The sequence below is a fragment of the Camelina sativa genome, chromosome 16 (assembly GCF_030686135.1).
Source record: "Camelina sativa cultivar CO46 ecotype springtype chromosome 16, ASM3068613v1".
Lineage (NCBI taxonomy): Eukaryota > Viridiplantae > Streptophyta > Magnoliopsida > Brassicales > Brassicaceae > Camelina > Camelina sativa.
In genome coordinates this window covers 14224302-14368062 of record NC_141895.1, presented here as the reverse complement: position 1 = coordinate 14368062, position 143761 = coordinate 14224302, and the positions used below count along the sequence as shown (strand labels likewise).

The window sequence follows — 143761 nt, the reverse complement described above, 5'->3', positions numbered from 1 at the left end:
TCTATTGAAAGTTCATAGTTATGTAATATATAAATATTCTAAAAAAATATTAAATAATGATGTTGAAAGACCAAATCATATTAATTTTTAAAAAAGTTTAATATCAATGAATATGAATACCTGAGATTGTTACAAATAGTTTTTTTTTTTTTTTTAATTCCATTGATAACACCTATTAAAATTTTTGTCGAAGTTTCCTGATATACATAGACGGTCAGCCATGATAGACCAATTACATTCATAACAATGACCTTGATCTCTCTCAGCTGTATATACATTAAACCATTTAACTTGATTATTCCAAGCAAACCTGCAGAAGAACAATGTATTTCTAAACCAGTTTGGTCTAAACTTCCATTGAAATCTTTGTCCTCGCTGCAACACATGCTTACCTAGATCATCATTTTTAGATCTACAGCTTATTTTCAGGATTGTTTGCGGCATGATATTGTTGGTTATAGAGACAGCGGTTTTAGCAAACGGGTTGAATCCATCACATGGACTGATGACATAGCAAAATATTATAGAGAGAACGACGAGTGTTTTCGATGAATTTTTCATAGTCGTTTTTTTTGTTATTAGTCGTGCTGTGTTTGTTTTATATTCACATGGTTAGTCTAGTTTCTTATTTATAGCGTTGATTATGATTGATGATTTATAAATTGAGAGCCGTTGCTAAGACATACATTTATATAATTAAGGGGTTACATTGAGCTACAAAAAACGTTCAACAATATTCATTATGAGTTTATGTAATTGCGTTTTTAGAAAATCTCTTAGATCTATTGGCTTATATTCCTCTATAGGTTTTTTATTTTTCCCAAAATATAACTACATTTATTTTGGGTAGAAAATTATTTGAATTAACTATATTGAGTAACTCGATAACAAACCGGGATAAACTAATTATTAAATAATTTTATTCTAATTTTGTTTACAAAATCTAATATAATTACTGGTAAAATTATGATTTGAGATCTTAACTTCATTTTTGTAATATATTTTTAAATCTAATATATATTTTGTTTCCTATTTATAGGATTGAATTTGTTTCGATGGACTACGAATTGAGAACTGTTGTAATGAGATACATTGACCATCATCCGATAAAATACAATGATTCAATACAATAAAACTAGGAAAAGTTTCTTTACAATGTGACCCCTCAGCTTTAACATTCATGTTGGTGTTGACATATAAAATCTGTTAAAATCAATATCCAATCAAATTAAAACCATTAATACAATCTGTTTTTTTCCTAGCTGGACACATAATTATCTTCTTCTTTCTATCATCGACTTCTTCTTCTTTCTACTCGGTTTCTACTTTTTCTTTAAAATTAATTTTGGTTCACATATATATTTATTATAAATCGATTAAGCTTCACGCGGGTTCACAGATATCGTATGGGAGAAGTTCATTCTGACGGAGTATGAATCTCTGATTTCTCTGTCGCGAGTTTTCTCATCGAAGAAGAAACTCTAGTTTGCTCTCTGTAACGATCATCTTCTCATCAACGATGACGAAAAGATAATTGTGTGTAAATTCATCAATTTTGCGCTGTTTATAGGATTTGAGGATAATGAACTGTATCTTGCCTTTGAATTGCAATTTTTGTAGAGAATCATGTCAATAAGAATGTGATCACAAGCTTATCTGAGAATGTTTCTGCTACTTTTGGGAGCAATTTGTGTGTTTCTATGTGCTGATATTGATTCTCTCTGCTTGTTTGGGATTTTTTTTTTGGTATATGAAAGAGCATCTGGTTAGAGGAAGGGAGTGGGAAGAGGTGTATCATGTTAGATTGTTATCTACGATCAATGGTTTCTCAATCGCATGGGGAGATACTCATCACTATTGGGAATGGATTTCAATTCCTGAATTAGGTACTTTTTATTATTATTATCTGTGCAATAGCTCATTGGGAGAGTGATTATGGATAATTGTTGCCCCGTGTTATGAAGGTTTGAAAAGCTAGCAGAGCTTCTCTATGTATGTTGGTCCGAGATTCGTACTTAGATTACATATATAACTTCCAGAACTGGATCATAAGTTTTTCAAGTGACTGATAAGCCTCTAGGTAATATAAATCATTCCCTTTGTTTGCATCTTTGACTGAATTAGTGAATTATGTGTGAATTAGTGAATTATGTTGTTTTTTTTAAACTGAATTTCAGAAGCTTTTCGGGCAAGAAGACAATAGAAAAGGAAGGTGATGAGACCATGGACAGCTTAATGAAACCACATGAACCTGAGGAACAGCTTGAACCTGAGGAAACATCAGAGGAGTAACTTGTACCAGAGGAAGCATCGGAAGAAGCGTTGATCGTTCTGGCGGGTCCTCTAACAAGGTCAAAATCCAATAAGTTCAACCAAACCATCAATGGACTACTTAGGGAGCTGGACAAGGTGCAAGAATACATGACTCAAACCACTTTAATGATGATCACAGCTCAGGGTGTTCGATGAAGGGTTAAGTGTTGCTTATGCACTTGTTTTTCTTTGTCAAGTTTTGTCTCATTGGATTTTCTTGACAAGGTTTTTAATGAGGCTTAAGTGATACTTTCAAAGCCCGTTTGTCACCCCATTTCGTGGTCCAAGGCCCATCTTTTTGCTTTTGCCCATTTTTCTTTCTCTCTTGTATAAAAATTTGCTTTTAATGCTGTTGTAATTTCCAAGATTTTGTGCATGAGCTTGCATGAGTGTGGACTTGTGCTTGTTCTTGCATGAGCTTAACCTTGTGCATGCTCTTGCATGTTTTTACCCTCTCTCCTCTTCTCCTTCGTCCTACCTTTTCTATTTAAACACCATGTATTTCTCATTTGCTACTCATCAAACAATTCAATCAAAAACTTCTTTCCTACTTGTTTGATTAGAGAAGTGTGTAGTATCTTCTCAACTTGTTTACTTCTTAGTGTGTCATATCTAAGTTGTAATCAAGCCTATAGTCTAAGAGATCTCCATCTCTCTTAGAATTACAGTTTATTACCCTTTAAATCCGCTGCATTCAACCCCCTTCACCTTCACCGCCATTCATCTCTCCATTCCGCTGTTTCATCCATTCATCCTTCATCATCATTCCGTCCTTCCCTATTCAAGACCTTGCAAAGTATGTCCTTGGACGTAGATCCTCATCCAGGAGTCTATCATGTGGTAAATGCATATAAGGAATGAAACAAAATATTAGAATATATAAGAAGTTACTATAAAAGGTGAATACCTTAAAAAAAATCTTAATATATAAATTTTTTATGAATGTAATGAAAAGGTGACTTTTTATCTTTTTAACTTATTATATAAATCTTATTAGAAAAAATAACCTTTGGGTTAAATCTTCATTTTGGTATTTTTCCAACACCACAAATCCCCTATATATTAATAGAGAAACATTTTGAGAAAAAGTTGATGTGTCGTCGACAGAGAGCTCGAAACATATTTTTTCAATTTCCACTCATTAGTTAATATTATTTACAATTCATGACATTATATATTTCATCAAAAAAAAATTAAAACAATTTTTTATTTTCCAACTCTTTTCCTAACATACTTTTATAAATATTTCAAAATTGACATATCAAACCTAATATCTAATTTAATTGGTAAAAATACTCATACAGTAAAACCTCTATAAATTAATAATGTTGAGACCATGAAATCCTATTAATTTATAGAGGTTTTAATTTCTCGATAAATTAATAATTATTAATTTATAGAAAAACTTTCCTAATTTGGTATAAAAATCGTTATAACTAATCTTTTTATAAAATCAATTACAAGAAAAATAACAATTATCATGTTTTGAAATAACACTCAAAGATTTTTTTATAGTAAAAATAATAAATATGTACTCTAATAAAAGATTTTTCTATATTTAGAGAATTTTATATAATTATTAATTTATATTATTGATGGGACCATATATTTACAAAGGATTTTCAAAAAAAATATTATCTTATTTTATTATTGAATTGTGTCCAAAATGACACTAGTCCCATCTTGGGACCGGAAAAAATTATTAATTTATAGAAATTATTAATATATCGAGTATTAATTTATAGAGGTTCTACTGTATCTTTATATTAAAATACCAAAAATACATTTTTCATCTGCTTCTTTGTTCATCTATTACGTTTGGCGGGAACGAAACCATCGCCGCCATGGTGAGGCTCCCAGCACTTCACTTCTTCTCGGAAAATTAATAGACAAGACTATCCACAACAAATTCATCTCCCTCAGCAACCAAGGCTACTATTCCCACGATGAGGGTCTGGCCTTATGCAATTTCCATCCTCTGCTTTCTACGTATCTCTCAACTTATTTAGTGTATTTTTAAAAAAGTGTTTCTACTAAACAGTCACACAAGATGTAAACCAGTTTTTTGGTTGGAATTAATTTTACATTCAATTCAAAATAATAATTCTACTATAAAAAGGACAATTTGAGCCTCCTCAGTTCATCCACATCATATCTTTTAATCTGAACCCTTAAGATGCGATGTCAACAGGGTAGGCGCTCAACAGATTTTTTTTGCCACGTTTTATAGAATTTGAGACAGATGACCGGAAAATAATTTTTAGGGTTTGCTATGAAGACTCTTCGTATCTCTTTTCCTTTTATCATAGTTTCCCTTCATCTTCCAAATCAACGTTCCAATGAATTCAATTCGAGCCACTACGCATTATTTCTATCATTATTGTTATCTATTATCTTATAAAACGATCCAACCCATATTTTTAAAAATATACATTAATTAAGTAGTAATCTCATACTCACTAACAACGTAACAACATTCAATTCAAACAAGATAAATAAGAAACACTAAACCAGCAATTATCCCAATAATCCAATAATCCAGAACCAATAAACCAATTATCAATAATCAACAATCTTTACAAACCATAAACCAACAATTCCAACACAACACCATGATCAAAGAACCAACAACCTGGGCAACATTCTAAGGAATCAACTCTAGGAACATAACAGAAACCCGACATCAACAAATAGAACAACTAGAACATCCTCCTCTTCATCGCTTTGATTATACGATCACACTTTACATTTACCTGCACCGCAACACAAAAGAGATGCATAAGTATTTCTATAAATACTTAGTGAGGCAATCCTTAGTGAGGCAATTCTCTCATCTACTAGACTATACACACAAGCATATGTAATTATAAGATCAACAAATAATAACAATCACAATCAAACCAGGAACAAACAAGTATCAGCCGCCTGCTAAAGCACTCGTGCAGTCACCACCTCGGTGTCGATCAACAACGACCTTGTAGACATGTTCTCCTCAAACCTAGAGGGTCAGATCTCCACTTTCCACCGTCTCCAATGCGGCCAAGACTCACCCAGAAGCCATTATAGACCAAAGGAACGACAATTCAAACAGAAACAAGCAAAGAATTGATCAAACCACTCATAGAACTGAAACGACCAGACCCGTTTTTTTTTAGTACCATAATATCTAGCGATCCCATACTCACTAACAACCTAACCCCAATCAATAAAATCAGCGGATAACACTCAATAATATAAACCAATATCATGAAATGAATTAATAAAATAAACGAATAACCAATATATACCATCCAACAATACCAATAACATAAACCAAGTCATAGAACTAGCAACCTAAACAACCATTCTAGACAACATCGTTCCATTCTAGCAACCTAACAGTAGCAGTGAACAAACAATCGAGCATCATGAACATCCTTCTCTTAATCGCCTTGATCCCACGATCACACTTTGCATTTACCTGCACCGCAACTAAAAAGAGATGCATATGAACTTCTAGTGACGCAAGTCTCCTATTTGTTGGCAATGCACACAAGCAATAAGAACTTCACATGCCAAAATGAACAAACAACAAACAAATCAGACAATTACACAAAAGGAAACATAACATCAGCCGCCTGTTGAGGAAGGTGTCGACCGACACTAGTCACCTGATGTCGACTGACACTGGTTGACATCCCCAAATTTCCTAGCAGTTTCGATTGAAACCTCCACATGGTGTCGACAGACACCAATGGTGAGCATTGATCTCCAACTCCGATTTCCTCCTGTAACACCTCATATGCGTGAAAGACATCCCGAGGAGTTAAATCAAGCCACAAGGATGACAAAAAGCACACAAGCATCCAGATAAATCAATTCAGTTAACCAACAAAACCACAAAAATAGAGATCTTAGCTTATTTAAGTCATGGTCATGCACTCACCTTAGAACAGGAAGATTTTGACCAACAATGACGAAAAACCCACCAGCACAAGCTTCTCCCACTTCCTCAGCCTTAGATATCCAACCACAAGGACAGAATTTACAAGAACTGGAACGAAAACTTCAGGAAAAACCTTTAGGAACTCTCCGGAGATTTTGGGAGTTGTTTTCCCTAAATATGATCGCAAAATGAACCAACTCAAACTGAGAATCCTGAAAGTGAACCGAACACCCGCTGAGATAATGGTGTCGAGCGACACCCTTACTCATATTGATCTACACCCAGACCAAATTTCCATTATTTAGTTCGCGGATGTTACAATTCTCCTCCACCAACATAGATTCGACCTTAAATCTAGCAAAACACCAATAGCCAAGGATCTCCCGTGTAGCCATCACTAAGGCCCGCACATCCTCCTACTAATCCATGAGGACTCTATCTGGCCAATAACCCGCATGTCTGACATTATTTGCTCTCAACTTATGCATATCCCCTGCTCTCAGGTCTTGACCTTTTAGTCTTACTGGCTCGCTATCAGTCCTCGGCCTTCAAGGTACGGTATCTAGGAAGTGTAATCTAACTCTCGGGCTATCATCCTATAGTGCACCTTTATATCTTCACCCAATGTCGATATATCAATTATACCCTCATGTCAAAAAGTCCTTCGAGATAAGGTACACAGGAAACTAACCTTCCCCTCATGAGTTATTTTGGATCTCATATCTTTAGAGCAGTAAATCTGAGCTAGACCGAGTACCACGCTAACAATAATTACCTCTATGGCTCACGCAGGAACATCTTAATGTCCTACAGCCAACAATCTCCACAAGGGCCGCCACCAAGACCACATAACATCACAAAGACCATAGAAAATTCCCACAGGACCGCCACCAAAGCCAATCAAATGTCACCGGGACTGCGACCATGGTATCCGGCATCACTAAGACCACCACCAAGGAATCCAGCATCACCAAGACCACTACTATTGACAAGCATCACCAAGACCACCACCAGGGTACAAATGTCAATAAGACCACTATCAAGGCACAAGCATCACCAAGACCACCGCCATGATACAAAACGTCACTAAGACCGCCACCCATGTAAACATCTTGAAGGATCATCACAAAGATCACAACACGTTCTATAAATAGTAAAGTTCCAACTCCCATAAAACTTTTCATTTTTAAAACTTTCTAAATATGGAAACTTTCGATTTAGAAACCTCGAGGTATTTCCTTTTCCATGATAACACAAGTCAAATAAGGAAATACTCATCTTATTAATCTTTAAATGTCATAATCGTTACTACTTCAAACGATAATACATAATGAAAATAAGATACAAGCGCAAAAGGCTACAACAACAAACTAGAGCCCAGAATAAAAAAGTTCAACCCTCGACCTGCTTCTCGAACCACTTCTTGAACATTGCCTTCATCCTCTTTTATGGCTCCCAAGCCTGCTCCTCAAAACCATCACAGTCTTACATGACTCTCATCAAAAGAATCCTCTTCCGCCACAGTTCTTTGATCCGCCTCTCGAGAACCCTAACTGTTCTCGCCTCCAAAGTCATAGTGGACTGAAAATTTGCAGGAATTTTAGCCAACAACTCCTCATCCTTGTGAAGACACATGGAAAACCTTTGTGGAACACATGCATAACCGGAGGTAACTTCAGCCTATATGCAACCGGTTCCACCCGCTCAACAACTCTAAACGGGCCATGTACCTTGGACGCAACTTAGTCTCTGTCAACGACCTGTTCGGACCTCGCAACACTGCCATCTTGAGGTACACTATATCACTAACCTGAAACTCAACTCCTCCTATTGGCATAACTCCTCTTCAGATCCTGAGCTTCCTTCATGTTCAGCTTCAGAACATTGATCTTCTCTGTGGTTTCCTAAACAAAATCTTCATCAAATATGCTCCTCTCCCCCCCCCCCCACTTGACTCCAACATAAAGGTGTACGACATGGCCTCTCATACAACGCCTCATAGGGAGCCATCCCAATACTCGCCTCGTAGCTGTTGTTGTACATAAACTCTACAAAGCTCAGGTGATCTGCCCAGTGACCACCCCCATCCAGTGCACATATCCTTAGCAAATCCTCCAAAGTCTGGATCGTCCTCTTTGCCTATTCATCTATCTAAGGATGATATGTTGTACTTATATGCACCTTAGTGCCCATCTTTGCCTAGAAAGCTTTCTTGAACAACGAAGTGAACTTCGAATCCCTGTCAAACACATTAGTAGGAGGCACACCATGTAATCTGACTATCTCCTTCACATTCCTCTTAGCCAAAACCGCTCCTCCATCAGTCTACTTGATGGCTAGAAAATATCTAGACTTAGGCTACCAGTCCACATTGCCTCTTGTAATGTATAAAGTCCGAGACACTGACAAATCAACCACAAATTCCATCGTGATCATATCCCACTTCTACTCTGAATTGGGTAAACTCTGCAGTAAGCCACCTGAAACCTGATGCTCAGCCTTCACTAACTGGTTGATGTTGCATCTTGCAATCAAGTCACCTACATCCTTCTTCAACCCGAGCCAGTGATAATACCGTTTGAGGTCACAATACATTTTAGTCGCTCCTAAATGAATAAAAAACTCTCATGCGCCTCCCTTAAAATTTTCCGCCTCAACTCCTCATCCTTGAGCACAAAAATCCGAACGTGCACAACTCCTAATACTTTGAACTAACATCTCTTGAGGCATTCACCAGACCCTCATCCTTCTCCAGAGCCAACCGCACTCTACATAGGAGATCTGCTCGATCAGCTGCATCCAAGCCCAAAGGCTCCTTTGAGATAGCACACAACCTCAATGCACCAATCTCACTCACCAGAGACTCCATATCCTGATCCTTAGCCGAAGTCACCCGCTTCCGGCTAAGAGAATCTGCAACCAAGTTAGATTTACCCGGGTGGTAAGCTATCTCCAGATCATAATCTTCAACCAACTCCATTCATCGCTTGTAATGCCCCTGAACCTCCCTATGGCTGGACGAGCCAACACACAGCCACAGGACGCTACGATGGGAACTGCACCGAGGCGGTCCAGTCGAGGGACGGAAGCTGCAGCTCCCGACTGGTCATCCTTGGATGAAATTCCGCTCGCAACCAAGACTGCTAAGGCGTTGCAACCCTCACGGTATGGTGCATTGTGTTGGCCCGGACGTGGCCAAGTATCAAATTTACTTGTCATGTTTTCACCAAAAATCATTTATATTACTTATAGTAAATTATACATTTAGATAAGTTACCAAAGCAATATCTAGCTGGATCCTTTTCATAGAATACGTAGTAGGAAAAATATAGTTTGACAAAAATACATAAATTATGTATCTGACACCCTAGTGTTTGCTCCTGCTCTAGACTTATCCTAGGCTTCCTACAAAAAAAAATATTATCATGAGTAGTCTAAGATTACTCAGTGAGTTGGGTACCTCTTTTGCCTAACATGCATTATATTCTTTCCCACCCCGACTACCCCAACAAGCATCAAGTAAACAAAGTTACGCGAGCAGATACATGGCGGAAGCAGCTTAACAAACAACAAGCAATGAACACTCGATAGACCTAGACATTTCACTCCTATGGGAACACTCGACAAGCAAATAAGACTATAAATAAATCAAGATGACTCGATTACTCTATACTCTTCAATCCTATGTGCCCTATGATACCACAAAAGTAACAAACATGAGCCACAAAGGCCGCACCGTTATGCAGCGGTCGGGCTAGTAGCTACGTAGGCACCAAATTGTCGCTGGCGGGAGTACCACTTAGGATTAGGCTCACGAGAATTATAAATAACTAGGACTCCGAAGTTGGAACAAAAGCAATTCTATTCTACTACACTTGGAACAGAAGATCAACCACTCTATTTTAGCTAGGACTCTGAAAATAAAATTCAAGAGTTTAGCTAAAACAAATACAACAATTCAAAGAGTTATAAATAACGCAAAGAATTAAGTGCTCGAACCAAAAGCAATTCAAGTAAGTAAAATCAAGCAATAACATGCAAGAAAAATCAAGCAAGAAAATCCAAGCAACAATCAACAAGCAATAAGAATAAATTCAAGCAACTTAGATTGTTTTACATGCATGCAAGTCCATTTTTATGCAAAATAAATTGCAATTAAATCTATCAAATAAACTTAGAATTTCAATCTCACAGTTTTTTAAACATGCATGGTGATCTTAGCGTCAATTCAATGTGATTAAACAAGAATCCAGCAAGAATCTACCATTTTTAGCATGCAACTTCTTCTTAACTCAACTGATTCTAGGATGCATCATGGTCTTAATGAACCAAGCAATACGTGCGTACAAGAGCCCTAAAGCTCAAGGAGCAACCCACACAAACTACCACAGACTTAGAGTGTTCTAGCAGAGGATTGAATGATCGGACTTCACTACACTGCGGATCAGACAGCGTCCCCTCAGAGTCCCCTTAGCGTCCAAACATCGTCCTTTTAGTGTCTAGACAGTGTCCCCTTAGCAACCAGAAGCTCCGCCCTCTTCTTCTTAGAACGATCTAATACGTAGAGAGTTATTCTTTTGGGCAGAGAATGTCGCAAATGAAGCTGGGAGGTGGTATATATAGGCGTTCAAGTCCGTCTCCTCCCTTGGATTCGTTTGGACAAGTGTAGTGCATGCGCTGACACTTGGCGCTATATGTGCTGCATGGTGTGTGTGAAGTCCACTCGCGGCTACAAGTGGTGCTGCATGCACTGCATGGGCCGCATGAAGTCCACTCGCCGTATAAGTGGTGTTACTCTCAACAAATGGCAGCTCTCGCGACATATGGCGTTTCTTATTCAACAAATGGCAAACTTTTCCCAAGTGTCTCACTTCTTCCTTCCTTAATAACATTGGCTTTACTACCATAAATATAACTTTTGGCTCGTCTTTGAATCCTCATCCCTCTTGCGTCCCTACTGTGTCTGTCCTGTGTCCGTGTGTATCTATCCTACGTCCATAATTCTGTACCGGATGCTGGTCTTTGATCGGGACACAAAGTCTCGACCGTTCCTTATCTTCTCTCATTTTTGGCTCCGCCATTCTTTTTCTTTTTAATCGTTAAGACTTCCTTCCAGAGAGAATCCCTTAACCATCAGTCATCCACTCTGTTGGTTCGATGGCTCTCGTCTTCGGCATTGGCCACCGGGCCGTTTCTTGCCTTCTTGATATTTCTTCATACTTTTTTTGGTTGTTCTTCTTTATTTTCTTTTCTCCTTCTTTCTGAGTTTTCCAGGTATTCTTCTTTGAAAATTTTATTTGGGTTTTTATCCCTTAGTACGGGTCACTACACTGCCTCTACCTTAAATTCAGTTCAGGCTGAGTGAAAATGTACTTCAAACTCTTATGATTTGTAAACACTTGTACATTCCATCCATCAAGATAAGACTTCCAAATCTTTAAGGCGAAAACGATAGCTGCCATCTCCAAGTCATCGGTGGGATAGTTTTTTTCATGCTTCCGCAACTACCGCGAAGCATAGGCTACCTTCCCATGCTGCATCAACACACACCCCAACCCAACTCTGAAAGCATTTGTATAAACCACATAAGGATCATTATCCTCTAGAAATGCCAACACTGGCGTAATAGTCAACATCTCATGTAGTACGTACCCTTCCAAACCAAGGAATCTTCTGATTTCTGTGGCATTATGTTGTCTTGGTCAATCCTTGATAGCTAGAATATTTTCTGGATTATAAAAACTTCCTCTGCAGCAACAATGTGACCCTCAAAAACCCCATCTCCCACTACCATAAATGGCACTTACTCAACTTAGCAAACAGCTTATGCCCCCGCAATTTCTCTAGAACTGCTCTCAAATGCATTATATGCTCCTCAAGATTGATGTTCTTAATGCTATTTTCAGACCGAGAGGTTGAGACTAGATCTAAGGTATATTGCCATCGAGAGATGTTGTTGAAATGCTTGAATCAATCAATGCTAGAGATTTACGCACTTAGGCTAACATATTAGATGTGTAAGGAGTTTATTGACAATAATGAATCGGTTTGTAATGCCTGCTTGGTCATGTTTCTCCAACGAGAGTTGGTAGGGGAGTGACCAAGATTGATTGTTTCTATCACGAGAGTGTTTTAGCAAGATTTAAGAGATTCATTGTCTAGGAAATATTTGCTTGAGGCATGTAGGACATCCCATATTGATCAGGAAAACTTAGGAGTCGAATACCCCATCCTTAGGAGCTTTCGCATCTTGATTGTTAACGTTTTTATTAATAACTTGACCCTTACCCGAACTGGTACTCGATCACCAGCTTTGTGTATACCTTCGAGCTGTTCATACTCTTCTTCTTAATTCGATCACTCCCACACGATCCTGTACTCGAATGCTTGCATCGAGTGCTTAGGTCGTGTGGTTCTTGTTCTTTTATTTACCTTTGCTTATTTTAGGATTATTAGATAAAACCCCAATTATTGCTTGTCTTGACTTGCTTGTTTCTGATCATATCTCATATGTTAGTAATACAACCATTTGGATTGATAACCCTTTGTACTACAACTTCATAGGGAATTGATACTCTGGGTGAAAATCCTATTATCACAGATCAATCTTAGAGAACTAAGTAGCACCTCTCAACAGATCCAACAATTCACGATCCTGGGAAGAGGGTACTTATTCTTTACAGTGATCCGGTTCAAATCCCGAGAATCAATACACAAGCGAAAACTCAGGTCCTTCTTTTTAATGAACAACACTGACGCTCCCCACAGTGAAACGCATGAATCCCTTACTCAACAGATCCTCCATTTGCTTTTTTAGCTCTGCCATCTCTGTTGGAGTCATTCTGTAAGGTAGCTTTGATAACAGTGTTTTCTCTGGTTCCAGCTCAATCGTGAAGGGATCAGACCGATATAGTGGTAACCCTTGCAACGACTAGAACACATCCCTAAACTCCTCAACAACTCGAATACCTCCAACTATAGACTGCTCCACTAATTCTGGCTTTGAAATTTTAACCAAATAGGCCTCACGCCGCTTCTCGATCATGTTCCCTGTCTACAAGGCCGAGATCACGAGACTCCCTGAAGTCGGTTTCACTCTTTAAAATACCAAATTACCTCCTAGCCACTCAAAGGCTACTCTACCCCAATGATAATCCCATTGTACCGATCCAACCAGTCCATACCAAGAATGATATCATACAACTCCACGAGATTGATAATTAAATCTGCTGGCATCGACTCTCCTACAATCTGAATATCAAAACCTCTTGGCCGTCTAAGAACCTTAAAAAACTCGCCTCCCGCGACCCTAAAGACTTCGGACCGCCCCTCGGGATCCCTCTGATATTGCTGCTCTAAGCCTACTGTCGGCTAATATGAAGCAATCAGTTTCCCCATAATCAAACAAGACGTGAGACTTAAATCCTCCCACCAATAAGGTCCCCACACAAACCTAATATGCTAAAAACGAAACATTTTTATCATAGGCAAATACAAAATCTAAACTGCTGAAATTCACTAAGTTTAGTCTCGTAAGTTTTACTTGTGCTAGATCTGGCACTGGTTCCATTTTTCTCCAAGGTCGAGTACACCTGTGGTGTCTGGTCGATCCACCCCAACGGCTGCACTCCCAGCTACACTATTGGCTGCACGCCATCCTGCACCACTGCCACCGCCATCTGCTGCAACTTGGGACACTTGAGCCTTATGTGCCTCGGATCCTTGCAATAGTAAGAAACTCAAACCACTGTCTAAGCTGCCGTCGGAGCCCTCTTCCAAGGACAGTTCGCCACCTAGTGGTCCATGCTACCGCACCCATATTGAGTCTTCCTAGCATGAACCACAGAACATATTGTCTGCTCTCATGTTAACCTCAATCTCAGCTATGGATTCAACCAACTCTGCCCTCGTGACATATTTCTTCCCTCTACAATGAACTCTCAAGTCCTCACGAAGTGTCCGCAGACTCCATCGCCCAACCCCCATAGACCAGGATCCAAATGAACTATGCATCCTACTCGCGAACCGACTGAGCTCCATGTGTCAACAGCCTTAACCGAACCTCCATTCAGTCTACTGCCTCCTGAGAAAAATACTTGCGGTTGAACTCCTGCTGCACCTTTGCCACCCCAGGTAGCACAACTGGAGTTTGCACTGGAAGAGCACACGGTAATCTCCCCAATAGTTGTGTCAACAAGTCCACAATGCGGTCATCTCAACCTAGAGCTCCACTTTCTGCGACCCCCGCACATGGAAGCCCAACAACACTAACAAACCTGGCATCGACACACCAGCTCCACCGGCTCCAACGCTTTCAGCTGTCACACTCTGATCCACAGTCTCGCTACCCACATGGCCTCGACCCCATGAACAGCAAGAAATCCACCTCTAACCATCAGAACTACCAAAGATAAAAGGCTAAGCAACAAAACAAACTAAACAACACAAACAACACAACTTTTACCGTGAAATCTCATTGAAGGTTTAAAGAGGATGTCTTAATACCCCATGTCAGAGATAATTGAGTAACTCACAGAATTAATCAAAGCATGCATTCCAAACATCAGCAACGTAAAACACAATGAACCTAAACCATTCGATTTTTATGTGACAACCCGTCCCGCGGACCCCACTAGCCCACTACTCGCCGCCCCAAACGGACCGTCTGTGGACCTTGCTAGCCCCCCCCCCCTCCGCCGCTAGCCGCTCCAACGGACCCCAGGCTGGCCCTGCAGGGCATCGATCCTAACCCATCACTGTGGATATCCCAATCCACCAGTAGGTTATTGGTGCGCCTGGCGTTCCTCACCCTTTAAGAACCTTCCCACCAATTGACAACTTATACTAACTGAAATGACCTTACTTATATATATATATATATATATAAAATAGTAATTAACTAGTGATCCTATACTAACTAACAACCTAACATCATTCAATGCAAACTGCGGAAATAACAAACATTAAACCAACAATTATCCAACAATAATCCAATAACCAACAAACCAATTATCAATAATCAAAATTGTCTACAAACCATAAACCAACAATTCCAACACAACACATGAACCAAGGAACCATTAACATAGGTAACATTCTAAGGAAACAACTCTAGAAACCTAACAGAAGCTAGACATTAACCAATCGAGCCACTAGAACACCCTCCTCTTCATCTCTTTGATTCCACGATCACACTTTCCTTTTACCTGCATCACAACACAAAAGAGAAGCATAATTTTCCACAAATATTTAGTGAGTCAATCCTCCCATCTATTGGGTTATACACACAAGCATAGATAATTCACAAATCAACAAACAACAACAATCAAAATGAAACCAAGAACAAAAAATTATCAACCACCTACTAATGGTTGGTTTCGACCGACAGCTTTCTGGTGTCAATCACCCATCTTGATAAGGCTAAAAACCTAGCTGTGTCATTCGAAACTTCCACATGATGTCGATCGACACTCGCTAAAGCACTCGTGCTGTCACCACACTGATCCCGCAGCCACGGTCTCCTCGAAGTTGAGTGTTAGATCTCTGCCTTCCACCACCTCCATTGCGGCCAAGGCTAACCTAGAAGCCATTAATGACAAAAGGAACCACGAATCAAACAGAAACAGGCAAGGAATCAATCAAACCACTCATAGGACAAAGAAACAAAGAATTCTCAAGCTTAGATAAGACTTGGTCATGCACTCACCGTTCAAACAGGAAGATTCTGACTCTAACCCCATAAATAATAGTCCCTCAACAAGCTTCTCTGATGTTCATATATTTTACCCTGTTTTCCCTTAATATATTCACATCTTTTGCATCTTTTGCTATCCATTTTGACCATTATTGCATAGCTTTAGGACTGTTCTTGCATTAGAGTTTAGTTGCATTGCATTTGCATCTTTTCATGGATAAACAGGTGATTTTGGAGCTTAAGGAGCATGGAAGCAATGCTGAGGAGAAGTGAAGCAATCATGAGGAGAAAGCAAGAGAGTTAAGGCTGAAGAACCAAGGCCTGGAGTCCCACTCGACCGCCCACTCGACCAGACACTCGACCCTGTGCAGAGAGTGACTCGACCGAGTGGAAGGAGCACAAGAAAACCTAACTCGACCGGTCACTCGACCGAGCACCGGGTCGAGTTGGCCGAGCCGCCTAGCTGTTTTGTCTTTTAGCACTTTTAGGGCTTCCACTACTTTTTCTATTTAAAGGCCTTGTACCCTGCAGCCACAAAGAGTCCAGCTTTTTAGATAGTCAAAAAACCTAGTTTTTACCCTTTTGGGAATTATTCCTTTTGCACTTTTATTTTTAGATCTTGTACCTCCTTGAAGGAGAAAAACATAAGATTCTTGGATTTTGTTGGGTCCATAACTTTCAAGATATTAAGAATTCGTGTTTGATTCCTTCTTCAATATTGTAGATCTTTGCTTTATCTTTCTATTGATGCAAGTTTAGGTATTTTCTGGGTTTATTACTTTGTTGTTCATCATGTGTTCTTGTGAGTAGGTGCTTAGGATCTTGAGGATGGGTTAGGATGGGTTGTGTTTGAGGTTTGTTTGATTTGGTCAAGCTTGATTGTTGTAGATCTCTTCTAGGCTAGATGTTCTTAATGCTGGTCCTATAAATGAGAGGGTAGGATCTGATTTCAAGCATCTTAGCATCACACCAATGTTTAAGAAGCATAGATAAGGCTAGATCTAGATTTTGCCATTACGCTTGCTAAGAGATTAGAGGTCTTGTTTGGTATTTGACATATTGCTTAATGCCTGCTTGTGTAGATTCTTTACTTTGTGAGAACAAGTCTAGAGATGCATGAGTTTGATTGTTTCTTGCCATGAGAGTGGATTAAACATGTCTTAGAAATATGTCTAGAGATTAGCTCAAGTTGTTTGAGATTTGTTGACCAAGTTAGATGACCTCAATCATAGTCCAGCCCATGAATCCCTCCTCAAGGCCTTCCTTGTTTATTGATTTTCTAGTTTAAATCCTGTTGTTTGATCGTTGTTTGATTTGCGTTTGTATTGCTCTGTTTTTCTTGCATTGCTCTGTTTTCTGGATTTGTCCAGCTCGACCCTGCACTCGATCTACACTCGATCGAGTGCTTGCTCGAGTTCATCCCCAGAACTTTCGTTTATGCTTTGTAGTTGTCCTGTCTTATCTCTTGTCTCATTCTAGTTGCATTTCTGTTGCATTTACTTAGTGTCCTGTTCATTACTTGCCTTGCATTAGTTCATTACCATAGTTTCTATTTCTGTTCTAGCTTCATAACTGTTATAATCATTCTGTTTCATTTACATTTAGCACCTAGTTCTAGTAGCTTTTACATTCTGCATTTTACATTTCATCATAGGATTGTTAGTGACAAACATCCTTAATATTTGGCTTGACCTAGACATATATGCACATCCTGATTGCTTGCAAACACTCAGATTGGATTGACACCTCTTATACTACAACTGCATAAGGGGAATTGAAACACCTTGCTTTCACCATTGTTCTTCATTATATCATTCATTCACATTCCATTTCACACACCAAGAAAGATATTAGTTTCATTCTCCCACGTACTCAGCCTCAGATCTCTGATGCGTGATTTATTTCGCTCCAAAATCTTTTACCTTAAAAAGACCACACAACTGCTGCAACTGCACAGCTAATCGGTAGTGGTATTTAAGGATCGATCCCACGGAGAGAGAGTTGTTGTTCAGAGAATCCGTCGGAAGTAAGTAAGGCTATGACTCAATAAAAATGGGGGTTTAGACTGTCACTGTCGTAGTAAGCAATAAATGTAAATAAAAAGCAAGTAAAATAAATAAAAACAAGCGTTGGGCATCAAGGGAAAATCGGAGGGGTTCAATGATCTATCTATCTAGGAAAGTTTAGGGTTAGTTTGTTTATCTAAAACTTGGACTACGAAACACTAATGAACCGTTAACTTAAAGTTCTCAAGCTAACTGTCAAACATCTCTACACTCTGTTACTCAACTGTCACAGGCAACGATGCATAGATCAAAGCATTTAAAACAAGTTCGATTCTAAGCCATGGAATTCCATAGGTAAGGGGTATGTGCTTCCTATTTCTCCCCATACATCTAAGCTAGGTCAAGCACACATGCAAGATTTTAACAAAGCACACACACTTTAGATCATAGTTAGTTCATGAGGCTAACTTAAAGCATTAAGCAAAGACTTAGAATTAAAGTATAGAATAAACTAGAATATAAATATAACAAACCCTAAAAATTGCCACCTAAACTAAGATCATCTCCCCCTTTGATTATCCTTTTAAACCCAACTAGAAAACTACTCTAGCATGTTTAAGGGAATCATCAAAGCAAGGTTTAAAAAACTCATAAACATAAAATAATAAATAGAGAAAGGGGATTTAGATATTACTTCAATGATTGTCAAACAAAGTGTAGGATCTTCTTCCTTTAGAAACAAAGAACAAAATAAATAGAATAGAAAAGAGTAGGTGGACTTCAAAGCTTCAAAGAGAGGAACGAGAGAAAGGTCTGGTCGTCGGTTGCTCCTCTGGTCGTGTCTCTTGGCTGCTCCAAAATGTGCACACCCTAAACCTAGGGCTTAGAAGATTATTTATAGGGTTTTTTCTAGGTTTAGGGTTTTGTAAGGGTAGAAATGTCTTTTCTTCTTTAAGTGCATGGCAAGGGGCGGCATAGAAATGTTCTAGAACGTGGTGAAGACTTGGACTGGGCCGCCGTGGTGGTCGCTGGTCAGGCCTTCGATGAAAGCCCATTGGCTTGATGGTTCTCCTTACGTCGGTTTAAGATACGTCTCGGTAAATCGGGCATAAATTCCGGTAGAATGATCGGATTGACTTAATTCTACTTTGAAGAGAAAGATGACTCTTCCAGCTTTCCACAGATACCAAGTATGTCGAAATGTGAGTTTTGAAAGTTCTTCAAACGTAGCCCGTACTGTAAAGCTCTGAATCTTTCCTAAAACGTACTTTCTTGTCTTTTAATCCTTTTTGCTATAAAACCTGTGAAACCTTCTTGAAACCTAAAATAATTGATAATAGACATTAAAACATTGAAATCATATCAAACTCTTCCTAAATACATACTAAAACTATAACTAAAATGGGTAAAATAATGATGTTATCAACTTCCCCAGACTTAGACTTTGCTTGTCATCAAGCAAATAATCAGAATAAATCATGGAAAAGAGATTTTGTAAAATGGTAATTCACTTATCTTTGGGGATATTGTCTTTGCACTCTTCTTCGCCTTGACATTAGGAACTTACATTTGTAATCCGTCATGAGAGTCATCAACGCTCCTTGATCCCACAATTCTTTAGAGTCTCCAGAATCTCAATTGTCATCTCTATACATAAATTAAGCAATAATAAAAAGTGAAATCTCACCAAGGGGAAATCGATCAATGGCTTGTAGACTCTCTTCAAGCCAAGACTTTCTTCGTATGATTCCTTTCCTCTCCTTTTTCTCACTTCTTCTTTTTTTTAAATCAAAGGTGTAGGCGAATACTGGGGTCATCAGTAATTTACCTACCCCTCGCTTACAAGCTTTGTGTGATCATTTGACTCAAGAGTAGAATAATGAGGTCACAGGTAATTTACCTACCTCTCTAAACTGATCAAAATCATCTCATCTTTTATTCTCTTTTTTTTTTTTTTTTCTTTCTCTTTTTTTTTTAGTATTGAAGGGAAAAGAGAGGGGAACATACTATTGAAGAAGTGCAATGTCTTGTGTGGCTTGAATTTATAGATCTAGTCCAATGTATACCAATTCCCAGGGCTTGATAATTAAGTTCGATTTAGGTCCTATAAAATATAGAGCCAACGTTAGATCATCTGAATATCCATCGAATAGGGACTTGGGGGATTGTTGAGTCGGCTCACAGTCTTTCCAAACTTTGGTTCTGTTGTCAAGCACAATCAAGAGTCATAAGAGTGTTATCCAAATCAAATAAATTAGAATAAGATCATAATTCCCTACTAGTTTTGACTCAATAAAAAAAAATGACTCGATAAAAATGTCAAAATTATTGATGTAAAAAATGGAAAAATGTCTCAAGTCAACAAAATAGAAAGTAGCATTAGTATAGAATGGAACATCCTTCCCCCCAGACTTAAATCACATCGTCCTCGGTGGGAAAAAAGAAAGAGTTGAGGATTAAAAATCATAAGGAAAAGTATAGGGTTTAAGAACAATAGCACCTTGATGGAATGTGTTGTGTCGACTTCTTAGACATTTTATGGTTGCCCAAAATTTTGTCTAGAGTTCGGCTGTGGTAATGAAAATATGGTGACTAACCGTTTGTACTTCCTTTGGTTGCTTGACATCGAGTATGAACTAGGCTAAGTTCAATCGAATTCTATTTGATATATCTCTAAATGCATCCTCCTTGAAACAAAAACCTAAAACCATCAATAATAATGATAAAATAAAAATAATAAAAACATATCTAAATAAAAGAATGGTGATGGTAGGTGGTAAGGATGGTGGTGGTTCAGATTTGTCTCGCGGTACACGGGTGAACGATCGCGGACAGCAACAGCAGGTACAGTGGTGGAACGCGGTACACTAGAGACGGTACGCGGTACACGGTACAGGACATGGCATCGGCTATGGTTGGTATGGCTGGTGGGGACTCTCACCATCATTCACATGAGGATTGTGATGATATGTCGCCGTCGGCTTTCATCGGTCAAGTTGGACATGGCCGGTCAGTAGGTGGTGCTTGCCACTAGACATAGTGTGCATTGCCAATCTATGGATCTTCTTCCTCCTTTTTTTTTTTTTTGCTTTTCTGTTTTCTATTTTTTTTGTGTTGTTTTTTTTTTATATAAAAACCTGAAACTAAAATGCAAAAATATTAAAAATAAAAGAAAATAAATCCTAAAAATAAAAACTCACTAGACATGGGTTGCCTCCCAAGAAGCGTACTTGTTTAACGTCGTTGGCTTGACGTTGGCTTGCTTTCTCAAGCAGGGTGAGGAGAGTGGGTTGTCCTTAGACAAGCTCTCTTGGATCTTTCTCCAATGTAGGCATCAGGTGGCTCTCTTGCATTGTCTTCTTCTCTACACCGTCGAGTTGGCGGGTTGAATGGTTTAGCTTCATAGAAAATGTCTCCATTGATGTGGGTGAGAGTCATTCTTCGGTTAGGCCAGTCCATGACGGCTCCAGCGGTGGCTAGGAATGCTCCTCCAAGGATAAGTGGTGTAAACATTCCTTTCTCAGCATTGATAACTTGAAAATCAGTTGGAACATTGCAGATTCCAACTCTCACAAGGATGTCTTGGACCATTCCTTCGGGTATTGTGAATGAGGAGTTGGCGAGTCCTATGCGTATGTCCGAGGGTTTTAAATGTCTTAAGCCAATCTTCCTAGCAGCATCGGTTGACATAATGTTGATACATGAACCGGAATCACATAATGCATCTTCGAATTTAACTCCATTGATGGAACAAGTGATGAGAAATCGGTCAGGGCTCTCCACTTTGTGTACTGTTTGCAAATCTTCAGGTTCCAAGGCTTTTAGGAACAAATCTCTAATATCTTCTACTGATTCTCTGATTTCCAAAAATAAACGAGATATATCATGTTGGCACCAAGCGTTCATGAAAGACGTACCAAGGGGTAAAGCTTTAACAGCTTTGTTGAACTTCTCCAAGTTTTCCTCGCTAATGCGTCTTCTACGCCATTGTTTTTAAGTCTCGGCTGGTGCGTTTGGATAGAGAGATATTCTTGCTTCTCTAAAGTGATCCTCCACATGTTCTTCGGTAATATAGCTCTCCATGAAGAAACGCTTCAACGGGAACCTTGTCCATGCTTCTTTGAATGAGATGTGGGGTGGAATAGCTTTCATCAAAGTCTTAAACTTGTCTCTTGGGGGCTCGTCCCATCTAAAGACTGTTTGTATCTCTCCAGAACTTGGAGGTTTGGTGCTCCTCTTCTTCTTCTATGATCGGCTCAGCTTCTGGTTCTCCTTGTTGAGGGTTAGAAAAATCGGATCCATCATCTCCAATGGGCTCATCTTCATAATCGGTTTCATACTCCTCTTCTTCAGCGACTTCTTCCTCTCCTAAACCTTCTAGGTCTTGTGGTGGTGAGGCTTCAAGAGTTGTTACAGCAAAGAAACTCTTGGTAGGGATCGAAACTTCTTCTTCTGGAGAGATCTCTTGCAAATCGGGTACAAAACTCTTGGTCTCCATCGAAAATGGTAACTTATCTCTCAAAAAATCTTTTTGAGGTTCTTCGGTGGCTTGAGCAGCTTCCAAGTCGTGGTCTTGTAGAGGAGGAGTAGGGTTCTCTCTTGTTTTTATAAAGCCAAGGTTTCTCTTTTCTAAAAGGAAACATGAATTTTTTCCTTTTTCGTCAAAGATTTCCTTCTTTCTTCCTTCTTCTTCTCCATCAATCGGATTTTCTTCTTTGGTGTGTCCAGCAACACACGAGATTGAGCTCTCTAGATTCTCTTCAAGAGACTTGATTCTCCTTTCAATGGTAACTTGCCTAGATCCAATGTTAGACTCAAGTAGCGGGACAAGAAAACTAGTTAACTCTTCGGTTAGAGTGTCTCCCAAGGTATCAAATCGTTTACCAATTTCTTCCACTTTGGTTTCGGTTTTGTTAGCTCTTTCTTCATATTTCTCCATATGGCTGCACAGGTTGAGGGTCTTGTTAAGAATGGCTTCGGAATTGCTATAGCAACGGCTCTCCAAGGTATTAATCCTCATGTTGCAATAGCTAACATCCTTAGCGTTTTCTCTTATATCTTTTGAATGTTGATTTTTTTCTTCTTCAAGACAATGGAGCTTCCTCTCCATGGCTTCAGCAGTTTTAGAATTTTTCTCCTCTATTCTTTTAACTTCAAGTCTTCAACAGCAAGGGCATCCATTCTTCCCGATAAATCAGATTGGATTTTATCAAGATTTCCATGTAGTATCTTCACAGTCTCATCTAGAGAGTTTGTCATCTGACTTATAAAGTTCAACATCATCTCTTCTTCAGCTTTTTGTTGTGTAGACTCATGAAAATTGTCTTGATAGACTTGGTGTGGCAGTCAGAAAGGGTCTTGGTATTGGTATGAGCGGTTTAAATTGGTATCGGCTCTCCTTGGGTAAGGTCTTTGGAAACGGCTTGGACGGTGACTTGGGACAGGTTCCCAATTTTCATAAACATCATAAGGTGCTGGAGGTGGTCGAGTTCTAGGGTTACCTCGGTAGAAAGCTTCCTCTTGGTGTTGATATTGTCGAAAATTGGGGTTTTCGGTAACATCTTCATTAGGGATATGATATGTCATGCAACAGTAGAAGTCTTTGAGTTCTTCTTCTCCATCTTCTTTAGTATATGATAGATCATAAGACTCATCATTCTCTCTTGGCAAATCTTCATATTCTATAGCTCTCTCCTTGAAATAAGCTTCTTCCTCATCGTTGGGTAATCTGTTTCTCTAGTCCACTCCATGGACTTGTTAGGATCGGTTGGGTACTCAAGTGAGGCTCCATATTCTTCTTCAGCATCAGCAGGTTGAAATACTTGATCATAGCTCCAATTGTTGTGTTCGTCCGGGTTGTTGAATAAGGTTTGTAAGGCCTCAACCTTCCATTTTAAGCGGCTCTCGATGGTGTCAATGGTGTAGCCCATATTGATCATCTTCGTTCTGTCATCATCAATGTACTACATATGGTTTAAAACCTGATTGTTGACAACATTGATTTGCTCCTCCAAGCGTGTAACGTCCTTGGTGATAATCTCGAGTTTAGCTCCAAACTCAATGATCATCTTATCCAACTTAGCATTTAGAACTTTATCAGCCTCCTCTTGACTTGATATAAGTTCATCCATCATCTTCATGAGCTTGTCTTCAGTGTAAGAACTCCTTGAAGTGATTGGTTTGCGAGTGTCATAGAAAAAGTTTTCATTGACATCGACTTGCATGACTTCTTGCGGATCAAGGTACTGGTCCGTTTCAAAGCATGGTACGTCCGTGTGGTACGACGTGTAAGAGTGGTCAGCTTGGCAGTAAGCTGGTCCATGTGGTGCTCGGCCTCCAGATGGTCGAGTGAAAGAACTGTGACAAGGTTGCCTAAGTGATGGTACAACGGATGGTCGAGAGTGACCAATGCATGAACCGTGCAGCGAGTGAGCTTGCAGACCGGATGGGTCTCCGTCCGTGGCTCGATAGTGTGACATGAGCTCAGCAATAGTAAGGTTCTCAAAATTTCCTGGGAGAGCGTCAAGATTCATCCTCAAGGGCTCCTGAAACAATGAAAAACAAAAAGAAAAAAATAAAAAGCAAGGTGTCCTAGACGTTACTCTAGTTCCTAGACTCTTGTAAACAACAATCTCTCCCCGGCAACGGCGCCAAAAAGCTTGTGATGCGTGGTTTATTTCGCTCCAAAATCTTTTACCTTAAAAAGACCACACAACTGCTGCAAGTGCACAGCTAATCGGTAGTAGTATTTAAGGATCGATCCCACAGAGAGAGAGATGATGTTTAGAGAATCCGTCGGAAGTAAGTAAGGCTAGGACTCAATAAAAATGGAGTTTTAGGTTGTCACTGTCATAGTAAGCAATAAACGTAAATAAAAAGCAAGTAAAATAAATAAAAACAAGCATTGGTTATCAAGGGAAAATCGCAGGGGTTCAATGATCTATCTATCTAGGAAAGTTTAGGGTTAGTTTGTTTATCTAATACTTGGACTACGAAACACTAATGAACCGTTAACTTAAAGTTCTCAAGCTAGCCGTCAAAGATCTCTACAAGCTAACAAGTTCAATTCTAATCCATGGAATTCCATAGGTAAGGGGTATGTGCTTCCTATGTCTCCCCATACATTTAAGCTAGGTCAAGCACATATGCAAGCTTTGGGCAAAGCACACACACTTTAGATCATAGTTAGTTCATGAGGCTAACTTAAAGCATTAAGTAAAGACTTAGAATTAAAGCATAGAATAAACAAGAATATAAATCTAACAAACCCTAAAAATTGCCACCTAAACTCTGTTGAAGTCTGCAAGCAGAGCGGTTTTCATACATAATCAGCTCTGTTGAAGTCTGCAATAGTCCTGATCAGATCCCGGTTTTGATCCTGTCTTCGAACCGGGTTGTAAGCGTGGTTGGCAGCTCCACGTACATCTGCTGGAGGTGGGTGTCGATCGTTGCCCTCTGGTTGGCGTCGATAGATACCAAGGTTAACCTCCTCATTGACAACAGCTTGCTGGTTGACAACTGGTTCAGTAATCACATTGCCCTCTGCATCAAGCTTTTGGCCCTGCTCATTGCGAAAGTGGCCCTCTTGATCTCTCAAAGCACCATCCTCATCACGAACCAGAATGATTGTCTTAACCATCTTCAAGGATTTGGCTGCTTTTCTGTTCTCACGCTCAAGTTTTCCCAACTCTTGGTTTGAAAGATTCACAGTAGGATCAGTCTTGTTGCTCCTTGTGTGAGGTCTAGGAGGCATGCACCTGAAACACCAAAGAGAAGAAAAACAAAAACCTTTAAGTAGAAAATAAAAAGAAAAATTTAGACGAAATTAAAAACTCAAATCTAATGGTAGATCAAAGAGTCCCCGACAACGGCGCCAAAATTTGATATGCTCAAATTAATCCCTGGAGCTACTCTCTAAAACAAGAGATCAATGTAGTACTTAGGGGTCGAATCCACAAAGACTCAAGATGAAACACAATAGATTATAGGGTTTCGTTATTACGTTGAACATAATAGTTTAAATCAATAAAAGCAATGCAAAATATTAAACTAAACTTGTTGTGAATTCAGGAAATCAAAAGGTTAAGCCTAGGGAATTTCTCAGGTTTTTATGAAGTATTAAATCAATAAATTAATTAGGGTTCACGCAATAAAAATTAGATCTAGAACTCCAAACTTTTTGGTAAAATAATTCAGTTCTGACTGCAATTATTATCAAAATTTAAAACCATAAAATTCAAATCTCTTTGCAAAATTCCAAGTTAAAAAATCAGCTTTAAGAACAGGTTTAGAAAAGTTAACAAAATCACTAATTCAAATCTCTTTGTAAAAAGTAATTTTGCTCATCAATGGTTTTAATTAGGAAAACAATTATATTCTCATATCAATTAATTTTCCTAAGATAATAATTCTAGGTGATCAATCAAGAACTATTGTGAAGAACAACCAAGGATGAAGATCATAAAGGATTAAGAACCCTAAAAATCACAGATCTAATAAATCATAAAAACCCTGAGAAAAACCCTGAAAAAAACCCTAAACCTAACAAGCAAATTACTCAGACATGTTTAATGAAGAACAAAACATCTTTTCTGAATAATAAGCAATAGATATTAAAAATTAAGAAGAGAGTTCAAGAATTCTTCTCTACAAAAAAGCAGTTCAGATCTCTTTCTCTCCCAAAAGCTCTCAATATCTCTCTCTCAAAAAGCTGCTAGAAAATAACTTAAGGGTTTTCTACAACCCAAAAACTATATATATATGTCCTAAAACACGTCAGGGACTTGTGTTGCAATTTTGGAAATCTTTGGGCAGAATTGTAAAACTTCCAAATTGGCTTCTCTCGTCAGATAAACAGGGGTGTCGATCGATGCTAAGGCAGTGTCGATCGACACCATCACTCTGAATCGAATCCAACTTCTCTTCCTTGATGAATTGCTCCAAAATCTCTCTAATTGCTCCATTTTGCTCCTTTCATGCCAAAATCCTATAAAACCTGTAAAGACTCTCAAAGAACCTAAAAACACATCAAAAGACTCTAAAAGACTCCTTATATCATGGTTAAAAACCACAAAAACCATGATATATCAGTGACAACTGAGACCCACATGGTGTCGATCGACACTGACTCTGCAAACGCGGTTTGCTCGAAGCCAAAGCTTTGTACATCGCTTTTCCCCGCCTCTAAATCGTCCCAAACTCTCCCAAAAGCCATAATAAGCCATGGGAACTACGATCCAACCAAAAACATGCAAGGAAACAACCAAATACAGCCATAAAACATGAAAAAAAAAAAAGGAATCTCAGGCTTAGATCAGCCATGGTCATGCACTTACCTTTTTAGAAGGAAGTTCCTGACCAAAACCGACGAATCCAACCTCTTAGAAAGCTTCTCTCTTGTTCCTAAAACCAGATCTCCACTTCACAGGAACAGATCTCACACACAAATCCAAGAAATCTCCCAAAAAGTTTAAAACTCTCAAGAACTCTTTTCTCCTTTTCTAAAACTCTTTGGAATGACAAGTGAGCTGCCACATAAACCCTCAAAGTCAAATTCTCCTTTAAGTACTTTGGTTTAGGGATTCCCAACCCAACCAATTTAATTTCGATTGATTTTAAAACAAACCGGCCGAACCGGAAAATGTTGGTGTCATTTAACACCCATTCCCAAAACTGTCAATTCGGTACGTGAATGTTACAATTCTTCCCCACCAACATATATTCGTCCTCGAATCTCGAACAACCATCATCCAAGGACTCCCGTGCAACCGTCTCCACAGTCCGCACCTCCTCCGACCGATCTACGAAGGTTACCTCTAAGCGATAGACTCACATTCTAGGCATTATTTGCTCTCGAATTTTGGACTTTCCCTTACTCATATGTTTCAACCTTGAGTTTTTATTGGCTCTTTATCAGGCCTTAGCATGCATGCCATAACATATAAAGGAAGTCAAATATTCATCTCTCGGTTGTCATCCTATAGTGCGCCTCCGGATCGTCATCTGAAGTCGATATACCGGTCACACTCTCAAGCCACGAAGTCTCAAAATATGACGGTACTAGGAGAATTAAAGTTCTCAAAGAGTCGTCCAGGACCAACTGTCCTTAGAGCAAATAATTATAAACACGTCTCAGTCCTATCTCCTAACCAGGTCTCCCTCCTGTATCTCACATAAATCAACAAAATGTCCTACCAAGCACATATCCCCTCACTAGAATACCTCATGACCACACAATGATCATCAACATGCCACAAGGGCCGCCATTAGGGCCAACAAATATCCTAAATAGGACCGTCAAAAATGCCAACAAATTTCTAAACAGACTGCCACCAAGGCCAAGCAATTGTCCTAACAAGGACCACCACTAAGGCCAAACATCCCAAAGGACCATCACAAAGACCACTTATCTCGAACAACCATCACAAAAAACACTCATTCCGAAGAACCGTCACAAAGACCATACATCCCGAAGGACCGTCACGTAGACCACACATCCCAAAGGATTACCTAAATAGGCCATACGTCCTGTAGGACCGTCACGAAGACCATACATCCCGAAGGACCGCCTAAATAGGAAACATTGACTAAACAGCCCCCACACACAATTGACTAAATAGCCCGCTACAAAGGCAACACAATGTCTCTAAAGACCGTCACACATGGGCAACACAATAACTCAAAAGTCCGCCACACAAGCCCCACCAATGCTCACAACCACTAAAAATGGGCAAATTCTAACTCACATCAAACTTACCATTTTTAGGACTTTCCACTTTACAAAACTTTCCACATTTAGAAACTTGCACTTAAGTAAACTTTTCTCTTTTAGCACATAAAATTGAACAGATGGAATATAAGATTAGTGTATTACTACTATTCCAATTTATTTCTATAAAAATAAAATTTAAAATAGATATTACAGTAAAACCTTTATAAATTAATAATGTTGGAAATAACACTCAAAGATTTTTCTATAACAAAAATATTAAAAATGAACTATAATAAAAATTGATGTGTCTATATATATATATATATATATAGATAATCTTATATAATTATTAATTTATATTATTGATGGGACCATATATTTACACAGGATTTTCAAAAAAAATATTATCTTATTATATTATTGAATTGTGTCCAAAATGACACTAGTCTCATCTTGGGACCGGAAAAAATTATTAATTTTTAGAGATTATTAATTTACCGAGTATTAATTTATAGAGGTTCTACTGTACTTATAAGCTGAAGAAAAATAATATAGCTTACCGTTAAAACCAATATGAATTTAGTAAGTATAGAAGAATAATCATCCAAATAGTTTATATAAATAGACTAAAACCTCATAATTATTATTGTTAATAAGAATTAATTTACTTTCTTTTCGCCAATAAAAAGGAGATTTGTTTATGATAAATTAATGTGAATAATGAAAAAAACGATAATAATTGGGAGAGAGAAAAAGACATGTCAAGTATTAGAAGTGTCAAATGTCAAAAAGTTTGGTCGTGAAATTCCTGAAAACGTTTTTCTTTTTTGTACTCCAATTCAATAATTTGGGGTCGATGTTTTGAGATTTAAAAAAAAATGAATGATGCAATAGTTTAGATATTTCCATTAAATCAGCTGAAAATAAAATTAAAATAAATTTATCATTTTATCATTTTTAAAATGAATTAAGTCATCAATTAATTTATTATAAAATGTTTATGATTAAAAGAGGAGATTTGACACGATCGTCACCGACCAGATCCACGATCAGGCTCAGCTCCGTTGCCGGACTTCAGATCCACCATCGCTAACTTCTTCATCCGCAAGATTGGAATCCTTAAAAAAAATTCAGATCTGTTCCGACTTCAACTAAATCTGTGATTGAAGCTCCGCCTTTAGACCTATTCGGAGATCTACTCCGTTATTCATCAACGAAGAATTTTTTAGTGAAAATATTACTCCATCTTCAGATAAGTTAAGTCGATTGCGGGATCTGACTGAAGTTCTTGCAGAAAAAAGAAGAAAGACAAAAACATAATCTAAAATCCAAACTTAGCTTAAGTAATAACTATAATAACTAAGATGGAAATATACAAATCCGACATAACATAAAAGAGTAACAAGATTGTCGGAAACAAAAAAACAAAAAATCCGGCTATCACCGAAAATCTTTCTTCTCTCTCTAAAAGATAAGAGTGTGTTAAGAGAGAAGTCCTTAAATATCTGAAATTTTAAATAGCATTTTACACACTTTAGACATGTACTAAAATCAAGAAAATTACAAAATCCTCACCAATATAATCAAAATAGCAGATCATAAAAAGCCAAAATGAGTGACGTGAGCCAGGACGAAATATGCACAACAAATTTTATCCGGAACTTATCTAATGGTATTAAAATTTATAAGGAACCCATGGACGTTTATCCATTGTACGTAATTGACATGAAAGAACCTTAAAAGGCGAATAAAATAAAATTAAAACTGTGATCTAAGAGTATCAGTTTTTGTTAGTTCTATATTGTCTGACTTCTTGATTTTATTTTTTTGTTTTTGTTCGCGTGACGTGATGAGCCTCTAATTTTTGTTAGTAACTTTACTGCGTTCTTTTAAGATCTCACAGGGTTTAAATAATATACTCTACAAAGTTGTATATAAATATATACATGGAATATATATAACCCCTATCCTTTCTTATAATCTTTTATTCCTACTATATTTCTGAAATCAAACAAACACTAATTTTGGACACACAAGTGAGTCAGTGAACTCATTCTATTATTTTCTTTTCCACCAAATCTAGAATTTGATATCTATCTAGTACACTTTAAATAACATTGGTCCAATACAATTGACTTGTATAGTCTTTCTACGTGTTTCATCTTTTCATCTAACGATTTAGATTTCTAGTGGCTTTTTATTATTAAGTAATTTAAATTAATTAAATTGTTCTAGTTTATTAAAAAAGTGGAGCACTGTTTTGTTTGTCCATTTGGTTGAAAAGGAAGATACAAGTTATTAATCTATAGTTCTAAGCAAACTTTCGTTCAACATACGTGGGACGAACAATATTGTTAATCTGTAATCATTCAATTATAAACGTTCTTTTGAAACATGAAGATCGTTAGAAAAGAAGAAGAACTTGTTTCTTCTTTATATGTGATTCATTTAATCTTAGGATAATATATAGATTCTTTGGGTTTTTAATTTATTTATCATGTAAAAAATTAATCAGTAAATTAAAATTTATATATCTATATATTCAAAAGTTTTTTAAGATAACATAAGCTATAGTCGGGTTAAAAATGGATATGAGGTTGTCACCCTAAAGCCTAATAGTTAAAAAGGAAGAACTTGTTTCTTCTGTCTATGTGTTTCATTTAGACTTAGGATTATATATAGATTCTTTGGGTTTTTAATTTATTTATCAAGTAAACAATTAATTAGTAAACTAAAATTAATATAACTATATATTCAAAAGTGTTCTAAGCTAACGTAAGCTATTGTCGGGTTGAAATGGATATATATCTACTAACATAAGCTATTGTCGCCCTAACCTTTTAAGATCTCACAGGTTTAAATAATATTGTACAAAGTTGTATATAATGAAATGGCCAATGGAATAAATAATAAGATGACATGATTATACATCGAATGTATATATAACCCATATCCCTTCGCATCATCTTTTATTCATAATATAATTTAAAAAAATAAAAATAAACAAACGCTGATTTTGGACACCCAAGTGAGTCAGTACGTGATCTCATTTCTATTATTTTCTTTTCCGCCAAATCTAGAATTTGATCTCTAGCTAGTAAACATTAAACAACATTGATCCGATACAATTGACTTTTGTATCTTCTTTCTACGTGTTTCATCATTTCATCTAACACAAGTAACATAAATTAATTAAATTGTACTAGTTTATTAAAACAAGTGGAGGACATAAGCTATTGTCGGGTTAAAATGGATTTGAGGTTTTCGCCTAATCTTTCGAAACCCTAAGCTGACATAAGCTATTGTCGGGTCATGATACATGATATATGATATATAAAAAGTGGAACACATTTTTTTGGCTGAAAAGATGATATATGCAAGTTACTAATAGTACTTATCTAAACTAATTTATCAAATGTAGATTCTTAACCTACACAAATCTAATTAGCAAGTATCTCTTAATTTGTGAATAATCTTTCTCATCGTATATACTAGTATATAATTCAATCATCATTGTAACATTTTATCTCATACTTTGTTCTTTTTCTTCTTCTTCTAATACTCCTCCTAATCCTTTTTCTCTTCTTCTTCTTCCAATACTCCTTCTTCTAATACTCCTCTGTTAGAACACATGGATGTGTACATCACACATACGACATTGGGAATCATCGGTAAGTCTTAATTCTGCTTTCCAATTTATTTATAAATATATATATATATATTGGTAATTAGTTTACAATTTTATTTTTTCTTGAAATTTTCAGGGAGTTGCGTTGGTTTAGGTCTCCTCTTAGCTCCAACGTAAGTACTAATATATACTTTTTCTTTTGTATCATCAAAGAAATATTGTTATCAACGAAATAAATGTTAAATAACTAAACATTACAATTGCTAAAAATTTAAAATTCTCATATCATATTCACACATAATGAGTAATGACTTTAGCTTTCTTCGGTTAATTCAAAATTTGGAGAAATAGTAATTCTGTTTTAATATAATACAGACCAACATTCATTAGAATGTTAAAGGCCAAAAGTGCCATAGAGGAGAATTCACCAATACCATATCTCGTTGCTCTCATGAGTAGCTTGGTATGGTTCCTCTATGGTCTTCCATCCATTCATCCGTATAGCAAGACTCTCCTATGTCTGAATGGTGCCGGAATCAGCATCCAAACCATTTTCCTTACCATATCCACCATACTCGTTACCTCAAATAAACATCGAGCTTTAGTTATGGCTGTTTATGGAATCGAGGTTGTGGTCGTGAGCGCAATTGCATTCTTGACCATAACCTTCATTCAATCAATTGCCACAAGGACCCAAATCGTGGGAAATATTTGCTGCCTCGTTTCAATAACCACATATGGGTATACAATCTTCGCCTTTGTGGTAAGTTAATTAGTCTTTGTTTTAATTTAGTTAATAATCTCTCAATTGTTAAATTGTCAAATGCTAATCAATTTTTTATTATTACTATAAATGCAGAAAGAAGTAAGAAAAACAAGACGTGTGGACAAGCTCTCTACATGTTTGATTCTAGTGACGTTGGGAAATGCGATAATTTGGACTACATATGGTTTTTTTCCGTTTGATCCATATATGGTGGTAAGCTTTTCTAATAGACTAATTGATTGATACTGTTAAAATATGTATAATCAAACTCTAGTGATATTTTCTATATGCAGATATCAAATGGAGTGTCTACATTGATGGGAGTACTCCAAGTTGTCGCCTATGTCAGCTATAAGAAGAACTCAAGCGCAATAGTGGACACCTAAGTACAACTAATACTATTTCTTAAATTACAAAATAAAACTAGTTGTGAACTTTGTGATGCTTTTATATTTTATTGTTCTTTCCTATATTTTTGTGTATTTTTTGTTTAATATTGGCATTTCCTATGATGTGAAATAACATACCTTAGTAAGAATGTTTTTTCGTAGATGGTTCGGACGAGTATATATATATATATTTTTTTTTGTTTTATGTCATTCGATTGAGCTTTATGTGGTTAAACTAATCTAGGCCATAAGACTTTGTTAAAATGATAATTGTCTAGCTTTAAAAAAAAACGACTAAAAGGAAATATGGATGTGAACAACTCCTAAATGATATGGAACCAAGCATTGTAGCATGAAAATCTAGCTAGAGGTTGCTCAAAGAATACCACAACATGGTTTTAACTCAAGCCAATTTAACAATTTAAAAATACATTCAACTCTTAAATAGTTCATCGAAGCTATATAGCAACAAGAAGAATATGATAAATATATTTCCGTTTTTGGTTTTCATTATTTTTGAACATATGAGAGAGAGAGAGAGAAAAAGAGAGAGAGCGAGATGATATTTTGATTCTTGATAATAACAAGCGTGAAATAGCTTGATGGAACTACATTCAAATAATATTTTTAGAGACATGGAAGAAGGTATGAGCACAACTTTTATAATTGGATATAACCAAGAATCCGTGTTTGATCGTTTTGAGCATTGACTGTTGACTTGTGGTCCCGACCAAACTCATTTTGGTATTTATCCAATTGTTAATACGAATTTTGTCACTAAAAGTATATATTAATTGCAAATTAAGAATTATATCAAAGTATATGATTGAATAAATTCTCGCGAGAAAGACAAAGAAATCGATGTTACGAAGTTTTCATAACTAGTTTCAAACTATCATCTTCAATTCTACTCTTATTCCTTCGTTTTACAGCATTCACTGCCAGTGATATTGTTCATCAAGACGATTTAGCTTCCAAGAAACCAGGTTGGCGAGAATGACTTCGTTTTGGTACTTATCTCTAATCAATTACTCCGAATTCAGCTTCTTCGTAACTAATTTGGATTAAATTCCAATGAATTTTGTTGTTTTCCTTGCTTTCTGAGTTCTTACGAAGCGTAACAAGTAGTTACATATAACAAAATCGGAGGACTTTAATTACATGTTGTTGGAATTTTGTGATTAGTTTAGTAATTTTGGGAGTTAAGGCTTCTACTCTTTAGTTTTTTTAGATCTAAGCTATAGATTCCTCAATTCTAAGTTTACAGCTTTAAACTCTAAGTGTTTAATTATTGGGTTGATGAAGTCTAATTCTCAATTAATGAGAAGAGTTTCATATAATGGATTAAGATCTGGTGAAGTTAATACGAGTGGATTTCGTTTGTGTTTATGTGTTATGTATGTGGAAATGAAGAAGAATTTGACGGCGTGATATTTTTGATTGATCTCTAAGGCTCTAGATTTCTTTTCTTTTTTTTGCATATTTTGGTGTTTATCAATTGTCTAGACTTTTTATGAAGATCTTCCTTAAGTTTATTATGAATTCCAAATTGTTTATGAAAGTCATCCTGAAATGCAAGTAAATTTTCCTGATTGTAGTGGTTTCCTACCTAAAATAGTATTGGGTGCTGGTTTTTCAAGTCGCATGAACAAGTGAAGGGATTCTAAAAAAGAGAGAACTTGAACAAGAAGGAAAAAAAAGAGTAAATATTCTAGTTGAGAGCACTTCAGACAAAACATTACGAAAGTCATCATGAATTTTCCTAAACATCGTTCAATCTTTCCTAAATAAATTTATTTGTAACAGTTTGGCTTACAGTTTTTACACTCTCTTAGATAGTTTGTAAAGTATTTTTGTTCGAATATGGCAATTGTCATATTCGAATTTTTATTTTTATTTTTTTATTTTTGTTCGAATTTCTAGTTGAGCTCATCTTTTTATTTTTTTTAAGAAAGTCATCCTGAATTTTAAAGGATCATTCCTAAATCATCACTCAATCTTTCATGAATAAATATTCATTTATGAAAGCTAAATATGACAAAGATTAATTCCATTAGTGAAGAGTAAAGATTTCATTTTTGTGCATATCCTCGTGTTTACCAGTATTTTTTTATGAAAATTTTCCTGAAATTCATCTTGAATTTCAAACGTTTTATGAATGTCATCATAAAATTCAAAAAATCTTTCCTGAATGTCATCATAAAATTCAAATAATCCAAGCTTGGATTACTCATTCAAAGGAAGTCCACTATTGTAGAAATCGTTAACAAGCTCAGAGAATTGAGCAAACATAAGCTTCTCAATCGCAACAATGGCCAATCTCATGTTATTCATAGTAACTCCGGTGTGTGTTCCCTGGAAGTTACCACCATGGATTGCCATGTTCCTCGAAACATTGATCAACGGGTTGTCGTTAACGGAGTTTATTTCACTCTCAATCGATTTCGTGCAACAGATCCATTTCTTCAAGCTTATAAGCTAATTTCATGTAAGAGTTTCCGTCGGGGATGTGCTCCACTATCGCCGCCGCTACGATTTTTCCAGGGTGATGCTTCAAACGATGAGTCAGATGATCGGTGAACTCAGACTTCCCACTCATCACCTCCGGGAAGATCGCGGATAAAACCTCAGGTAACACCGCTTGAACATTGGCTTTGGAGTTAGGACGTGCGGTGAGGAGTTCGGCGATGTAAGAGAGAGGACGAGATCGCTGGAAGCGGTTATGGTTCCGGAGTGAAAGCGAAAGAGAGATGTTGTGATTGAGGAGACTCGTAATCGCTTCGAAGATGTGTTGACTCATACGAGCATGGCGGCTATTTTGGAGCTGAGAATTAGGTAATAATCGGTGGAGGCAGAGCAGACACTTATAATTTTAGATTTCTCTCAAAATTAAAAATATATAAATTTGTGCTAGTTTTGGAACATTTAAAAGTTTATGCTAATTTTGAAAGAAAAACTTAAAATAGTGTTATTTTTGAGAATTACCCAATATTTTATTTAGAAGATAAGAAATAGTATACTTTGAATATGATATATTCCACATCCTACTATCAAAATAATGTTAAACTAGAATGCGCGCAAAACATCCTATATTACTTATAAAATTGATCAAAAGAAACAATCTGAAAACCTTTGAATTAATTTTTTTTTTTGAATTCTCTAATAACTTCAAATCAATTTACTAAAAACATTGATATACAATATTCACCTTGTACTGCGAGTTATATCTATAATATTACATAATTTATGTAGTTGTTGATTGGGATGTGTATACAATCTGCTGATGGCGAGTTAGTCAAACCGAAAGACATCACCACGAACTCATAATGTTCATACCTCGTCCTGAATGCAATCTTCCTCACATCTGCCTCATCTATCATGATCTGATGATAAACCGATGTCAGATCAATCTTGGAGAACCAAGTAGCACCCCTCAGCTTATCCAACAATTCATCGATCCTAGGAAGAGGGTACTTATTCTTTACAGTGACCCGGTTCAGACCCCGATCGTCAACATACAAGCGAAAACTCATGTCCTTCTTCTTAACGAATAGCACTTGCGCTCTCCACGGTGAAACGCTAGGACGGATGAATCCATTTCCTAAACGATCCTTCAGCTGCTTCTTTAGCTCTGCCATCTCTGCTAGAGCAATCCTGTAAGGGGCCTTGCATAAAGGCGTCGTCCCCGGTTCCAACTCAATCTTGAAGGGATGAGACCAAGATGGCGGTAACCCCTACAACGACTGGAACACATCCTCAAACTCCTTTACAACCCTGATACCGCCAACCCTAGACTGCCCCACTTACTCCGGCAAAAATATTGTAACTAGGTAAGCCTCACATCCCTTCTTGATCATCTTCCCGGCCTGCATGGCCGAGATCATGAGAGTCCCCAAAGTCGGTCGTACTCCCTCAAAAATCAACTTCCCTTCTAGATGCTCAAACTCCATCCTACCCCGATGACAATCTAGATGAACCTTGTGATGATGCAACCAATCTATCCCAAAGATAACATCATACAATTCCACTTGGCGGATAAGCAAATCCGCAGGCCTCGACTCTCCTGCAATCTGAATATCAACTCCCCTCGCCCGTCCGAGGACTCACAGACACTTACCTCCCGCAACTCTGATAACTCCCTCTCGTTCTCCGGGATCTCCTCTGATATTGGCGCTCTCTGCGCATTCCGGGGTAATGAAGCAATGGGTTGCACCATATACAAATTGTTTTGTTTTGAATTATCATATAATACTTAGGATTAATAAATACATATATGTAGAAATTTTTCTGCAGGTATTGTGATTTGAATTTTTAAAATCGAAGATATATTACTCAATCTCTGAAGAAAAATATATGTGTTTTCTCAACAAAAAAAAAATATGTGTTTTCTCAACAAAAAAAAATATGTGTTTTAATTTTCCACATTGGTGGGTTGGTAAAACTAAATTTATGTAGTTGATAAATTAATAAATTTTATTTGTACACAATTACAAAATTATAATTACTACTTCAAAATATTTCACAAAATAATGATTCAAATACAACAGACAAACAATATAAAATTATAATATACATCAACCAAATTAAATACTATGATATTTTCAAATAATTAGTATTCAACAAGATGTATATAGACTAGAATTTGTATCCGCGCACGCGCGAGATTTTAATGTAAAATATTTTTTATCAATAAAAATTGTTGAGCTCAAATATAATCATTCCAACTTTTGAGTATAAATCTATATAAATACTAAACTTACTTTACTCAGTGTTATACAACATATATATTTTTGAAGATAATATTTATTTGTTATATTGGTTATATCAATTTGCGATTTTACGTGGGATTTTAGTTAAATTTTTTATCAATAAAAATCATTGAATATAAATATAATTTGAAGATTAAAAGATAAATCTATATAAATGTCGTACTTATTTTACTAATCTATATATAACATATATTGTCTAGTGTCGCAATAATTTTTTCGACAATCTTCTTACCTTTTATCTTTAAAGAGTTCTTCCATATTCATATCTCATGAAAACATAATTTTAAAAGTTCTAACGTCAATGTCCATCATTGACCTTATTATATAGACCATTTAAACATATCAATATTTTATATTAAATGCAAATATACAAATTTTTGAACAGTTTTAGTGTTATGTCGCTACAATGAGGTTGTCCAAATGCATCATCTTGCCATAATATAATTTCCGACTAAATCAAAAATGCTTAAATGATGAAACGTTTAAACCCTACAATGAATAGATATTAAAAATAATATTTTTTATGCAAAAAAAATTGATTAGGTGGATGCTGATGTGGAGGAAGGAGAAGTGAGCAAAGTTAATTTTATATATATAGATTTACAAAACAATTACAATATTAAAAATAAATATTATCTTAAACAAAATAATTTTTTAAAAAAATATTTAACAATAATTTTTATTATTATATTATAATTTTAGAATAAATGTTGACTCCATGGGATAGTTATTATTCTTATGCAACTCATCACAATCCAACCAAAGTAGACAGAAGAGTTTCGAGAGCAATGGCTGATTGTGATTGGTCTACCTTACCGGAGGAGTTCCTTCGCTTGATCGCCGTCCGATTATTCTCTGTCATGGAACTCTATTGTTTCTTAAGCATATGCACTTCTTGGCGCTCCTCCGCTTCCGGCGCCGACAAGAAACATCATTTCCGGAGCCGCCCACCTCTCCGCCATCTCTCTTCCAGCGCCGACAAGAACAATGGTTAAGTCCTTGGGAGAAAATGAGTTTGTGATGGCTACAGCTACTAATTTCCATGTAAAGATAAATTATTAAAACAAATCAACTTCTATATATTTGGTCGAACGAAACATTAACTAAAACTCAAAATAGAGCTGGTTGTAAAAAGAAGAAACTCACATAGCATTTTTTTTTTTATATTGAACTAAAACAAATGTGAAGAAATTTAGGACTATATGGATTAAGAAAAAGAAGAGAAAACAACCATCATAATTCAAAAAAAAATATATATGAAGTAAATCTAAAAGACAAGAGAGAAAAATCGGGCGAGTGAATCCCACGCGCGGCGATTTTTCTCTCCCAAACACTTTCTTCTTCTGATTACAACCTTGTGCACCGACGTCGGGTCCTTTGTCAATTCCGGTGACGGTGAGGACCCCTCGGCCCATGGTTCTTCATTCGTGACTCGTTGCATCTTCCCGGCGAAGATGTTGGACGAAATCAAGGGAGCAGTGGAGAGGAGAAGAATCTGCGAGACGCTGATGGTAAGAGCTCTACCGGAGGTGTTGCTATACGGAGTGGAAGAGGGAGATTCACGGCGAGGAACAAGAGAAGAAGGTAGATAGATCTGGAGACCGGAGATTCTGGAGGTTTCACGGGATCGATTATGAAAGGGGAGGTAGTCTCTGATCCGGCGAAGCTAAGCCACCGTCGAAGGTCTTCTTATCTACTCCCTGCTGCCTCTCTCTCTCTCACGACTGAGCACAGATCCTCCATGACAAAGGACAGATCGGATCTCTTCCTCCTTCTCAAAATGGTTTTACGGTGGCAGGATGGCAACGGATCTTGGATCACCATCTCTGTTCGGTTACCGTCGTCTAGGCTCACCGGAGGTCCTGTTCCGGTTGAGTATCCGCAAATGTGGACGGCGGCTGCAAATGAGTTTTTCGTTTGTAGATTAGGTTTTCACGTAGTGCCGGTTTATTCTGGTTCGTGAACCCGGCCGATTTTGTTTTTCCAACCGGTTTATTCCGGTTTGATGTAAATGAGTTGGACTCCTTGGGGTTTTTTGTATGGGCCTACTCCGGAAATAGCCGATTGGGCATTATATTTTTATAAATTGAATACTTTTTAACAAAAAAAAAATATGAAGTAATCGGAGGTGTATAGTATTATATTTATCGGGAATATTGTGTTATCTAGTTTTGGTTTTGAGAATTAAATAGATTGTTATTGTTTTCTAAAATTTCCGAAATAATAAAATTTAGAAAATATTAAATTGATTACGGTTTCTGAAAAGGAAAACAGATATATGCTGATATTCTCTCCATTTAAACATTAAATGCTCACGATTTTACTCCTTTTTGATAAAAATCATATATTTTTCACATAATGTTGATGGTTAAGATCAAAGTGAAGCAATATTTCAGATTAAAGAAGAAGATCCGAAATATTATAACTCGGTCATTTTGATCTGCTTGTTTATTTGTTTCTGAGTGGAGGAAAATTTCGTGTTTATTTAAAAAAAAAAAAAATTTATCATAACTCTAATAGTATTTGGATGTAATACTTTACAAAACTAAGGTTAGTTTTATAAATGATTTTTTTTTAATAGTAGGGATATCTGTTTATACGCTAGATCAGACCATGTTATATGGTTTCGTACGAATGGAAATCTTCGAACATTGATATATTAGGAAAATAGTATATGTTTTTTTATTTTTCGAAGGTTTTAAACAAAATCATTTGGATTTTGTAGCCTTGAACTATGGGATTCAAAATCTTTATTAGAAAGTAGATACCTTTCGAAATTCCAAACGTTCCAATTTCTTAATATTATTAATATTATTCTTATGCAACTCATCACAATCCAACCAAAGTAGACAGCAGAGTTTCGAGAGCAATGGCTGATTGCGATTGGTCTACCTTACCGGAGGAGCTCCTCCGTTTGATCGCCGTCCGATTATTCTCCCTCGTCGAACTCAATCGTTTCCGAAGCATCTGCTCATCTTGGCGCTCCTCCGCTTCCGGCGCCGACAATAAACATCATTTCCGGAGCCGCCCTACTCTCCGCCACCTCTCTTTCGTGACAACGAAACAGAAAAATCGAGTCTCCAACACCTACCACCTCATGTTCCTCTCACGCGCCGCCTTCGTCCGCGTCACTCTCTCCTCCTCGAAGCAAGGCTGGCTTATAAAATCCGACGAGGACATCAACTCCAAGAAGCTCCATCTCCTTGACCCTTTCTCCCGGGTCGCGCTGCCGCATTCTCGCGAAAGCCTCGATCTTTTAGAGTTCACCGTCTCGGAGACTGGAGAAGCCTACGCGGCGCTTACCAAACGCAGGGGAGAAACAGATCGTGATTTCAAAAAAGTGGTTCTTGTCAAAGCCAATGGATGGAATCAACAGCTTCTTGGGATCAGCCGAGAGAGGTATATCAAATCTTGGGATGGGGAGTTTTGGAGCAGACTCGAAGAAATGTCTAATCGTAGATTCTCTGATATTATAGTTCACAAAGGGTTAACTTATGCGTTGGATTTACAAGGAACTGTTTGGTGGATTGATTCCAGACTTAGAATCTATGCGTACGGTCCTTTGTTTGAAGAAACGATTACGAATGGTTGTTGCATAGAGAAGAGCTTTGTGGAATGTTGTGGAGAGCTTTACATTGTGGAGAGGCTCTTTGAAGAGAGTTCACGGAAGAGAAAAGCTGATTCCTTGGATTCGAGTGGTAAGGGACTCAAGACGGTTGGTTTCAAGGTTTACAAGATGGATGAGGAATTAGCAAAATGGGTTGAGGTTAAGTCCTTGGGAGACAACGCGTTTGTGATGGCTACGGATACTAATTTCTCTGTTTTGGCTAATGAGTTTTGCGGATGCCTGCATAATTCTGTCTACTTCGTAGACAATGAGGAAAGTGAGATGAAGGCGTTTAAGCTAGACAATGGTAATGGTTGTATCGAGACAATGTCTGAATTTTCTGAGAGTTGTTTCCAAATGTTTGTTCCTAGCTTTCTCTGAATTTTGTTAGTCTTTTTTTATATTTGTATTTGACATATCATGTTTTAAGACTTTTCAATTGCATTTGATTATTCTATCAAAAGTCTCATTGATTCTTTGGTATAACAACATCATAAATGGGGTGCTTAGCTATTCTTGGAAACCTCGGAAAGGGAAACAGAAGAGCAGCATATTCTTGCCTCTGAACTTGATCTATAGCATGGTTTCCTCCAATGACGAGCAAATCTCCCTTGATGTTTTGGTCAGATACGTTTTATAGATTTCATCTGTGCGAAACGGGATCATGTTTTCACTATGTACTGTTTTGAGGTCCCAAGAGAGATTTACTTATACAGTGAGATAGAGAATGCAATTGCTGTATCAGTTTGAATCAAATAGGTATGTGTTTCTCCGATTATATATGTTCAAATTTGTTCGTCTCTTTCACTTGTGGTGATATTGAAGAAGCACACTTAAGAATAAGAAGAGAAGAAAAGAGAAACCAGAAAACCAAATAATTCAATCATTCTTCTTTTTTTACATTTTTGAGTAGAAGAAATAAAAATAACCACCAACTTAAGAAAGAGGAGGACCTATAAAGCCAATTAAAACTAGACATAGAAACGGAGGAGAAAAAAAAAAAAAAAAAAAAACCAAACTGAAAAAAGAAAATGTTAAGAAGGGTTTAAGAAGGAATCAACCTTCATGTTGGTAGAGCTGGACAAGAACTTCATGCAAATGGGAGGTTTAACACCAGCCAATGCAAGTACAGAGCTTGGTAATGTCCAAATGCCTTCACCGCAGATCAAACCCGAAGCAACTGCGGATGAGTACGCATCAGCCTTTGGTTTATTCAGTTTCCTCCAGATGAACAATATGAGACTTCCCACACACATGTCGATTGTGAAGTAACCTCCGATGTAGAATGGTATAGCCATAGCCATCGGGAGGGGGATAAATCGAGCCCACTTTGGCCCTACAGCATCCCTTACGCCGTTCACAATCACTGCTGCTGCGAAGAATATGTAGCAGAGCATGAGGCAGTGTTTGGGCAAAGCAGAGAACCCTGCGACTCCAAGTATAGACATGTTTCTGTAGACTAGGGCGTAGGGAGCTGGATAGGCGGTCCCGTTTTGGCCAAAGTCTGGGAAGGCCTTGTAGAATAGCCAGAAGACGCAAGGAGATATCACACAGCCCATGGCGGTTCCAATAGCTTGGCTCAAGAACATTGATCTTGGTGAGGCTAATGTCATGTAACCGGTTTTGAAATCTTGCATAAGATCAGAAGCGGTTGAGACAATGTTCATCATGACACCACAAGCGGCGAGTCCGGCTAAGACGCCTCCATTGGCTGCACCAGCCCAGGCTCCGATGGTGAAAATGGCAAGTTTGCCGTATGTGGAAGCTAAGGACCAGTCAGTGAGTCCACAACCGTAGGCGTTGCAAAAGGCTAAGACAGGGGCGATTATGTACATGGTCAAAATATGGTACCATTTGAGCTGGTGGAAGATGTGTGGAACTGTGACGATTGAGACTATAGCCAAGACTACATAACCGGTTATAGCGAACCATGATGGGATTCTGTCTTTGAGGAAAAGCTCTGTTCTTCTTTTGTCGTCATAGGAAATTTTTACAATGTTTGGTGATGAACGGTCGTTGACGGGAAGAACATCTTTGTTCTTGAATTGCTTGTATAGACCAAAGATAGTGCGGCCTAAGACTTTGATGAAGTTGTAGAGACCATCACCTAGGATCATAGCTATGGCTATAAACACCTGAGAGGATAAAACACAATTCAAGTTTGCCATCTCTTATTGAATGAACTGAATGGAAAGAGAGGGAGAGACATAATACATTACCTTGTAGCCTTGAAGACCATGGAGACTACTTGGTCCAAGTTTAGCAGAATACCAATTGCCTTTTTGGTTACCAATGAGAGGCCACATAATACCCCACGAGAGGATTGATCCAATGAGAAGAGAAACATTGATTAGGTACGGGCAGATCATTCCGACACCAACATATGTAGCCGAGAAATCAAAGTAGAACTTGCTTTCATAGGCTTTGAGACCAAATGTAGGGAAGTTAGCAAAACCGCAATCGTCACCAGAAGTGAAGAACCATTGAAAGAAACCCCACAAGAAACTGAATGAGAAGAACTTCCCCAATGCTCTGACTTGCTTCCTGTGTTACATATTGAGAAGAAAAGGATCAATATTCAGAAAAGTGAACACTGGATTCAGAGATTCATTAATGGTATGATGAAAGATTCTTACTTTGCGAGTTTGGCACCTTGAGGTGTGTGGAAACTGTTGATGAGATGTGCAGTGGCAGTACCACTAGGATATGTCAATTTGAAGTCCACAATCATGATCTTTCTTAGGGGAACAACAGAGAAAAGACCAAGAAAGCTAACAACAAAGAGAAACCCAATCATCCAGCCCAAATGAGGATTCTTTATGTTCATAGCTGTATTAGCTTCCGCGGATTGTTTTGCAACAATATCACTCATCCCAAACAAGTAACTACCAAACCCACCTGTTCAAAAGAACAAACACACAACAGAGAACCAAATGGGTCAGTTACTGAGCCCTGTAACATATCAAACTAGTCATTGTTATCTAACCAATCATTAAGTCAACTAAACAAGCAACAGAGAACCAAATGGATCAGTTATTGATCACTGTAACATATCAAAAACATTATTTTGTGATTTGATTCCTTTAATTAAAAAACAAAATCGAATCATAACGTGTACCACAAACTTAAATTCCACTATTTAATTAGTCGTCTAGTCAAAACCTATTTTAATAAGGTGGAATTAAAGGTCATGTGGAAAATTCTAGATTCCAATTTGACACACATGGTATGGTGGCAAAGCAAGTCAACTCAATATTAAATATTTGACGTCAAGATCTCCAAATGAACGAATCAAACACGTGAGAGCTAAAAATAGTGGTTTCCTTGAAAATTCTCAATCTCTCCATGCAATAAGTATGTGTACACATTGAGTGGTGATGTCTGTTTCAATCTCGAAAGCAGTTCCAAAATATTAAATTCTCACTTAAGTCTTTATCAAATTGTTACCAATCCGATCCCATGCAAATAAGAAAATAAGTCAAACAGATAGTGGAATTAGCTATTTAAACTTTTTGTAATCTAATCTATAACGTGAAAATTACAGCTGAGTATATAACTGTGAATTTTAGTTTACTATAAAAAAAAAAAAATCAAACTCCCTAATAGAGTGCCGTAATCAAACAAGATTTGACTTGACAAAATCAGTATATTTACACGTCATGTTTCTATCAACTTGTCCCTCATGCATGTGGCGTGTAACGGTGTAAGATTAGAGATACGTTTCTCATTTTATCACAAATAAAAGTAATACACATTTTCTCTTGGACTCTTAACGTCACTAATCAACTTTATTTTGACATTTTCCATAATTCCGTTCACTACATCTACATCTACTCAGATACTACAAAGAGTTTGCAAATTTAGTTTCATTAGTTGAGAAAAAAAGTTAGCTTACATATAAAGTTAAACGCCAAAAAAAAAAAAAATGAATTAAATAAATAACAAGTTAGCAAAACATATTGTAGTATCATTATATGCATTTTTTCTATAGGTATTTTTATATAAAAATTATCTAGGATAATTATGTTAATTCCATGCATGATGTACGTTTAATGATAACAACAGCTGACCTAATCTGACACTAGAGATAATCATTACCCTAACATTTTTTTTATTATCTTTAAATCATAATCCGTTAAAAGAAGATATATAAAATCAAAATCAAATATACGAATTTAAAGTATATCCCTAACATATAAATTTTTTTTTTTAACATATATAGAAAACGATAAACTCAAAAAGTAGAATCTGTCCTTTTCCACAGAGATCTCTCACCATCAAAAAAAAAAGACGGTGACACCAAACTCCATTGAATCGTTCACATCATCAACAAAATTTCTCAATTCTTAAAATCTTTTTTCCATAATTTTCAAAAATAAAATAATAATAATAATTTCATGAAAAAGGACGTACCGCTAAAGGCGATGCCGGAGGAAGCGACGACGCAAGTCTGAATCACGGTGTTCTCCTGACGAGTAAACGGCTGTTTGAGCACACCGGCTTTGTTGAGAATCTTAGTCCATGTTTCGACGAAGAAGAAACCGAGCAAACCGGCGGAGATGTTAAGCGAAGGGATGATACCAGTGGTTAAATTAAGTTTCATCACGACGAAAGTGAAGAGAATCGCGAGTATGAAACTAACGATCAGAGCTCTGAAAGTGAGCTGGTGCTGCCACGACGGAGGAACCTCGTGACTCGCTTCGAAGATTTTCTCGACGGAGACTTCTTCTTCTTCCGTACCACCACCAGATCCATTGGTGGCGAGATCGTCGTCTTTTTTGGATCGTTGTTGCTCTACCTCCATAGTTTTTGTTTTGATGATATGATTGAATTGAATCAGATCTGAAGGAAGAGAGGGATTTTTATACAAGAGAGATTGAAATCTCCGAAGAAAGGGGAATAAAAGCTGGCGATTTTGTGTGAAAACTGATTCTAATGTGTGTGTGTGTGAGAGAGAGGAAGCGAATCTGTTGTCGTATTCTTTATTTATATGGTCAATGTTCTTTTTTTTTTTTTTTTTTTGTTTTTATTAACCTAAATGTACGTAGACTGGTGTGGGTGTGTAGAGACGGTGTAAATTCCTAATTTTGTGGGCTTTTTCGAGTTAAATTGATTTTGGAAATTTAATTATGATATGTTTATGTGTTAAATAGGCCAATTATGATAGAATGTATACTTTATTATTTTTCTATAACAAAAAAAAAAGAATTAAATATGTTTTGGATATTAAAGAAAAATAGAAAAAGAATTGAAATACAGATTTAAGTATGTTTACTGTTTTAATGTTGAGAGTTTGAATCTCTTAATGGAAAATTATGAGATGTGTTGCATGTTAATTTAATTTCAGAGGATTAAAATATTTTTAATAATGAAGAATAAAATTGCAAAAAAATCCTAATAATATATTATGATTGAAAAAATATACATTATCATTACAAATATGAAAATGTCTTTGAATATACATTATCTAAAAAAAGATGGTGGATTTATATTGCATGTTATGAATTAGACCAGTCGTTCTCTAGGCAAACCAAATATGAATTGTAGCGAACTAGCGATGATAGTAAAATTGCAAAAAAAATGGTACTTGAAACTTTTTTGCAAAAATCCTAAACAATATGTGTGTTTTTCCTTTGAAAATATTATATGAGGGTGAAAGTATACATTATCCTTACGAATATGGAAAATGTACGATATTAATCGAGCATAATGGTTACATACTACATAAGCTATTATAAATATCAGATTTATTTTTGCAAAGATATCATATGAGAAATACCCCTCAATAGTATTAATCTATGTTTTTCTTCCAAATCTAGCACTTACTCTCAAATATTTCACATTTAGCACAAATTTAATATAATTAAATATTTTTTAATTTTAAAAAAACTCTAAAATATCAATATTTTAGATTTCTTTCTTCTTCACTTTGTTCTTCTCGATGAAGACCATCTCCGTTGTTCGTTGTCACCAAAGTCTCCATTTCTTCCATCTTCATGGATCTAAGATACCAGTGGCTGCTTCCACCATTAACCTTCTGAATTTCTGTGGCGATCTATTCATTAATTGCACATATCAAGATATGATTCCTCCTTTCTATGTCTTGGATTCGACGGTAAACATCGAAGCGACGCTCACTAGAGCGGTTTCTTTATACAATTGTCGACGCCGCCGTTGTTGGTGCTGATTCCATCGTATCTCCTGATCCCACCGTCGTGCAGAAGAGTGGTAGTTGGTTTGATTTTATCTCCGATAGTATGGAATTGGTGCTTAAGGTGAGTTTAAAGCAACTCAGCCCCGATATGTATCTGTTTAGACTTAAGCAAAGGTTTCTAGAATTGTCTTTGTAGCTTTAAGTTTTTGTGTTTGGAAATTTTAGATTGTGAAAGATGGACTCATATACAACAGTTCATGTGCCTTACACTTATGGATTTGCGCTTATCATCAAGCAGAAACGTATCCTTCAAAAAAGCAACAGGTGAGTGAGTGAGTTAGAGTGAGGGTATAGTTTTGTAGCTCTTCTTGTCATTTTGATTCAGTTTTGACATATTGAATGAGAACTTGAGAGTATTGTTTAATGGATTATGTTTGGTTTTGAAATTTCTAACAATGATTATTCTTTGATGAATCACATGTACAAAGTGGATGGGTGTTATACAAAGTCAGCAGATATCAACACCACAGTTGTTGCATACCAAGTGTTCGTTATAATGTCATTGAGATTTTTGTATATTTAGGAATAGCTTCCTAAAATTCAAGAACACATTCCTAAACATTATGTAATGTTTCCTTAACATTATGAAATTCTTCCTAAATTCAAAAAAATAGAATTTTTGAATCTTCTATTCATATGGTGCCTTAATGTATCACAAATTACTCCAATATGATGAATTTTATGCACTTTTATGAGATTTATGCATCATCACTCTATAATGTAATCTTCATATAATATTTCAACCATTATTTTTATGAAGAGCATCCTGAATTTCAAAGTGTCTTTCTTGAATACTATTGTAACTTTCCTAAATTTGAATAATTGTGTTTCTAAAACTCTATGTTTGTGTGTTTTGCTTCAATGTGTCAAATATTATAGATTGCTCCATTAATGAGGGGTAATGATTTCATTTTTGTGCACATTCTTTCCAAATTTCATACAATCCTTCCCGAATTTCATAGAATCCTTCCTGAATTTCATACAATCCTTCATGAATTTCATATAATCCTTTCTGAAATTAAAGAAACGAGAGAAGAGAAATTAGAAAAAAACCTAAGTGAGGTCAACGTGTTAATCGAGTAACACAGTCGGTGAATCAAGTAAAGATGGTGAAGTAACGGACAAAAAAGAACAAGATTCAAAGGAGGAGAAAGAAATTCATGGGAACATGGGACAATGATAGAGAGAGAGAGAGAGGGACAATGATCAAGAGAGAGAGAGATCTTCGAGTCCAGTGATGGTGTTCGGATTGAGATCTGGGTAGGGGATGAATTGTGTTTGTGGAGGCTGAAAAGAAAAGAAATAAACTTAATTTTATTAGTAATTTTAGGTTTTTTCCAAAATTGAGTATATATAAATTTGTGCTAGTTTTGGAACATTTGAAAACATGTGCTAATTGTGGAAGAAAAACTTAAAATTATGCTATTTTTGTCAATTGCCCTATATATATTTATATGTACTAGGTTGAGTCTCGTGCAACTACTTTGGTTTTTTTGGTTAAAAGTCACTAAAACTTGATTATTATTTTTTTCAATTTTTTTCGAGAAACTTTACAATGTGAAGAGCATATCAACATACAGTTTATTTGTATCGAGAGACTTTGCTTTTTTTTTTTGGTTAAAAGTCATTAGAGCTTTGGAATTATTTTATTTGTATTCATTAACTATATAGTTAAATTTAAATAATCAGCTTATCTTTTTCTAAATTATGAACAATTTAAAAATTCTTTTAATATTTTAAAATATATTATATTATTGACATTTGTTTTATTGAATTTTAATTGTATTAAAGTTTATACTATTTGTATTCTACAATTTAAACATGTTATTTTGTGATCTAACCAAAACCCAATGTATTCAATGTGGAATTTTTGATTGCAAAATAGAGTATTGATATATCTTAAAGACAAGTTAACCATTATCCTTATTCATCCTAGGTTGCTTGTCTTTGTGTTATTTTTGGTCTTATATTACAGTTTTCACATCAAGTGCTTTTATTGCATTTGGATTGTGGTATTCGATTTCAAAGAAACCGTTGAGTGGTTGTGGGTTGGCTGGTCCAAATGATAGGATAGCTGCGTGTATAAAATCTGTCAAATTATTCATGGAATGTAATATAAAAGTTGGTTATGTTTCCGAAATGTGGATTGTTTGGTTGTAGTATGTGGTCGTTGGAATATGGGATTGTGTAGCTGATGTTGCTTTCTTGTTTTTGTTTTGATTTTTAAAATGAGGTGAGTTTGTGCATGTGTTGGCATTGAGCTTGCTTCATAGTACAATGCGTAGAAAATATCATCTATTGGTAATGTTTAGTTTTGTTGCATATGCTGGTTTTTTTTTCTTGGTTGTTTATTACTTTGGTGATGTTGTTGTTATAGTGATCGAGACGTAAGTTACTTTTTTTTTCAACTACTCTATAATGGTCAGTGTTATTTCACTTATTCGGTTATATTGAAAAATCTCACCAGAAAAATTTAAGAAGTTATTTTACCTATCTTTATTTTTATTTCGTTTTACATTCATTCTAAAACTAAATAATACATTTGAAAATTTGAAGTATGATCATTTTTCTGTTAAAAGTTGAATTATATTAATGTCTAAAAAAAGTCATAGTATTTTTTTTAATCTTTTAAAATTTCATTTATTTACTTAATTTGTATTTGATTTAGTTATTATTCTAAACATTTAAATATAATACTTTAATACAAAAAAATAACTAAAATTTGGATAGCTAACGGCCTCTCATTTGCTTATGTGGTAGTCTCTAAGAGAAAGTTTTGGAGTGACTCCCTACTTTTATTATATAAGATAATCACCAAATCTGTGAAAAAAACAAAGAAGAACATAGCAAAATCATCTAAAGCATTGGAACCACAAAACATGTAAGAATAAAGCTGATGGATTGATTATATTGCATGTTATGAAAGATCAATTGTTTTTGAGGTAGACCAAATATGAAGCTATCATCTCACTTGAACTCTTAGCTTCTCTCTTTTTTTTATTCACTTGTCTCTTTCCATATTTGCAAAACTATATATCGCTTTCTCTTCCTGTCACTTTAACAATTTGCTTATGGGAGATACATAAAAATCTTTAAATTTAAAATCAATTGTCATTAAAAAATAGAGTTAAAAAAAAAACTCAATAAGTTATCAAGAAAAACTGGTCTTTTATATTTTATCATTTCAATAAAATAAAACTCAAATACTATCAATATTAATAAAATTAACAATATATGTTACAATTAAACGGTGTGAGTATATAAATAAGGATTATGATTTAAATTTTACAATTAAATGAAGTTATATGCCAGTTTGAGTATAAAGGAGAAATATGCTATAAATTTTATATTTAAATTAAATTTTATGTCGGTTTGGGTTTATAAAAGAAAATTATGGTTTAGATCTTATATCTAAATAGAGAGCATTAAGGTTTAGATTTTACAATAAATATAAATATGTGTTGGTTTGGATTAAACTAAATTAATATTTTTGTTAATAATTTTTAAAATATTTTATTGTATTAATTAAAATTGAAATTGTATTAATTAATTTTTAATTTTTAATTTTAATATATTTTATTGTATTAATTAAATTTTATTGATGCTATAAAAAATAAAGCAAATAAAACAAAAGTGACATATATGGTTAAATACAAAAATAGAGGGGTTACTTCATAATAAAAAAAAAAAGTAAAAAAAAAAATCGTCTTAAACCTTCTTCGTTCACCGAATCTTTCTGGGTTAGGTTTGTTTGTTCCTTTGTTTCAAAATCAGAAAAAGAAGAAGAACAAGTCAAAGACGATACCGCAACAATGGCGTCCTCTAACCTCCTCCTTGCAATCTCCGTCGCAATTATCCTCTCAATCACCACCATCTGCGCCGCACGTCCTTGCAAAACCTTCCTCATATCCTCCTATTCCCTCTCAATAACCCCAGAAAACCCTAACCTCGAATCCGATTTCACCTCGACACGATTCGTCACCGTTTTCACCATCCGTCGTCTCAATCCTCACCACGTCGTTCCTTTCTTCGTCAATCGTCGTCACGAGACGCCACAGATCCAACGATCGGAGGAAGATCGTCGTTCCCAATTGTCTCTCCCTATGGGCTCCGATAACATCAATTCGTTCAGAGATCGAACCAGAGACATTCTCAGCGTCGTCGTGGCTCTCTTGTTCGGTGTTGGTTGTGGTGCTTTGACCGCTGCTACTATGTACCTTGTTTGGGCTCTCGTTGTGAACCGTCAGAGCTATGATTTTGAGGAGGAGGAAGAAGATGATTATGAGAATGAGGAATCTGATGCTGCTAGCTTGAAGAAGTTGGGTTATGTTAAGATTCCAGCTCCAGCTCATGTGAAGGAGGAAGCTGCTTGATTTGAGGTTGTTTGTTCTTATCCATATTACTTGGAAAAAAAAAAACAAAATTCCTTTTGTGAATTCAGTTTCTGCATATTATCATGATTTACGTTTGTTTGTTGCTTATCCTATGTTGCGTTTTAAGTAATCTAAAACTTAATATACTCTTTTAAGTATCATCAGTGCTTTAACGATTTGTAGTGGATGTTTGTTATATAAAGTGTGATTATGATGTTTCCTGTGGTTTTTTGATTCATCAAAGAAACCAAGGTCGAGAAACTCCATTTCGTGTTGTCTTTCTGACTTGCTAGATCATAACTTGACCTCGAGTTTTGGTTTCTCAAGGATTGTAAACTCTTGGTAGTGTTTAGTTTAGGAGCTAATGGTGTGTGTGATCATTAAAGGAATAAAGAACTCTCGGGTTTGTAGCTAGAACTTAAGTAGGTCGCAGTATATGTTCATGGTTACTTATGGTTTTAACAGAGTCAAGCATTGTAGTGCCTAGTTTATATTGCTTATTGTCATCTTTGTGTCTGTATATTGCTTAAAGTTTGGTGTTTTGGATGAGGATGAACGATTAGGTGCCTTGTTTTCTATCTGGTCTTCTATCCTTTGAACTTATGGCTTTTGGTTTGGCATTAGTCTTAGCCGTGATTTGCCTAGTAACAATCTTTGTTTATACTCTTGTTTGTTTCTTCTTACAAGTTTTTATATTATGATTTTGATTTGAGCTTGGTTCGTGTATGTCAAATCCTTTCTCGATTGTCTTGGACCTCTTGGTATAGATATCTCTAAAGCCCCTATGTTGTCTAGATTTTTTATGTTCCTCTCTTTTAAGGCATCACAAATGTTTCATGATCTTGCTTTCAACCTATACTCTTTTCGTGACACGGTTTGATTACGTGAACAAAGTTTGATTCACTTATACCTTTCCCCAACCTTGGTCCAAACAAGGCAAAATTCGTTTGAATATGTTGTGGCACCGTACCTAGCTCAATAAAGATTGACAAATGACCGTTTTAGAAAACAGAGCATGCTATTCTTATAACTAAAAGGAGTTGGTCTATATATGATGACAAACTGTTTGAGAATAACGCAAAACTGTAAAAAAGACGATTTGGCCATTGTTTTTTTCACTCATTAATTTACTAATAAACTTGCTTGCTCTGGTCAATTGATCAGTGTCAAAGAACCTCTTAGAAGATAAAAAAAAGAATGATTTGTTCGAGTTTGATCTGATTATATAAGATTTGAATGTTTATGTCGAGTTAGGTATGAAACAGCTTAAGGGCCGACCAAGATCTGTGCAAAGCAACTTGAGCCTGTAGTGTAGTCTCTTAAAGTTGTCCCGGAAAAAAAATCAGATTTTGCATTTAGATGAAAATTAAAACCTGATTTTATTGCAAACAAACTTCATTTCATAAGGGTGGATCTAAGCAAAATAAAATCATATGCACAACAAATAAGTTACGACCCAATTTTGGCAATCCGAATTGACGAAGCTATTGAAGTAGAAGCGAAGTGGTTCGCCTTGAGAGAATCGTTGTCGTTGGGTGAAATATGACGTTCCTTATTTGGTTCACTTCTTGATCTCCTCTTACACCTTTTGCATAAGGGTGTAGAATACGAAGTTGTTTTGCATAGAACTTACTTGAATAATGGGGACTTTTGGTTAAACTTGGTGAGTGTAGTAGTGTATGGGAGGTGGGGGCGAGGCGTAGATGTAGACTGGAGTAGGAGGGGATTTTACGGGAGGTGGTGGAGAGTTGTAGTAATATGGTGATGGTGGAGATTTGACTGGTGGGGGCGGTGAATGGTAGTAGTATGGTGGTGGAGGAGATTTCACGGGAGGAGGCGGAGGATGGTAATAATAGGGTGGTGGTGGAGACTTCACCGGAGGAGGTGGCGAGTGGTAATAATAGGGTGGTGGAGGTGAGTGGTAGTAATACGGTGGAGAAGTGTGAGTTGGTGATGGTGGAGACTTGTAGACATATTTGGGAGTATGTGGCGGTGGTGACTTATAGACGTAAGTCGGCGTTGGTGGTGGCGGTGATTTATAGACGTAAGTGGGGGTTGGAGGAGGCGGAGACTTATATACATAAGTAGGTGGTGGTGGTGACTTGTAAACATATGTTGGGGTTGGTGGTGGCGGAGACTTGTAGACGTAAAGCGGAGTTGGAGGAGGTGGTGACTTGTAAACATAAGTGGGAGTAGGCGGTGGTGGTGATTTGTAGATGTAAGTCGGAGCTGGAGGCGGTGGTGACTTGTAGTAGTAAGGTGGGTGGTAAGGAGCTAGTTTATGACATTCCTCATAAGGCTTCTTAGGTGCATAAGCAAAGGACTTAGCGTAAAGCACAACTTCGTACTTAGTCTTTGATTTCACATGAAGCTTAGCTCCTTTTTTACCCAAATGGTAACTTGTCGGAATATTACACGGTGAGCCCTTCGGTGGCGCGTGAAGTTTGGCCGTGCATACCTTACCGCCGTATTTGCGGTAGTTGTATCCTTCTACAGTGATGGCGTATTTACCGTTGATCTTTGTCTTTCCGTACGCTTTAAACATTTTGTCTCCTGCTTTACATGTCACCTCCACGACAGCACCTGCGTGACAAAAATATTATTACATAATTTTTTCGTAATTTACTATTAAATCATCGTTTTCATTTCTCTGTCAAAGATATGGTTAGTTTTGTACGGTGCAACATTATAAAGTACTAGGAGTCTAGGACTGAGACCTCGCGACATCGGGGAACGTATTTCAAGAAAAATTAATTTAAATTTTAAATTTAGATTTATATATTATAAAATTATTTGAAAGTAATAAAATAGTTTGAAAATATTTGTTAAATAATAAAATTAAAAATTATCTCAAAAGAAAAAAACACAATAACTAGGAAAAAACATAACCATCAAAACCAAAACTTATAATAAATTAACTCTAAGTTAAAAAGACGTAACTCTAAATTAAAAATTATTAAATAAAAAGTCATAATGAGTGGAGGCAATTTTGTAAATCTGTTTTGTATGTATTATAAGTACAAAAATTTAATGAAAAATTATTGTAAAGAGTAATAATGATTTATTAGTTATTTTTTTTACGCAATGATTTAATAGTTATCTAAAAAGAGACAAATATTTATATATAGAGTTCATAAGACAGAAACATTTAGATAAACATAACTGTTGAAATAAAAAGTTGTAAATAAAATATGGTGAAAAGATACAACCCTACAATAAATAGAAGCAATTATATGATTTTCTTTTAGGGTAAAAGACAAAATTCTTGGAAGGAAACATTATGAATAAGATATGGTGAAAAAAAAACATAACTCTATAACTAACAAAAGTGGCCATATAACTTTCTTTTATGGTAAAATATACAAGTCCACGTTGAATAGACGCAACAGTATGATTTTTCAAAATATATTAAAATAATTATTTAATGAACAGGTAAGATAAAAAAATGGTAACAGTTAGTATTTATTTACATTGTTATTATTATATAGACTTAACGAGAAGTAAAAAAATTGATTTGTAAAGTTTACCTCTGAGATGCTTCTTGTCATGTGACTTTTTAGGGTGAGTCCAGTCGAAGCATCTATAGCAGTAAAGTTTACCAACGACTTTGAAAACGAGTGGTTTGGGATGTGGGTGAGGATGGGGATGAGGGTATGATACCGGCGGCGGAGGAGATGTGTAGTAGTAAGGTGGAGAGTAGGTTTTTGGTGGTGGTGGAGGTGATTTGTTATAGTATGGTGGTGGTGGATATTTTACCGGGGGTGGTGGGGAGTTGTAGTAGTAAGGAGGAGGAGGGGATTTCACTGGAGGAGGAGGAGAGTGGTAATAGTACGGTGGAGATGGAGACTTCACCGGAGGAGGTGGTGAATGGTAATAATAAGTTGGAGGAGGAGACTTCACCGGAGGGGGTGGTGAGTGGTAATGGTATGGTGGTGGTGGAGACTTCACTGGAGGAGGAGGAGAGTTGTATTGATAGGGTGGAGGAGGAGATTTTACCGGAGGAGGTGGAGATTTGTGTACATAAGGTGGTGGAGGAGAACTGTAGTAATAAGGTTCTGTCGCCAAGGTCAAACCCACGAGTAATGCCATAACAGCAACTACCAAATGAGTCCGGCCGGCATGACTCCATGCCTGAGTTGCCATTGCTTTTACCGAAAAGTCTCACAGGTGACTAATTACTTCTTCAATAGAGAAGATGTTTTAGAAGATATGGTTTGTGTTTCTGCATGGAAAATGGTCTCTTTATATAATCAAAATGGTCGTATGAGGTGTGCTTCATTTACTTTGAAAAAACGATTCAAATTTTTATTATTAGCTGGCAATTATCATTTGCTTTTTTAAAAGTTACACTTTTAGAGTTATAGAGAACTTGTTTGGAAAACTAATCTTCAACCACGCCCAACTGAAACTCCAAATTTTGATATGATTATTTATACACTTTCATTAAATCCTACATAATTACTATATAGTATAATAGTGATAGTTAACTTGCTTGTTAATGTTCATCAATAATCATAATGACGTACACAGAGTTTTGGAGATAATTTCCAACTGTTACCGACACGATATAAGTTTAGTTTAACGAGATTTAAAAAAGAAAAAGCAATTTAACATTATATCAGATAGAAACTTCGTCATGTTTCGTGAACAAGATCAAAAGAAGAAATCGAGTTAAGTTACAAAATTTTCGAATTCCTTAAGTAGAAAGGTTAAAAAATATGTATGCTAAAAATTATGAAAAGCAAATAATGATCACTAGCTAGGCAAGCTTGTCTCTGAAAGCTGAAACCGAGTTATACAAAATTAATAATTACATCGATTCGAGCAAAGTACGAAAATCTGGGGGATTAAATTTTCATTATGTAAATACAAATAAAGTGAAATTTTAGCCTGTGGGGTGGAACAAAGTGAAATTCATCTCTTTCCTGGTCATTATTTGAGGAAGGTTTTGTTTCAAAAACAGACAAAAATATAAAATAGAGAAATAACCATGCCTTTAACATGTAATTAGTTGTCGTAAATTTGTATAAATAGTTGTACTCCAAATTGTATTGTTCTCGCAAGGAGGCCATATATAAAATCCATATTTATTTAGTTAGTATAAAACTATAAATTACATCAATCTAGTTGACAAGAAAAAAGCCAAAATCATTATATCGTGGGTAAAAATTGCACTCTTGCCCCCCACCTCTTTCATCATAATTGCCTAACTTGATTTCAAATTGAAATGTGTTTTTTTCAAGGCTTTGTACAATCTGGTCACTTGTCTCGAGCCTACCCTTCAACATATATTTACCCTCTAAGCATATGACCAAAATAAATGTAACACAGTGAATGTAACAAAGGCAAACAACTCAATCATTAAGCTACGTAACTAAGTACTAATTTTGATGAATCAACAAAACTTCAACTTGAATAGTTTTTCAGAAAGCAAGTGTTCAAACTTCAACTTCACAAAGAGTTGGAAAAAGTTTCACCGACATGGTTTAAAACACGAAAAAATAGTGTAACACAAAATACCAATGAGGTAACGATAACCCCAATGTTTAAATATGAACCCTAATGGAGTTCTAGTATTTTATCAATGAAAGGTAGCAACAAAATTGTCTCGACAAATTGTTGGAATTATTGTGGGGAAAATGTCAAACAAATCATCAACTTTTCAAAATTAGTGAAAAAAAATATGAACTTTGTTTCTAATGAATTAAATGTCTAATTTTTATTGACTTTTCAAATAAATCATAAACTTTTTATTGATTTTATCAAATAAGACATGATATTAACAAAATCTGTTAACGAAAACTAAATGTTAAATCAATTTTCATTTTGACCAAAAAAAAAAAAAATCAATTTTCTAAAATAAATCTTAAAATTTTGTTATACTATTTAAAAAAATTTGTTAATGAATGATCAAACCGTTAAATTGTTTCATCTGAAAATTTAAATTCATGATTTATTTCACAAAATCACATGGCCAAACTTTTTTTTACATGATTCAAAGGTAAACATCACATGGCCATGTGTTAGTCAACATCTCTGGTTGCCACCGGCTGAGCCGGTTACTTTCACATGTTGAGTACTTTTTGTTACCAAAGGTAGGAGAAATTGTCTCCGCATATGTAACATTCATTTTGGTTTTGTAATTTTATTGACACTAAAAGTGGAAAATTACTTTGAAGCATTCTACATGTCATCTGCCCCATAAACTAATTTAATTTTGGATCAATATCACTAATACAGATGTTAATTTAATTGGTCCAAATTTAGTTCTAATGACACGAGATTTGTTCAATAATATAATTTTATTGTAAAGTAATAAATCTAACACAGTGATAAAATCAATACATTAACAGAGTCTAATTAAGTTCTTCACTTAAGTTAAAAGGAGAAATTGTGAGTTTTTCTCTCTTGGCTCTCTCAATCTTTGAGAGAGAGAGAAATTTCTTTAGATGATCTAATCTTCCGGCGATGGCCAGCTTTCTTAGGAGAATCGGCTAGCTCCTATACGGCTTGCATTGGCTTTCTTAGCCATGGTGATCTGCTTTTGGTTCCAGTGGATTTTACTACAGGGTAAAGACACAAGTAAAAAATTTCAAGGAAAAGATCTCGAAAAGACTTAGAAAGAAGGAGAAGTTGAAGTGAAGAGAAACTGTTGAAATATGTCCGAATGAATATCAAGTAAGTCGGCAAATCGATCAGATGGCCAACACATGATATATGAGCCAGTGTACCAGTCATTGTAGGCAAAGAAGGGCAATCGTGCAATTGACCTTCAGACTAGATTTTGATAGAGACTATCGCAGGCTAGTGGGAAGGAAACCAACCCACTAAGCGTTATTTTAATCGGGTAATTGGCGTTAGTGGGAATGAACCCGCTAAACATTATTTTAATCGGAAATCTCACTAGTGGAAAGGAAACCCAATAAGTGTTATTTTAAGCGGGTAAATCGCATTAGTGGGAAGGACATCCACTAAGTGTTATTTTATTTGGGCGATTTGCATTAGTGGAAAGGAATCCACTAAGCAAAATTTAATTCCAGTGGAAAGGAATCCACTAAGTAATATTCTAATCAGATTATGGACAAGTGTTGGGGAAGAATCTTTTAAATTTGCCACTTGTGACTTGGGAGAGTTGTGGAGTGAAACCTCATTTGGAGATGTGTCACCACACATTCGCAAAGTCTGTGTCGAACTTAGCAAGAATCTGACCGATTAAGCTTAAGATTCTTCGACAATCTGTGAGTTCAGGGAGAATTTTACCGAACTAGTTCAATGTTGGAAGACTCGTTCTAAGTTTTCGGTTTGCATGTGCATTTAGATTGCATTCTCTTGATTTTCTTGATAGATTTTATTGACTTATGCATCTAAATTGGTTGTGGAGTGTTGAGATGTTCTCCATGGTAGATCGTGTACGCAATCGCCGATTCGTATACTTTGGTATATCGCCTGTGAGTTTAAGTCTTGATACTTGTAGTTTTATGTGTTCTTGTAGTTTTACGTGTTCTTTAAAACCTTAAAACTTAAGTATCAATTTTCTGAAGATGGCGTTCGCGATAGTAAGTCTGAATAGCCATAAGCACATTGAGACTTGGATATGGATTACCTTTGTGGTCATTCCGTCTCGACATGCAGTCGGATCTTGGTCTTGTGTTGCATGTTGACGCGAAGAGCTCGGAGAGACTAGGCTCGCTACCTTGGCCAAAGCTGTCTACACGACGACGTGGCGTTAAGTATTGTTCCAGTTGCATGCCTTTGTGATTATAACACATGTGTTCACAGATGTAGCATGGTGGAAGGCAGCATATTAGGACCCTAGTAAAACTTGTTTAAAATTTATCTTTTATTCAAGTTATTGCGTTGTTTTGTTGATTGCTTGCTTATGGTTATTTTCTTGGCTTATTACCTTCCGTATGCTTTCTCTGATTGTTGATTGTGTGATTGATTGATTCTTTGTATTTGGGGTTGGGTTGGGAATCTAATCTTCTACAGGGACCCCTGAGACTCACTGAATCTTAGATTACTCATGATATTATTTTGTCCTGCAGGTAACCGTTAGAGGGAAGCTAGAGGGTGTGTTGGACGATAGGAACCCGGTGTAGTTTTTGTGCCTTTTTGTAAAACAAGTATGTTTAATATGTGCAATTTTTTAGGCTATAGGCCTTGGCCACAAAACTCTATAAGTCTTTTGTAACATTGTGTAATATAATATTACTTAATGAATGAATTTAGTTTTGATATATTTACAAGTACGAGTAATGTCTGATAATGACTTAGCGAGTCGGCTCAACACTTGCGCATCACGAGAGTTGGCAAGCCTAAGTGATGTTTAAAGTGGAGGAAATAGCATCAGCGGACAGGCTAAGGGTCTTGATCCCTTTTAGAAACTCGGCCGGATCATTGGTGACTATTTCCAAGTTGCATCCTAGGGCCATTCTGGGCGTTCCTAGTCATAGGACGGTTCGGGGGTGTTACATGCATGCATTGGTTTTCTATGCAAAAATGTTTGGCTTATTACTCTTGCATGTGTTAGCTTTCTATACAACGATGTCCGACTTATGACTCCGCCATGCGTTGGCTTTCTATGTGATGGTGCCCGACTTTGTGTCTGCCTGCAATGACTCTCTCATCGTCGACGACTTTCATGTGGTCTCTCACCGACCATCTCTTCGGCAACTTTCCACTACTAATGCTCCAGTTTATGATGTAGATCTAATTTCTTGAAGATCGAAAAGTTGTTGATTTAAGACGAAGATGAAGAATAATTGCTAAACGTGGAGTCATACTCTCAGCAAATTGGAATTCGCCTTTTTCTTTGGGCTTATATCGAAATTCCCTTGTCACTTTCCAGAAATTTGGGTGATTTACTCAAATGTTATCCAAATTAGGTAGTATTACCAGAATCCACAAAAAAAGATTTTCTTACTAGAATATTTCGGGTATTTTGAAAATACCCAACGTGCCCTTGTTTTATGTTACCGAAAAAACGTTATTACAAAAATGCCATTGCCACGTCAGACGCCACGTCAGAAATCGTTGATGTGTAACCATAACTCAGCCGTAACGCGTTACAAATGAATGTTGCGGTTGAGTTATAGGTATGTTGCGGATGAGTTATGGAAAAAAACATTTGAGTTGCGGTTGAATGTTGCGGTTGCATAACTCAACCAAGCGTTACGGTTGACTTATTAAAATCTGGCTGAGATATGCTATAACTCAGCCGTCCTTACGGTTGAGTTTTCACCCGATGGTTGAGTTGTCAAAATTTTGGCTGAGTTATCACTACGACACGGCTGAATTACCATTTTCCGACTGACTGAGTTATGAAAACGGCTGACTTATGAGATGTTGTTACAGATGAGTTATCGTACAACTCAACCGTGATAGACTGAATTATCGTACAACTCAACCGTGATAGGCTGACTTATCGTACAACTCAACCATTCGACGACTGACTTAATAGCAAAAGATTAATTACTAGAATGTTATTCAGTTACGACTGACTTATTAAACGATACGGGTGAGTTACATATTTTCAGTTGATGAAGCGGCTGAATTTGACAGCAATTTTTTTTGCTTTTTAATTACTGTAATGTTTTTCATGTTGTGACTGAGTTTTATATAGGCTGAGTTATTAATTGTTTGATGTCTGACTTGCCATGTCGGACGCATCATTCATGTCAGCATTCCATGTTATCTTTTTTTTTTCTCCGGAAATATGAAATGTCGTTGGACACTTGTTCTTCAACTGGTAAATAAGTGAACTATTTACCTTCTTCTTCACTTTTCTTCTTCACCTAGTTCTTTCTACTTCTCCTTCACATTGTTCTCCACCTTGTTCTTCTACTTTTTCTTCACCTTGTTCTTCATTTTCTTTCTGGATCCAATTCTGGTTCTAGTTGTTTCCGGTAATTGGGTAAAGACACAGAGATATGTATTTAACATCGATGATAGAGGTTTTATAGTTGTGCAGATAGATGGAGGCACAACACACGACAAGCTTGTGAAGCTTGTTCTTGAAGACTACGGATTGGACGCGTTTAGCCATGAGCTAAAGCTGAGCTACATGTTCTCGAACAAGGCACTGAAACTAATGGCGCATGATACTCCACCAGTTTTTGTCTCCAATGATAGACAGTTGCAATGTTTTTTGGGGCTATGGAAAACCGACCAGCTACGTCTCTGTGTAGAGTTTTCGACGAAAGAGTCTACAGAAACTAGTGGAGCTAGAGGAAGTATGAGAAGCAGTGACTCGAAAGTAGAATCTACATACGAAGTGTACGGTGGGGGATTTGAAGGCACTTGTTTTGATTATGGTAAGATCGTTTCCATATATCAGCCATTACTATTATAGTTTCCATAAATCAGCCATAATTGTTTTCATAACTCAGCCGTCATTGTTTTCATAATTCAGCCTAAAACGTTTTTTTTGTTCTACTCCCTACTAGGACCGTGTCACCGCAACAAGACTTATGGAGGTACTAACGATTGATGTTGTACGTGAGCAAGTGAGCTATGGATCATCTTTGCATGTTGTAAATTTGGAACTAAAAAAATACACATGCCATTGTTTCGACCACAAGAAAATACCATGCATCCATGCAATCGCAGCTGTAGAGCATATGGATGTGTCTCGTATATTCATGTGCGATCCAAAATTTAGGAGTGTCGATTTGGTTAACGGATGGGCTGGTTCAATCATGCCTCTAGATGAATCATTCCCTGCTCCTGAAGCTGTGGATAATCAGAAGTGCTTGCCTCCGATTGTTGTGAACCAGCCAGGAAGGCCCAAGAAGCGTAGGATTAAATCATCTTTGGTCGAAACTGAAGTTTTCCAGCGCTACGTTTGTCAGCCGATGATCAGAGACTCCAACTTCTTCGACTTTCCATGTGTCAGCCATCATGTTTCTCTCTTACTAGCTTTGTGTTACAATGCTTACTTTTTATTTTTCAAAGAAAGATTTCTTATTTGGGCATGTGGACTTTGTTTTATTTGACTTTTTTTAAGCTTATTTATTTTTGTTTAATATTGACCTCTTATACTTGGTTTGTAATCTTGATCTGTTATACTTGGCTTTTTATCATTAATAAAGGGTTCTTGGGAAAAAAAAAAGTCTTCCATTAGGAAAAGTCCTCCAGATTCGATTTGTCTCCTAATTTATATTTCTTGCAATTTTAATTTATTTAGTTTTGCTTACAAAATAATCTCTCGCAGGGTCAGTACTGAAACTCTTCGATTCCCATGTGTTTTGATGTATCTTATCTGATATATCCTGGATCGATATTTTTGAATGATTGGTGTTAGAGTTCTATATGACTTATGTACAATGCCTAAAAAAGAATGTTAAGGTAGCCATTTACAAATTTATAGTTTTCCTTTCTTTCTCGGACTTATTTTTTCTATGTTAAGTTTTTTATGCATTTTTAAGCCATCAACATTTTCGTAATCGTTTGCTTTATAAATGATACTAGTATCAAATGATAAGACTCAAATTTAGTTTGATTTATTGTAGGATTTAGGAAATACGAAAATATCTCATATCCAACCATTATTTTTGAAGAAGTTGGTTCCATTTTTTTTTAACTTTGCTAAGTTAAATACATTTTAACATAATATAATTTAGATTTGTTTTTGCTTCCATCAATAAAAATCCAATTTTTTCTTTACTCAAATAGTATATTGATTTAAATTTGGTTAATACTAATTTGTTCATGTAACCATTCATGCATCATTATAGAATCAACATAAAACACTCTATAAATACAGCCAAATTGTGCTAACAAATGAGCTATGTTATTACATTCTCTTCTTGTAAAATCAAACTTTAGAGAAAGGAATTTTGAAACCCAATACTATATATCTTGAAGAATATTTATTAGAGTTTTATTTCGTGATCGTCCTTGTGCCAAGTTAATTAGAACTTCACAGTCACCTTAAAACACAACTGATGTACAACCTCGAATCCAAGTTTGTTGCAGAGCAACAACCAATGATTTTGGTTTTGTTTCCAATAGTGAAGACGTATAGGTAAATTTTTTGATCCCCAAAATAACGGTGAACCGAAACAGTCACAGATTATCCAAGCTCCAGTTGCTTCATGGTGCAAACTGTTGAAGCCAGCATCAAAATTACATTTCACAATTTGGGTAGATGGAGCTGTCCATTCATATGCCTCAGATCTTGTTCGTTGAGGTTGTAGATTATCATTTTTCTATATAATACCAAACCATTCGTTTGTTTCACCCTTCGTCTATAAAACTGTTTTATAAGCACTTTTTCTGAAATTATTAAACACGAAATTGTTTCATGCCTTCCAAATACGTCAAAGTAGCCAAAAAGGTAACATTGTTTCATTGTCTATGTTTGCATTGTTTAGTGTAGTTGTGATGATATTTGAAATATTCTCCTCATGATCATTAGAAGTTTGAATTAAGTCAAAGGAAGGAGTGTTTGAAAGACGCCAAACCATTTGTGTAAGTGGACATGTAAATAAAGCATGATTTATAGTTTTATTTGTTTGTCGACATCAGGGGCAAATAGCATCTAATTGCATACCCCGTGATCTTAATCTTGTTATAGTGGGTAGAGCTCGAGAAATAGTACGCCTTATGAAATGTTTTATCTTTGGTATAACCTTTAACTTCCAGATTTTATTTTTGAGCTTAACCGATCCATAAGGTTTATTAGGAGGAATGTCACATGAGAGTGGATCATGTGTTAACAGCCATTAGCCTGACTTGACATTGTAGTCTCCAGAAGTGTTGTAATTCCATATAAGTTTATCTGATTGTTCTTCCTTAGCAAGATAGATATGTTGAATCTGTTCAAGATCTTCTGCAGCAATAATGGTGACTATCTTCTGTGTACCCCACGATCTGCTATCTCCACTTTTTGTCATGAGTATGTCAATAACATTATCTAATCCTTATCCTAATTGTATCTTGAGCCTTTTTTATTTAGAGAAATGCCCACTAGTAAATAAGAACAACCATAAGATTGATTTTTCCAAGGGTTTGCATCTAAAACAGGATCGTCTTGATAGTAGCAAACTTTCATTATCTAGGCAAACAATTAATTTATATATTGGACTAACCTCCATGCTTGCTTTGCTAGCAAAGCATCATTCAATTTTTCTAAATCGTGGAATCCTAGTGCTTCTTCTTCCTTTAAATGTTATAGTTTTTTCCAAGCTATCCAAGGAATACCTCTTTGTTGAGAACCTTTATCCCACCAGAAGTTCATAAGTATTGATTCAATATCAGAAGTGACTCCTTTTAGTAATTTAAAACATGAGATTGCACAGGCTGGCATAGCCAAGGCCACTGATTTGAGCATTATTTCTTTCCCTACTGGTGATGATGTTCTTTGTTTCACTATGTCGATGATGAACTCAAACATTTGATGTTTTTTCCTGCCTAATTGTTATGGTAGTCCCAAATAATTACCTCCTCTCCCATGATCATGGTATTTCTATAATTGCTTTCAATCCATCCTGTGTTGATCCATTCACTCAGGAACCAAAAGTAATCATTGATTTAGATGTATTGATTTTCTGTCCTAAGTAGTATTCACATACATCAAATCATTTTTCAGTGCTTGACAATTTATTCTATTAGCTTGGCAGAAGAACAGGGAATCATCAGCAAATTTTAGGTGTGTGATACGCGGTGTGTTATCACCAACCTTTTTCCATTTAATATCTCCATCTGTAGTCTTCGACTTGATAAGATGACTCAATCTATTAGAGTAGAGTATGAAAAGATAAGGTGATAATAAATCACCTTGGCGAATCCCTCTTTCTGGTATACAATTCCCAAATTGTGCTCCATTGATCAATATAGAGGAACTTACAAATTCAACAGCCGCCATAATCCATCCGATCTATTTATCACAGAAGCCAAATAATTGCAGATTGGATTTCAACAAATTCCACTCAACTCTGTCGTAAGCTTTACTTACTTCAATTTTTACCTTCATATATGACTTTAATACTCGTTTGCGAACCTTTAGTGAATGCATTACTTCATGAGCTATCATTACATTGTCTTAAATGATTCGTCCATGAAAGAAAGCTGTTTGAGCATCAGATACAATACCATCCAGGTGTTTTTTCAGTCTTCGAACTAAACACTTTAAGATAATCTTTTAGAACACATTGCATAGTGCAATTCTGATTATAGATTTGTAGGATTATTATCTACTTTTGGAATCATATAGATATTGGTATGATTCATGTGTGATGTCAACATTGATATTTCAAAGAAACTTTTCACTTTCTTTATAACATCACTATCAACAATATCCCAACATTACTTATAAAATCTAGTTGTTAGTCCATCATACCCTGGTGTTTTGTCATCGCCTATAAAAATCTAAATTTATGAATATTGTTTAGTTCATAAAATTTCTAAAGTCTTGAATATATTTCAGAAAATTCTCAAAATATATAACCAAATAAAATAAACTTACATATATACAGTTTCAAATTTAAGAACATGATTATTATGAAAATAAATTAAAACAATTTCTAAAAAATATTAATAGTTATTATTTTCTTTAATTTATTTTTGTTTAAAAATAAAATAAGATTTTATCTGATCCGAATCAATTCGAAATCCACGTTTTTCATAATAAAATTACCAGACTGTCCTCTTTAATTTTATTATTGTTATGTTTTCAGTGACATTACGTATATAATAACTGTGAACAAAAATTCGTTTTCTTAAAAATGCTTTTTGGTAACCAACCTAACAAAACCGTCAACATGGAAAATAGCCGTTGGAATTCTAAACCTTATATAAAAAAAATTGAAGAAACCCCAAATTGCTTCGAAAAAAGGAGAAAAGGCTCAGATTATTATATAATACGACATTGACTGCAGTGTACAACGGCTCCATTTTCAAAACTACTCTCTCACTGTTCTGTCCTTGTTAAAATGAAACAATTTCAATTTGACCCCAATCTTCTTAAAAACTTACAATCTCACACCCATTTTGGAATAATAAAGGGCTAATTCGAATATTCTCTGAAATAAAAGGATCTGTCTCTGTCACAAATCGCATTACCAAATTAAATAATATTCTCAGAGTTTGAAGTTTTGAATATTTCTTTTGTCTTTTTACACAAAGACATTCCCCTAAAATCTCTCTTGTTCTTGACTCACTTCTACTTCAACCTTCTCTGTTCTTTCCAAACTCTTTGAGCACAAATGGGTTGCTGTCTTAGCAAAAAACCTTCTCCTTCCTCTAATGTCACCTCCTCTACTATTATTAGATCCCCAGATCCCACCATCAAACCCAAGATTGAGCCAATAGAAGAAACAAAACCCAAATTTCAGAAACTGAATCAAGAAGAAGAAGTTCCAAAAAAAGAAGCTTTGGTGATAAAACACAGAAGAAGCCATGAAGAGAGATCCAAGAAGACAGATTCAGATAAAGACTCTCCAGTTTCGTCTCCTGTAGCTGCTGAGAAACCGAACTCTACAACACCTGTCGTGAGGATCTCGAGCTGTACTAAAGAAGAAGTCGATGCTATATTAATACACTGTGGGAAGCTGAGTAGAAGCAACTCTGCTGCTAAAACAAGAAGATACTCTGGTTCAAAGAGAAGTTTTGATTTTGACCAAAACGGCGGCGATGATGCGGCGGTGGAGGTGGAAGAGGCTGAGATGCAGACTCACCGGAACCGTCACCATGGAGTTGAGAGAGTGAACGGTTCGCCACGGGAACGAAGAAGACGAACTCCGAGTAGAGAAAGGGATGATTCGAGGAGTTACCGATCCGGAAGCAGAGAAAGAGGAAACAACGGCGGTGGTAGCAGCAGGCGAGTGAGTAGATCTCCGGCGAAACGATCGGAGTTTCCAAATGTTAACAACAACAGACCGGGAAAGTTTGTTACGATTCCGGCGACTGATAAGAGTAACAACGTAGAGCCGTCGGTTAAACGGGTTACTACGGTTAAGAGAAACATCGGAGACGCTTGTAGAATCGCAGCGTCTCCGAGATCAAAGTCTCCGGCAAGAACGGGTCCCTCGCTTAGCCGGAGCAATTCAAGAAAGGCGGAGCAATCCCCGTATAGACGAAATCCATTAGGAGAGATTGATCAAAACTCATCAAGAATCGGATCTTGTAACAACAACAACAACAAGACGATAGAGTCTCTAAAACCTAATCCAAGAACTAGTAGAGCTGCTAGCCCGAGTAGTCGCCCCGCAGCAGTTGTAGAACCTCCTCAAGTTGTGTTAAGGAGAAGCAGATCGTTGAGGAAGTCTCGAGATTTCGATATGGTATCGAACGAAGATAACAATTACACAGCATTGTTGTTGAAAGATATTAAGAATTTTCATGGGAAGAGTGTTGTTGAAGACCACTCGGTTGCGTTGTTGCCTTTATGTGTTACTAAAGCTTGTTCCATTGTTGAAGCAGTGGCTGATCTTAACTCTATGGCTAACAACAACAACTCCGATTCGAGCCGGTTTAGATTCACATCGACGGCTAAGAAAGCGGATTTGATGGAACCGAGTTTTGAAAAGTATGTGACTCTGAAGAGAGGTGGTTCGTTGGAGGAATCATCAGGCAGCAACAATGTTACATGACTCTTCTTTAGGCAATAATGACATAAACTCGTGTTGTTGTGGTTTAAGTTTTAATAAGGAGACATTGTTGTTTATTTGCTCATATATTTCAATGATTTTTTTTTTCTCTTCTTGTTATGACAATTTTTGGGAGGTTTAATGGTTAAATTGTCCCCGTTCGGGTCAGAAATTTCGGTTTGGAATAAAAAACTTGCTGAATTATACCAAATAAATTTCGGTTTAGCTTGAATCCACTTATCAATTTAATCAACTCTTCGGTTTAGCTTGAATCCACTTATGACAATTTAGGGGGAGATATTGGTTTAGGATTTAGAAAGAATTTTAATGATTTTATGTTCTTGCTGATTGTTAGAATCATAGAAAATTGAAAGTTAAAAATGAAGGATTCTAAGAGATTGTTTATGAAGTTTTTTAAAATCTTGATGATTTGTTTTTTCTAATCTTGTAAAATCTTTCTATTTGATGAAAGAGTTTTCATGACTTTTGTTATGAAGGAAATGATATAAAATCCTAAACCAATAACATAAAATTTGAATTCATTAACAATCCAAGATTCTTTTGTTTTACTTGAATAACATAAAACTTTTAATGACTTTATAAAACTCTTAATCCAATAACACTAGATTTATCAAGATTTTAGATAACTTTTTACAAATCCACAACCAATAACACCAAATTTTTAAAGAGTTTTTAAAAGTCTTGATTGAATAACAACATATTTTACCTAACTTTTAAAGTCATTAAAATTCTTTCTAAATCCTAAACCAATACCTCCCCCTTAAATCAAACATGTTATACCAAAAAATTGTCGAATTAAACCGGATAAAATGTTGGTTCGGTTTGATTGTTTCATTGAGCAATTTCTTAAACCTATACATCTAATTCTAAAGGCAAACACACAGCCGAGGAGTTCTCTGAAAGCAGTGAGAAGTTTTTTTTAGGGCTTTACGAATCAGAAAGCTCTGCTAAGCAACTGGGTTTTGATTCGGAAGCAGTAAAGGTTAGAGCTTTTTTTTTTCTATCTTTCGTCTTCATCATTTTTTATTACTTTGAAACCCTTCGATGTAATTATTCCCAGGAACCGGAACCAATTTTACATATGGTTCATCTCTGATTTGGGTCGAATTACGCTGGGTTGATCTCTTGTTTCTATTAATTCTGGGTTCATGTCAAGTTTGGTGATAAAATCTGTAGAACTATGTTTGTTATCTGCTAATGCCCACCAACTGTTCGATGAAATTCCTAGTCTAATATTTTAGTATCCCTTTCAGGTCATATATTGTTCTCTGGACTGTTAGTATGGCGACAGCTACTGGACTCGAGTCTCTTGTTGATCGTAAGTTGCCCTTTTTTTTTTTTTTTTTTCTTCCAGTAAGCAACATTTAGTGATGCGTTATCGCATGAATTGTATAAAAGGCTTATCTTTTGGTTGGTGTTGCAGAGTATATTTCGGTGATTACAAATGATGGACGCAACATTGTGGTATGTTTATTTTCTCTTCTTGTGTGTTATATCGAAATATATAAGCAAAGAGAGCAACGCGGATGTTTTAATTTTCAGGGATATCTTAAAGGTTTTGACCAAGCTACAAATATAATCCTTGATGAATCTCATGAGCGTGTGTTTTCCACAAAGGTTAGACTTCTGGTTTCTGTTTTAAAGTACCAAATTGAATGGCTGCAAATACTAGTTTCTGCAAGTATTGGCCAGTTTTTTTATTATTATTATGACTTTGTTCACCTCAATGTTTAATGGTTTGGATCTTTAAGTGGCTACATCTAATCTAACCGTGGAGTCATTTTCATGAGGTTTCTATTGATGTCTTGGAGTTCTTGATGTCTCCATATTGTGTCTTTAGTGATCGCATTAGAATTAGAACAAACGAGATGCAAGCTCACTAGGATGCTAATTTAACTTGTATTCATTGTCAGAGCATTTTTATTTGTCTGGACGTTTAAATTGGTAGTACGTTCTTGCTAATAATATACATTGAGTCATTGCTTGGTTTATTTTGTGTTGTGCCATCTATTGAAGGAACAAACATACTCTAAAATTTAAGATTGGCTGGTCACTATAGTACTTTGAGTAGTGAGACGTGAGAGTGAATAAATAAATAATTGGCCTCTGAATGGAAGAATTTATATCAGATACCGTGGATATATTTACTACATGGTGCATACACTGAAATAGATAAAGTACTATTAATTCATCAAATGTTATATGATTGTAATGAAGAAAATTGTGATTGCATTTAACTAAAGCTTTAGATACTTCTATGTGAGTCAAATCTTTACTGGCAGTGTGTAATTATGCATAATTTACTTTTGTTTTCCTAAAGATGCTTAAAGGTACAATTCCTTTCTGTTTTCTTGTGTGCACAAGAGTGTGTCCATGTCAATACTCGATTAGACCAATGTTTTTGGAAGGGATTAGTATTCGTCAGGGCCCATCCATGGATCTTTTTGGCTTGGATATAGAGATGCTTCTGTTAAAATGATGGATACTTGGAGAAAACTCTTTTGGTTATACCTTATATGTTGTTTGTGTCTAAAACATGTTGCATCTTTAGTTTCTTATTATTGACTTCCATTAGTGTCTGGTGGATTCAAAATATGAACAAAGTCGCTTTTAAACCACCCTTAAGTTTTTCACTTAGCATCGACACCTCTTACTATATATTTCACACACACTCTCTCTGTCTCTTCAGGGTAAGATCTTTTGATGTGTTAGTGGTTTACTTGTCTTGATATTTCAGGAAGGGGTACAACAGCATGTGTTGGGTTTGTTCATTATCAGAGGCGACAACATGTAAATCTCATCCTCGTATTTTTTCTTTTTCTTTCTTGGCCAAGCATAGGAAACACTGCAATTGTTTTTCTTTTATTTTATCAGAGGTGTTATTGGGGAGCTGGACGAGGAGCTTGATGCAAGTCTGGACTTATCAGAACTGAGAGCTCATCCTTTGAAACCCGTCGTGCATTGATTGAAAACTAGTTATGAAGAGAAAGCCTAAAACAAAGAGAAGATTTGATTGTAAACAATTTGGATAGCTTGTTTTTGATGTCATGTCTGGGGAGTTGTCTGTTTTTGTGTCATAAGGACAAAGGCTATATGATATTTCTATGTCTAACGTTTTCGTCTGAAAGATCCCTTGTTTGCTTCGAAATTTCTATGTAGTAAGTGAAACCAGATGCTATCGGATTCAAGGTCGAAGTTAAGTTGTACGCTGAAACTAAATTGGAACCTTATCGCTTGTCACATACAAACTCCGTGAACACGTTATATGTCGGTTACTCATCCGATGTGAAGTAAACATCCCACTCGTCGGCTTGGTTTTATGAAATGAGGTATGTCATCGTCCCATCATGAAATCAAAGAACACATCACACACCATTTGTGTAATCAGAAAGATCCATCTGAAAATGTCCAAACCAAACAAGGCTCCTCTAGACTTATTTTGTCTCATGTAGGATAAATAAATAGTAAGGTTGTATGTGACACAAAAATAAGTTTAAATATAGGCAACTGTCACGTTTTTGTAGTGTAGCTCTTAAAAATCCAACGAAATATACGAACAACCTTTCAAATACGCAAAAAGGACCAATTGAAAATAGTTTTTAATATGACGAGCAGAAGAATAGTCTTCTAGAAATATTCGTTGAAAAAAAATAAAAATCAATAAGATGGATTCCTTTCTCTATCACAAGATTTAATAGTTTTTTTTAGTCTCCATTATAACAAACCTTTATCAATGAATTTTAAAATTTAATCAAAAAAAATAAATAATAATTGTTCGGAAGAAAATCTAGTGGCATGTTAGGAAAATAAATAAATAAAAAGAACCGTGACGGAATGCATGAGAACAGCTGCATTAGTCAAGGGAGATTAGGTCAACAAAAATTGATATCTTGACTTTACAACATACGTACTCAGAAATCAGAATCAAGGTATCCGATCTAATTATCAAAAGCACTAATTTTAAAAACTATTTGATCAAAAGTAGATGTGTAATTTTGTTTTGTAGACTAAGATACAACTAAGAAAATTATATTATATATAAAAACATATTTCGAGAATATAAAGATGATATTGAGTAGAAACTGTATAGATGAAAGAACAGCTTAACATTAAAACCAAACTTTTTTTTTTTAGATACTAACAAAACAACAAAAAGACATAAAGCAAAAGAGATTAAGAAAAATAAAAGAATCATTTGAAATGGAACAATATCTATAATGACTATATTTTTTCATTGTTTGATGACGTATGATTTGTTTTCTTAAAAGTCATTAGATTGTTTTCATCTATATTACACAAGTTCACATACATGAATTACGTGTACAAGTTCACCTACTAAGATTTTTTTATTTATTTGATGGATTCACATCAATTTCAATTTCCATAAAAGACCGCTGCCTCAACACACAAGCAAATTCACATTACAGGTGTGACATGTTGTATGGAAACTAGTCTTCTCGTTTTTCATAATATCTCAATATAAACAAAATTAAAACCTTACATAGGCTACACATAATATAGATAGATAAGTCTCTCCCCCTTTGAAAAGTTCTTCCTTATTGACTTTCATTTCCCTAACCCCTAAATTATATAAGATCAACTAACGAAGCTTCTTCTTCTTTGGTGTCATCAAAAATGTCTCAGCACCAAAAAATCTATCCGGACCACGACCCAGAAGCCCCAACGGCACGTCCAACGGCTCCTTTGGTTCCTCGTGGTTCATCAAGATCAGAACAAGGAGACCCTTCCAAAGACCCTTTGAACCAAGAGCCCCAACGGTTCGTGCCTTTGCCTCCTCCAAAGAAGAGAGGATCAAGAAGCTGTTGTTGTAGATGCTTTTGCTACACGTTTTGCTTTCTCTTGCTACTTGTTGTTGTTGTAGGCGCGACGATTGGTATACTCTACCTTGTCTTTAAACCGAAGCTACCGGATTACTCTATTGACCGGTTACAACTCACGCGTTTTGCACTTAACCAAGACTCGAGTTTGACTACGGCTTTTAACGTGACAATAACCGCTAAGAATCCGAATGAGAAGATTGGGATTTACTATGAAGATGGGAGCAAGATTACTGTGTGGTTCTTGGAACATCAACTAAGCAATGGTACGTCAATTTTGGTTTACTCCGGTTTGTTTTCTTTCGGTTTCTAAAGGTTAAGGCTTCAAACTCTAAGTTCAAACTGGTTTATTTCGGTTTCTTTTCCTGAACCAAATATTTTGGTTAGAGTCGGATTATATTGGTTTATCCGGATTGAACATCTCAAAACGAAATGAATTTATTTATGTTAGCTGGTTTTCTTGTCTGATTATAGTTGGTTTACAGCATACCAAATGAAACTCGGATCTTCTTACAGATTTTAACTTAACTGAACTTATGTGATTTTTTTTTTATAGGGTCGTTGCCAAAATTTTACCAAGGCCATGAAAATACGACAGTGATATACGTAGAAATGACTGGCCAAACTCAGAATGCATTGAGTTTAAGGACAACATTAGAAGAGCAACAACAAAGAACCGGGAACATACCATTGAAGATTAGAGTTAACCAACCGGTTCGGGTTAAATTTGGGAAGTTAAAGCTCTTCGAGGTGAGGTTCTTGGTCCGATGCGGTGTATTTGTTGATAGCTTGGCAACAAATAATGTTATTAAGATTCAAAGTAGTAGCTGCAAATTTAGACTTAGGTTATAAATCAGTTTTGAGGAGATTTTGTCAGATATATATAGTCACATAGTTCTCCTCTAAACTACATTATTATGTCTCATATTCTGATACCTTTGTTGTATAATAAATTACTTATTTTTGTTACACATAGTTGTTTGGTAAAAATTGGTTTATTTACGTTGTTTCATAAGAGGTACCGCTAAATCTAAATGCTATTGTGGAGTGGGACTTAAATTTCATACTAATCATCCATATGGCCTATCTTCAAGGATACTCATCAGTTCAATATTTATTTATAACATGCATGTAATTATGTTCAGAATCAATTCTTCACTCAATAATCAATCAATCCACATAAAGTTGTTCGAATTTATCAGAATCCAAGTCGGATTGATTAATCAAGGCTAATTTTAGGTAAAAGAAAAGTTTCTCCAAACCTAATTAACCCCAAGAGAATCATAAATAACCATTTTTAACATTTCGATCAGAAGCCATGTTCTAAGATTCAACGAGAGACCGGTAAACCAGCGACCAAAACACAAATGAGTTTGGTGATATTAGGTTTTCCACGTACGTATTTGGCCTGTATAGGTTCTTGTTTAGCCAACTCCCAAGTGTTTTTGTAAGAATGAGCATTGACAAGCCACACCATCAAATCTTCAGGAAAGTACTTTGTGTGGATAGTGTTATCAAAGAAGATCAATATGGCTGGTTGTGTTTTTGTAAATGTTTTTTAAAATATTATTTACGAAAGACGTGGGATACTATATTTTACAAACTTTATAGTACACCAAATAAGAATAATTAGCGTTTTTCTTCTTCTTCTTATTTAGTTAGAATACCAAAGTTTTGAGAATAAGCTTCTCACAGTTTCCCCTTTTTTTTACTCAAATTATAGTATTGAATTTGTTAGTAACTATATAATAAAAAACATGCTTATCACGTGGATATTCTCTTAGTATAAATAGAAAATCCAAATAAAAAAAATCTTCTTAATAAAATAAAATTTAACACAACATAAATTAGTGATTAAATAATATGGTAAATTCTTTTCGGATCCAATAAAATTATTAAAATATCCAAATGAAGTAGATGCCGAAAGAGCTTGTTAATCAATCCTTTTCTTTAAGATTTTTGCTTGCTCAGATTGAATATAGGCACAAATATTTGGATCTTTTATAAAACTTAAGTCTTGACATAAAATTTTGTTTTTTACTTTAAGTTTTTTCAATGCTAAATTCTCACTTTGAAGCTCCAAATATTGTTGTCTTTGTTCACTTGTCTTCTTCAGTTGCTCCAAAAGTTGTTTATTCTCTTCTTTTAAAATCTTGATAATATTCGATGTTTGATCATTGTTTTTTCTTTTTAGTTTTATTTTTTTCACCCCACTTGGTGGTTGAGATGAAGATCCGCCACTTCTATCATTTTCTTCATCTAAATTAAGAGCAAATGAAGACAAACCTGGAGACAATGGTATAACGGAATCAAGGGTAAGGTTTTTTAACACTGAAGATGTTGGTATCTTTCTAGCCGGGGTGACACCATCTTTAAACTTTTTAATGTCTTTAATAATGTTCCATACATGATCAAATTTCCAACCAGATTTGAATCTTGAATCTTGCATTAGCATTTCTTTCGCTTGATTGAACTACATATAATTTTAAAATAAAAAAAAAATAATAGTCAAACAACAATAAATTAATTGAAAAATCATATAAAGTACTCACAATATCATCACTTGAAGCACCACTTTGACGTTTATTTTCACATTGTCTTATGCATACATTTAGTTTTTTTGTTGCTCTCTCAATATTTTGAAATCGACATTGGAGAGATTTTTTCGAACGTTCACTCCAAGTTACATTTTTTCCGTTCTCGAAAGCTTTCACCATACGATCCCAAAAATGATCAGATGATTGGTAATGACCCATGACTGGATCTTGAGAAATTTCTAGATAGACTTGACATAAAAACTTATCTTCTTCTTTAGAATATCCAGAAGAACGAGAACCAGACATAGTGAAGATGTGTCAATAAAATTTTGGAATGGTTGAATGGAAAAAAAAATGAAAGATGTTATTTATAGATGAATTGATAGTAAGATTCTCACATTTCTCAATCTACAATCAGACAAACTAACAATTAAATGACCAAATCCATTATGAAAAGAAAAGAATCTCAGGTTTCCAAAACCATTATGAAAAGATATAATATTATAATTTTCTTGATTTTTTGTTAAACAAAAAAAGAAGTGGATAGAATTTATACATTTTAAAAGTTAAAAGTTATTTTAGAAATTAATAAAAAATAAAAAAATGTATAATAGACTTTAAATGTTTATTTTAGAGTAAAAAATTGAGGTAACCATTGAAGTAAGCATCTACTCTATTTTTAGAAATCTCTATATTTAGAGGAAAATATAGAGGCAACTATTAGAAATGGTCTACCTAAGACCTTGCATGTTTATTATATTTGAAGTACTATTTTGGTTTTATTTTTTTGAAAGACTATTTTATAGCTAGCGATTTATGATTTACAAAATTAGTTTCCGGCCCCAAAAAGTAGGTAATTTAGTTTTTAAAAATTTTATATCATTTTCAAAAATAACCAAAAGCTTTCTTATATTACAATAGTTACTGACACATTCAAGCTCATGTGTAGTTTGTGCACCTTACAGCCCACATGTTCTTTTCACATAGCCCCACATTGTCTTTAGACCATATACAATGGGGTTATTGAATCTTTTTTCAGCTGTTGAATTGTTGCAATGAGGTTCTTGAAAAAAATAAAAAAATGAGGTGGACTGAACTCTGTTGAATTTATTCAATATGTTGTAAAAATTGAAATAAGGACCATTAAAGCCACATGTCAGCTTATGAGTCAAAATACTTATTTTTATCTCATTCTATTTATTAGGACATAAAAAATGTTATTTTATATATTTAAATAATTTATTTTTGTGAAATAGATTCCGATAATAACTATTTTTAAAAATTGAAAATTCTACAAATTATTTTCTATCTATACATCAATAATTATCGGCAAATAAAATATAAAATAAAAATGATAGGATAAGGTGTTGAATTTTATTCAATAAAACCATAGTACAAGTTAAAATTAAAATAGGTGTTGGATTATTAGGTAGAAGAGAGAGAAGATGATGTGGAGTGTTAAAATATTAAAAAGAGAGTGTTGAAAAATTAAACCATTGTACATAGTCTTATGGTCCTGAATTTTTTATCTTCAACATATATAAATCCACATATGATTTTTCCTCTTTCTAACATGTTAATAATTAAACTACCCCATTGTAGCTAGTCTTATACTATTGGTTTCTTATATTCTTCTCAATGTGGGTTATGAGTTATTTCTTTCATTATTTATCTTTTTTTCTTTTTAATTACAAAAATCAACAACCAAATATTTAGAAACTAAAAACTAAAATCCAAAAACCAAAAGTAAAAAAAAAACATTTTAAAAACTTATACAATTCATGGCCTAGGAATTTTTGATTTTGCTGGTTTGATATAGTTTTACTCTCCTGTTTATTTTTAATCCAAACTGTCTATACACTAAGTTCATGGTTCACCTTGTTGTTCAAGAGAGTAATTTTGGGATTTAGGGTTTGGAATTAAACATGTCTCACATCAAACAAATGTAACTTAGGCGGCCAGAATGGTAGTCAGTTTTGGGTGAGATAGCGATTTAAGTACATGTACAATGTGATTTGAGAGCGATGCGATTAAATAAAATTATGAATGGAAATCTGATTCGGGTGCGACACAGTTATATTAAATTTTTGAATGGCAGAACGATTGGGATGCAACTTGAGTGTGATTAGAAAACAAAATTACCAAATTAACCTTTGGTTATATTATTTTGTATTTTCAGTTTTCTTTTACATTGATTTAATTTATAATATATGATTAATAATAATATATAATCATTTCTTGAATTAGATTTATATATTAATGATATATGTAACTAACGTCCATTCTAAAAATAAAATTATAATAGATAAACGAATATAATTCTTAACATATTACCAACTTCTTCTATCAAGTGTATAAAATATACAAAGCGGTTTTTGAATTCCAATTACTGCAATTCAAACTTATTTTCACAAAGAAGAGAAGATGAATTTTAGAAAATACTGAGAAGACGAAGGTTATGATAATGCCGGTGACGAATATTACGCCCGTGACAAAGAATGATGACGGCGGAGACTATTACGACAGTGACAAATGATGAAGACGGTGGCGACAACAACAATGTTTGTGAGTCGTGAGAAATCGAGACAAGAGACTCAACGAGAAAAAAAATTATATGTAATTTTATAAATATCCGCAGGACATAAGTGTCATTATCCATCTGAATGGAGTCTTGCCGCATCACAATTGGAGCAAATTTCTGCGACGAGGTTCAGCACAATGTTTTCAAGCAGTTAATCATTGGCTAAAAGCATGTGCTCTTCAGGAGTTGCCATTCACTAGTGACACTCCGATTAGGGTAACCGTACTAGAACTGAATCACAGTGCTCTTCAGGACCTTAGTCTTCTTATGCATCATCAAAAATAATAATTTAGAAAATGGACGACAACGACAAAACTAATTCATAGAAAAAGGGTAATTTTGCAAATACCCCAAAACTAATTCTTATATATACATTTAAATTTTACAAAACAATTTAGATTAAAACACTAAAGATGACTCGCTATGCAAAAACAAAAACCGAAAGCCCTCACTGTCCTAATGACCTCTCGGAGCTTTATGAGCTTGACTCTCATTATTACAAAAGCACTCGTAAACATCAAGTTCTTTGCACTCTCATCTTCAGTTCAGGTCAGTGCTGCATACCATCTCACGAAATAATTCAGATTTTACAATACTTAATCTTGTCTCAAATTCTTTGACGCTTAAAATCCATTTGGGATGGCCCATTGATAAAACAGTTTGTTTTTAGAAATAAAAAAAAAAGAAAAAAAAATCATTGTTCGACCTTTGTTTTAACAAAACTGAAAATTTTGTTATAATTGTATTTGGTGTATGATTTGAAGTAGTATATGACGAAATCATATATATGTATATATATATATATATATATATATATCCAAGTAGAAAAATGTTTTACATTATATATAGGAATAAAGATAATTTTTTAAAAACTATGATCATAAGTCACAAGTCATAACTTTGAGTTGCTCCAGATGTCTTACTCTTCCATCATCTTCACCATAATTAGCATCTCCCCTGGCTTTCACCACCTCTCATTCTTAACACCAGAATAACCCACTATAAGACTGCAAGTACGTAACACTAAAAACATATGTATATATTGTCAAAAGAAAAAAATAATTATATATATATATATATATATATATATTTCTACTACAAAAAAAAAGATAGTTGTATATTTAAAAAATAGTTGAACAGAACAGAACAAACCGTCGTTTGCCAACAAGCATGCGCACATAAAAACATACTTCTCTTTATATCTAAAAGTTTTCAATGATCTTATATGCCTAAGGTTGAATTCAAGTACACACTTGATTTTTATACTCTTTTATCTTTCATCTTTGTAGAATCGCAACACTAATTCCCTATAGTGAGATACAAAGGTGAAAACTGTAACGCAATGTCCCAGAAGTAAGGATCGGTCCAAGGAAGGGATCCATCGATCCATGGGGAAACAAGGGCAGGTGGTTCGAGCTAGGGACCGATCGATTGGGGGAGCAGTTTCGTTTGTGAAGTCGAGGAAACAGACATTTTAAACTCAGTTTTCATGGCAGTCTTGAACTCTTCCACCATTTGCTCATCATCACCTCTATTTGCCACCGTTGCACTATAGAGAAGAGAAGTATAACAGAGGATATATGGGTACTAATGAATGTACAAAACTCTTGTGTAAATGACTATATATATTGTAACACCTCCTATCAATGAGATCAAGCATTTTCTTACATGGTATCAGAGCAGTAAAGTCCTAGACCTAAATATTTTTTTTCTCTTCTCTCTTTCTCTTGCCGCTTCTCTTGCTCTCCTTGTTCTTCAAGTTTTCTTGTCACCATGGCTGAGAATACTTCTGCTATCATCAACACAGCTTATGCCACTCAACTTCACCATGTGAACATGTCGAATGTCACCAAGCTCCCTGCCTCCAACTTCTTGATGTGGGGTCGTCAGATCCGTGCCTTGCTCGCCGGTTATGGACTTGCCGGCTATCTTGGTGGCACCATGGTCGGTCCTGCTTCCACTGTTCTCCGTGCTGGCACCTCCACTCCGAATCCCGAGTACGACCTTTGGCAACGTCAGGATCAACTTATCGTTGCTAGTCTCCTTGGTGTGACCTCTGTTGATATTCAACCCATCCTATCCAAGGCGTCCACGACTACTCAGATCTGGACTCTTCTTTCTTCTACGTATGCGAAACCAACATGGGGACACATCAAACAACTTCAAACAATGGCGTAAAGGTACCAAATCTATTGATGAATACGTTCAGGTTCTTGTTTCTCGTTTCGATCAGCTTGCTACGTTGGGCAAACCGTACGAGCATGAGGAACAGATTGAATATTTGCTTGGTGGTCTTCCGGAGGATTATAAGCCTATTGTTGACCAGATTGAGGGACGTGATACTCCACCCACCATGCCGGCCATTCATGAAAAGCTTATGAATTACGATCTCAAGCTTCACTCTCAAGTCTCGGCTACCTCTGTTGTTCTTGTCACTGCCAATGCTGCTTTCAACAAGTCTTATGGCCAATCCAACAACCCACGTACTCCTCGCTATCATTCTCGAGGATCGTCCTTGTCTTCGTCGCGTGGTGGTCACGGCAGAGGATACCAGGGACGCTGTCAGTTGTGTGGCGTGTTTGGCCATAGTGCATGACGGTGTTCACAGTTTCCGGCTTCCACTCGTGGTTTCCAACCGTCGGGTGGCACTACACTCCTTCTCTGGGCTCGCAAGGAAGTCCTCATGCCAATGCAGCTGCTATCCCGCCGTACAATCCGGCAAATTGGGTGATGGACAGCGGTGCTACACATCACCTCACATCTGATTTGTCCAACCTCTCGCTCCATCAGCTGTACTCCGGTGGTGAAGAGGTCCAAATCGCTGATGGCACTGGTCTAAAGATCACTCATACGGGTTCCGCTTTACTCCCTACACCCTCTAGTTCTCTTGCTTTAAAAGATGTTCTCTATGTTCCTGATCTATGCAAGAATCTTATTTCGGTGTATTGTTTGTGTAACGCTCATAAGGTTTTTGTGGAATTCTATTCTGCATATTTTCAGGTGAGGGATCTGAGCACGGGGTCCGGTTACTCCAAGCCCGAAGTAGGAACGAGTTGTATGAGTGGCCGGTTAACAACAATACCATTAACGTCCTCTCCGCATCAACATCACCAAAAACCGACCTCTCTTCTTGGCATCTTCGACTTGGGCACCCTTCCTTACCAGTCTTAAACTATATTGTTTCAAAATTTTCTTTACCTCTTTCTTCATCCACACAAAAACAATTATCTTGTTCTGATTGTCTTCTTAATAAGAGTCATAAACTCCCATTTTCTTTAAACACAATCGTGTTACGTACCTTGTATTCCGACAATGGTGGTGAGTTTATTGCTATGCGGTCGTTTTTGGCATCACATGGAATTTCCCATTTCACAACACCACCTCATACTCCGGAGGATAATGGTATTTCGGAGTGGAAACATCGATATATTGTCGAAACAAGTCTGTTTATGCTGACTCACGCTTCTGTCCCACCAAGTTATTGGCCTTACGCGTTCACTACGGCAATGTATCTCATCAATCGCCTGCCTACCGACATGCTTGGTGGTGATTCACCGTATCACAAGATGTTTCAAACACAACCGAATTATCTCAAACTGAAGGTGTTTGGCTGTGTGTGTTATCCTTGGCTCAGACCTTATCGTCACAATAAACTAGTACCTCGCTCTGCTCCGTGTGTGTTTCTTGGCTACTCTTTAACACAAAGCGCCTATTTATGGTACGATATTGTGAATGGGAGACTCTACACCTCTCATCATGTGCAGTTTGTTGAGACGCGTTTACTGTTTGCTGAGATGACAGTGAACACACCTGCTACTTCACCGTTGATCTTGCCCACACCTCATTCTCCGTCGACGTCAATCCCGGTGTCGTAGGTATCATCTCCGTTGCCTTCTCCGATCACTTCAGTTTCTCCCCCGTGCACTGATCCTCACCAGCTTCCGCTTCGGCATCGTCGTCGTCGACGAAGATGACGGCATCGTCATCGTCGACGAAGACGACGGCATCGTCATCGTCGTTTGCTTCCTCTAACTTGGCTCATGAGACCAGGACGAAACGGGCTCACGATGGGCTTCCCTCGTTGGTCTCTCCAGGCCCAAATGATCATTCTGCCTCTCTGAGCCCATCTACGAGCCCATCGAGTCCAGCTCCAACAGTATCGAGTCCATCAATTACATCGAGTTCTCCTACGGGTCCGTTCTCATCACCCTCATCTGCACCAGCAAAAGCCGAGGTTGTTCCGCAACCTCCACCGCCTGTACAATCGCCACGACATCCTATGCAGACACGATCAAAGAATAATATTCACAAGCCTGCCAAAAAGTTCAGTCTTGTGGCTACATCATCGCCGTTGATTCCGACTATAGTGGCTGAAGCACTTCGTGATCCGAACTGGCGAGCTGTTATGGTTGATGAAATTAATGCTCAACTCTGAGAACACTCTTGGGATCTCACGCCTCCAGCTCCGAATCATAATGTTATAACCAGTAAGTGGATATTTACTAAAAAATATCACCCGGATGGATCTATTGCTAGGTACAAAGCTCGCCTTGTTGCACATGGGTTTCATCAGCAATACGGGGATGACTACTCAAAAACTTTCAGTCCGGTGATTAATCCATTTTGATCCGTCTTGTTTTGGAAATTGCTGTGAAGAAGAATTGGGCGATTCATCAAGCTGATGTCAATAATGCCTTCCTACAAGGCACTCTCCACGACGAAGTTTATGTCTCACAGCCTCCAGGTTTTGTTGATCGTGACTGTCCTCATCATGTCTGCAGATTGCGGAAGGCACTCTATGGTTTGAAACAAACACCACGTGCTTGGTATCAAGAATTGCGTCAATTCCTACTTCAATCCGGTTTCAAGACTTCGGTTGGACATAACAGCTTGTTCGTCTATAAACATGGCACCTCACATGTTTATGTTTTAGTTTATGTAGACGATATCATTATCATGGGTCCTGCTTTGCTGGTTACTGCTTTCAATTCCTCCCTTGCTCGTCGCTTCTCTCTAAAAGACCTTGGTCCTTTAAGCTATTTTCTCGACATTGAAGCAACGCGAACGTCGACTGGTCTTCACTTGATGCAACAAAAGTATATAACGGATCTTTTACTCAAAACAAAGATGCAAGATGCCAAACCTGTTCCCACGCCTATGTCGTCTTCCTCTCAGCTCACGGTTCTTTTGGGTACACCTCTTGCTGATGCCAAAGAATACTGCATGGTAGTGGGAAGCTAGTAGTATCTAGCGTTTACAAGACCCGATATTGCATTTCCCGGTTAACTGCCTCTCACATTTTATGCATTGGCCTACCAATGTGCATTGGCAAGCAGTGAAATGGGTCCTTCGCTATCTTGCTGGAACGTCTCATGGTATTTTTCTGCGTCGGGATGCTCCTCTTACTATCCATGCCTTTTCGGATGCAGATTTGGGACGTGACAAAGCTAATTATGTTTCCACAAACACCTACATTGTCTACATTGGTGGTAGTCTTGTGCCCTGGTCCTCCAAGAAACAAAGAAGTGTCTCACGCTCTTCAACGGAGGCGGAATACAGGGCTTTTGCAAACACGGCGTCAGAACTAAAGTGGATTTGCTCGCTTTTAAAGGAATTGGGTGTTGATTTACCAATGGCTCCGGTCATCTATTGCAACAATATTGGAGTAACATATCTTTGCGCCAATCCGGTTTTTCATTCCAAGATGAAACATGTTGCAATAGACTATCATTTTGTTAGGGAGAACATTTAATCCGGCACACTCCGGGTGGCTCATATTTCAGGTGATGACCAGCTTGCTGACGCACTCACCAAACCGCTTCCACCACCACGGTTTCTAGACTTGAATTTCAAGATTGGAGTCAAGAAATTACCTCCTTCTTGAGGGGGTGTATAGAGAAGAGAAGTATAACAGAGGATATATGTGTAATTATGAATGTACAAAAACCTTATGTAAATGACTATATATATTGTAACACCTCCTATCAATGAGATCAAGCATTTCCTTACATGCACTTTCTTCTTTGGAGGACCATTTAATATGAAATCTCTTGTTCACCATCTTGACTTTACCAATTATTCTTCCCAACTTGTCATGTATAATGCAGCTTTCCCTTTTGAACTTCACTTGATGTACATTTATGATTATCTCATGCACGCTTAAAAGATTCTTACCAAGATTTAGTACAAAAAAGACATCTTTTATGATTCGTCTGGACTCCTCTCTTGGTCACCACCTCAATATCTCCTAATCCTTTTGAGTTCAACACTGCACCATTTTCAACACGTATGGGAACATTTATGCTGGTTTTTATGTTGACAAACTTCTTCTCACCTGGCGTCATATGATTTGTTCATCCACTGTCTATAAGTCATATCTTTGTTACTTGCTTCTTGATTTTCTTGTTTGACACTGAACGTATGGTCTTCTTCTTTTTTGTTCTTTGTTGCCTTTATCTTGACTAACACGGCTCCAAGAATGAATCATATGGAGCTCTTAGTTCTGATATCATGTTGAATTAAATACTTTGGTTGTTCTCCAAACTATTCTGCATTTCTCTGTTTTTTAGGAAGAAACTCGTGTATATTTCTCCATACATAACAACAATACAAACACATACATATATAGAGCTTGCACACGTGCAACTCTACTAAGTACTAACAAGTACATTAACAATTCCCACTTGCCTCTAACTTAGCTTAGTTTTACAAGAAACCACAAAAGTTTTCTACCAAGTATTACTAACTTATTACACTATTACAACAAGTTCGTTAGCTTAATTAACTAACTTATTTTTTATTCTCAACTCATTTCCTTTTACTAGTTTGGGTTGAGAACCAAAACGACATTACTCAACACTTTGATATATGTTTAATTTGTATGTGTATATGTGTGTAAACAACATGATTTGGTCTTCATTAGCGGTACAAATCTCAGTTTGTGAATGTTTTCAGAGAGTATTTCTTGCAAATATTGAGGACGACATGTCGAATCTACAACTGATCATAGCCGATATCATGGCGTACTTAGATGACTGGATGTATGTCAAGGAACTTGAAGGAAGATCTACGAAGACGAGTCTCTTGTCGACAAAGTTTACTGCTGAATTAAAGATCTTCATCCGAGCAAAAATCGTAATTACCAGAGGAATCATTACAGAGACTACTATTGATTTGATGTATCATTGGCTAGATAGAAAACCCTTCTCAGTTTTCGTTACACTGTTGTCACATCTGTTCATATTTGTCACACCAATCTTTTTGATCAGTCCGTCTGTTTTTGTTAATGTTTGAAACGACCTGACCTGTTTTTTATTTTTTTAATCATAAATAATAAATATAATAATAATAATAATAAACTACACTAGTGGTCCCATACCCATTAGCCACCTAACCAGAGACCCACAACAGCGGATAACAAAACAATACCATTAAACCAATAACCAACATTAGTTCATAACAATATCCGATATTCCAAACAACAAGAATCAAGAACCAGCAATCCTAACAACGTTCTAGTGACTCAACTCTAGCAACCTATCAAGCCAGACATCAACCAAATGAATCACTAGAACATCCTCCTCTTCATTGCCTTGATTCCACGATCACACTTTGCCTTTACCTGCACCACAAACACAAATTGAGATGCGTGAGTATTACCAGAAATACCCAGTGAGGCGATCTTCCCATCTACGAGCTATACACACAAAAAAATCAAGAGTACATGCACAAATAAAACATAACAAACCAGTAGTTAAACAGAACTTCCAATAATACATGCACAACACCTACACACCATCACACAAAACAAGTCATATACCTCATTTGCTCAGATAAGCCGATGGTCACGCACTCACCTTAACAAGTTATTATTGAAAATAACTACAACCAAAAGATAGGCTCTCCAATAGCCCAAGAACAACCAAACTCGCTCCTACAACCAATCACAACAACACAAAATTATTGAAACTGCCTATATCACCTAGAATATTAACTCAAATTCACTTCTATACAAAGGAGAGTGTACGAAAATCTCTTAGCTACGACCATACCAAAAATCAATAACTTTCGAAACGATATGAGCAGCCGGATCCTCCTTCTCCCAAACCCTAACAGTTCTGTTTCTCTCTTTACTCTAGGAAAAAGGTTGCTCTCCTTCTATCCCTCCTTGACACCAAATAACCACGGGTTCTCTCTCTTTTTCTCCCTCTCTCTGAATGTCGATAACAGCAAAAATCTAGAGAGGAGGTGTGACTATGAGGGAGACTAGGGGTTTTTGGTTTAATTAGCTCAAACCAGGATTTAATTAAATCCACTTCTTTGGTTTACTCAACACATCCCAACTCTATTCCCATAACACAGATGTTACAACTCTCTCCCACCAACATAGATTCGTCCTCGAATCTCAAACAACTATTAGCCAAGGACTCATGTGCAACCGTCTCCACGGTCCGCACTTCCTTCGACCGATCTACAAAGGTTACCTCTAGGTGATAAACTCACGTTCCACGCATTATTTGCTCTCGACTTTTGGACTTTCCTTTACTCATAGGTCTCGACCTTGAGTTTTTATTGGCTCCTCATCCGGCCGAAACCTGCATGCCATGATATTGGCTCCTCATCGGGCATAAGCCCGCATGCCACAATATATTAGGGAGTCCAATATTTGTCTCTCGGGTTGCCACCCTACAGTGCGCCTCCGGATCGTCATACGAAGTCGATATACCAACCATACTCTCGAGCCACAAAGTCTCAGAATATGGCAGTACTAGGAGAACCTAAGGTTCCCCAAGAGTCATTCGGGACCAACTGTCCCTAGAGCAAACAATTCTGAATACGTCTGAGTCCTATCCCTAACCAGGTTTCCTTCCAGTGGCTCGCGTAAGACAACACAATGTCCTACCAACCACATATACCCTCACTAGGATACCTCATGACCACACAAGGATCATCAACATCCCACAAGGGCCGCCAGAAAGGCCAACAAATGTCCTAAACAGGATCACCACAAAGGACAAACAAATGTCCTAAACATGACCGCCACAAAGGCCAAACAAATGTCGTAAACAGGACCGCCACCAAGGCCAAACAATGTCCTAAACAGGACCGTCACAAAGACGACTTGTCCCGAAGGATCGTAACGAAGACCACTCGTCCCGAAGGACCGTCACAAAGACCACTCGTCCCGAAGGACCGTCACAAAGACCATACATCCCGAAGGACCGTTATGAAGACCACACATCCTGAAGGACCGTCACAAAGACCATACATCCCGAAGGACCGTCATGAAGACCACACATCCTGAACGACTGCCTAAACAGACAACATTGGCTAAACAATCCGCCACAATGGCAAAAAAATTGGCTAAAAAGCCCGCCACAAAGGCCACACAATTGGCTAAACAGCCCGCCATAAAGGCCACACAATGTCTCAAAAGACCGCCACACACGGGCACACAATGACTCAAAGGTCCGCCACGAAGGCCACACAATCCCCACCAAGACTCACGACCACTAAAAATGGACAAATTATAACACCTATAAAACTTTCCATTTTTAGAACTTTCCACTTTTGGAAATTTCTAAAAAGGAAAGTTTCCTTTTCAATACCAGCTTCGCGGAATCTCTTACCCCAAACACCACCTCATCTTGTTACTTAGTCGCACAATCAACCACCCCTAAGCAACCAAGTAACAAGAGAGGTGGGTTGGAATACTCCATTCCCGCTCTAGCCACGAACTACAACTAGGACCATGCTAGACAAGTTCAAGTCGCGACCTGCTTCTCAAACCACTTTTTCAACCTTGCCTTCATCCTCGCCTCTACCTCCCAAGTCTACTCCTCAACACCATCACAGTCCCATAGGACTCTCATCAAAGGAATCTTCTTCTTCGAAGTTCCTTAATCCTCCTCTCGAGAACCCTTACTGGTCTCGCCTCCAAAGTCATGTTAGGCTGTAGATCCTCAGGAATCTTAGCCAACAACTGATCATCCTCGCGGAGACACTTCCGCAACATCGACACATGAAAAACCTTGTGGAACGCACGCATAACCTAAAGCAACTTCGGCCTATATGCTACCGGTCCCACCCGCTCAATCACTCTGAACGGACCCATATACCTCTGACTCAACTTAGTCTCTGTTAATGACCTGTTCGGACCCCGCAACATGGCCATCTTGAGGTACACTTTGTCTCCCACCTGAAACTCAAGATCTCTCCTCCTCCTGTCGACATAACTCCTCTGTCGGTCCTGAGCTTCCTTCATGTGCAGCTTGAGAACAATATCCAACTGGATTACCCACCAAACAGAGAAATATCTGCTCCATCCTCAACATCCACAGCCCTCGGCTGCACCCCGCCACATGCGGTACAACTGGAGCATGCACTAGTACCCATATCGGTAACCGCTTCAACAGCACGCCAACAGATCCGCCAAGCGATCATCTCAACCCTGGGCTCCACCTGCTACAACACCACACCTGGGTTCCCAGCATGTCTGGCACGCTCACCGGCTTACCCCCTCTGGTCTCTCCTGATATGCTTGCAACCCTCTGACGTACCTCCTCGTGGAATACTGACCACACACTCGCTGGCCTCGGGAACCCACCCAACCACGACCACGACCACGACAACGCCCACGTCCACGACCAAAAAATCAACCACCTTTAACCACTTCTCTTCCAAGAACAGAGGCTAACAAGCATAGAAACAAACCATAACCACACAAAGAAACATAACATATCGTGGAATCTCATTGAAGGCTTTCAGAGGATGTTCTAGGACTCCATGCCACACACAATTGACTAACTCACATAATCAATCACAGCATGCAAAATCCACAACATCAACAACAGAAACCCAATGAACCCAAACCTAGAACCGTAAGGGATCTGATACCAAACTGAAACGACCCGACCCGTTTTTTTAATAATTAATAATAAATATAATAATAATAATAAACTACATTAGTAGTCCCATACCCACTAGCCACCTAACCACAGACACACAACAGCGGATAACATAACAATACCATTACACCAATAAACCAATAACCAACATTAATTTATAACAATATCTGATATTCCAAACAACAAGAATCAAGAACAAGCAATCCTAACAACGGTCTAATGACTCACACTAGCAACTTAGCAAGCTAGAAATCAACCAAATGAATCACTAGAACATCCTCCTCTTCATTGCCTTGATTCCACGATCACACTTTGCCTTTACCTGCACCAAAAGCACAAATTGAGATGCGTGAGTATTACTAGAAATACCCAGTGAGGCGATCCTCCCAACTACGAGCTATACACACAAGCAAATCAAGAGTACAAGCACAAATAAAACATAACAAACCAGTAATTAAACAGAACTTCCAATAATACATTCGCTACACCTACACACCATCACACAAAACAAGTCATACAACTCATTTGCTCAGATAAGCCCATGGTCACCCACTCACCTTAACAAGTTATTTACGAAAATAACTACAACCAAAATAGAGGCTCTCCAATAGCCCAATAACAACCAAAATCGCTCCTACAATCAATCACAACAACAAACAAACATTGAAAACAAACTGCCAGAAAAAATCAGAAAAGAACAACCTCACAAGTGAAACCACAAAATCAAAACGAACCGCTAACTTTCCAACCCATCTGGTGCAAAGAAAGGTCTAGACGTCCAAAAGATTTCCACAAAATTTTAGCACGATCAGGTCTCAGATGACACCGCAATCGATCCCGAAACTGGTCTCATTCCGCGACTAATATGAAACGCCCCACGAAACTGCCGATATCTCCTAGAATATCAACTCAAATTCACTTATGTAAAAAGGAGAGTGTACGAAAATCTATTAGCTACAATCCTACCAAAAATCAATACCTTTTGAAACGATTTGAGCAGTCAGATCCTCCTTCTCCCAAACCTTAACAGTTATGTTTCTCTCTTTACTCTAAGGAAAAAGCTTGATCTCCTTCTCTTCCTCCCTTACACCAAATAACCAAGGTTCTCTCTGTTTCTCTCCCTCTCTCTCAATGTCGACAAAAGCAAAAATCTAGAGAGGAGACGTGACTTATGAGGGAGATTAGGGGTTTTTGGTTTAATTAAATTAAATCAGGATTTAATTAAACCAAAAATCAATTAAAATCTATTTTTTTGCTTTACTCAACACATCCCAACTCTATTCCCAGAACACGGATGTTACAATGTTGTCAAGAGATATTTTGATCATAAGATGCATATTGATAATATATATATATATATATATATATTGATTCATGTATACTCGTGTATGTAAGGTGACATTCACATTTATAACATGTGTATTTTTCTTGTGTGTTTGTACTATATAATTATACAAAATCAAAATACATTATTGTCTTTGAAATAAGGATATTAGAGTAAACATATCATCACCTAAGGATGTTAAAACAAACTTTTGTGACCTGACCAATCTAACAAGTAACAAGTAGCCTTTTAGGTCCATGTAGTTTTACAACCTGTTTACATTTAAGCTTGCAAGCTTGGGTTGGTTCACATATGCCGCCCATTTACTAAAAACCAATTACAACAGCAAAGCCGATTACAAAACCAAATTAGTCAAAAACAAGAGAACAGCTCTGAAAAATTACAGGAAAAACTGAACTTTATACCATAAAAAACTTAATTGGAGAACTTCATGAAAAACTTGTTTTTTTTTTTAAGACACAGTATGATATATTTCACACACATATCAGTGTATCAATTTTCTTTTTAAATCAAATTATTAGAAACTGGTATAGCAGTATTCTGTATATACATTTTTAATCTATAAGAAGCCAAAAGGATTTCTATGTACTAGGGATGAGAACCCGCGCCTATGCTATTGTATCTTATTATGGGTTTTTATGTTTAGGTTTAATTTGTATGTTTTAGATTATATGTATTTTAGGTTTTTGACAAATAAAAAAAAATGTATTCGAGGTTTCACTATATATATATATATATATATTTTTCTATATGTGTTTGTGTACCCGTGAAGGTGTTATTTACTTAACCATAATGAATGGCTAATTTAGTAGACCATAACTGGTTTAAAACAAACATATAAGATGACTAAGATATATCTTTTTGTGCTGTTGCTACCTATGTTGTGCATTTATTAAACTTAAACCGGTAAAGGCATGAAAGCCAAAAATTGTAAACCAATAGCACATGTTGCTCTAACAAAGAGACATATCCTCCGACGAAGAATCAATAATCATAATAACATCTAAACATAGCCAGGGAAAATTAAATCTAGAAAGTTAGAAAAAAAGAACGGGGTTTTGAAAAGAGTCATGAATCATGGTGTTGTTATATCCAGTGAAGAAGAAACGTTATAAAGTTTTCTAGGAAAAAGAAAGTACGACATATGAATTTGACAGAATATATTCATTGCGTGGCTTCATCAATAGCTTCATCTCATTATTTGTCTCCATCTAACAACCATTTTGTGTAACATGCTGCTTTAAAAATATTATGTATAACACTCCTACAATCTTCAAATGATCGAAACTTGTGGCATCCTTCACATCGCTGAGCATGATTCGAAGATCTTACAAATCACCTATTGTACGGTTTATGTTTATAACCCTTCCAATGTTTTCCCGCTGCTCTCTTCTACGGCACATTTTATTTGCACTATCCCATAAAAACTCTGTTAGCATCTGCATATGTTTCAACTTCTGGGCTTCTTGATTATGTTATTCATTTCAAAATACTATGTAAGCATCACCGTCCCATGTCCGTAATGATATTCCACATTTTCAAGCTTATCTTTTCTTCAAATACATTGCTTTGCTTCCTAGGAAGGTGTAGCAGTAGTCGTTGGACAATAGGATTGTGGTTTAGTAGCTAGTCGTTGTAGCATGGAAGCCATTGCTTTCAATCGTATTCTACCTGATGTATCTGGAACTTCAATGATTTTTGTTGCAAAAAGGAAACGAATGATCTTGTAGAGCCTTGTGCAACGACCCACTTTAAATACTCCAAAATTGAACATTACGCCTTGACATAAAATATTACGAAATTGAGAGGCATAGGCTGATGGGATAAAGGTATGGATTACTGAGCACTGAAGAGAAAAAAAAATCATTTAGCTAGTAAGAAGATAAACATGTAACAAGATTACAAATACATCAAAACATGTAAGAAGATTAACCTGTTCATCGAGTAAAAGAAGGTTTATCCCCATAAATTCATTATCCTTCATGATATTGGGTTGTTGACCTTGATGCCAGGTTGTTGAGTTTTCATTCTGCAGATCAAAGCAAAACAAAAACAAACCAACTTGTTAAGGTTTGGAAAGTAGATACAGGTAACCAAAATCAGACCAAACCACAACCACATTCAGACCTAAACAGCAACCAAACTAAACTGATTTTATTATAACCCAAAAGTTCCAAATAATATAAACTGAACAGAAAAATAAATCCAGTTTACTACAATATAAAAATTCAGCTCACTAAATTGAGAAAACCAAACATAACCAAAATTCACAAAAACACACAGCAACAATATTAAAATTAGAGACGAATATCATGGTTACCTGCTGAAGTGATGATGTATCTTAAAAACAAAGTAGCCGACCAACAATTTGTTGAGAAGAATGACCAAGACATAAACAATTGAAGCTTACATAGTTTGCTTTAGCAGGAATCACAACAACATCAAGTTCACACATTTTCTAAAAATTAAGTTTCAGTGTTCTTACCTAAGGTGGAGGGATGAGTTCGTTTTTGTGGGTGGTGTGAGGTAATTTATAGTAGTTTATAGAAAGGCTAATCGACATACGGTGGATTTAATTTATTTCCATTTCCATTTCAGTATTGGAGAATAATCACAATCACGATATCAGGATCAAGTAAATAAGGATTGAACACATGAATTAAAGAATATTACTTGTGAATAACTGTTAATGATTGTTGATAATCCATCTTCTTAGTTATGAAAGTCAGACGACGCCGGCGATGAACATGAGAAGACACGAAGGTGAGCATGGAAGGTGATATCTTGTGTTTTTGTTGGATTTTAAGCCTTGTTTTTGCATAGTTTTGTTGCATAATCTTGTCATTCTAGGTTGTTTTAGGAGCATTTGCATCTAGTGTGTTATCTCTCAGGTTCTTGGAGTAATCTCAACATATTTGGAGTATTTGGACTTGTTTTTGTGCAAAGAAGCAAAGAGGAGTGGAATTGAAGAAGTGACAAGGGATCAGGAAGCATACACGACCATCATCGGTCAGGACCAGCGGCCAAGCACCGACCGATGGAAGAGAAGACGTGCATTGATCGCCAGGAGCAGCGGCCAAGAGAAGCGGCCAAACGGTGGCCGAGTGAAGAGGAGATGCATTTGATCGTCAGGACCAAAGACAATCCCAATCGGTCAAGAGCTGGCCGATGGAGTTCAGGAATAAGAAGATCGCCACCACCAGCGGTCAAGACCATCGGCCAAGCCATGGCCGCTGGAGCCAACACCACACTTGTTTTATTTTTGAACCAGGTTTGACCCAGTTTGTTTTGGGTTGACCCGGGTCCTTTTCTGTTTTCCTATAAACACTCTAACCCTATTAAGGGGAGACTTATCTTTTGTTTTTATCTCTTGTTTTAGCAAATTTTAGGGTTCTTAAACTTTCTTACTCTTGGTTTGTTGGATGATTGAGTACTTCTAAGTTTTTAATATCAAGTTCCTCTTTTATATTCTCTAGTCTACAATCTCTAATTATGATTTCACAAAGATCAAACCCATTCCTTTGTGTGATCATAACTATGAGTGAGTAGATCCTTTAGAACTTTGGGCTTGGTAGATTAGGGAGATAGATGATTGATCTTTGATGTCTAGGGGTTTATTTATGTGATTTCTATCTTGTTTAGTGTTAATAATGCTAGATAGGCTTGATAATGCTTGAATCTAGACATTAGGATTTCCATGCCCATAAGGTGTTTGATGAAATTCCTGAACCAAACTATTCAAGAGCTTTGCATTCCTAGCCAATGGAAATTGATGATTAGGATGCTTAGTGGCATTTAGACTTGTTTATAATGCGTGCTTACCTTGTGATTGCCTTTGGAAATTGTTAATTATCACTAGATGAGCATAGGATCTCTATCATGGAAATGGATTGATTTGCTTAAGTGTTCTTAGCCATAGGATTGTTCTTGATTGTTTGCTTAGACATCTAGGATTGATTAGCTATCTTCCAAGTCATTTACCTTGCCCAAGGTTCATTTGTTTTATCTTGATTTAAACCAGTTTTAAGTTTGTGTTTCCCTTGCTTTGTGTTTTCTTTCTTTTGCCTTAAATTTGCTTGTTACTTAAGTTGTTACATAAATCCAACCCTTTCTTATTAGCTTAGATTAAGCATTCATGTGTATTCCTAGTGTAATGATCATTGCAAACTGAGGTTCGATAATTTAATTGATAAAAGTACTACATCAATTTGGCGCCGTTGCCGGTTTGCAATTGCATTTAACCATTAGGATTTCATCTTTGCTTGAGACTAGGCCATTTAATTTTGCAAATATGAATAGCTTCATGCATCTAGTTGAGATGATGAATTCACCTTTGCTTGTTGTTACTAATATGTCTTCCTTGATTCTCTTATGCTATCAAAGGTACTCAAACCAAAATAAGAAAGGAACGACAAGGTCATTCAAGGTGTTGGCTGTGGACAATCAAACAAGCATTAATAAAGCTCCAAAACCTCAAGTACTGGTAACAAATCCGACTCAACCTCAAGAGAACACATCGACAATAGGAAGCTTTAATGCTCCTTATCATGAGTCAAGATATGGAATACGACCTCCTCCCATAGAAGCCAATGCTTATGAAATCAAGCCAAGTTTGATTAGATTGATTCAAGGCTCTAATTTCTTGGGGCTAGCTATAGAGAACCCATATGATCATTTGGATTCCTTTGAGAGGTTGTGTAGTACGTTTAGGATTGGAGGTGTTCCCGACGATAGTATCAAGCTCATTTTGTTTTCATTTTATTTTGGAGAAAAAGCAAGCCAATGGGAGAGAACTATCCCATCTCATTTGGTCAATTCTTGGGATGATTATAAGAAGATCTTCCTTCTCAAGTTCTACTCCAAGCAAAGAACCGCTCAAGTGAGAAATGATATAATGAGTTTTAAGCAAGAAATTCATGAAAGCTTCCATGAAGCATGGGGAAGACTTCAGGGCTATATTCCAGATTGCCCACATCATGGATTCAACAAGCAAGCTATACTTAGTATTTTCTATGGAGGAGTTAAAAAGGAGCTCAAACTGACATTGGACATGGCTAGCAAAGGAAGTTTTTCAAACCTCACCATAGAACAAGGAGAGTTGCTTGTTGAGAATTTGGCTCAAAGTGATCAAAGATACTATGAGGAAGACTATGATAGAGTCCCAAGAGATGGTGGAGACAAGACTGAGCAAAGAAGATATCAACACAGAGGTTATAACCAAGCTTACCCACCTTTAGAGCTTCAAGAAAAGTCTTCTATTCAATTTCCTCTTCAAGATAATGAAATGAGTGCCACATTGAAACGAGTTTTAGGAGACCAAACTAAGGGTTACATTGATTTGTGTAAGAGTTTTGTTGAGCTGCACAATAAGATGGATGGGGTGTACAATGAACTTGATCATAAGATCATTAGCTTGGCTTCTCATAGGAAAATTGTTGATCTTAAGGTAACTCACACCTCTTCTACTTCAAAGAAATCAAGTGGACTATTACTAGGTGAATTCAAAGCTACCCCCAAGGAGTTTTGCAATACTATCTACACCACTTATGGAGTCTAGTTTTTGGAAGATTTTAACAATTTTCATTAATAATCTAAAAACCATCTTATATGAGTTTTCAGTCTTTTTTTTTCTGACAACAAGAGAATCAGCTCAAAAGAGCCAATTAGAGGGTAAGGAGTCTACAAACAAAACATGCTGCGGAGACAGTCGCGCTTCGCGTGCCAAAGAATCCACACTTACATTCGCATTTCGAGAAACGAGAGATAGGGAAAAGGAAGAAAACTCTGCTTGATCTATCTTGATGTCGTTGAGGTAGGGTGTAAAAGCCGGTCAGTCGTGAGGAGAAGACACCATCTTCACCAAGTCATAACAGTCCGTATAGAAAGCCACGTCCCGGTAGTCGTGTCCGATCATGCCCTGCATGGCCCAAATGAGAGCTTCTACTTCAGAATGTAGGGGGGACAAACTTCGTCAGAAATAGGGGGGACGCCGACCAAGAGAGGAGTAATCTCCGGACCCGATCGAGATATTGTACTAAGCCGTGATGCAGCACATCATTCCGTGTCGTACCCAAACTTAACTGTATATTTTCCTGATTTTGTAAAATGCCAGCCAAAGGAATCTTTTGGCCGACAACTTCCTAAAGGTATAGCCCCTATCAGATCAACATCTTCCGGGGTGAAATGCTCCTTAAGCATATTCGTACACCAAGTATTTGTGTGACAATCAATTAAACGAGAGATTTGAAGAGAAGGATCCTTAAAAGGACCCTTACTGAAAGTTGGTCTTGGGGATTGAGTCGGTACCCAGGGTCCGTCCATATGGAAATGGACTATCCCAAACCAACCTGTATAATAAGCCCTTTATTAACTAAAGATCGAGCGGAAATAATGCTCCTCCACCCATAAGATGGAGAATAAGACCGTATTGGTTCCAAAGGATTAGAATTTCGATAGTACTTGCCCTTGAAAACCCGAGCAAACAGTGTGTTCGGAGCCTCAATCAGCCGCCACAGTTGCTTTGCCAATAATGCCGAATTAAAATTATCAACCTGCCTAAAACCCAAACCCCCCAACTGCTTACTACAGCAGAGCTTATCCCAACCTAACCAGTGCATCCCCCCCAGACTCCCCTGTCGTACTCCACCAGAAATTTGCCACTGCACTCGTAAGTTTTGACGTTATTGTTTTTGGTAACCGGAAGCAAGACATTACAAAAGTCGGAACCGCCGTGGCTACTGACTTGATCATCACCTCTTTTCCCCCTTTGGAGAGAAGTTTTGCCGACCAACCCGTCGTTCGACTCTGAAGTCTGTCTCGAACAAAAGAAAAAACCTTTGTCTTGGAACCTCCTAAACTCTTTGGTAACCCTAGATAGGATCCCATGCCGCCCAAATTTGATATCCCCAACACCTCCTGCATCTCCGTCCGCATCACCTAATCCACCTTATGACCAAATTGGATTGAAGATTTGGCGAAATTTATTTAGTGACCCGAAACAACCTCATACTGTTTCAAGATATCCAAAATAATCCCACATTGAGCCTTATCTACTTTACAGGAAAAAAGGCTGTCATCCGCAAACAACAAGTGCGTAATTGGCGGAGACTTGTTCGCCACTTTGATCCCTGTAATCTGTTTTTTCTGTTCTGCCTTCCGAATGTTTGCCACTAAAACCTCCGTACACAAAATAAACAAATAAGGAGATAGGGGATCTCCCTGCCTTAAACCCCTTGCTGGGACAATCCTACCATTGGATTGGCCATTAAAAAGGACCTTATATTCAACAGAAGTAACACAAAACATAATCATGGAAATCCACGTCTCCCCAAAGCCCATTTTCCGCAACAAAGCCTCAATAAAACTCTATTCCACCCTACCATATGCCTTGCTCATATCTGTTTTTATCGCCATAAACTTCCCTTTACATGATGGATTTGTTCTTAAACCATGAAACATCTCCTGAGCAATGAGAATGTTATCCGAGATCAGGCGACCTGGAACAAAAGCGGACTGCGTTTCCGAGATAAGATCGGGTAATACTATTTTTAACCATTGACACAAAAATTTTGAAATGATCTTGTACCCCACATTACACAAGCTAATAGGACGCATCTCCACCATCCAGGTTGGCTTGGCCACCTTCGGGATTAAGCAGATATGTGTCCTATTCAAACTTTTATCAAAAAACCCTCTTCGAAAAACCGGTTGACCATGCCCACAAGATCCTCCTTGACAACTCTCCAAGCCTTCTGGAAAAACAAAGCAGTCATTCCATCCGGGCCAGGTGCCTTATCTGGGGAAATCATAAATAAAGCCTTACGGACCTCCGCCTCCGTTGTCGGGGCCGTTAATCTCTCATTTTCCTCATCCGTAATTACCGTTCGGACCTCACTTAAAGCATCCTCAAAACTAGATGGATTAATATAAGTAAACAGTTCCTCAAAATACGATACTGCAACATTGCAAATATCATCATCCTTTGTAGACCAAACATTATTCCTGTCATATAGACCAATGATCTGATTACGAGCCCGTCTCTGCTTTGTTTGAGCTTGAAAGTACTTTGTGTTTTTATCCACCTATTACGACTTTTCTGATACCAATAAATCTCCTCATCTCTATAAGCGTCCCGCAGACGTGTGGTTAAGTCAGTAATGACACCCGGTACAACCGTATCATCCGCTTGAGCCACATCCAACTGGCGCTTAAGGTCCTCAATAGTATCTCGTCCAAAAGGAACTTGCGCTTTACGCCACCGAGAGATAGCTCGTCGGCAATTCACAATTTTGTCCACAAAAGCTGTCGGAACCCCATGCTGGTCCCCAACCCAACCCTGCGAGATTGTCTCCATCAGACCCACCTTACCAAGCCAACGACGATCAAACATGAAATAACGTCGTCCTCGCGGTCTCTTGGCACCTATACTAACAATAAGCGGGGCGTGATCGGAAGCGATCCTTGGCAAATATTCTGTAACCGTGTCCGGAAACAGATCATGCCAGTCCTCGTTACCTAATGCCTTGTTCAAACGACAACATATCGGTTTTTTATCCCTCCAACCCCTCCAAGATAAACAATCTCCAAGATATGGAAATTCCAAAAAACCACAATCCCGAATCATCCCATTAAAATAAAGGAACGAAGAAGCATGGCGAAGCTTCCCTCCTCTCTTCTCCAACAATAAACCATGGGTTCGACCTAGAAGAACTGATTCTTAATAATCTTTCCCAAACTAACTCCTGATTCATAGGAACATGATCACCATAAACAAAGGTTAAATGAAAAACCCGACCATTATAAGCAGCTTCAACATCAATTAAACGGTTGGACTCAAATAAAATTGACACATTAAAAACTTCTTTATTATAAAAGAGGGCCAAGCCTCCACTACAACCAATAGGTTCCACAATTTTTAAAATTTTATAGCCAAAATGGCCTACAAATTGTTCCAGAAACGAAAAAGATTGCTTTGTTTCCATAAGAAATAAAAATCTGGCATATACTTATTCCATAAATCCCAAAGATTCCTGATTGTGGCCTTATTCCCGAGACCTTGACAATTCCAACTCAAAATATTCATTTAAAGACCTTCGGTTTTGGTGGTTTTGCCCCACTGTGGCCTCCCTTAGCCCCTTCCTAGACCTTAAGGATATGACCGCTGTCACCGAGAGTGGAACAATGTGGAGGAGGTCGTCGTCTGGGTGACAAGAGAAGATTAGCCATCCGCTTCTTAGTGCTGACCCCACGAAGTAACAAAGACCCTTTCCCCTTTTTCCCTTTCTCCCCTAAAACCGCCATGCTGGAGTCGCCATGATCAGCTTGTGTGTCATGACCAGCTAGACAAACCAAAGCATCCCCTGCAACATCCGACTCCACCTGTTCAATCATCCCCCACCTCTTCCAACAGATCATCCTCCTCCATGTCAAACTGCTCCCCATCAGCCTCACCTATCTCCCTTGAGTCCGTACCTTCTGCAACAGTATCGTGCATCCCACCTCTCCATCAAACACACCGTCCGCTATCACGGTATCCTCGACCAAACCCTTTTGCTCCATAACCTCTACACCAATAGCACCCGTAGCAACATCCGCAACCATGTCAACATTAGTATCACCAAGTAAAACCTCCTTCTGCACCTTAACAGCTTCCTCATGTACAACATTGACACCCACCGTAGCCATAGCAGGAGGAATCTCCTCTGCACCTAAACAACCATTTCCCGCGGCCCCATTTGTAACCTCTATGATCTGACTGTCTTCACAGAGACCCTCATCATCTTGACCAAAGCTACTCGTGGACCCATCCTCAACCTTGGATTCTTGAAATAACGCATTCTTGGCAGATTTTTGTTTTGGGTGCTCCCCATATGTCCCCACTACCTCCTCCAAAACCGGTGGCATGACAGGAACAAACTGTTGCCGTGACTGTCCCCGAGAGAGACCTTGTCATCCCCGATGTTCTTGAGGATAACCCGAACCAGAAGAACCCTTGGACGACCCCTTTCTGCGAGACGAAGCACCTGGGAGAGGATCTGCTCTGGTTTTAGAGCCCCATAATGCGACCCATTATAGTGACTCTTGGAAGAACCACCATTAGAAGGACCCCTTCTCGCTTCTGCCATAACTGCCCCCTTGTAGCTCATAAGCTGACCCTTATCCTGCTTCTCCTCTGAATGAGCGAGACTACCAGTCAAACCGTGACCCGCAACTAGAGGGCAAACCGCCTCATGATGACATAGACTATAACATTTCTTACACCAACCATACAACCTTTCATAGAACAACTTTACCATCGTGACCTCCCCGTTGAAAAACTCGATATCTATCTCAAAACATAGAGGCTTCAGACCATCGATTGTCACTTGCACCCTCCCTCTATCGATATCAACATCCTATACCACACCCAAATCAGAACCAATATCCCTAAAATTGGGCTCAACCCAAAATTGGATTGGAACGTCAGAGACTCGGATCCAGAACTTCAGAGCTGAGGGAGAAGCCGGATCAACCACAGGTGTCCACCGAACCAAGGAAACCATCCAGAAGTCAAAATGAAATGGCTCCATCTTCAAAACTTCCAATGTCGGCCTCCTCTTCAAAATCAAATTGAAACTTTCCGAACCCTAGATCAGCCCCTGCAACCCTCCCCTCTACCTGCCAAATATGCGGCATCATAAGAAGCAGAGACTTCATATCCTGCATTTGAGGATTAAAGCATCTCCCAATCACCGTCTTGGAATACCCAGCAATGAGATCAAAGTTGTCAAAGTAGGAGATTTTGATCTTGCGCCTTGGCTGAACAAATCCCTCCATCTGCCTTGCCGAACTCTTCCCCAAAAGACCAGCTTGAGACATCACGACCCAGCAACACTCACTCAAAAAAACAGAAACTTGGAAAAAACGAGAGCTAGAGCAGAAACAAAGAAAGCAGAGATCGAAGTAAAGAAACCCGACCACTCCCAATCCCTCTTTATACCCAGCTTGATTCCCTAACCAAAGAGAAACATGGAAATCGTATCAATTAGAGAAGATCTGATCTCCACAAAATAACTAGGGAAACTTGAGCAAAATGAATAACTATTCTCTTTCCCGATCTCCTCCCAATCCCTCCCTAGCCAATCTCCCCCGTAATCAATTCCGACTCTTTGATACTCAGTTCTTTCATCCACCTCCATGGGGAAACCGAAAAAGGAAAGCAAATATCGAAAGAGATCTCCCAACCTTACCCCGTGATCCAAGATCCACCAACATATCCACCAAAACTGCAATAATCCCTCCATATCCGAATTAAACTAGAGAGATCCAGGTAGACACCGAAGACCCAATAAACCCAGAGAGCCCTCCGCAACCATTAATAAAACCCATACAACCACCACAGAAATCATCAAAACACCGCAAACGAGGGTTACAACCCTAGCGGCGCCTCCACCATCGCCTCAAACGAGGGTTACTTTATTTTCTTATTAAAAATTGAGTTTTTCAGTCTTCCTTAAAAAAAAGTTTTTTTTTGTGAGGGGAAAAAAAAGTATTTTATGTGAAAATTTTCTCTATTTTTTTATTATTTATTTCTTTGATTTTTTAAGAAAATCCAAAAGACAAAAATTAAAATTTAAAATCCAAAATCCAAAATTGTAATCTAAAAATTATCTAAAATTGTAATCTAAAAATTAATTATTTAAAACATATAATCTATAATTCGATGTCGAATTGACCAGAGAGATATAAATCCTCATTTAGGCTTGAGATCGTAATGATATTAAGGAGAATGTCTATATTGGGAGCTAAATGTCAGTGAAAAAGTTATTCCCCTCTACACTCGGGATTAGACAATTTTAGTTTAATTAATGTTAGTTGACAAAAACAAAAAAAAATTATTTAAAAACTAACAACCATTTATGGTCTTAAATTCTCAAGTTTGAATTAACAAAATCTTCTTTAGAATGGGTTCTGATTGACTTCATCAAAGCTTTGTTGAACTTGATTTGGTATAATATGAAAATGAAGTAGAGCAATGAGAGTTTACGGCTAGAAGGGTAGGAATATGATTATCTTTATACTAAAATACTTGAGGATGTTTTTTACTAGATGACCGTAACTAGCTTATTCATAACTGAAAAAACTAATAGAAATAAGTCAATCTTAATACTAACTTAACAAATATCGTTTACTCATTCTCATCGTTACATCAAAAAATTGAGAAAAAATTGTAAGATGCTTATTATCAGGTTTTTGCATTTATATAAACTTGTTATTCTCTCTTCCGATAAACTCCTAAAACATGCAAATTTGGTACGTCCTTCCAAATTTGTTATCAATAAAAAATTGAGTCGCTTTTAACTATATATCCCGGTTTTTTGTCAAAACAAACTCGATACATCCGGTCATGGTTGAGTCCGGTTTGTCTGACTGTTTGAATTGAATTTCAAAACACTGCAAAAGATCAAAGAAAAACAAAAATTGCATAGGTAGACTAGAATTTTTGTTTGGGTCTCTATAATAAAGAAAGATGTGTTTGCTAATAAACTGGCCGCTATATGGGCCTTATAACGGCCCATATTTGATTACACATTCAATAATATCACCTGATTTTAACCATAAAAGCCGTAACCTTTTCTCCTTTCGTTCCTTTAGATTTCGCCTCAGAGAAGAGTCGAAAGCTTAACGAACGTATAATCATGGCGACGGCTTCAGGTACCAAAATCCTTTGATTTTTCTTCTGATTTACTTTAACTAGTCTCTCGATTTGGCTTTTAATTTCCCTTTGGCGCTTAAGAATCTCGATTATGAAAACCTACTTTATGTAATTTCTGTCATGAAATTAGGGTTCTTTCTGTTTTGGAAGTTGCCTATCATCGAGTTCTCTATCTATCTCTGTTTTTGCTTTTCATTCGATTCAGTTTTGTGATACTTACTGAATCTCTGATTCGATATTTCCCCTTTTTTTTTTTTTTGTGATCGATTCCTTCAATTTCTCGATTTGGCTGTTCTGATATCTACTTCCGTAATTTTTTATTTGTGAATTTAGGGTTCGTACCGTTTTTGGGGTTGTTGTATCATTAGTTCGCTCTGTTTTGGTTTTAGTTATGTGTAGTTCCAAATTGTGGTACTCTAAGAGTTTGATTTAGTTTCTTTGTTTCTATCTGTGAGATACAGTATGGTATTTAATAGATATATGCCTACTTAATTGTTCTGATGTTTGTTATTTTGGCTGAATTCTCCAGAATTAATTGTATAGTCAGTTTTGAATGTTTTCTGACGTATGATCTTGGGAATTTTGCAGTTGCTTTCAAGTCTAGGGAAGATCATAGGAAGCAAATTGAATTAGAGGAGGCTCGTAAAGCCGGGCTTGCTCCAGCTGAGGTAGATGAGGATGGAAAGGAAATTAATCCTCATATCCCGCAGTATATGTCATCTGCTCCATGGTATCTCAATTCTGAAAAACCGGTAAGCTAAATTCTTCTTTGGTTCACTTGCTTCTCTGAATTGTCTTAGTTTGAACATTCACACTGAATACTCTTTTTATTGGTTGGTTTTGACAGAGTTTGAAGCATCAAAGGAAATGGAAGAGTGATCCTAATTACACTAAGTCATGGTATGACAGAGGTGCAAAGATCTTTCAAGCCGAAAAATACCGGAAGGGAGCGTGTCAAAAGTATGTCCTTCCCTCCTTTTTTTTCTGTCTGTTTCCATGACTTCTGTTATTAGTTTTATGATTCAGTCCCTTTGAATGTTTATTCGTTTGATCGTTGTGACATTCCTGTGCCCAACATGTTATTTCTCAGACTTTGAAATTTTTAGAAATTGGCTATTTTGAGAGATTGGAAAATCTTGTGTTTGTTTTAATTTATTCACTCTCTAATTTGGCCTGTCTTATTTTGAAGCTGTGGTGCAATGACGCATACTGCAAAAGCTTGTATGGATAGGCCTCGTAAGGTTGGGGCAAAATACACAGACAAGAACATTGCACCAGATGAGAAAATTGAGAGTTTTGAACTTGACTACGATGGCAAGAGGGATCGATGGAACGGTTATGATCCTTCAACATACCATCGTGTGATAGATCTTTATGAAGCAAAAGAGGATGCGCGAAAGAAGTACCTGAAGGAGCAGCAACTTAAGAAACTTGAGGAAAAGAACAATAACGAAAAGGGTGATGATCCAGCCAGTGATGGGGATGAAGAAGAAGATGACTTAAGGGTCGATGAAGCCAAGGTTGATGAGAGCAGGCAGATGGATTTTGCAAAGGTTGAAAAGCGTGTTCGAACAACTGGTGGTGGTAGCACAGGAACTGTAAGGTATGGACTAGTCATTATTCTTCATCTACAAGATATCTCATCTCCATCGCAGAGGTTTTCTTGGCTGGACTCTTTTACTTGATGCACTAATGGTGTGACCTTCTCTTAATTTCAGGAATCTGCGTATCAGAGAAGATACGGCAAAATACTTGTTGAATCTTGACGTCAACTCAGCTCATTATGACCCTAAAACTCGATCCATGCGTGAAGACCCTCTTCCAGATGCGGATCCAAATGACAAATTTTATCTGGTAAGTTGCTCATCATCGGATCATGTAGTTGTATCTTATATTTTGATGATATTTACATAACAACCATTTTTTTTCCCCTTACCATCTATCCAGGGAGATAACCAGTATAGAAACAGTGGCCAAGCTTTGGAGTTTAAACAGCTAAACATCCATTCATGGGAAGCATTTGACAAGGGACAGGACATGCATATGCAAGCTGCTCCCTCCCAAGCTGAATTGCTCTATAAGAGTTTTCAGGTTGCAAAGGACAAACTGAAATCTCAGACAAAGGACACAATCATGGACAAGTACGGGAATGCAGCTACAAAAGATGAAATTCCAATGGAACTTTTGCTTGGGCAGAGCGAAAGACAGGTTGAGTATGACCGAGCTGGGAGGATTATTAAGGGACAGGTACGGTTTTGATGGTTTCCTGAAGTTATTGTCAGCTTGTGTGAATATATATCATTCTTAATACGGTGTTGTTGTGCACAGGAGGTGATATTGCCAAAGAGTAAATATGAAGAAGATGTTCATGCTAACAATCACACTAGTGTCTGGGGCTCATATTGGAAAGATCATCAATGGGGATATAAATGTTGCCAACAGACGATTCGCAATAGTTACTGCACGGGTTCAGCTGGAATTGAAGCTGCAGAGGCTGCCCTTGATCTGATGAAAGCTAATATTGCTCGCAAAGAAGCCACTGAAGGTATGTATAGACTCTATTTATTCTTCCAACTTCTTATGTTTTCGTGTTGCATTGGATGGACAAATTGCTCTTGAGGAATGTCTAGTGATCACCCATTTCTATATATACATATTTTGTTAAGTTGTTTTAAGTTTTTGAACATGTAAAATTGGTTTTGTATTTGGTGATCAGAGAGCCCAAAAAAGGTTGAAGAGAAGAGAATGGCCTCATGGGGAACCGATATTCCTGAAGATTTGGAATTGAACGAGGAGGCACTTGCTAATGCTCTTAAAAAGGTAAGAAGCAATAGTTTCACTCATATTTTCTCTTGCAAAAACGTTTCTCTGATCTCTGACGCATTTTCTTATGTTCTTGCTGTGCAGGAGGATCTCAGTAGGAGGGAGGAAAAAGATGAAAGGAAACGCAAGTACAATGTCAAATACAACAACGATGTAATGATCTAATGAACCAACCTTAAGATTCTGTTGATTCATATTCTTGATTTAGTGGAGACATAATCAAAATCTGTTATATCATTGCAGGTGACTCCGGAAGAGATGGAAGCTTACAGGATGAAGAGAGTTCACCATGAGGATCCAATGAAAGATTTCCTCGGCTGAAAGAAGTTACCTTCATTTCTTTTTTACCTTATAACCTTGAGAAATCTCTTATTATGTTATTTCATGTAGTAGTGTTGTACGTATTTTGGCATTGAAGCTTTGTGGAAGGTGGCTATACTACTAGTACTTAAATGCTTGTAGTTACTGTCCTGAAGAAGGTATCATGGCCATTACTGTTTATTGTTGACTGAATTATATCTCCTTTGCTTCTTCTAACATGACTCTTCATACGCACGCCACTTTGATCACATATGTAGGTGATGCTCTCAAATAAGATGTTATGTCGCTGAGTAGTGTTGAACTAAATGTCCACTTCAAATCTGTTTAACAAGCTGTTTTGACAACCTCAAAGCCCTGTGTAACCACAAGAACTTGAGTTTGACCCACCGCATTGAACAAGGACCTTTGTTCTCCACCATTTGTACTCTGGCTTGACCACCTGTTACGTATAGCACCATCACCATGCATACGTTTGCGGTCCATTGTGGCCACACAAATTCTGATTTAACCACCGAGCCAAAATTAAACTATCGATCAACGTAATGAGCATTTCGGAAATTAGCCGACTTAAAAAGCAGTATTGTTTATTTTGCCTCCAATTCTGGTTATTGGACACACAGTGCCGGGTCAAAGGGGAGTGCGAGCAGTGCGATGCCGATGAGCCCACACCCAAAGGGGCACACTTTGTTACTTAAAAAGGGGCCTATAATTTTCATATTATCAAAAAAAGATCTATAATCTCTTTTATATTATAAAAGAAAGTCCATAACTTTTTGTATATACTGATGTTAAAAAAAAATATAACCAAAAAATGAACCTATAATTTTCATATTACCAAAAAAAAATGTCCTGAATCTTCTCATGTGTTTATATATTATCAAAATAAAATCAATAGAATTTTCTAAAACATAATATATAGGGGTCAAATTTTTGTTTTTTTTATCTTTTGTAAAAAAATTTGACCAGGGTCCCAAAAATTCTTGAGTCGGCACTGTGGACACATTAACTCTATTTTTATATCTTAACCCACAAAAAACATAGTTTTTAATTGTATTTTTCTTATTCGACATTTAAAAAAAAAATATTTCCAATAATTATTGGAAAGTGTAACTCTGTTTTTATTTTTATTTTTACCGTAATCTAAGAATTTATTGTTACCGTAATCTAAGAACTGTGTTTCACTTATATTATATGAAAAAAAGGTCCACCGATTTAGTATTACGAACCCCCCCCCCCACAGTAGCCTATAATTTTCATATTATCAAAAAAAGATCCATAATCTCTTTTATATTATAAAAGAAAGTCCATAACTTTTTGTATATAATGATGTTAAAAAAAAATATAACCAAAAAATGAACCTATAATTTTCATATTACCAAAAAAAAATGTCCAGAATCTTCTCATGTGTTTATATATTATCAAAATAAAATCAATAGAATTTTCTAAAACATAATATATAGGGGTCAAATTTTTGTTTTTTTTTATCTTTTGTAAAAAAAATTGACCAGGGTCCCAAAAATTCTTGAGCCGGCACTGTGGACACATTAACTCTATTTTTATATCTTAACCCACGAAAAACATAGTTTTTAATTGTATTTTTCTTATTCGACATTTAAAAAAAAAATATTTCCAATAATTATTGGAAAATGTAACTCTGTTTTTATTTTTATTTTTACCGTAGTCTAAGAAATTATTGTTACCGTAATCTAAGAACTGTGTTTCACTTATATTATATGAAAAAAAGGTCCAACGATTTAGTATTACGAACCCCCCCCCCCCACCCACAGTAGCCTATAATTTTCATATTATCATAAAAAGATCCATAATCTCTTTTATATTATAAAAGAAAGTCCATAACTTTTTGTATATACTGATGTTAAAAAAAAATATAACCAAAAAATGAACCTATAATTTTCATATTACCAAAAAAAAAATGTCCTGAATCTTCTCATGTGTTTATATATTATCAAAATAAAATCAATAGAATTTTCTAAAACATAATATATAGGGGTCAAATTTTTGTTTTTTTATCTTTTGTAAAAAAAATTGACCAGGGTCCCAAAAATTCTTGAGCCGGCACTGTGGACACATTAACTCTATTTTTATATCTTAACCCACAAAAAACATAGTTTTTAATTGTATTTTTCTTATTCGACATTTAAAAAAAAAATATTTCCAATAATTATTGGAAAATGTAACTCTGTTTTTATTTTTATTTTTACCGTAATCTAAGAATTTATTGTTACCGTAATCTAAGAACTGTGTTTCACTTATATTGTATGAAAAAAAGGTCCAACGATTTAGTATTACGAACCCCCCCCCCCCACAGTAGCCTATAATTTTCATATTATCAAAAAAAGATCTATAATCTCTTTTATATTATAAAAGAAAGTCCATAACTTTTTGTATATACTGATGTTAAAAAAAAATATAACCAAAAAATGAACCTATAATTTTCATATTACCAAAAAAAAATGTCCTGAATCTTCTCATGTGTTTATATATTATCAAAATAAAATCAATAGAATTTTCTAAAACATAATATATAGGGGTCAAATTTTTGTTTTTTTTATCTTTTGTAAAAAAATTTGACCAGGGTCCCAAAAATTCTTGAGTCGGCACTGTGGACACATTAACTCTATTTTTATATCTTAACCCACAAAAAACATAGTTTTTAATTGTATTTTTCTTATTCGACATTTAAAAAAAAAATATTTCCAATAATTATTGGAAAGTGTAACTCTGTTTTTATTTTTATTTTTACCGTAATCTAAGAATTTATTGTTACCGTAATCTAAGAACTGTGTTTCACTTATATTATATGAAAAAAAGGTCCAACGATTTAGTATTACGAACCCCCCCCCCCCCCCCACAGTAGCCTATAATTTTCATATTATCAAAAAAAGATCCATAATCTCTTTTATATTATAAAAGAAAGTCCATAACTTTTTGTATATAATGATGTTAAAAAAAAATATAACCAAAAAATGAACCTATAATTTTCATATTACCAAAAAAAAATGTCCAGAATCTTCTCATGTGTTTATATATTATCAAAATAAAATCAATAGAATTTTCTAAAACATAATATATAGGGGTCAAATTTTTGTTTTTTTTTTATCTTTTGTAAAAAAAATTGACCAGGGTCCCAAAAATTCTTGAGCCGGCACTGTGGACACATTAACTCTATTTTTATATCTTAACCCACGAAAAACATAGTTTTTAATTGTATTTTTCTTATTCGACATTTAAAAAAAAAATATTTCCAATAATTATTGGAAAATGTAACTCTGTTTTTATTTTTATTTTTACCGTAGTCTAAGAAATTATTGTTACCGTAATCTAACAACTGTGTTTCACTTATATTATATGAAAAAAAGGTCCAACGATTTAGTATTACGAACCCCCCCCCCCACCCACAGTAGCCTATAATTTTCATATTATCATAAAAAGATCCATAATCTCTTTTATATTATAAAAGAAAGTCCATAACTTTTTGTATATACTGATGTTAAAAAAAAATATAACCAAAAAATGAACCTATAATTTTCATATTACCAAAAAAAAAATGTCCTGAATCTTCTCATGTGTTTATATATTATCAAAATAAAATCAATAGAATTTTCTAAAACATAATATATAGGGGTCAAATTTTTGTTTTTTTTATCTTTTGTAAAAAAAATTGACCAGGATCCCAAAAATTCTTGAGCCGGCACTGTGGACACATTAACTCTATTTTTATATCTTAACCCACAAAAAGCATAGTTTTTAATTGTATTTTTCTTATTCGACATTTAAAAGAAAAATATTTCCAATAATTATTGGAAAATGTAACTCTGTTTTTATTTTATTTTTACTGTAATCTAAGAATTTATTGTTACCGTAATCTAAGAACTGTGTTTCACTTATATTATATGAAAAAGGTCCAACGATTTAGTATTACGAACCCCCTCCCCCCACAGTAGCCTATAATTTTCATATTATCAAAAAAAGATCCATAATCTCTTTTATATTATAAAAGAAAGTCTATAACTTTTTGTATATACTGATGTTAAAAAAAAATATAACCAAAAAATGAACCTATTATTTTCATATTACCAAAAAAAAATGTCCTGAATCTTCTCATGTGTTTATATATTATCAAAATAAAATCAATAGAATTTTCTAAAACATAATATATAGGGGTCAAATTTTTGTTTTTTTATCTTTTGTAAAAAAAATTGACCAGGGTCCCAAAAATTCTTGAGCCGGCACTGTGGACACATTAACTCTATTTTTATATCTTAACCCACAAAAAACATAGTTTTTAATTGTATTTTTCTTATTCGACATTTAAAAAAAAAAATATTTCCAATAATTATTGGAAAATGTAACTCTGTTTTTATTTTATTTTTACCGTAATCTAAAAATTTATTGTTACCGTAATCTAAGAACTGTGTTTCACTTATATTATATGAAAAAGGTCCAACGATTTAGTATTACGAACCCCCTCCCCCCACAGTAGCCTATAATTTTCATATTATCAAAAAAAGATCCATAATCTCTTTTATATTATAAAAGAAAGTCCATAACTTTTTGTATATACTGATGTTAAAAAAAAATATAACCAAAAAATGAACCTATTATTTTCATATTACCAAAAAAAAATGTCCTGAATCTTCTCATGTGTTTATATATTATCAAAATAAAATCAATAGAATTTTCTAAAACATAATATATAGGGGTCAAATTTTTGTTTTTTTTATCTTTTGTAAAAAAAATTGACCAGGGTCCCAAAACTTCTTGAGCCGGCACTGTGGACACATTAACTCTATTTTTATATCTTAACCCACAAAAAACATAGTTGTTAATTGCATTTTTCTTATTCGACATTTAAAAAAAAAAATATTTCCAATAATTATTGGAAAATGTAACTCTGTTTTTATTTTTATTTTTACCGTAATCTAAGAAATTATTGTTACCGTAATCTAAGAACTGTGTTTCACTTATATTATATGAAAAAAAGGTCCAACGATTTATTATTACGAACCCCCTCCCCCCACTGTAGCCTATAATTTTCATATTATCATAAAAAGATCCATAATCTCTTTTATATTATAAAAGAAAGTCCATAACTTTTTGTATATACTGATGTTAAAAAAAAATATAACCAAAAAATGAACCTATTATTTTCATATTACCAAAAAAAAAATGTCCTGAATCTTCTCATGTGTTTATATATTATCAAAATAAAATCAATAGAATTTTCTAAAACATAATATATAGGGGTCAAATTTTTGTTTTTTTTATCTTTTGTAAAAAAAATTGACGAGGGTCCCAAAACTTCTTGAGCCGGCACTTTGGACACATTAACTCTATTTTTATATCTTAACCCACAAAAAACATAGTTGTTAATTGTATTTTTCTTATTCGACATTTTAAAAAAAAATATTTCCAATAATTATTGGAAAATGTAACTCTGTTTTTATTTTTATTTTTACCGTAATCTAAGAAATTATTGTTACCGTAATCTAAGAACTGTGTTTCACTTATATTATATGAAAAAAAGGTCCAACGATTTATTATTACGAACCCCCTCCCCCCACTGTAGCCTATAATTTTCATATTATCATAAAAAGATCCATAATCTCTTTTATATTATAAAAGAAAGTCCATAACTTTTTGTATATACTGATGTTAAAAAACAATATAACCATAAAATGAACCTATAATTTTCATATTACCAAAAAAAAATGTCCTGAATCTTCTCATGTGTTTATATATTATCAAACTAAAATCAAGAGAATTTTCTAAAACATAATATATAGGGGTCAAATTTTTGTTTTTTTATCTTTTGTAAAAAAAATTGACCAGGGTCCCAAAAATTCTTGAGCCGGCACTGTGGACACATTAACTCTATTTTTATATCTTAACCCACAAAAAACATAGTTTTTAATTGTATTTTTCTTATTCGACATTTAAAAAAAAAATATTTCCAATAATTATTGGAAAATGTAACTCTGTTTTTATTTTTATTTTTACCGTAATCTAAGAATTTATTGTTACCGTAATCTAAGAACTGTGTTTCACTTATATTGTATGAAAAAGGTCCAACGATTTAGTATTACGAACCCCCCCCCCCCCCCCCACAGTAGCCTATAATTTTCATATTATCAAAAAAAGATCCATAATCTCTTTTATATTATAAAAGAAAGTCCATAACTTTTTGTATATACTGATGTTAAAAAAAAATATAACCAAAAAATGAACCTATAATTTTCATATTACCAAAAAAAAAATGTCCTGAATCTTCTCATGTGTTTATTTATTATCAAAATAAAATCAATAGAATTTTCTAAAACATAATATATAGGGGTCAAATTTTTGTTTTTTTATCTTTTGTAAAAAAAATTGACCAGGGTCCCAAAAATTCTTGAGCCGGCACTGTGGACACATTAACTCTATTTTTATATCTTAACCCACAAAAAACATAGTTTTTAATTGTATTTTTCTTATTCGACATTTAAAAAAAAAATATTTCCAATAATTATTGGAAAATGTAACTCTGTTTTTATTTTTATTTTTACCGTAATCTAAGAATTTATTGTTACCCGTAATCTAAGAACTGTGTTTCACTTATATTGTATGAAAAAAAGGTCCAACGATTTAGTATTACGAACCCCCCCCCCCCACAGTAGCCTATAATTTTCATATTATCAAAAAAAGATCCATAATCTCTTTTATATTATAAAAGAAAGTCCATAACTTTTTGTATATACTGATGTTAAAAAAAAATATAACCAAAAAATGAACCTATAATTTTCATCTTATCAAAAAAAAATGTCCTGAATCTTCTCATGTGTTTATATATTATCAAAATAAAATCAATAGAATTTTCTAAAACATAATATATAGGGGTCAAATTTTTGTTTTTTTTATCTTTTGTAAAAAAAATTGACCAGGGTCCCAAAACTTCTTGAGCCGGCACTGTGGACACATTAACTCTATTTTTATATCTTAACCCACAAAAAACATAGTTTTTAATTGTATTTTTCTTATTCGACATTTAAAAAAAAAATATTTCCAATAATTATTGGAAAATGTAACTCTGTTTTTATTTTTATTTTTACCGTAATCTAAGAAATTATTGTTACCGTAATCTAAGAACTGTGTTTCACTTATATTATATGAAAAAAAGGTCCAACGATTTATTATTACGAACCCCCTCCCCCCACTGTAGCATATAATTTTCATATTATCATAAAAAGATCCATAATCTCTTTTATATTATAAAAGAAAGTCCATAACTTTTTGTATATACTGATGTTAAAAAAAAATATAACCAAAAAATGAACCTATAATTTTCATATTACCAAAAAAAAATGTCCTGAATCTTCTCATGTGTTTATATATTATCAAAATAAAATCAATAGAATTTTCTAAAACATAATATATAGGGGTCAAATTTTTGTTTTTTTATCCTTTGTAAAAAAAATTGACCAGGGTCCCAAAAATTCTTGAGCCCGCACTGTGGACACATTAACTCTATTTTTATATCTTAACCCACAAAAAACATAGTTTTTAATTGTATTTTTCTTATTCGACATTTTAAAAAAAAATATTTCCAATAATTATTGGAAAATGTAACTCTGTTTTTATTTTTATTTTTACCGTAATCTAAGAATTTATTGTTACCGTGATCTAAGAACTGTGTTTCACTTATATTGTATGAAAAAAAGGTCCAACGATTTAGTATTACGAACCCCCCCCCCCCACAGTAGCCTATAATTTTCATATTATCAAAAAAAGATCCATAATCTCTTTTATATTATAAAAGAAAGTCCATAACTTTTTGTATACACTGATGTTAAAAAAAAATATAACCAAAAAATGAACCTATAATTTTCATCTTATCAAAAAAAAATGTCCTGAATCTTCTCATGTGTTTATATATTATCAAAATAAAATCAATAGAATTTTCTAAAACATAATATATAGGGGTCAAATTTTTGTTTTTTTTATCTTTTGTAAAAAAAATTGACGAGGGTCCCAAAACTTCTTGAGCCGGCACTGTGGACACATTAACTCTATTTTTATATCTTAACCCACAAAAAACATAGTTTTTAATTGTATTTTTCTTATTCGACATTTAAAAAAAAAATATTTCCAATAATTATTGGAAAATGTAACTCTGTTTTTATTTTTATTTTTACCGTAATCTAAGAATTTATTGTTACCGTAATCTAAGAACTGTGTTTCACTTATATTGTATGAAAAAAAGGTCCAACGATTTAGTATTACGAACCCCCCCCCCCCCCACAGTAGCCTATAATTTTCATATTATCAAAAAAAGATCCATAATCTCTTTTATATTATAAAAGAAAGTCCATAACTTTTTGTATATACTGATGTTAAAAAAAAATATAACCAAAAAATGAACCTATAATTTTCATCTTATCAAAAAAAAATGTCCTGAATCTTCTCATGTGTTTATATATTATCAAAATAAAATCAATAGAATTTTCTAAAACATAATATATAGGGGTCAAATTTTTGTTTTTTTTATCTTTTGTAAAAAAAATTGACCAGGGTCCCAAAACTTCTTGAGCCGGCACTGTGGACACATTAACTCTATTTTTATATCTTAACCCACAAAAAACATAGTTTTTAATTGTATTTTTCTTATTCGACATTTAAAAAAAAAATATTTCCAATAATTATTGGAAAATGTAACTCTGTTTTTATTTTTATTTTTACCGTAATCTAAGAAATTATTGTTACCGTAATCTAAGAACTGTGTTTCACTTATATTATATGAAAAAAAGGTCCAACGATTTATTATTACGAACCCCCTCCCCCCACTGTAGCCTATAATTTTCATATTATCATAAAAAGATCCATAATCTCTTTTATATTATAAAAGAAAGTCCATAACTTTTTGTATATACTGATGTTAAAAAAAAATATAACCAAAAAATGAACCTATAATTTTCATATTACCAAAAAAAAATGTCCTGAATCTTCTCATGTGTTTATATATTATCAAAATAAAATCAATAGAATTTTCTAAAACATAATATATAGGGGTCAAATTTTTGTTTTTTTATCTTTTGTAAAAAAAATTGACCAGGGTCCCAAAAATTCTTGAGCCGGCACTGTGGACACATTAACTCTATTTTTATATCTTAACCCACAAAAAACATAGTTTTTAATTGTATTTTTCTTATTCGACATTTTAAAAAAAAATATTTCCAATAATTATTGGAAAATGTAACTCTGTTTTTATTTTTATTTTTACCGTAATCTAAGAATTTATTGTTACCGTGATCTAAGAACTGTGTTTCACTTATATTGTATGAAAAAAAGGTCCAACGATTTAGTATTACGAACCCCCCCCCCCCCCACAGTAGCCTATAATTTTCATATTATCAAAAAAAGATCCATAATCTCTTTTATATTATAAAAGAAAGTCCATAACTTTTTGTATTTACTGATGTTAAAAAAAAATATAACCAAAAAATGAACCTATAATTTTCATATTACCAAAAAAAAATTGTCCTGAATCTTCTCATGTGTTTATATATTATCAAAATAAAATCAATAGAATTTTCTAAAACATAATATATAGGGGTCAAATTTTTGTTTTTTTATCTTTTGTAAAAAAAATTGACCAGGGTCCCAAAAATTCTTGAGCCGGCACTGTGGACACATTAACTCTATTTTTATATCTTAACCCACAAAAAACATAGTTTTTAATTGTATTTTTCTTATTCGACATTTAAAAAAAAAATATTTCCAATAATTATTGGAAAATGTAACTCTGTTTTTATTTTTATTTTTACCGTAATCTAAGAATTTATTGTTACCGTAATCTAAGAACTGTGTTTCACTTATATTATATGAAAAAAGGTCCAACGATTTAGTATTACGAACCCCCCCCACAGTAGCCTATAATTTTCATATTATCATAAAAAGATCCATAATCTCTTTAATATTATAAAAGAAAGTCCATAACTTTTTGTATATACTGATGTTAAAAAAAAATATAACCAAAAAATGAACCTATAATTTTCATATTACCAAAAAAAAAATGTCCTGAATCTTCTCATGTGTTTATATATTATCAAAATAAAATCAATAGAATTTTCTAAAACATAATATATAGGGGTCAAATTTTTGTTTTTTTATCTTTTGTAAAAAAAATTGACCAGGGTCCCAAAAATTCTTGAGTCGGCACTGTGGACACATTAACTCTATTTTTATATCTTAACCCACAAAAAACATAGTTTTTAATTGTATTTTTCTTATTCGACATTTAAAAAAAAAATATTTCCAATAATTATTGGAAAATGTAACTCTGTTTTTATTTTTATTTTTACCGTAATCTAAGAATTTATTGTTACCGTAATCTAAGAACTGTGTTTCACTTATATTGTATGAAAAAAAGGTCCAACTATTTAGTATTACGAACCCCCCCCCCCCCCCCATAGTAGCCTATAATTTTCATATTATCAAAAAAAGATCCATAATCTCTTTTATATTATAAAAGAAAGTCCATAACTTTTTGTATATACTGATGTTAAAAAAAAATATAACCAAAAAATGAACCTATAATTTTCATATTATCAAAAAAAAATGTCCTGAATCTTCTCATGTGTTTATATATTATCAAAATAAAATCAATAGAATTTTCTAAAACATAATATATAGGGGTCAAATTTTTGTTTTTTTTATCTTTTGTAAAAAAAATTGACCAGGGTCCCAAAACTTCTTGAGCCGGCACTGTGGACACATTAACTCTATTTTTATATCTTAACCCACAAAAAACATAGTTGTTAATTGTATTTTTCTTATTCGACATTTAAAAAAAAAATATTTCCAATAATTATTGGAAAATGTAACTCTGTTTTTATTTTTATTTTTACCGTAATCTAAGAAATTATTGTTACCGTAATCTAAGAACTGTGTTTCACTTATATTATATGAAAAAAAGGTCCAACGATTTATTATTACGAACCCCCTCCCCCCACTGTAGCCTATAATTTTCATATTATCATAAAAAGATCCATAATCTCTTTTATATTATAAAAGAAAGTCCATAACTTTTTGTATATACTGATGTTAAAAAAAAATATAACCAAAAAATGAACCTATAATTTTCATATTACCAAAAAAAAAATGTCCTGAATCTTCTCATGTGTTTATTTATTATCAAAATAAAATCAATAGAATTTTCTAAAACATAATATATAGGGGTCAAATTTTTGTTTTTTTATCTTTTGTAAAAAAAATTGACCAGGGTCCCAAAAATTCTTGAGCCGGCACTGTGGACACATTAACTCTATTTTTATATCTTAACCCACAAAAAACATAGTTTTTAATTGTATTTTTCTTATTCGACATTTAAAAAAAAAATATTTCCAATAATTATTGGAAAATGTAACTCTGTTTTTATTTTTATTTTTACCGTAATCTAAGAATTTATTGTTACCGTAATCTAAGAACTGTGTTTCACTTATATTGTATGAAAAAAAGGTCCAACGATTTAGTATTACGAACCCCCCCCCCCCCCCACAGTAGCCTATAATTTTCATATTATCAAAAAAAGATCCATAATCTCTTTTATATTATAAAAGAAAGTCCATAACTTTTTGTATATACTGATGTTAAAAAAAAATATAACCAAAAAATGAACCTATAATTTTCATATTACCAAAAAAAAATGTCCTGAATCTTCTCATGTGTTTATATATTATCAAAATAAAATCAATAGAATTTTCTAAAACATAATATATAGGGGTCAAATTTTTGTTTTTTTATCTTTTGTAAAAAAAATTGACCAGGGTCCCAAAAATTCTTGAGCCGGCACTGTGGACACATTAACTCTATTTTTATATCTTAACCCACAAAAAACATAGTTTTTAATTGTATTTTTCTTATTCGACATTTAAAAAAAAAATATTTCCAATAATTATTGGAAAATGTAACTCTGTTTTTATTTTTATTTTTACCGTAATCTAAGAATTTATTGTTACCGTAATCTAAGAACTGTGTTTCACTTATATTATATGAAAAAGGTCCAACGATTTAGTATTACGAACCCCCTCCCCCCACAGTAGCCTATAATTTTCATATTATCAAAAAAAGATCCATAATCTCTTTTATATTATAAAAGAAAGTCCATAACTTTTTGTATATACTGATGTTAAAAAAAAATATAACCAAAAAATGAACCTATAATTTTCATATTACCAAAAAAAAATGTCCTGAATCTTCTCATGTGTTTATATATTATCAAAATAAAATCAATAGAATTTTCTAAAACATAATATATAGGGGTCAAATTTTTGTTTTTTTATCTTTTGTAAAAAAAATTGACCAGGGTCCCAAAAATTCTTGAGCCGGCACTGTGGACACATTAACTCTATTTTTATATCTTAACCCACAAAAAACATAGTTTTTAATTGTATTTTTCTTATTCGACATTTTAAAAAAAAATATTTCCAATAATTATTGGAAAATGTAACTCTGTTTTTATTTTTATTTTTACCGTAATCTAAGAATTTATTGTTACCGTGATCTAAGAACTGTGTTTCACTTATATTGTATGAAAAAAAGGTCCAACGATTTAGTATTACGAACCCCCCCCCCCCCACAGTAGCCTATAATTTTCATATTATCAAAAAAAGATCCATAATCTCTTTTATATTATAAAAGAAAGTCCATAACTTTTTGTATTTACTGATGTTAAAAAAAAATATAACCAAAAAATGAACCTATAATTTTCATATTACCAAAAAAAAATTGTCCTGAATCTTCTCATGTGTTTATATATTATCAAAATAAAATCAATAGAATTTTCTAAAACATAATATATAGGGGTCAAATTTTTGTTTTTTTATCTTTTGTAAAAAAAATTGACCAGGGTCCCAAAAATTCTTGAGCCGGCACTGTGGACACATTAACTCTATTTTTATATCTTAACCCACAAAAAACATAGTTTTTAATTGTATTTTTCTTATTCGACATTTAAAAAAAAAATATTTCCAATAATTATTGGAAAATGTAACTCTGTTTTTATTTTTATTTTTACCGTAATCTAAGAATTTATTGTTACCGTAATCTAAGAACTGTGTTTCACTTATATTATATGAAAAAAGGTCCAACGATTTAGTATTACGAACCCCCCCCACAGTAGCCTATAATTTTCATATTATCATAAAAAGATCCATAATCTCTTTAATATTATAAAAGAAAGTCCATAACTTTTTGTATATACTGATGTTAAAAAAAAATATAACCAAAAAATGAACCTATAATTTTCATATTACCAAAAAAAAAATGTCCTGAATCTTCTCATGTGTTTATATATTATCAAAATAAAATCAATAGAATTTTCTAAAACATAATATATAGGGGTCAAATTTTTGTTTTTTTATCTTTTGTAAAAAAAATTGACCAGGGTCCCAAAAATTCTTGAGTCGGCACTGTGGACACATTAACTCTATTTTTATATCTTAACCCACAAAAAACATAGTTTTTAATTGTATTTTTCTTATTCGACATTTAAAAAAAAAATATTTCCAATAATTATTGGAAAATGTAACTCTGTTTTTATTTTTATTTTTACCGTAATCTAAGAATTTATTGTTACCGTAATCTAAGAACTGTGTTTCACTTATATTATATGAAAAAGGTCCAACGATTTAGTATTACGAACCCCCTCCCCCCACAGTAGCCTATAATTTTCATATTATCAAAAAAAGATCCATAATCTCTTTTATATTATAAAAGAAAGTCCATAACTTTTTGTATATACTGATGTTAAAAAAAAATATAACCAAAAAATGAACCTATAATTTTCATATTACCAAAAAAAAATGTCCTGAATCTTCTCATGTGTTTATATATTATCAAAATAAAATCAATAGAATTTTCTAAAACATAATATATAGGGGTCAAATTTTTGTTTTTTTATCTTTTGTAAAAAAAATTGACCAGGGTCCCAAAAATTCTTGAGCCGGCACTGTGGACACATTAACTCTATTTTTATATCTTAACCCACAAAAAACATAGTTTTTAATTGTATTTTTCTTATTCGACATTTTAAAAAAAAATATTTCCAATAATTATTGGAAAATGTAACTCTGTTTTTATTTTTATTTTTACCGTAATCTAAGAATTTATTGTTACCGTGATCTAAGAACTGTGTTTCACTTATATTGTATGAAAAAAAGGTCCAACGATTTAGTATTACGAACCCCCCCCCCCCCCCCCCCCCACAGTAGCCTATAATTTTCATATTATCAAAAAAAGATCCATAATCTCTTTTATATTATAAAAGAAAGTCCATAACTTTTTGTATTTACTGATGTTAAAAAAAAATATAACCAAAAAATGAACCTATAATTTTCATATTACCAAAAAAAAATTGTCCTGAATCTTCTCATGTGTTTATATATTATCAAAATAAAATCAATAGAATTTTCTAAAACATAATATATAGGGGTCAAATTTTTGTTTTTTTATCTTTTGTAAAAAAAATTGACCAGGGTCCCAAAAATTCTTGAGCCGGCACTGTGGACACATTAACTCTATTTTTATATCTTAACCCACAAAAAACATAGTTTTTAATTGTATTTTTCTTATTCGACATTTAAAAAAAAAATATTTCCAATAATTATTGGAAAATGTAACTCTGTTTTTATTTTTATTTTTACCGTAATCTAAGAATTTATTGTTACCGTAATCTAAGAACTGTGTTTCACTTATATTATATGAAAAAAGGTCCAACGATTTAGTATTACGAACCCCCCCCACAGTAGCCTATAATTTTCATATTATCATAAAAAGATCCATAATCTCTTTAATATTATAAAAGAAAGTCCATAACTTTTTGTATATACTGATGTTAAAAAAAAATATAACCAAAAAATGAACCTATAATTTTCATATTACCAAAAAAAAAATGTCCTGAATCTTCTCATGTGTTTATATATTATCAAAATAAAATCAATAGAATTTTCTAAAACATAATATATAGGGGTCAAATTTTTGTTTTTTTATCTTTTGTAAAAAAAATTGACCAGGGTCCCAAAAATTCTTGAGTCGGCACTGTGGACACATTAACTCTATTTTTATATCTTAACCCACAAAAAACATAGTTTTTAATTGTATTTTTCTTATTCGACATTTAAAAAAAAAATATTTCCAATAATTATTGGAAAATGTAACTCTGTTTTTATTTTTATTTTTACCGTAATCTAAGAATTTATTGTTACCGTAATCTAAGAACTGTGTTTCACTTATATTGTATGAAAAAAAGGTCCAACTATTTAGTATTACGAACTTCCCCCCCCCCATAGTAGCCTATAATTTTCATATTATCAAAAAAAGATCCATAATCTCTTTTATATTATAAAAGAAAGTCCATAACTTTTTGTATATACTGATGTTAAAAAAAAATATAACCAAAAAATGAACCTATAATTTTCATATTATCAAAAAAAAATGTCCTGAATCTTCTCATGTGTTTATATATTATCAAAATAAAATCAATAGAATTTTCTAAAACATAATATATAGGGGTCAAATTTTTGTTTTTTTTATCTTTTGTAAAAAAAATTGACCAGGGTCCCAAAACTTCTTGAGCCGGCACTGTGGACACATTAACTCTATTTTTATATCTTAACCCACAAAAAACATAGTTGTTAATTGTATTTTTCTTATTCGACATTTAAAAAAAAAATATTTCCAATAATTATTGGAAAATGTAACTCTGTTTTTATTTTTATTTTTACCGTAATCTAAGAAATTATTGTTACCGTAATCTAAGAACTGTGTTTCACTTATATTATATGAAAAAAAGGTCCAACGATTTATTATTACGAACCCCCTCCCCCCACTGTAGCCTATAATTTTCATATTATCATAAAAAGATCCATAATCTCTTTTATATTATAAAAGAAAGTCCATAACTTTTTGTATATACTGATGTTAAAAAAAAATATAACCAAAAAATGAACCTATAATTTTCATATTACCAAAAAAAAAATGTCCTGAATCTTCTCATGTGTTTATTTATTATCAAAATAAAATCAATAGAATTTTCTAAAACATAATATATAGGGGTCAAATTTTTGTTTTTTTATCTTTTGTAAAAAAAATTGACCAGGGTCCCAAAAATTCTTGAGCCGGCACTGTGGACACATTAACTCTATTTTTATATCTTAACCCACAAAAAACATAGTTTTTAATTGTATTTTTCTTATTCGACATTTAAAAAAAAATATTTCCAATAATTATTGGAAAATGTAACTCTGTTTTTATTTTTATTTTTACCGTAATCTAAGAATTTATTGTTACCGTAATCTAAGAACTGTGTTTCACTTATATTGTATGAAAAAAAGGTCCAACGATTTAGTATTACGAACCCCCCCCCCCCCCCCCCCCACACAGTAGCCTATAATTTTCATATTATCAAAAAAAAAGATCCATAATCTCTTTTATATTATAAAAGAAAGTCCATAACTTTTTGTATATACTGATGTTAAAAAAAAATATAACCAAAAAATGAACCTATAATTTTCATATTACCAAAAAAAAATGTCCTGAATCTTCTCATGTGTTTATATATTATCAAAATAAAATCAATAGAATTTTCTAAAACATAATATATAGGGGTCAAATTTTTGTTTTTTTATCTTTTGTAAAAAAAATTGACCAGGGTCCCAAAAATTCTTGAGCCGGCACTGTGGACACATTAACTCTATTTTTATATCTTAACCCACAAAAAACATAGTTTTTAATTGTATTTTTCTTATTCGACATTTAAAAAAAAAATATTTCCAATAATTATTGGAAAATGTAACTCTGTTTTTATTTTTATTTTTACCGTAATCTAAGAATTTATTGTTACCGTAATCTAAGAACTGTGTTTCACTTATATTATATGAAAAAGGTCCAACGATTTAGTATTACGAACCCCCTCCCCCCACAGTAGCCTATAATTTTCATATTATCAAAAAAAGATCCATAATCTCTTTTATATTATAAAAGAAAGTCCATAACTTTTTGTATATACTGATGTTAAAAAAAAATATAACCAAAAAATGAACCTATTATTTTCATATTACCAAAAAAAAATGTCCTGAATCTTCTCATGTGTTTATATATTATCAACATAAAATCAATAGAATTTTCTAAAACATAATATATAGGGGTCAAATTTTTGTTTTTTTTATCTTTTGTAAAAAAAATTGACCAGGGTCCCAAAAATTCTTGAGCCGGCACTATGGACACATTAACTCTATTTTTATATCTTAACCCACAAAAAACATAGTTTTTAATTGTATTTTTCTTATTCGACATTTAAAAAAAAAAATTCCAATAATTATTGGAATATGTAAGTCTGTTTTTATTTTTATTTTTACCGTAATCTAAGAATTTATTGTTACCGTAATCTAAGAACTGTGTTTCACTTATATTATATGAAAAAAGGTCCAACGATTTAGTATTACGAACCCCCCCACAGTAGCCTATAATTTTCATATTATCATAAAAAGATCCATAATCTCTTTTATATTATAAAAGAAAGTCCATAACTTTTTGTATATACTGATGTTAAAAAAAAATATAACCAAAAAATGAACCTATAATTTTCATATTACCAAAAAAAAATGTCCTGAATCTTCTCATGTGTTTATATATTATCAAAATAAAATCAATAGAATTTTCTAAAACATAATATATAGGGGTCAAATTTTTGTTTTTTTATCTTTTGTAAAAAAAATTGACCAGGGTCCCAAAAATTCTTGAGCCGGCACTGTGGACACATTAACTCTATTTTTATATCTTAACCCACAAAAAACATAGTTTTTAATTGTATTTTTCTTATTCGACATTTTAAAAAAAAAATATTTCCAATAATTATTGGAAAATGTAACTCTGTTTTTATTTTTATTTTTACCGTAATCTAAGAATTTATTGTTACCGTAATCTAAGAACTGTGTTTCACTTATATTGTATGAAAAAAAGGTCCAACGATTTAGTATTACGAACCCCCCCCCCACAGTAGCCTATAATTTTCATATTATCAAAAAAAGATCCATAATCTCTTTTATATTATAAAAGAAAGTCCATAACTTTTTGTATATACTGATGTTACAAAAAAGTATAACCAAAAAATGAACCTATAATTTTCATATTACCAAAAAAAAATGTCCTGAATCTTCTCATGTGTTTATATATTATCAAAATAAAATCAATAGAATTTTCTAAAACATAATATATAGGGGTCAAATTTTTGTTTTTTTATCTTTTGTAAAAAAAATTGACCAGGGTCCCAAAAATTCTTGAGCCGGCACTGTGGACACATTAACTCTATTTTTATATCTTAACCCACAAAAAACATAGTTTTTAATTGTATTTTTCTTATTCGACATTTAAAAAAAAAATATTTCCAATAATTATTGGAAAATGTAACTCTGTTTTTATTTTTATTTTTACCGTAATCTAAGAATTTATTGTTACCGTAATCTAAGAACTGTGTTTCACTTATATTGTATGAAAAAAAGGTCCAACGATTTAGTATTACGAACCCCCTCCCCCCACAGTAGCCTATAATTTTCATATTATCATAAAAAGATCCATAATCTCTTTTATACTATAAAAGAAAGTCCATAACTTTTTGTATATACTGATGTTAAAAAAAAATATAACCAAAAAATGAACCTATAATTTTCATATTACCAAAAAAAAAATGTCCTGAATCTTCTCATGTGTTTATATATTATCAAAATAAAATCAATAGAATTTTCTAAAACATAATATATAGGGGTCAAATTTTTGTTTTTTTATCTTTTGTAAAAAAAATTGACCAGGGTCCCAAAAATTCTTGAGCCGGCACTGTGGACACATTAACTCTATTTTTATATCTTAACCCACAAAAAACATAGTTTTTAATTGTATTTTTCTTATTCGACATTTAAAAAAAAAATATTTCCAATAATTATTGGAAAATGTAACTCTGTTTTTATTTTTACTTTTACCGTAATCTAAGAATTTATTGTTACCGTAATCTAAGAACTGTGTTTCACTTATATTGTATGAAAAAGGTCCAACGATTTAGTATTACGAACCCCCTCCCCCCACAGTAGCCTATAATTTTCATATTATCATAAAAAGATCCATAATCTCTTTTATATTATAAAAGAAAGTCCATAACTTTTTGTATATACTGATGTTAAAAAAAAATATAACCAAAAAATGAACCTATAATTTTCATATTACCAAAAAAAATGTCCTGAATCTTCTCATGTGTTTATATATTATCAACATAAAATCAATAGAATTTTCTAAAACATAATATATAGGGGTCAAATTTTTGTTTTTTTTTATCTTTTGTAAAAAAAATTGACCAGGGTCCCAAAAATTCTTGAGCCGGCACTATGGACACATTAACTCTATTTTTATATCTTAACCCACAAAAAACATAGTTTTTAATTGTATTTTTCTTATTCGACATTTAAAAAAAAAAATTCCAATAATTATTGGAATATGTAAGTCTGTTTTTATTTTTATTTTTACCGTAATCTAAGAATTTATTGTTACCGTAATCTAAGAACTGTGTTTCACTTATATTATATGAAAAAAGGTCCAACGATTTAGTATTACGAACCCCCCCCCCCCCCACAGTAGCCTATAATTTTCATATTATCAAAAAAGATCCATAATCTCTTTTATATTATAAAAGAAAGTCCATAACTTTTTGTATATACTGATGTTAAAAAAAATATAACCAAAAAATGAACCTATAATTTTCATATTACCAAAAAAAAATGTCCTAAATCTTCTCATGTGTTTATATATTATCAAAATAAAATCAATAGAATTTTCTAAAACATAATATATAGGGGTCAAATTTTTGTTTTTTTTATCTTTTGTAAAAATAATTGACCAGGGTCCCAAAAATTCTTGAGCCAGCACTGTGGACACATTAACTCTATTTTTATATCTTAACCCACAAAAACATAGTTTTTAATTGTATTTTTCTTATTCGACATTTAAAAAAAAAGAATATTTCCAATAATTATTGGAATATGTAACTCTGTTTTTATTTTTATTTTGACCGTAATCTAAGAATTTATTGTTATCGTAATCTAAGAACTGTGTTTCACTTATATTATATGAAAAAAAAGGTCCAACGATTTAGTATTACGAACCCCCACCACAGTAGCACGAGGCAACTAAACTAAACCCCGGAAAACAAACACGAGTACACGGCAAAGCGACTATTTAAAAGAAAAATAAAATCAGGCCAAGTTGAACCCTAATTCCCAAATTGGATTCATAGAGAGCGATCTCGAGCATCCCAAAATCTCTCCACTTCGATTAGAGCAGGGTTTCCAGTAAGTTCGTCGTATTAGGCTTCTACTCTTTCCTTCTATCTTTGCGCTGCTCATACAGTGATTGCTTCGTGATATTTGCAGGTAGTTTCGTCATGTCTTGGTGCACGATTGAGTCGGATCCTGGTACGTTGGTGTCTCCTTAGTGTTTTTATTACTCTTTATTGGGTTTTTGTTTGGGTTTGTGCTTGAATTGATTCTCACTGTGTTGAAGTTGTTTATTCGAACTTTAGAATGTTAAATCCTTGTTTTTGCTTACTATATATCTTGTTTGTTTGATGTAAAGTTGTACAATCTGTGTTCCTAGTGATGTGAGTAGATGTGGGAATAGTTCCTGTAGATAGTTCAAATCCGGCTTGGATGATATTTGGGTTCATTTAGTAAAGAAGATATTGGTATTTGGTGTTGATCTGTTGTAAGGGTTTTTTACATACTCTTACTGTCTTTAGTCTGTTTATATTCTGTGGTGGGCTCTTGTTAGTCTTTCATAATGGTAACGTCATATGTATGCTTGATTGTTGCATCTTTGTATTTTTGCTTATATTTATGTATATATTTATGCAAGTGCAGGTGTATTTACGGAACTTATTCAACAAATGCAAGTCAAAGGAGTGCAGGTATACTCTTTAATATTGCCTCCAGTTTAGCTCTCATTTTTGGGGTATATCGACCGATGCATAACATTGCATTATATGTGTGGTTGGTTATAATTTATTCATGATGTGTGGAAACATTGTCAAGTCATGTCTGTCTTTTAAGAATTTAAGGAGTAGACGTATAGGAATGGTGATGAAATTGAAGTTGATAAAAGGCATTGTGCTTCTTGTCTCTAAGTTGCTATGTTTTAGTCTTAAGTTTACTACTCCTTTATTCTGAAGCAAAAAAAACGGAACTTTCGTACTATTTTTCTTACTCAGGTCCTTAGTCTCTGTTATTTCATGGCTTGTTCTGTACTATACTGATATCCTTACTCGTCCCTTTTTCATGTCCAAATAAATTCTCAACAGATGAATTGGATGTTGCAAATAGCATCATTTTCTACCACTTAGAACATCCCGTTTGATTTTTACTCTTTTTCCCCATAGGTTGAAGAATTGTATTCGCTGGATCTAGATTCTCTCAATAACCTCAGGTGAGTAGTTGCATCCATGACTATTTATTCCCTTGTGAAGTTTGTGGACTCCTTTTTTTCTTTGTTGCAGTAGAAATAATATTCTTTTGAGCCAGACCCCAAAGTCTTTGAGTTAGATTTTTTACTTGTCTGTTATATCTATGCCCTTGTTTGATGAATGCTTATCAACCCTGTGGCTTCCTTGTAGGCCTGTATATGGTCTGATCTTTCTTTTCAAATGGCAAGCTGGGGAAAAAGATGACCGTCCAACAATCCAAGATCAAGTTTCAAACTTATTTTTCGCAAATCAGGTTCGTGTCGATAACACAAGCATAAGCATTTGAGTAATAGTATTACCTTTTCAATTTTTTGTCTCAAAATTCCAATTTTATAGGTCATTAACAATGCTTGTGCAACCCAAGCAATTCTGGCTATCCTCTTGAACTCTCCAGAGGTTGACATTGGGCCTGAACTATCAGCGCTGAAAGAATTCAGCAAGAACTTTCCATCCGATCTTAAGGGTTTGGCTATCAATAACAGTGAGGCGATTCGGACTGCTCACAACAGTTTCGCAAGGCCTGAGCCATTCGTCCCGGAGGAACAGAAAGCTGCTACAAAAGACGATGATGTATACCATTTCATAAGCTACATACCTGTGGATGGAGTCTTGTACGAGCTTGATGGGCTCAAGGAAGGACCTATCAGCCTTGGTCCATGCCTCGGAGACCAAAGTGGTATCGAGTGGCTGCAAATGGTTCAACCAGTGATCCAAGAACGGATTGAGAGGTACTCACAGAGCGAGATTAGGTTCAATCTTTTGGCTGTCATTAAAAACAGGAAGGATATCTACACGGCCGAACTCAAGGAGCTTCAAAGGCAGAGGGAACAGCTGTTGCAGCAGGCTACTGGTATGGACAAAAGCGAAGCAGACGCGTTGATTGGTGAAGTGAGCATTGGGATTGAGGCTGTGAGTGATAAGATTGTGATGGAGGAAGAGAAGTTCATGAAATGGAGAACGGAGAACATTAGGAGGAAGCATAACTACATTCCGTTTTTGTTCAACTTCCTCAAACTTCTTGCCGAGAAGAAACAGTTGAAACCTCTTATCGAGAAGGCCAAGAAACAGAAAACAGAAAGCTCCACTTGAGAAAAGTAGACACTTGACTTCTCGATGTGTTGGAACTTGTTTTGTCTTCTCTCACCAAATCAATACACTCTCTCGTCCTTTAAAAAGTCTTTTGTATTCTAATTTTTGTTACATGACAAATAGATTCTCTAGATTAAGTTGACTTCCAATCATTTTATTACGGTCTGATCCAAATTTCTCTAGGTGAAGAAGTTTAGTTTAAGGGTGTCAATGCAGACTAACCGGTTGCATTTATCCCGCCCTGCCCCGATCCCGGTTTTCTTGTGGGTTATTGCAGGTCAGCCCGTGGTCAATATGATAACCCTATCGCCCCCCCTGCTCTATAGTTCATGTCTGGACTGTACCCGCCGGCTAGAGTTTGTGTATACTGTTTGAATAAAAGTATTTAGAACTTGGGCCTTGGTCCTTGGTCCTTGGTCCTTGGTCCATAACCTACTTGGGTATAGTTCACTAAAAACTATGATTAACTAGTTTTTTTCTAAATCCGGCAATCACCACAACACTGAATGACCGAAGATGACGGTGTGGACATTATCAGCTCTTTACCCGACGAGATACTACAACTGATCTTCTCCTTTATTCCGACTAAGTTTGCAATCAGAACCTCTGTCTTGTCCAAGCGATGGAGGCATGTATGGTCTTATACACCTTCTCTCTCCATCGATTGCCATAGTGCGGACGCTAACTCGATAAACAAAACCCTAGCTAACTATTTAGCTCCCAAGATCATGAGTTTTCATCTCTGCGTCAGCAGCAAGGCACACCAGATTGACAGCTTGATCGATTTTGCCAGGTCGCGCAACATGGAGAAGCTGTCTCTTGAGTTTCTTAGTTACGAGTTATTCTTTTACTTGCACATCAGGTTACTCTTGGTCGACTCGGAAACTACTGATATCTTGTCTTGGAAATCCTTAAGGAACTTGTCCTTGAGTTCTTGCAAACTCTCTGATACATCATTAGCTCAGATTCTTTCTTGCTCACCACTGCTGGAGAGCTTGACATTGCATCACTGTCATAAACTTAAGCGTCTTGATCTGACCAAGTCGCTGCGGCTAAAGAGATTGAATATAGATAATCCGGGACTAAAGCAGACTGTGGCACCAAATATCCATTTTTTGAGATTGAAGCACTCTAAGATACAATGTGGTTTAGTGGATGTCTCTTCTTTAACCGAAGCTTACTTTAACATCTACCGTTCCAGTGATTTTCTTTTCTATAACTGTACCGGAACTAATTTGATTGAAGAGATTGTGCCAAAGATTCTAGAAAAGTTTCAGAATGTAAAGAAGCTTACGTTTGGTGCTCTCATTCTTGAGGTAATAACTATAGTGGTTATATATATCCTTTTTTGTCTTTGGTAGATTATTATGAAAACATGAATAATAGTTCCAAGAAGTTACTTTTGTCGCATTTTATCATTAGACGGCACTTCTTAGTTTCTCATTTATTTGTTGCTAGATTTTATCTCTTGCTATAACGTCATTGATGTTCCTTTCCCGACAGTGAAAGTCGAAGGTTTGACTCTTGAAACAATGATTGTTCCGTCTGTCATTCCTGGTATAGCAAAGCTGCTACGAAACTCACCTGGAGTAAAGACGCTAAAACTAAACATTGTGGACCGCAACTTACTACCGGTATATATACTTCCCATGAGTTATTTTTTTCCTTTCTAGTGTATATTGAGAAAGAATCTTTAAGATCTAAGTTTGCATTAAACATTTTATGTTTTACAGGATAGTCATATTAAAGGCTATTTGAATCTGCAAGGCCGTGATCCAGCTCAATGCTTGAAACCGAAAGATTTGGTCTTCCCGACTTCGTTTGAGCCGAAACTCATGACTTCGTTCATGGAGTTTTTAATAGAAAGCACTGGTTACAATGGTTTATACGGTTGGGAGGTTACCGCTATACAACTGGGTTCAAATTACTGATTGAGACTATTCTTACACTTTCTTACAAAACAACGATTGATAGTTATATATTATTCACTACAAAATGTGGATGACATAGTTTCGCCATTTGTGGCATATAAAATTTGTAGCAAATATTTGCGACTAGTTGTTACTAATTAGGGACAAAATTAAAATAAAAAAATTTCTTAGCAAAACTCTAGTTATTTGTAAGTAATAGTGACCACCGTAGATACTAATAAAGTTTGTAGTAATTTGCTACTAATAAGTAATCATATTTTTGTGACAAATATACTCACTATTTAGGAGCATGACTAAATTTGTAATAATTAGTTACTAATTATTTTTGTGGTAATTAGCTATGAATAAGTAACAATATATGTAACAAATATAATCAATATTGTGTATCATAACAAAAATTGTTATAATTAGTTACTAAATAGTGTTTTTAGTCTTTCAATATTTTAGGATATTCTCTTAATGTTATCTAGAATTTCTCTTTGCCCAAAAATAAAAAAAAAAAGTGATATTTGTTCTCGAGCAAAAATTCTAAATTTTATTTCTCGAGATATTTTTTCCAAGTTCTCTTTAAAGTGATATTTATTTCTCCAGCAAAATATCAAATAAATATAATTAAAAATAAAGCTGAATATTCTAAATTTTAAAATATTGAAAACTTTCTTTTTAATGAAAATTTTGTTGTTTTTTTATTAAAAGGTTTTCATTATATATTATGTCTAAACTACAATATATTTTGGCACTTGGATGCTCTTCTTCATCATTAGGGACGTTAATTTGTTTGTTGATTTGTAAATCTAAAAAAGATTAATTAGAAGTTGTCATCAGTTTTGAAATCAAAACATACGGAATTTGAATATAAAAATAGTTTTACCTAGGAATTTGAATTAAAGTCTACAGTTAATTTTGAATTTCAATAATAAACCATTAAATTCAATAATAATAAACTATGGACATTTCGTTAAGTTATTTAAGACTGTTTGATCAGGCATATATTCGGCGACTTTTTTTTTTCAATAGCAGATCAAATACATATGGACAAACTTAGATAAAAAAAAAAAAACATCCTTTATTTTGCAGTTTCCCTATATATTTAAATATATGACCTAAATATATACTATAATTAAGCAAGGAAAAAATATGCATGCCCATAAAGGAACTAATAAAAATAAGGAAGTTCATAGCTTTTCATCTGGAAACAAATCTCCCACCAAAGAGTTTATCATTAGGAAGTCATGGAGTGGAATTTGAAAACTTTACATTTAAAAAAAATGGAAGCAGAACACATCTTCTATTTAGAGAATTTATTTCTTTCCTTTTTTGGTAATTGGTGTTGTATATATATATATATAACCTATTGGTGTAAGTTAAAACCTAATCTTCTTAACCCTCAAAACCATCAACTATAAACTGCTCTAATGTCGTTTGTTAGTACCGTGTCCTGGCTTCGCAGCTGCTCGAGCGCTTCTGTTCATAGATTCCTTCTTCTTCACGGCAATGCTGCCCCCAAGACCGCAATTTCCTGCCGTCCACCTTCTAATTTTCGCTTCTTTTCTTCTCATGGTGCAACATCGTATGCTGAAGCTAAAGAGAATAAGTTGAACTTGGTGCGGAAGAACTTTCCGGTCTTTAGCATCGTTCAAGATTGGAAGAATAAGTTTTTTCCAGGGAAAGAAAAGACGACTCCTTCTGCCATTGATTTGGCCTTCAACTCGGTGGTGAAGGTGTTCACCGTCTATAGCAAGCCAAGAATTTTTCAACCTTGGCAGATTAGTATGCAGAGTGAATGCACCGGCTCTGGTATTGATAACTTTATATTCATATATTAAAACTCACATTAATTTAGTCTAGTAGCTATAGAAGTATTTTTTTGGTTTGGCTTACATACTTAGCTTGGAATGGTTGTAGGATTTGTAATCGCAGGAAAGAAGATCCTTACGAATGCTCATGTAGTGGCTGATCACACATCCGTTAAAGTCCAAAAGCATGGTTCACCCACAAAGTACAAAGCAAAAGTTCAAGCGATTGGTCATGAATGTGATTTGGCCATCTTGGAGATCGATAGCGAAGAATTTTGGGAGGGTCTGAATGTTTTAGAGCTTGGAGACATACCCTGCCAAATGGATTCCGTGGCCGTCGTTGGCTATCCGGAAGGTATTTCAAATTTTTAATGACTACGAATTAGTTATGTTTTCATTGGTAAATTTTTGAATATCATACCAAGATTGGTTTGCAACGTAACATGTTAGGTATACATAAACATATGTTTCTTTAAAAATCAATCATACCTTGAATTAAGAATGATCTTGAGAAAAAAGGATAATATCATGCATTGCATTACGTAGAAACCATTTACAAATGGTTAGTTACTTACGAACGTGCTCAAATGCAGGTGGTGATAGTATATCCGTTACAAAAGGTGTTGTGTCTAGAGTTGTACTGAGAAAATACAGTCACAGCTCCACGGAGCTATTGAAAATACAAATAGATGCAGCTATCAATTCTGGAAACAGTGGTGGTCCGGTGATCATGGGAAACAAAGTCGCTGGTGTAGCATTTGAAAGCCTTTGGTCGTCTGATAATATAGGGTGAGTTAAAAACAGAAATGAAATCTTGCTTTAAGTTGTTGGGTTGCAGATTTTAAATTGAATTATATATATATGATCTATCTATATTACTATGAAAGTCTTATTTCTCTGAACATGATAAATAAGCTTCTATTTCAAATTTGTGTGTTTGCAGTATTACTATTTTTACTAGCTTATGTATTTCTTTTGCAGCTACATAATTCCAACTCCAGTCATTAGGCATTTTTTAAATGGTGTAGAAGAAAGTGGTGAACATGTTAGTTTCTGCTCAATGAATTTATCATATCAAACTATGGAGCATGCCCAAACCCGTGAGTGCTTACAGATGAGCAAAGAAATGACAGGGATTCTCGTAAACCAAATAAACCCGCTTGCGGATGCTCACAAAGTTCTGAAAAAATATGATGTTATTCTCGCAATTGATGGTGTTCCGATAGGAAATGATAGTAGAGGTAAATAGTCCTACACTATAATTATTTTCTTTCATCGATCTGCATCCAATTTACCAAATTTTCCCATGCATGCATGTGTACAGTTCCTCTTCGTAAACAGGAACGAATAAGTTTCAAGCATTTGGTTTCTATGAAGAAACCAAGTGATACAGCGTTATTTAAAGTCTTAAGAGAAGGAAAAGAGTATGAGTTCAATATAAGTCTAAAACCTGTAAGATGTCTCGTTCCCTTTTTTAAAATTTTTTTGTAACTTCTTTCCCAACTGATTCCATGATTTAGTTTAAATGATGGACGTTGACATTTTGTCAAAACACATAATATGTAATGTGAAGGATTTTTACGGTTTGAAATATGTATGCAGGTGCAAGCGCTAGTTCCAGTGAATCATTTTGACGAACCTCCAAGTTACTATATATTCGGGGGTCTTGTTTTTGTACCTCTAAGTCAACCATACGTTGATAGGTCTTATGTTTCCGAATGTGCTTTAGAAAAGATGCCAACAAAAGCCGGTGAACAAATAGTAATTATTTCTCAGGTTCGTTATGCATGCTTTTCCGCATTACTTCATTTCTAGTTTTCTAAACGTGTTAATTTCGAGAGCTAAGATTTTGGTTCCTGGTACAGATTTTAGAGGATGATATCACTTCAGGACTCGGTATTTTTGAAGATTTACAGGTAATGTATTTATTGCTTACTCTATATACTTTATTTCAAAACATAACTTATGAAAAGTGAATCTTAAGACTTAGTTTCACGTACGTACACTCTAGAGTTACTTGAAAATGCATGTATTTTTCCTGAATACGTTATGTGTGGTGGAAATTAGGTAAAGAAAGTGAATGGAGTGCAGGTAGATAATTTGAAGCACCTGTTTCACCTAATAGAGAACTGTTGCACCGAGTATTTGAGGTTCGATTTGGAAAAAGACAAGTTTTTCGGCCTCCATTATAAATCTGCGAAGAAAGCCACTCCTAAGATCTTGAAAAATCTCAAAATTCTATCCGCCATGTCTGAAGACCTTCAGCCTAGACAGGGAAATAAGCACGGGGGCCGCAAAGTTCCACGGCGGAGCAAGAAACATTGAGTCAGCTTCCGTGGCAGCTTGATCATAGCAAGGCTTATTATAGGCTTTTAAAGGCAAATTTGATTCTAGTTTTTTTTTTTTTTTTTTTTTTTCTAATACCAAATTTCAAATGACTTAAACTTAAGAACTTAACTTGTATTGGAGAGGAAGTGACAAAAGGCTTGGGAAAGCCCAAATTTTGATCGTTTAACTGAGTCTTCACTTCATTGGGTTCTCTTTAAAAGAGGCTTTTAGAATCACCAAATGTTGGAAACGAATAAGAGAATCAAGGAAATGTTGGCCTTGAGTTCTTGCAAACTCTCTGATACATCGATCATTAGCTCAGATTCTTTCTTGCTCACCACTGCTCGAGAGCTTGACATTGCATCACTGTCATAAACTTAAGCGTCTTGATCTGAAAAAGTCGCTGCGGCTAAAGAGATTGGATATAGATAATCCGGGACTAAAGCAGATTGTGGCACCACATATCCACTTTTTGAGATTGAAGCACTTTAAGATACAATGTGGTTTAGTGGATGTCTCTTCTTTAACCGAAGCTTACTTTAACGTCTACCGTTCCATTGATTTTCTTTTCTATAGCTATACCGGAACTAATTTGGTGGAAGAGATGGTGCCAAAGATTCTAGAAAAGTTTCTGAATGTAAAGAAGCTTACTTTTGGTGCTATCATTCTTGAGGTAATAACTTTAGTGGTTATATCCTTCTTTGTCTTTGGTAGATTGTTATGAAAACATGAATAATAGCTTCAAGAAGTTACTTTTGTAGCATTTTATCGACGATCATATTCACAATCAACTTTACAAGTTGATAGATTTGGAGGGAATCTTAGTAGTGAAATAGTTTCTTTTCAATTTTATTTATTTGCCTTTTAGGCACAAAAATATAACTTGTCTAACAAGTTTTTTATAGGTAAATATACTTATTTAGCAATAGGACAATGTTATATAAATGTTAATTTTTCATTTAACTCGGTAATCTCCTAAATCTCCTAATACAAGTGGTTGGCTCTTTGTCTATTTTCTCATTTTTGTAGATATGTATATAACAAAATAATAACATGTTACGGGAAAAGTTCAAAAAAAAAAAAAAAAAAAAAAAACATGTTACGGGAAAAGTTCAAAACAGTTGAATGAATGCTATAAAGCGTGACTGGTAGGTAAGTTGGATAGTGTAATTGCGGCATACTCAGAGTGATCAAATAGAAACGAAAATAACTTACTAAAGGGTTTTTTGTTTCCAAATCGCCATTTTCTATAACTTTAAAAATATGAAATAAAATAGAAAAATACTTAGGTTCACTCCTAGGGTGAACCTTCTTGTTCACTTTTTCCTTTTCAACTAATCAGAATCTTCTCCACATTATTTTATTTTTAAAAAATAAATCAAAATTAAATTAAAAAGCAAAACAGATTAAGGAAACAAATTCTCTAAAATCTAAACCCTAACCATCTCATTTGTAAACCCAAACCGACATATAATTTTGTTCTAATTGTAAAATCTAAACCCTAACCATCTCATTTCTAAATCCAAACCGACATATAATTTCGTTTTGATTGTAAAATCTAAACCCTAACCACTTCATTTGTAAATCCAAACCGACATATAATTTCGTTTTAATTGTAAAATCTAAACTCTAACCACTTCATTTGTAAACCCAAACCGACATATTATTTTGTTTGAATTGTAAAATCTAAACCCTAATCACCTTATTTGTAAACCAAAACCGATACATCATTTCATTCTAATTGTAAAATCTAAACCAAAGCAATATTTAACATTCCTTAAAAAAAATTATACAGAATTTGTTTCCTTAATCAGTTTTACTCTTTAATTTAATTTTGATTTATTTTTTTAAATAAAATAACGTATAGAAGATTCTTATTGGTTGAAAAGGAAGAAGTGAACAAGAAAGTTCACCCTAGGAGTGAGCCTAAGTATTTTTCTTTTACAATTAGAATGAAATTATATGTCGATTCGGGTTTACAAATGAGATGGTTAGGGTTTAGATTTTACAATTAAAATGAAATTATATATCGGTTTGGATTTATAAATAAGCAGTTTAAGTTTTTAATTTTATAATAATGTATACAGATGTTGTTTCTTTATTTTATAAAGATGTGAATGAATAGATTCTTAAATGTATTATGACATGTCATATTCTCATTGACTAAAATAAGGTGAAGTGAACAAAGGGGTTGACCTTAGCAGTGAACCCAAGAATTATTCAATAAAAGTGATTCACCCCCTAGGGGTGAACCAAGAATTGTCCATTTTAAATGTGGATTTGGATTTCTCGTCGTGGGGATTCGATTTTCATAACTTATTTGACGGTGATGACCATGATTACTATTATTTTATTTTTCTGGGATTCATCTCCACTTTTTTTAAATGTAACATAAAAATGTAAAAAATGATGACAAAGAGAGTTTAATTGTAGAAAACCTTACTCAAATCGCTAAAATATTAAAATACAACACAACTTCTTGCCACTGACTGAAAATACTAGAAATAATTAATTTATTACTAATGTGATTTGGAGTTGGCAAGGAAAAGATTAAGAAAACAAATAATTGATCGATCAATTTATTCCAACTACTAAGATGGAAGGTCCTTAGACATAGCTGATACCGTGTTTTTCGTATCTAAAACATGATAAAACTGAGAAAATAGGTAAAACCGACAAAACTTGGCTTAGAAGCAGTAAACAATTTCGTTAGTGTTTCTAGGATCCAAATATGTTACAATCCAATGTATATGACTAATTATAAGAGTTATAGTTGGATTTGGAATGTTTGGACAACAGTTATACATGTTTTGTCAAAAACAGGCTAAAACCGAGAAAACATGCTAAAACCGACAAAAATTGGCTTAGAAGCAAGAAACAGCTTTGTTAGAATTTCTAGGGTCAAAATATGTTACAATTCAATGTATTTGACTAATTATAAGAGTTATAGTTGGATTAGGACTGTTTAGACAACACTTATACTTATTTTGTCCAAAACAGGCTAAAACCGACAAAACTTGGCTTAGAAGCAGGAAGCAGTTTTGTTTGTGTTTATAGGGTTAAAATATGTTACAATCCAATGTATTTGACTAATTATAAGAGTTCTAGTTGTATTAGAAGTGCTTAGACAACACTTCTACCCATTTCGTCCAAAACAGGCTAAAACCAAAAAAATCAGGCTAAAACAGACAAAACTTCGCTAGAAGCAGTAAACAGTTTTGTTAGTGTTTCTAGGGTCAAAATATGTTACAATCCAATTTATTTGACTAATTATAAGAGTTATAGTTGGATTAGAAGTGTTTAGACAACACTTATACCCATTTCTAATATTCTGACTGAAAAGTCTTTTGGCTCGATGCGCTTAACGAAAGGGAGCTATCTAGATTAAGAATTAATTTCCTTCTCCATTAATCTTTACCGGCGACAAATAATAAATAGGTACGTACCCCACCCCAGGTAGAGTTAGTGAGCCGTGTAATAGGCGACCATTTCGCACGATTTGGGGGCCACTTGAGTTAGCCGCCGGCGCCCAACTTTGTCTCGACCCCTATCCAATTTTTGGGCCAATTCCCCCCTCGTACTACCAAAAAATGAGATAGTTCATGTAGAAAATTAAAATTTTAGTTAAGTTTATGTAGTTATAGGCACGACTCAAACTTTTGGGTCTGAATACGATAAAGTAACTAAGTTCGTGGGAGGGGGAATAGACCGTTTTCCCCAGAAAAAGGATGAGTGTAAAACAGTTGTGGATATCATTGTTAAGTATGATAAAACCTCGGGACAATAGGTCAATCTTGTGAAATCATATGTATCTTGTTTGGGAAGAAAGTACCAAACCAAGCTAGAGAGCATCTTACAACTTTCATTTGTATTTCTAAAGAATGAGGTATGGGCTCCTATTTGGGTAACCCTGAAAGCCTTGAGGGTTCACACAATAAAGTTCAGCTATATTTGTGACAGGCAGATGATCAGGTGAATGGTTGGTCGGCAAAATATCTAACAAAGGGTGGGAAGGAAATTTTGACTAAATCAGCTGCTCCGGTCCTTCCAACCCACGTAATTTCATGTTTTAAACTTCCTCCGGATTTGACATCTAAGTTAACAAGCGCCATATCAAATTTCTGGTGGAATTCCAGTGATAAGGATCGTTAATACATTAGGTAGCTTGGGATAAGTTGTGTGAAGAAAAAAGTAATGGAGGATTGGAGATTCGAGCATTCAATTCAATGATGAGATGCTTACAAAATAGTATTTGCGATTGATTCAATTCCCAAATTCCTTGTTTTCCCGGGTGCTACAAGGACGGTATTTTAGGAACAAACATCCGATATTGGCTAAAAAGCCTCATTCACCATTGTTTGGTTGAAACAGCAATTTCTTGACAAAAAAACTTAGTATAGCATGGTGAAAGGTAGATGGTGGGATCTAGTTTTAAAATTTTAGTATGGTGAGATCCTTGGATTACTGATCAACATCCTCGATAAGCTAATGGTAGGGGTAGACTATTGCATCCAAATTTAATGGTTAATCATTTAATTAATCCCGTCACCAGGGAGTGGAAATTACCTATTCTTCTAGAGTTTATGGATTCGGAATATATTCAGATTATACGGAGTACGGCTATAAGAAAGTCTTTTAAGCCAGATTGGTTGATATGACATTATTCAAATTCCGGGGAAATATTTGGTGAGATAAGGTTATGGGTTGGAAAGGGAGATGGTGGAAGAGGTCGAATATGGTCCAACATGTACATCTTTAAGAGCCCAGGCATGGAAACTCCAAGTTCCACCTAATATTAAGCATTTCTTTTGGCATATTGCATCTCACACTCTTCCACTGACAGATCGATTAGCTTATCGAGGTGTCAAGTGTGACACCTAGTGTAAAAGATGTGACGTTGTGTGTGAGACAATTAAACATGCTTGATAGTAGGATTTTTACCTAGGGTATCAATTCCCTATGCAGTTGTAGTACAAAGGGTTATCAATCCAAATGGTTGTTATGCTAGCAGATAAGATGCAATCATAAACAAGCAAGTCAAGTCAAGCAATAGTTGGGGTTTGATCTAACAATCCTTAAATAATTGAAAGAAATGAAATAAATAAGAACCACACGACCTAAGTACTTGATGCAAGCATTCGAGTACTGGATCGGGTGGAGTGATCGAGTAGAGAAGAAAAGCAAGAACAGCTCGAAGGTATACTCGAAACAGGTGATCGTGTACTTGTTCGGGTAAGGGATCGAGTTATGAATAAAAATGTAGACAATCTAGATGCGAAAGTTCCTAAGGATGGGGTAATCGACTCCTAAGCGTTTCTGACCAGTATGGATATCCTACATGCCTCAAGCAAATATTCCCCAGACAATGAATCTCTAAAATCTTGTTAATACTCTCTTGTGATAGAAACAATCAACCTTAATCACTCCCCTACCCAACTCTCGTTGGAGAAACATGACCAAGCAGGCAATACAAACCGATTCATTATTGTCAATAAACCCCTTGCACATCTAATCTCTTAGACTAAGTGAGTAAATCTCTAGCATTGATTGATTTAAGCATTTCATCTACACCTCTCGATGGTGAAACACCCTAGATCTAATCTCAACCTCTCGGTCTGTTGATAGCATTAAGAACACCAATCTAGAAGGGAATTTATAAAACATAAACATCCAAGCTAAGACATCCTAACCGATCAAGAACACAAAATTGTCTATCCCATCCCTAGAAACTTTGTTTCACTACTCAGATCTCATGGAAAGAAGCACAAAAACGTAGATAAACGAAAATTGCATTGTATTGAAAGTAAAAGTAGAGTACAAGAGTACATAACCGAAATCTAAAAGAATAGTACAAAGAAATGAAAATAAATCCTAAACAAGTGTAGAAAGAGTTTGAATCGCTCAGTTTCTCTCCCAGCTCTCGCTCTCTGTTCTAAGTCTCTTCGGCGTGCTCGTGCGAGAGGAAGAAGAGGGGGGTTTATATATGGAAACCCATTAACCCTAGCTTCCCAGTCCTGCCCGAGGGTCTGCTCGATGAGGTGCTCGAGGATGTTCTCGGGTTGCTCTTCGGATAGGTCTTCGGATTGTTCTTCCTGCTCTTGAATCCTCTTCGATCGGGTTTGGTATTCGGACTGTTCTTACTGCTCAATGACTCCTTCGGGTACATGCTCGGATTTGACCTTGATTCTCCCTTTTTAGGCTCTAAAGCACTTGTATTCATCCAAAAAGTGCAAATTCAAGAATGCAACACCCTAAATGGCCTAAATGTGGATTCCTACAGTAAATGACCTAAAAATGCTAAGGTTAGGGTAAATATAATGCAGAATATGGACAAAAAAGGATGCTTAAAACATGTTAACTAGAGAGCTATCAATGCTATTTTTAAGTGTCCTCGCTCATGTCAAATTTTGGAATTGTCTCTGATTCAGGTTTCACTACGGGGTTTTCCTTATAAGTGTGTGTATTTGAATCTGGATTTTATCTATTAGAGAGGATCATCTCACTCAGAAGATCTAGATTATCTTCATCACTTACCTTGGATATTGAACAAAAAGTTTTTCAAGACACGCAGCTCGCGCCAGATGAGGTAATTTATCAAGTTGTAAGTGAAAAAAATACTATAGAAGGATGCGTAGTCTCAGATTGTTGTTTCTTCGTGTACTTCAAATCCATTGGATTCTTTGGTTCCATCGATGATCCAGGGTCAGGATTCCCGTTGTCAAATAGATGGCTCATGGAAAGTTTCTAACCCCAATTCAGGCTTGGGATGGTGGTGTTGTAATGGCGATGCTCAGACTTTATTGTTGGGAGCTAGATATCGTAGATGAAGTCCTTCCTCGCTCTACTCAGAGTTGGAAACACTGCTTTCATGGAGAGTATCCTTGCTGACGGAGTTGCTTATTAGAGCTTCGAGACGGAATGTGCATAACTAGTTGTGATGATTCAAGCACATGAAGACTGGTCCGCTTTTTCTAATCTTCTAGAGGACTTTAACCTGCTACGGGCCGCCTTCCCTCTCTTTTCCTTGTCAAAGATTTCATGCTCGTCGAATTGGAAGACACATTGTCTTTCTCGGTCGTCCATATTATTAATCTTTGCAATTTCTTTTATGCATTTCTTTTCCTACAATTTGGACTACTAACAATGAAGATATATTATAATTAATATTTGGTTGATAATATATATATATATATATATATAATTTCAATTGATAATATCTTTTAGAATAAAGTAAAGGGTTTATAATATAGAATCAGATGTTGTTTGTTGTACTGAATCGGATTATTATAAACTAGTATTGGATCTAGGGGTGTCAAAATGGGTCAAGATTAATGAGCTAACCCAATTCAACTCAACTCATGAACACTAATATGTTGAAAAATTTAATCCTATTGAGTTGATGGGTTAAATAAGTTGTTGATTAAATGAATTCATGTGTCAAATGAGTTTAGTTATAATGGGTTTATGAGTTAATCACTAACCCATCAATTTCTTCATTATCAACCTAATATCATCAACATCATCATACTATCATCAACATCATCATACTATCATCATCATCATCATCATCATACTATCATCATCATCATCATATCAACATATATATCATAGTCAACATCATCATACTATCATCATCAACATACTAACATCATGTAACTATCATCATCAACAACATTGTCATACTATCATCATCATCATCATCATCATCATCATCATAATACCTAACATATATATCATAGTCAACAACATGATGTCATCATTTCATCTTATAATTTTCCCCAAAATCCCAAACCCGCAATTTTTCCGCCAAAATTTTGAACTTATAATTTTCCCGCCAAAACGCAAATATGCAATTTCCCGCCAAAATGTAAATCCGCAATTTTCCTGCAAAAAATGCAAACCTGTAAATTTCCCGTTAAAAATACAAAACCGCAATTTTCCCGCTAAAACGCAAATCCGTAATTTTTTTGTCAAAAACAAAAATCCGTAAATTTTTCCGTTAAAAAAGAAAAA

At 35.1% G+C, this 143761-nt stretch overlaps 12 protein-coding genes, 3 long non-coding RNA genes, 1 other non-coding gene and 3 pseudogenes across 21 annotated transcripts; 14 read left to right on the top strand and 5 right to left on the bottom strand.

The window, feature by feature from the left end:
• Positions 1–32018: 32018 nt before the first annotated feature.
• LOC147925503 (bidirectional sugar transporter SWEET7-like) lies at positions 32019–33642 on the top strand. The gene is made up of 5 exons (XM_087493056.1): positions 32019–32320; positions 32414–32450; positions 32653–33040; positions 33137–33256; positions 33337–33642. Exons 1-5 carry the CDS (start codon positions 32281–32283, stop codon positions 33427–33429), a joined length of 678 nt encoding a protein of 225 aa, XP_087349182.1. The 5' UTR covers positions 32019–32280; the 3' UTR covers positions 33430–33642.
• A 7294-nt stretch (positions 33643–40936) lies between these two features.
• On the top strand, positions 40937–42271 carry LOC104750362 (putative F-box protein At1g65770 pseudogene; annotated as a pseudogene). The gene has a single exon (XR_015585118.1). The product of XR_015585118.1 is annotated as a putative F-box protein At1g65770 pseudogene (transcript).
• Positions 42272–42664: 393 nt separating this feature from the next.
• Positions 42665–46937, bottom strand: LOC104750361 (putative metal-nicotianamine transporter YSL7). The gene is made up of 4 exons (XM_010472150.3): positions 46222–46937; positions 44445–44706; positions 44028–44352; positions 42665–43943 (listed from the first exon to the last, which is right to left on the bottom strand). Exons 1-4 carry the CDS (start codon positions 46610–46612, stop codon positions 42843–42845), a joined length of 2079 nt encoding a protein of 692 aa, XP_010470452.2. The 5' UTR covers positions 46613–46937; the 3' UTR covers positions 42665–42842.
• Positions 46938–47773: 836 nt separating this feature from the next.
• On the top strand, positions 47774–48572 carry LOC147925502 (uncharacterized). The gene is made up of 3 exons (XR_015583765.1): positions 47774–48083; positions 48188–48286; positions 48451–48572. It is a non-coding gene; the product is annotated as an uncharacterized LOC147925502 (long non-coding RNA).
• Positions 48573–51663: 3091 nt separating this feature from the next.
• On the top strand, positions 51664–52613 carry LOC104750359 (uncharacterized). The gene has a single exon (XM_010472149.3). The coding sequence runs from the start codon at positions 51835–51837 to the stop codon at positions 52393–52395; it is 561 nt and encodes a 186-aa protein (XP_010470451.1). The 5' UTR covers positions 51664–51834; the 3' UTR covers positions 52396–52613.
• A 1136-nt stretch (positions 52614–53749) lies between these two features.
• On the bottom strand, positions 53750–56647 carry LOC104750358 (uncharacterized). The gene is made up of 2 exons (XM_010472148.3): positions 55923–56647; positions 53750–54978 (listed from the first exon to the last, which is right to left on the bottom strand). Exons 1-2 carry the CDS (start codon positions 56536–56538, stop codon positions 54050–54052), a joined length of 1545 nt encoding a protein of 514 aa, XP_010470450.1. The 5' UTR covers positions 56539–56647; the 3' UTR covers positions 53750–54049.
• A 2889-nt stretch (positions 56648–59536) lies between these two features.
• LOC147925501 (uncharacterized) lies at positions 59537–60634 on the top strand. Its single transcript, XR_015583818.1, has 2 exons — positions 59537–59633; positions 60441–60634. It is a non-coding gene; the product is annotated as an uncharacterized LOC147925501 (long non-coding RNA).
• A 6825-nt stretch (positions 60635–67459) lies between these two features.
• Positions 67460–69199, top strand: LOC104750357 (uncharacterized protein At1g65710 pseudogene; annotated as a pseudogene). The gene has a single exon (XR_015583754.1). The product of XR_015583754.1 is annotated as an uncharacterized protein At1g65710 pseudogene (transcript).
• Positions 69200–69797: 598 nt separating this feature from the next.
• LOC104701166 (sm-like protein LSM8) lies at positions 69798–72153 on the top strand. 3 transcript variants are annotated; one of them, XM_010472145.3, is made up of 6 exons: positions 69798–69987; positions 70259–70323; positions 70429–70469; positions 70548–70622; positions 71743–71795; positions 71880–72153. In XM_010472145.3, the coding sequence occupies exons 2-6, from the start codon at positions 70287–70289 to the stop codon at positions 71968–71970; spliced, it is 297 nt and encodes a 98-aa protein (XP_010470447.1). In that variant the 5' UTR covers positions 69798–69987; positions 70259–70286; the 3' UTR covers positions 71971–72153. The 3 variants fall into 3 exon arrangements, with proteins under 3 accessions (XP_010470447.1, XP_087348163.1, XP_087348162.1); XM_087492037.1 differs by lacking the exon at positions 69798–69987 and adding an exon at positions 70071–70121; XM_087492036.1 differs by lacking the exon at positions 69798–69987 and having other exon boundaries at positions 70240–70323.
• A 1270-nt stretch (positions 72154–73423) lies between these two features.
• LOC104750355 (NDR1/HIN1-like protein 6) lies at positions 73424–74833 on the top strand. Its single transcript, XM_087490216.1, has 2 exons — positions 73424–74109; positions 74400–74833. Exons 1-2 carry the CDS (start codon positions 73641–73643, stop codon positions 74693–74695), a joined length of 765 nt encoding a protein of 254 aa, XP_087346342.1. The 5' UTR covers positions 73424–73640; the 3' UTR covers positions 74696–74833.
• Positions 74834–75663: 830 nt separating this feature from the next.
• LOC147925500 (glutathione S-transferase T3-like) lies at positions 75664–76866 on the bottom strand. The gene is made up of 2 exons (XM_087489779.1): positions 76396–76866; positions 75664–76316 (listed from the first exon to the last, which is right to left on the bottom strand). The coding sequence occupies exons 1-2, from the start codon at positions 76684–76686 to the stop codon at positions 75777–75779; spliced, it is 831 nt and encodes a 276-aa protein (XP_087345905.1). The 5' UTR covers positions 76687–76866; the 3' UTR covers positions 75664–75776.
• Positions 76867–93595: 16729 nt separating this feature from the next.
• LOC147925499 (uncharacterized) lies at positions 93596–94681 on the top strand. Of its 2 annotated transcripts, none has more exons than XR_015585151.1 (3): positions 93596–93739; positions 93812–93976; positions 94163–94681. It is a non-coding gene; the product is annotated as an uncharacterized LOC147925499 (long non-coding RNA). The 2 variants fall into 2 exon arrangements; XR_015585152.1 differs by having other exon boundaries at positions 93649–93739; positions 94160–94681.
• Positions 94682–94891: 210 nt separating this feature from the next.
• LOC147925497 (uncharacterized) lies at positions 94892–100429 on the top strand. Its single transcript, XM_087493106.1, has one exon. It carries the CDS (start codon positions 95505–95507, stop codon positions 96768–96770), a length of 1266 nt encoding a protein of 421 aa, XP_087349232.1. The 5' UTR covers positions 94892–95504; the 3' UTR covers positions 96771–100429.
• On the bottom strand, positions 96092–96196 carry LOC147925498 (small nucleolar RNA R71). Its single transcript, XR_015585542.1, has one exon. It is a non-coding gene; the product is annotated as a small nucleolar RNA R71 (small nucleolar RNA).
• LOC109129715 (uncharacterized) lies at positions 100056–102718 on the bottom strand. Its single transcript, XM_019238509.2, has 2 exons — positions 102442–102718; positions 100056–102204 (listed from the first exon to the last, which is right to left on the bottom strand). The coding sequence occupies exon 2, from the start codon at positions 101114–101116 to the stop codon at positions 100664–100666; it is 453 nt and encodes a 150-aa protein (XP_019094054.2). The 5' UTR covers positions 101117–102204; positions 102442–102718; the 3' UTR covers positions 100056–100663.
• A 1022-nt stretch (positions 102719–103740) lies between these two features.
• LOC104750354 (pre-mRNA-splicing factor SLU7-A) lies at positions 103741–107267 on the top strand. Its single transcript, XM_010472143.2, has 10 exons — positions 103741–103906; positions 104496–104659; positions 104755–104867; positions 105097–105510; positions 105626–105761; positions 105855–106154; positions 106236–106452; positions 106624–106727; positions 106815–106883; positions 106974–107267. The coding sequence occupies exons 1-10, from the start codon at positions 103891–103893 to the stop codon at positions 107049–107051; spliced, it is 1611 nt and encodes a 536-aa protein (XP_010470445.2). The 5' UTR covers positions 103741–103890; the 3' UTR covers positions 107052–107267.
• A 19857-nt stretch (positions 107268–127124) lies between these two features.
• Positions 127125–129853, top strand: LOC104750352 (ubiquitin carboxyl-terminal hydrolase 2). Its single transcript, XM_010472142.3, has 6 exons — positions 127125–127438; positions 127520–127561; positions 128006–128052; positions 128521–128567; positions 128755–128857; positions 128941–129853. The coding sequence occupies exons 2-6, from the start codon at positions 127531–127533 to the stop codon at positions 129691–129693; spliced, it is 981 nt and encodes a 326-aa protein (XP_010470444.1). The 5' UTR covers positions 127125–127438; positions 127520–127530; the 3' UTR covers positions 129694–129853.
• A 346-nt stretch (positions 129854–130199) lies between these two features.
• On the top strand, positions 130200–131624 carry LOC104753570 (F-box/LRR-repeat protein At5g02910 pseudogene; annotated as a pseudogene).
• A 1415-nt stretch (positions 131625–133039) lies between these two features.
• On the top strand, positions 133040–135745 carry LOC104753569 (putative protease Do-like 3, mitochondrial). Its single transcript, XM_087492642.1, has 8 exons — positions 133040–133421; positions 133530–133775; positions 134014–134209; positions 134402–134661; positions 134745–134872; positions 135023–135196; positions 135286–135336; positions 135488–135745. The coding sequence occupies exons 1-8, from the start codon at positions 133040–133042 to the stop codon at positions 135743–135745; spliced, it is 1695 nt and encodes a 564-aa protein (XP_087348768.1).
• The last annotated feature ends 8016 nt before the right edge of the window (positions 135746–143761 follow it).

What these genes read in the sequence shown, in the direction of transcription:
- LOC147925503 (XM_087493056.1), top strand. Translation starts at nt 32,281, where the DNA reads ATGGATGTGTACATCACACATACGACATTGGGAATCATCG. An exon ending in GGTCTCCTCTTAGCTCCAAC is followed by an intron (nt 32,451 to 32,652) that starts GTAAGTACTAAT and finishes AATATAATACAG; the next exon opens with ACCAACATTCATTAGAATGT. An exon ending in CGTTTGATCCATATATGGTG is followed by an intron (nt 33,257 to 33,336) that starts GTAAGCTTTTCT and finishes TTCTATATGCAG; the next exon opens with ATATCAAATGGAGTGTCTAC.
- LOC104750361 (XM_010472150.3), bottom strand. Translation starts at nt 46,612, where the DNA reads ATGGAGGTAGAGCAACAACGATCCAAAAAAGACGACGATCTCGCCACC. An exon ending in CAAGGTGCCAAACTCGCAAA is followed by an intron (nt 44,353 to 44,444) that starts GTAAGAATCTTT and finishes TATGTAACACAG; the next exon opens with GAAGCAAGTCAGAGCATTGG. An exon ending in ATGGTCTTCAAGGCTACAAG is followed by an intron (nt 43,944 to 44,027) that starts GTAATGTATTAT and finishes TTATCCTCTCAG; the next exon opens with GTGTTTATAGCCATAGCTAT.
- LOC104750359 (XM_010472149.3), top strand. Translation starts at nt 51,835, where the DNA reads ATGGCGTCCTCTAACCTCCTCCTTGCAATCTCCGTCGCAATTATCCTC.
- LOC104750358 (XM_010472148.3), bottom strand. Translation starts at nt 56,538, where the DNA reads ATGGCAACTCAGGCATGGAGTCATGCCGGCCGGACTCATTTGGTAGTT. An exon ending in TGACAAGAAGCATCTCAGAG is followed by an intron (nt 54,979 to 55,922) that starts GTAAACTTTACA and finishes TTTGTCACGCAG; the next exon opens with GTGCTGTCGTGGAGGTGACA.
- LOC104701166 (XM_010472145.3), top strand. Translation starts at nt 70,287, where the DNA reads ATGGCGACAGCTACTGGACTCGAGTCTCTTGTTGATC. An exon ending in ACTCGAGTCTCTTGTTGATC is followed by an intron (nt 70,324 to 70,428) that starts GTAAGTTGCCCT and finishes TTGGTGTTGCAG; the next exon opens with AGTATATTTCGGTGATTACA. An exon ending in ATTATCAGAGGCGACAACAT is followed by an intron (nt 71,796 to 71,879) that starts GTAAATCTCATC and finishes TTATTTTATCAG; the next exon opens with AGGTGTTATTGGGGAGCTGG.
- LOC104750355 (XM_087490216.1), top strand. Translation starts at nt 73,641, where the DNA reads ATGTCTCAGCACCAAAAAATCTATCCGGACCACGACCCAGAAGCCCCA. An exon ending in GGAACATCAACTAAGCAATG is followed by an intron (nt 74,110 to 74,399) that starts GTACGTCAATTT and finishes TTTTTTTTATAG; the next exon opens with GGTCGTTGCCAAAATTTTAC.
- LOC147925500 (XM_087489779.1), bottom strand. Translation starts at nt 76,686, where the DNA reads ATGTCTGGTTCTCGTTCTTCTGGATATTCTAAAGAAGAAGATAAGTTT. An exon ending in GTGCTTCAAGTGATGATATT is followed by an intron (nt 76,317 to 76,395) that starts GTGAGTACTTTA and finishes AATTATATGTAG; the next exon opens with TTCAATCAAGCGAAAGAAAT.
- LOC147925497 (XM_087493106.1), top strand. Translation starts at nt 95,505, where the DNA reads ATGAATAGCTTCATGCATCTAGTTGAGATGATGAATTCACCTTTGCTT.
- LOC109129715 (XM_019238509.2), bottom strand. Translation starts at nt 101,116, where the DNA reads ATGCCACCGGTTTTGGAGGAGGTAGTGGGGACATATGGGGAGCACCCA.
- LOC104750354 (XM_010472143.2), top strand. An exon ending in ATCTCAATTCTGAAAAACCG is followed by an intron (nt 104,660 to 104,754) that starts GTAAGCTAAATT and finishes TGGTTTTGACAG; the next exon opens with AGTTTGAAGCATCAAAGGAA. An exon ending in TTGCTAATGCTCTTAAAAAG is followed by an intron (nt 106,728 to 106,814) that starts GTAAGAAGCAAT and finishes CTTGCTGTGCAG; the next exon opens with GAGGATCTCAGTAGGAGGGA.
- LOC104750352 (XM_010472142.3), top strand. Translation starts at nt 127,531, where the DNA reads ATGTCTTGGTGCACGATTGAGTCGGATCCTG. An exon ending in TGCAAGTCAAAGGAGTGCAG is followed by an intron (nt 128,053 to 128,520) that starts GTATACTCTTTA and finishes TTTTCCCCATAG; the next exon opens with GTTGAAGAATTGTATTCGCT. An exon ending in ACTTATTTTTCGCAAATCAG is followed by an intron (nt 128,858 to 128,940) that starts GTTCGTGTCGAT and finishes CCAATTTTATAG; the next exon opens with GTCATTAACAATGCTTGTGC.
- LOC104753569 (XM_087492642.1), top strand. Translation starts at nt 133,040, where the DNA reads ATGTCGTTTGTTAGTACCGTGTCCTGGCTTCGCAGCTGCTCGAGCGCT. An exon ending in GATAGGAAATGATAGTAGAG is followed by an intron (nt 134,662 to 134,744) that starts GTAAATAGTCCT and finishes GCATGTGTACAG; the next exon opens with TTCCTCTTCGTAAACAGGAA. An exon ending in AAATAGTAATTATTTCTCAG is followed by an intron (nt 135,197 to 135,285) that starts GTTCGTTATGCA and finishes TTCCTGGTACAG; the next exon opens with ATTTTAGAGGATGATATCAC.